The 110,552-nt window shown below is 42.0% G+C and overlaps 1 protein-coding gene across 1 annotated transcript; it reads left to right on the top strand.

Moving 5' to 3' along the window:
* Nucleotides 1–6,181: 6,181 nt before the first annotated feature.
* LOC133140778 (selenocysteine insertion sequence-binding protein 2-like) lies at nt 6,182–66,363 on the top strand. Its single transcript, XM_061260979.1, has 13 exons — nt 6,182–6,314; nt 13,852–13,909; nt 16,360–16,469; nt 17,572–17,712; nt 25,904–26,005; nt 29,576–29,708; nt 35,514–35,671; nt 35,765–35,939; nt 40,138–40,258; nt 50,038–50,258; nt 57,138–57,292; nt 63,303–63,468; nt 66,008–66,363. The coding sequence occupies exons 1-13, from the start codon at nt 6,285–6,287 to the stop codon at nt 66,082–66,084; spliced, it is 1,647 nt and encodes a 548-aa protein (XP_061116963.1). The 5' UTR covers nt 6,182–6,284; the 3' UTR covers nt 66,085–66,363.
* The last annotated feature ends 44,189 nt before the right edge of the window (nt 66,364–110,552 follow it).

Genomic DNA, 110,552 nt, shown 5'->3' with positions numbered 1-110,552 from the left:
ACACAACCTGACAAGAACGGGGTGAGTACGCAGAAACAAACTATGAGATGGAAACACGAGACGTGACAATTTAATATTTAATCAGCCAATCGTGTGGCAGGAACTAAATGCATAAAAGCATTCAGACGTGGTCAAGACGTTCAGTTGTTTTTCAGATCAAATGTCAGAATGGGGAAGAAGTGTGTGCCCTGTGGATTGTTTGTGATGTGATTGACTGATGTTTTGAGTTTTTTCTTCACAGTTCTGTCATCAACTGCTGTTGTTTTTCTTGGTCAACCTGTTCAATGTCTGTTGCTCAGTATGCCAGCGGTTTCTTTCTTTTTCAGGACATTCCAAGTTGTCGTACAAGCTATCCCCAATGCTTGTGCAATGGGCAGGATAGGTTTATTACTAACGATTACTAATTATCTTGTTAACTTGTCAATCCTCCACACCTGATTTCCATTTGCATGCTGCTCTCAAGCTAATTGTCTGCACCTGTCTACACCTGCATATAAGCTCAGTTCCATGGCATGTCTTTGCGAAATTGTTGTTTTCTGTTTGTCAGTGCACGTTTGAGTGGTTTGTCAAGCGATTGGCTACCCGTTAAGATCCAAGCCTGTTTATCGACCAAAGTTATTGACTTCTGTTTTGTTGACCATTGCCTGCCTGTACCACAAACTCTTACCATCATCGACCCCGAGCCTGCCTACTGTCCGTCTGTACTACTGCCCCGCTGACAGCTTTCCTGGTTACTGGACTACCTTGCATGGTGTACCGATTATGAGATTGCCTTCTCCCTCGGTACTGTACTTTGGTTTTGGCTGGATTTCACATGTATGAACTTTGCTTGTTTTCTACTATGCTCATTGGACATTCCTTTCATAAAGCCCTGACAGGACTTTATCATATCTCTGTTGTCTGAGTCGTGCATTTTGGGTCCAACCCCCACGCACCCATCGCACTGAGAGAAGACATTCAGACATTATTGTTTAACCAATCAATCTCACAGGACACATCTGGGAAACAAACACATGTCAGTCACACGTTCCAGTACTTTTGCTGGTCTAAAAATTGGGTGATCTTATGTGACGGCTTGCTATGTACAACATTTTCAAATCAGTATGTACTATAGTATGCATGAGGCTCATCATTTTCAGGACTTTATTTTTTATTAAAAAATCTGGGAATCCAGTTTAACTCCTCAAGTCGCACGACCAGAGTGGGTTTATTTTCAATCCTTTTTTACTGGTGAAAGCAATAAAAAAATTTAATTTCATACAAACCTCCTGTATTCTATTTGTATAAACTATTTTATGTTCCTTATTTTGTAAAATGTGGGGTGATAAAACAAGCATGCGGGACCTCACCTTCTATGCATTCTTAGAACTTCACAGATGACACAAATTAGGCTACAATTGGTATTATTTTCACAGCAATGGTCCAGAAAACCAAATCCATAATAGATGTTAATTCCAGAAACATTCCATATGCGGAGAAACATTAAGAAATGTTTTTAATCCTGGTGAAAAATGGATTTAGTCCGTAATGTCCTTTTTGTTAGGTTTCGTGTTCTATGTATTGTAGTCTGTCTATGTTGTTTGTGTTTCCGTGTTTTTGTTACCTCTGTGCACACCGTAGTCACCCTGTCAGTTAGTTCATTCATTTGTTTCTCCTGTTTCACTTCCTGATTGTTTCCCACAGCTGATTCCCATTCCCTCTCGTTGTCTGTGTTATTTAAACACCTTGTTATGTGTCTGATTTTGTTTATCCCGAATTGTTTCCGGATTTTGTTTGTGTATGATTAGCCTGATTAGTTTGTTTTCAACCCTCCGCCTGTGACCTCGACTACTCTTTGGATTACCCCTGATACACCTGTTTGCTGGAATTCTGACCCATTGCCTGGACTGTATTATGATCTGCCTGATCTCTGCTGTAACTGTTTGCTGGCTATTGAACCTGCAACTTTATAATAAAGACTTTTTATTATAAATACTATGCCTTGGTCTCGCATCTGCGTGGGCGGCCCGTAGCGTAGTGGTTAAGGTAAACGACTGGGACACGCAAGGTCGGTGGTTTGAATCCTGGTGTAGCCATTATAAGATCCGCACAACTGTTGGGCCCTTGAGCAAGGCTGCATTGCTCCAGGGGAGGATTGTCTCCTGCTTAGTCTAATCAATTGTATGTCACTCTGGATAAGAGTGTCTGCCAAATGCCAATAATGCAATGCAATGTAATGTAATGAAATGCATCTGGGTCCCATTTTCTGAGCCCCTGATAGAACATGGAGGTGCTGAGACTCCCGGAACAACACCTGGAAAGGATGAAATTCGCTCTCTCAACCGGAACTTGAACGCTATGCTCCACCAGATGGCTGCGCTGACTCCTCCTGCTCCAGAACCGGTCCGTTCCAGAACTCCATCTGCCACCACCGGAGAGATACGACAGTGAACCCAAGAACTGCGCCTTTTTCCTCACTGGTATTCCAGCTGCAGCCGTCTACCTTCCCCACTGAACGCTCCAAGGTGGCTTATGTCATCACCCTCCTGTCCGACAAGGTGGAAGAAGCCCTGAGGGACTGTCCTGTTCCCAACAACACACCGGCCAACTGCATGTTCGTTCCCAAAGCGGTCCACCCACAAGTCCTGGAATGGGCCCACACTTCCTGACTCGCATGTCACCCTGGGGTCAGCTGCACACTGGCTCTTCTGGGTCACCGCTTCTGGTGGCCAACCGTCAGACCTGATATGGCTGAATTTGTGGCCGCCTGTCCCGAGTGTTCCAGGGGGAAGTCCGGAAATCAGCGGCCCCAGGGCCCCCATGTTCCGTCTACACGGCCTTCCCCTGGAAGTCACCTCGGACCAAGGCCCTCAGTTCGCCAACCAGTTCTGGAAAGCCTTCTGCACGCTCATCAGTGCCAAGGCCCAACTCTCCTCCGGCTTCCACCCACAGACCAATGGGCAGACGGAGCATCTCAATCAAGAACTGGAGAAGACGCTCCATTGCCTGGTAGAGAAATCTCCATCCTCCTGGATGGACAGCCTCCTGTGGATTGAATACGCCTGCAATTCATTGCCCGTCTCCTCCACTGGATTATCCCTGTTTGCTTGTTGCCTGGGCTATCAACCTCCCAACATCCACGCCTGCCTCCTGAAGAGTGTTTCTGATCAGTCGGACACATGTTTGGGGATTTGTCTTCATTGTGATGAGAATTCTTCAGCTATCAGCAGTAGAGGTCTTACTTGGCCGGCCATGCCCTTTGCCCCATTACTGAGCTCGGTGTTCTGTCTCTTAATGCTGTTCCAAACAATTGATTTTGTTACACCTAAGGCTTGGCATATGTCTCATATGACTTTTTATTTGAATTTTTCAGTCTCATAATGGCTTCCTTGAAATTCATTGGAACAACTCTGGCCGTCATGTTTAATGACAATAATACAAATCAAAGGCAAGAAAAATGTGGTGCTTTATGGTTACTATATATAAAACACACTGCAAGTTCAATATAGTGAAACCAAAGTCTGGAAACATGCCCTTCAATATTTGCTGAGAATATGCATTTTTACCTCATGTCAATTGTTTGATTGCAAATCTAAAATTGTGGAGCCAAACAAAAAAAAATATCTTTGTCCTAAACATTACAGATGGCACTGTATATAACATTGTAATCTTTTTTTGTGTATGTAATAAATTGCAATAATTGATCTTTGCTGCCCTGCGATGGACTGGCGACCTGTCCAGGGTGTATTCCTGCCTTTCGCCCAATGTATGCTGGGATAGGCTCCAGCCCCCCTGCAACCCTGATCAGGATAAGCGGGTTCAGATAATGGATGGATGGATGGATGGATGGATCTTTGCATGATTCTGAGTAAACTCAAGACACTGTTGTGTGTGAAAATCCCAGGAGATCAGCAGTTACAGAAATACTCGTACCTGCTCGTCTGGCACCAACAATCATGCCACATGCAAAATTACTGAGATCACATTTGTTTTCAAATTTTGATGGTTGATATGAACATTAACTGAAGGTCCTGACCCGTATCTGCATGATTTTATGCATTGCACTGCTGCCACACGATAGGCTGATTAGGTAATCACTTGACTAAGTAGGTGTACAGGTGTTCCTAATAAGTTCTCAGTGAGTGGATATTTTGGCAATTATTGTCTGCATTTGTAAATGTAATGTTCCTGTATTTGTCCTGTGTGTATTTATGTTTATTCTTGTTATTTATACATTTTTGAAATTGGTTTGTGTTTTCCATTACAGTTTTCATTTGTCATCCCCTGTTATGTCTGCGTCTGAATGTTTACCAGTCTAGTCACTCCCCTGTCTGCGTGTCCCACTATTCGGGTGGTTACGGTAGTTTTCGGGTTTTCAACATTCCTTCTAAAACTTGCGATTCTTACTTCCTGCTTTTTCTTGGTAGTTAAATATTGTAAAGCACGATTCTTACTAACTACTACTAATCTAGGTTTTGTCCAGTACTAATCCGATTAATACACTTACTGTCTGTCTAACTAACTAACTAACTAACTAACAATCACTTTTATTGGGTAGTTTAGAAATATTCACGTAACTAACTCACTAACGCAATCTCTTAGTATTTCTGCACTGTTCTGTAACTCCGCCTCCCTATGCTATCCCTGATTCCTCGTTTAGTTTCAGCGAAGTGTTTGCACCTGTCTAACTATCACTACGTCTTCAAACTATGCAAATGTCTACTCCCTAATCCGGAGCCGTACGTTTTACATGTTTTGTTACGTGCATCCAGTCCGCGTTTTCGTCTCCCTCCCGTTATTATGTTATTACCCTATTATGTTTCCCCACCTGTTGTCTATTTGTTTAGCCCACCTTTTTCCCAGCCCCGCCTAGATTGTCACCTTCCCTCATGTATTTAAACCTCAGTCTCTGCATTGTTCTTTGTCAGAACGTTGATCAGTTTTAGTGCCAAATTCCTCGTAAGCCTAACTCTTGAGATTCTAGATAGACACCCCTTTGCCTCTTGATTTCTGAGCCTGCCTGGCCCTTTTGTTTTTTTTGCCTTTCTGATTTTCTGGTTTTGATTCTTGCCTTTGTCCTCTTGTACTTTAGCCTTTTGATTTTCTGGATTTTTGACCCCCTCGCCTGTTTTTTTAACTATTCTTTTGCCTTTCGTTTTTGTCTTTGTATTGGATCTCTTGGCTACGATTTCGGACTATTAAACACGATTTTTGGATTATCCTGTGGTCTGCGTTTGGCTTCAAACATAAGCGGTACATAAGTCAATATTGTTCTCCTTCAGGCAGTTGCCATAAAAACCTTTACCCAACATCCAACCAGCTGCCTGCCTTTCATTTTATTTCCTGCTTGTTATTATTCATTTGAATGTAAAGTTTGTCAGCATTAGAAGAGATTAAATGATATACTTTATCTGTCATGACCTGGCTCACTGGCTGTGGAAAAAAAAGGAGATGCACACTGACGCATTTAAAAAACAAGGTCAGATTTATTTGAAATAACCAGTTAACAAAAGAAACCGGGCAAATGTGGAGTGTGAAAGTCAGTTGCATCAGTAGTGTGAGTGAGTGGATGCATGAAAAGTATGCTGAAGCTATTTTGTCTGATGCAAGCCCAAAATGAACCAACAGGTATGTGGGGAGTACCCTCCTTCAGACAAGAGACAGGCACATTGTAACATCTGGCCACAGGTGCTCCCAATTGTGCAAACGACCTGGTACTCCGCCCACTAGGCACCTGTGAAGTAACACCAGAATGAGTAGCACAGAGCAGGGGACTGTAACATATTCCTAATTTTGTTTACTGTCAAGCGACATTTACAGAGCTACAATAACAGCCATTAAAACCTATTTGCTTAAACCTAAAGCAAATTGCATATACCATATTGTTAAGAGTCAACAGTTGGGGGACAAAGCCAAACACCTGAATTGTAATGTGAGATAACTATTAAGTAGAATGATGGCAAAAATGATTTCCTATCCAAAGTGAAATGGAGCTGGAGATCAAATCTAATGACACAACAAACATGATTATGGGACAATTCTACAAGGAAATTGTTTCTATTATTCATGTCAATGTTCGCCAAAGGGTGGATTCAAGCCGTGGTGACCACTGTGGGGCTCTACACCTACGCGCGACTGGACGACAATGATGAGCCTGACATATTCCGTCTCGAACACAGCCAACGAATGTCATCACTTTTATTTTGAATTTTCTGTTCGTTTCTAAAACCGGAAGTTGGTTCCTTAAATTCGTTCACTTCACACACTGCGTACGCTCTGAGAATGGTCGTGAATTGCTTGAAACCATGAATCATCATGCACGTACACAGAATACGGTAATGTACTTTAAAATAAACATCGCATCTAATCGTGTTGTAGGATAACGTGTTCTTGCTATTTGTAGGTTAGCTAGATAATTAGTTTGGTAAAGTTTTTGTATGGTGAAGTAGCTGGTGTTCGTTACGATATCTTCCAAGATGGCAAGTTGGCTCTGTCGCTATCTTTTATAAGTATTGCGTGTGGTCACCATCTGTGATTGAAGCCAAATTGTCAAGCTGGTCAGACTAACGTTAATTGGATAGCTCGCAAATAGAGAGGTAGCGCTACCCACAATGCTGACATTGAGCCAACTTGGAATAACGTCATACAATGCTTCTTATCGTGAAAGGTCCCGAAGTGTTTACATTCTGGACATATGGCAAGCCGTTTTAACTTTTATTCGACTTCCGTATCTAGCTACTGTTAGCCATAGCTAGTTGCCTATTTGTGAGAACAGCTAGTCTCACGTATTTGCGTCAGACCGCCAGCTAGTTAACTAGCTTACGTAGGCTCAATTTGGTCCGGACACTCGCCGCGGCGGCGGCGGGCCAGAAAGCAAAATACGTTTGACATAAATCCGACCAATGATCTTCGATCCACGATGGACGGTTTACAGTGAGAATTTACTGTATTCCGGCCAGCTGATAAATGTAGCTCTGGGTATCCCCGACAGTTACGAATCTCACATTTCTGAATCTTCAGATTTTATTAATGCATGGCACATATTTTGCCGACATAAACTCTCCTCACCCCAAGCGATTAAAACCCCCCCCCCCAAAAAAACTTCCCCATCAATCATGTTTGTATATGTAGAGATGTGCAATTCCAGTTATCTCAACCTGAGCATTAAAACATAAATGTAATTACTTCTCAATTAAACTTCTGTCCCAAACAGTCGATTGTGACCAATTTGAACATGTAGGCTAACAGAAAAATGCTTAAAAATGTGTCTGTTAGTCGCATTACCATTGAAATAAATGCTATTTGGTGGCCATCTTGAAAACATTCAGAACCATTTCAGATGGTTTTCTTAATGTCAAAACTGTTCAGATGACAACAAATGTATTATCTTGACGGAGAAAGCCACCCAGCTCCCAGTCCAGGCGCTCGTCATTTCCCGCCTGGATTACTGCAACTCCCTCCTAGCCGGTCTCCCAGCGTGTGCCATCAAGCCCCTCCAGCTGGTCCACCTGATCACCAGTCGGCCCAGGTCTGCTCATGTCACCCCACTCCTCATTGGCCTCCACTGGCTTCCTATTGCCGCACGCATCCGATTCAAGGCCCTAGTATTGGCATTTCAGGCTGCTAAGGGGACTGCCCCACCTTACATCCAATCCTTAATCACTCCCTACTCCCCAGCTAGACCACTCCGGTCTGCCAGCTCTGGTCGCCTTATGGTTGCCATACTACGAGCACCTGGCGGTCGAGCTGCACGTTCACGCCTGTTTTCCGTTCTGGTTCCTCAGTGGTGACTTGCCTACCACTGTCAGGACCGCAGAATCCCTCCCCCTATTTCGACGCAGACTAAAAACACACTTTTTCAAACTCTACCTTAGTCCTCCCTCCTGACCCCCCCCCCCCCCCTTTCCGATATCCCTATCCCTCTTGTCTAACCCAAAAAATTTTTTTTTTTATAAATATATATATATATATATATATATATATATATAGAATTGCACTTATGATGACTATGTTCAGAACAGCACTTCATGTGTATTTTACTAGTTATGGATGTGCTGCTTTAACTTGTGGAAGAACCTATGCGCTTGAAAGTCTCTGGATTAAAAGCGTGCGCAAAATAACTGAAATGTAAAATGTAAATGTATTATTTGTTGTGTTAAAATTTGATTTGGAAATAGATTGTCAAATAATGTGCTTTTCAGATGTGTCACCTCCATAACACTGGTATCTCCACATAAAAATCAAGACATAAAAATTGATACTTTTATGTTCAGCCAACCCTCCTACATTACGTGGATATCAAACTTTCTGCATTAGACCTTATAGTTCAGAGTCTTTCTGCGTCACATCCATAAGTTATCTGTCACTTTTTTACTGGCTTCACAATGTAAAACTTCCTTTTTTCTTTAACTTCCCTTCCGCCGAGTGGATTAAGAAGAGTAATTTTTTTTGTCGTTTTCTGTCCAAATGTCACATCCATAACACTGGAGTTGCCCATATATATATTTTATATCTAACTTCGTAGTATTAATTTCATAAACTGTAGCGAAAGATCAAGTGTCCGGAACACTGTGATGTCCGGGACACGGTGAGTCTACGTTAATTAATAAAGTGCACCTAGTCAACTACCTACATGGCAACTAGATTACTAGCTAATGTGGTGTTACCTACAACCTAGCTTGCTGGCTGTTATGGCTTCGCCTACAGAGCAACGCAGCACCATAACTGATTTGTAGGTTACGAGTCTTGGTTCTCATTAGTGAAATCCTTCCCCAAACAAGTTACAGTAGTTATGTCACAGTTTTGAAAAATATACCTGCGGGAGGAAGATTATTTTGAAAGAATAAACAAATTATAAATAACCTTTCTATAATTTATGTAACAACAAATATTTTGGAATGAAAGTGGGACTGAGTTAATATTTTATGTAAAAATTAATTCATTGGTTTGTTGGAAAATACGTTTTTTTGCAAGTTGTTATTCCCGAAACGTTAATAATTTTCTCTTCTGGCTATTCCACTGGTCCACCAGCAATGCAGTGTTTGGAAAAGTCCAAAGTATCTGTCATGCGACGGCCAATGAAAATAATGTTGTCCATTCTCCACTGGAATTAATGACTCCCTCAATCCGATGATGCACTGAGCACAACTTGTGTTGTTTTTACATACCTGTTATTCTGAACGCAATCTTTGCCCCCAGAGCAAGGCAGCACCATTACTCATCTGATGGATACGAGTCTTGCCTCTCTTCAATCCAATGATGTGCTGCGTTGTGAACATAGCGTTAGTCCCTAACCCTAACCCTAGCTAACTTCTGAACAGAACATGGGGAAGCAGCCACTTCCAACAAATGGTCCGAACACCACCGTATAAGCCTGCCCAGTTCGTAGTGTCTCGTTAGCAACAGCTTCCCCACCACGATATCATAGTAGAGCTCTATTACTGTATGTCATTGTATTCTGAAATGGATCGCGTATGTGGCTCATACCAAGTTGAATTTATGAAAACAGAATAAATTATACTTTACACTCACACAAGGCTGATCTGGAAGTAATTTTTTTGTGAATTTGTTATTCATCATGAAAGTTGCACTGTTCGGAATATGGTGAGCTAACTTGGTGTTCGGAATGTGGTGAATCCTGAAATAATGCATATTGCTACTCATACTAAGATAACTGCAAGTTCAACACAGTCACAAAACACTAAAACAACGTTATGCAACTGCCCAGAGAGTGAGAGACATGACAATCCGTAGTGGTTTCCCTGCTTAGTTACTGGTGTTCTATAGTCTAGCGCTTGTAGATAGCATGTAGTTATCATATCCTATTTCTGTGATGATTATATTGTATTGTATTGACTCTTTATTGGTGTTAAAGCGCTCCACCTGATTGTTTAGTGTAAATTTGATGGTTAAAAAAACTACAATTATAATAATAACAATAAGAATAATCCCTCTCTTCTCCTAGCTTCTTTCTCAGGAACCATTATAATTTTGAAGGGGGGACTACAGGTTGTTTTTCACAATGGTCATTTGTGAATTTGAAGAACTTATGAGTTTTTCTCTGGCTGTTGTATACAAAACGTGAACATAAATTACGTAAATGGTGTAATGACGTCACTCCGTGATGTAAATGAGGATGTGGTCACGCAATCATCAAGCAGTTGGCATGGATTTGGGTGGCACCTATGACCCTTGTGTTCAAACAAGGTGTTTGTTATGGGTAAGCCAGTAGACTTAAGTCTAAAAAATAATTTAAAAGTCCTAATAAAGTGGTCACTGAGTGTACATGCAGCTGCATTTTAATAGGCAGCATTACAGTAAATGGTGAGCATTGTTGTGCTGAATGGCCTGTTCTTGTCATGATGTTACATATGATAGTTATGTGGTGAACGTGACTGCCCTAGACAGACACATAAAGGTGTAACATAAATTGTGTACTAGGAATTGGATGTTTGCATGATGTGTCTGTGAAGCGCCACCTTAACGTGGTGGAGGGGTTTGTGTGTCCCGGTGATCCGGGGAGCTAGGTTGTCGGGGGCACTGTTAGCCCCAAGGCAAATTGGTCCCGGGGGAGGGGCCGGACTAAGAGCGATTCAAAGACTCCCATGACACGGCCACACAAAGACCCAGTTACCTCGCCCGGAAAAGGGAAACCGGGGCCCCCTGCTGGAGCCAGACCCGGGAGGGGAGCTCGTCGGCGAGCGTCTGGTGGCCGGGCCTTATCCCATGGGGCCCGGCCGGGCACAGCCCGAACTGGTCACGTGGGGTCGCCGCCCTGTGGGCTCACCACCTGCAGGGGTCGGCATCGGAGTCGGGTGCTTTGCGCAACGGGCAGTAGGCAAAGGCGGGGATCCGGGCGTGCTGATCCTCGGCGTCGCAGACTGGTTCTGGGGACGTGGAACGTCACCTCTCTGGTGGGGAAGGAACCGGAGCTAGTGCGGGAGGCGGAGCGGTACCAACTAGATATAGTTGGGCTCACCTCCACGCACAGTACTGGTTCCGGAACCAAACTCCTGGAGAGGGGCTGGACTCTGTTCTTTTCTGGAGTTGCTCAAGGTGAGAGGCGCCGGGCGGGTGTGGGGATACTCACAAGCCACCGGCTGAGCGCAACTGTGTTGGAGTTCCACCCGGGGAACGAGAGGGTCGCCTCTCTGCGACTACGTGTCGCTGGGGGGAAGGCTCTGACTGTCATTTGTGTGTATGCACCAAATGGCAGTTCAGAGTATCCGGCCTTCTTGGAGTCACTGGGTGGCATCCGGGAAAGGGTGCCACCCGGAGACTCCATAGTTCTGCTGGGCGACTTCAACGCTCACGTGGGCAATGACGGAGAAACCTGGAGGGGGGTGATTGGGAGGAACGGCCTGCCTGATCTGAACCCAAGCAGTGTTTTGTTATTGGACTTCTGTGCTGGTCATGGATTGTCGATAACAAACACCATGTTCGAGCATAGGGTAGCTCATAAGTGTACTTGGTACCAGAGCACCTTAGGCCAAAGATCGATGATCGACTGTGGTCGTATCATCAGACCTGCGGCCGTATGTCTTGGACACTCGGGTGAAGAGAGGAGCAGAGCTGTCAACTGATCACCACCTGGTGGTGAGTTGGATCAAGTGGCCGGGGAGGCTGCCTGACAGACCCGGTAAACCCAAACGTGTAGTGAGGGTGAACTGGGAACGTCTGGCGGAGGCCCCTGTTCGCGAGGTCTTCAACTCCCACCTCCGGAAGAACTTCTCACGCATCCCGGGGGAAGCTGGGGACATGCAGTCCGAGTGGGCCATGTTCAAAGCCTCCATTGCAGAGGTGGCAAGCAGGAGCTGTGGCCAGAAGGTCATCGGTGCCTGTCGGGGCGGCAACCCAAGAACCCGCTGGTGGACACCAGCGGTGAGGGAGGCCGTCAAGCTGAAGAAGGAGGCCTTTCGGGCTTGGCTGGCCCGGGGGTCCCCTGAAGCAGCAGACAGGTACCGGGTGGCCCGAAGGGCTGCAGCTTCGGCAGTCACTGAAGCAAAAACCCGGGTATGGGAGGAGTTCGGGGAGGCTATGGAGAAGGACTTTCGGTTGGCCTCGAGGAAGTTCTGGCAAACCATCCGACGACTCAGAAAGGGAAAGCAGGGCTTGTCTCAGGCTGTTTTCAGCAGGGGAGGAGAACTGCTGACCCGGACTGGGGATATTGTCGGGCGGTGGAAAGAGCACTTCGAGGAGCTCCTGAACCCGAACAACACGTCCTCTGTGGAAGAGGCAGAACCTGAAGACTCGGGGGAATCTGCACCTATATCCCTGGCGGAAGTTGCTGAGGTAGTCAAAAAGCTCCTCAGTGGCAAGTCGCCGGGTGTGGATGAGATTCGCCCTGAGATGCTGAAGGCTCTGGACATTGTTGGACTGTCTTGGCTGACACGCCTCTTCAGTGTCGCGTGGAGATCGGGGACAGTACCTGTAGAGTGGCAGACCGGGGTGGTGGTCCCCATTTTCAAGAAGGGGGACCGGAGGGTGTGCTCCAATTACCGGGGTATCACACTCCTCAGCCTCCCTGGGAAAGCTTACTCTAGGGTATTGGAAAGGAGGCTCCGACCGACGGTCGAACCTTGGATTCAGGAGGAGCAATGTGGCTTCCGTCCTGGCCGTGGAACAGTGGACCAGCTCTTTACCTTGGCAGGGTTGCTGACGGGGTCATGGGAGTTTGCCCATCCAGTCCACATGTGCTTTGTGGACTTGGAGAAGGCTTTCGACCGTGTCCCCCGGGGAACCCTTTGGGGTGTACTGCGGGAGTATGGGGTACCGGGGCCGTTGTTACGAGCCATCAGGTCCCTGTATAACCAAAGTGAGAGCTGTGTCCGCATTCTCGGCACAAAGTCAAGCACGTTTCCAGTGGGTGTTGGACTCCGCCAAGGTTGCCCCTTGTCACCGGTCCTGTTTGTGGTATTCATGGACAGGATCTCAAGGCGCAGCCGAGGTGAGGAGAGTGTCCGGTTTGGTGACCTCAGAATCGCATCTCTGCTTTTTGCGGATGATGCGGTTCTGCTGGCTTCATCGGACCGTGACCTTCAGCACGCACTGGAGCGGTTTGCAGCCGAGTGTGAAGCGGCCGGGATGAGAGTCAGCACCTCCAAGTCCGAGGCCATGGTTCTCTGCCGGAAAACGGTGGATTGCTCCCTCCGGGTTGGGAACGAGTCTTTGCCCCAAGTGAAGGAGTTCAAGTATCTCGGGGTCTTGTTCACGAGTGAGGGTAGAAGGGAGCGTGAGATCGACAGGCAGATCGGTGCAGCGTCAGCAGTAATTCGGGCGTTGCACCGGACCATTGTGGTGAAGAAGGAGCTGAGCCGGAAGGCGAAGCTCTCGATTTACTGGTCGATCTACGTCCCAACCCTCACCTATGGTCACGAGCTTTGGGTAGTGACCAAAAGAACGAGATCGCATATACAAGCGGCCGAAATGAGCTTCCTCCGTAGGGTGGCCGGGCTCAGCCTTAGAGATAGGGTGAGGAGCTCGGACATCCGGAGGGAGCTCGGAGTAGAGCCGCTGCTCCTTCGCGTCGAAAGGAGCCAATTGAGGTGGTTCGGGCATCTGATCAGGAATCCTCCCGGGCGCCTCCCTTTGGAGGTTTTCCGGGCTCGTCCAACTGGGCGGAGACGAGGGAGACCCAGAGCCCGCTGGAGAGATTATATATCTCTCCTGGCCAGGGAACGCCTCGGGATCCCCCAGGAGGAGCTAGAATGCGTTGCTGGGGAGAGGGACGCCTGGAATACCCGGCTTTGCCTACTGCCCCCGCGACCCGACTCCGGATAAGCGGGTGATGATGGATGGATGATGGATGTCTGTGAAGTCTTTGCCCAGTAAATGATATTTTATAATTAAGTAAATGCATTTAATCTTTTTAAGGAATCAAGGTCAAGCAGGAAACCTGTGACCACAAGACTACAAGAAGCAGATGGAAAAGGTAATCACGAGGGGGAAAGAGTGGTTCCCTTATGAAAATGGTTGTGTTCAATTAAATAATAATAATTAGGAAGCTTCCGTTTATGACAAAAATATACAGCCTCAACATTAAGAACGGCGGCACGGATGGTGCAGTGGGTAGCACTGCCGCCTCACAGCAAGGAGGTCCTGGGTTCGAATCCCCGTCAGCCGGGGCCTCTCTGTGCGGAGTTTGCATGTTCTCCCCGTGTCTGCGTGGGTTTCCTCCGGGTACTCCGGTTTCCTCCCACAGTCCAAAGACATGCAGGTTAGGCTGATTGGAGAGTCTAAATTGCCCATAGGTATGAGTGTGTGAGTGAATGGTGTGTGTGCCCTGCGATGGACTGGCGACCTGTCCAGGGTGTATTCCTGCCTTTCGCCCAATGTATGCTGGGATAGGCTCCAGCCCCCCTGCAACCCTGTTCAGGATAAGCGGGTTAAGATAATGGATGGATGGATGGATGGATGGATGGAACATTAAGAACGCCTGCTTAAGCCAGTAAAAATAAAAAGCATGTGGTTTTCATTTAATGTTGTGGCTGATCTCATGGCAACCCTCACCTGTTTTAGCAGTACAGATATACCTCGATTTACGAACATTCTATTTACGAATTTTCACATTAACGAACACGACATTTTACGGACATTTTTTCATTTAACGAATGGAATGTTCACCGTAACAAAATTTTACATCAAGAAACTTTTTTTTTGCTAGGAAAAGTCAGCAGATATTGCAACTGACCCAACTCAATGCTGTTCTCTAGTGCTTGAAGCATTTTTACTGGAATGAAACGTTTTCACTTTACCATCTACTGTAGCCTAATTTGCATTAACACATTCACTGGTTTAAACTCAAATGTAGGGCGATGCTCCGGGGTTTACTCACTTTAACAGTTACTCCAGCCAAAAAGCGAAAGACACCTCCATATGAAAATGGACATTACATTTAAGCATGGAAGAGAGGTATTTACAAACCGAACATTAAATCTGCCCGTGTATTGATCAGCTAGTTCGTTAGGCAGATGTTTAAATTTCGTTGCGATTGCACTGATCATTTCATTTCTATACAGTGATGGGTGGCTGAGAGCAACATCGCATTAGCCTTCATCCATGCACAGCAATGGCCATTGGCGCAACATAAACAATTTCAAAATCAGCATTTTACAATATTCCACTTGCGTTCTGAATAAACTCCGCAAATTTTGCCATAATAAATTGAACTATTAATGACTAATATAATTTGAATCTTTGACCACTTAAAAAGAATAGAGAACAGTAAGTAGTTTAACACTTACCTTTCAAATACATAATGGCCCTTACACGTAAACGTCACAGCAGCAAGAGCTTCAATGAAATCGCTAACAAGCCTTGAACCGCTTGTACCACATTATTTTTCCGCCTTTTCCGGATCGAGTCAAAAATGAAATTGTTGAAATACGGTAATTGTCCGGAAGCTTTGCGATGGCTGATTTAGTAAAACTTTAAGCTTTTCAAACTTTTGGCTTGTGCCATTGCAAGTGGAATAGAAGAGAATAGATGATGCATGCGCATTACTTTCTATAACTTGCTACCCAAGACCATGTAAATATTATGATTATTAATGACAACACATGCTAGATGCCGAAAGCTGTTTGTAATTGACATTAACATTAAATGCTACTGTAGAACCCAACTTCTGAATGTACTGTAGTTGTATGCGGGTTTGAAATGATTAATAATTTTACTATGCAATAGTGGAATGGCTATGTAGTCCCAAAATCATATAGCCTATGGTAAAGCTTACATTATGTCACATGAGCCACACAGAGTTCTTATTGAGTGGTTATTTATTTTATCTTATTTATTGATATATCAATTACCTACCACACCAGACCTGAGGTTTCAGTAAGCCTTCTCCAGCCATCTTGAGAAAGGCTTTGCCAAAATGTTGGCTCAGGGGTGGTAGTTCATTGATATATGAATATCCACTATCTTTTTATGTGCCCCTGATAATACTTCTTCTTCAGTTGTCACACACTTGATGTCATATACAAAATATGTTTTCTATATATGTTTCTATATCTTCAATTAGCATAGGAATCATGATTAATTTGTATGGCCATACTGCTGTTTAGGCTGCACCATTCTGGAGACTTGAGACTTGACCCAGACTCTAGCTCAGAGACTTCACACTTGACTCGGACTTGCATTTGATGACTTGTGAACATCTCTTGTATGTGTAAACACATTTTTGATGCCCACTTGGACACATTCCTTTCACATCAATCCTATGGGTGAAAATGAAGAAAATCCTTCAACATTTGCCAAAGGTTTTCACGCATGCGTTTCATTCATGGGTGAAGTGCAGTATCTGTAGTATGCATTAATGTTACATTTATAGTAATCTAGCCTTGTTTGCAATGGAAAAATAACCGCTGAAACTGGTGTCTGCAGGTCAACCTGTGTTACACAGCCCTGAGCTGCCAGCAACATCCTGGGCCAGTGTGGCCTCTCTGCTGCCAGTGAAGACAATACGTGCTCTCAACTCCAGGACCACCTCCCAGGTATTGTATTTGAGTGGTCTCTGTTGTGGTGTAGGGGTCCTCACACAGGGATCCAAATTTTGTTGGCACTGGCAACGCCTGAATGTTTGTTCTCTTACTGAGTCCATACGCATTGCTGGATCCAAAAGACGTGCTGTCCTTGTAGGAGCTGCGATGGTGCTGTGAATGCGTGTCCTGGAGAGGTGCGCAAAGCTGGGGCGTTCCCGTCTTAGCTGTGCGTTGTTGTCTGGTCTGCTCGTTTGCTGGAAGGATGTTCGTTGGTCCCTTTTCCGGGTGGAAAAGTTTGTTGCTGTTGTTCTTTGGTGAGCTTTGCAGGGGTAAACTGATGTAGCGTTCCGTGTACACCAGTTTCCACTCGCTATAGGCCACGAAGTTACCGCGAGGTAACTGGGTGTATCCGTAGGCCTGGTAGTGCACTGTGCAGCATTCAGCCTCTGTCCGAGTCTCGGAGCAGATGAGCTGAAGTGAATGGCCAAAAAGGGTGCGTCGAAGAAGTGGGCAAAGAGAGTGAAGAGAAGAGAAGAAGCAGAAGAGAGATCCCAAGAACGTGTCTTGCTCTTATACAGGAAAGTTTATTGCTCCCGCCATTACGGGATTGGCTGAACCAAGCTTGATGTCATGCGGGGTGGACGTCGCGGAATTGTCCTGTGGGAATGTGGAAGTTGTAGTTCCTACAGTGGGATTTGTAATTATTAAATGAACGTAAATACAGGATAACCTTAGATGTTGACACATTGGGAATAGAGCGTATTTGGGACAAAAATTTATTTGAAAGGGTTGTCTTAATCACCATTATGAATTTGAGACATTATGAGTTATTTGCATAACTATAGAAGGGCGGCCTGTCGCGTAGTGGTTAAGGTAAATGACTGGGACTGGTTCGATCCCCAGCGTAGCCACAATAGGATTCGCACAGCTGTTGGGCACTTGAGCAAGGCCCTTAACCCTGCATTGCTCCAGGGGAGGATTGTCTCTTGCTTTGTCTAATCAACTGTACATTGCTCTGGATAAGAGCGTCTGCCAAATGCCATTAATGTAATGTAAGGTAACTATGGTTTAATTATTGAAATAATTGGTGGGGTGTCCTTTCCATTTACAAAAGGAGGATCAACCACAATTAGCATTGGAACAAGTGTCAGAGAAGAAAAGGAAGAAGAAAAAGAAATCAAAAAAATCAAATGATGATGGACAGGTGGAGAACTGTGACACCCCAACTACTGACCAGAGGCCACCACAGTTTCAGGTAATACATATGTAACTAAAAAACGAAAAGATTTTGTGATTAATTATTTATTTAAGTGAAATGCATTTGCTGAAACCCTGAAAACCCAGGAAATTAAATTGATCAGCCCTAACGCTAACATCAGCCTGCTCTCCATCAAGGCATCAGCACATATCTTTGACAGCTGCTACAGCCATGTACAATGCTCACCATGTACAATGCTGAGTAGTGCACTGTAAATTGTATTGGCAATTTTGCATATTAAAATTAGAGGCAATATACTTACTTTGCACTTTTCTAAAGCATGATTTACGTGTCCTCTTTCGGACCAAATATCTTGTATCACTCCTTCAACATATCTTACGCACAAACTGGCAGTACATAGCATACAATTTTTAGACTGGTGTGATTCATTGATAGACCCTGCATTAAAGTGTATATTGCAAAGTATTGCTATGATCTCATTTATGTACACTCACTGAGCAGGTTATTAGGCAGAACCTTAATTATGCAATTATCTAATTAGCCAATCGTGTGGCAGCAATGCAATGCCTAAAATCATCCTGGTATGGGCCAGGAGCTGCAGAAGTTAATGTTAACATCAACCATCAGAATGGGGGAAAAATGTGATCTAAGTGACTTTGACAATGGGATGATTGTTGGTGGCAGACAGGGTGGTTTGAGTATCTCAGAAACTGCTGATCACCTGGGAAACGCTTCGTTAAGGAAAGAGAGGAGAATGGCCAGACTGCTCAAAGATGACAGGAACGTGACAGTAATGCAAATAACCACACGTTACACCAGTGGCATGAAGAAGAGCATCTCTGAACACACAACGCATTATAACTCTAAGGGGATAGGTTACGGCTGTAGAAGTCTAAAAAATAAGTAATAAATGAAGTACTCGCTGAGTGTCTGTCTGTTCGGAGAAGTAAAGTTTTTAAATTCATCGTCCTATTTTCAAGCGGTTGAGAATGTTCTCCTTGTAGTGCGTCACAAGAGGATAACCACTCCCCTTATCCCTCCCCTATAACTCGTCACCCATAGTTTGTGCTGCTGGCCTCCAGCCAAGACAATGAAAGTATTTTACTTAAATTAGGGTGCCTTTTAAGGGCTATTAGACTATTTCTGGTTATATTCATTTGCTTTCAGAAGGTGACTATCTATAATGTTAGTTAGCTAGTTTGTGCTTTTATCTTGGCTTGCTAGCTAAAATTATCATTGAATAAGTCAGCGTCCTTACCTTAGCTATCGATAGTTGATATACTAAGTTAGCTTGTGAAAATTCAGTCTCCCAAGATGGAGGTAGCTATGGTAACAAACCATAGTGGGAGAACCATCTGTCAATCATAGCTAATTGGCAGTTCTCATTTCCATGCCCAGACAGTTTGGATTAACTTCTTTCGTGGGAAAATTAGGTTTAGAAAAATGTGTTTTAAAATACCAAGTGGGAGGTCGTACATTTTTTGAGCCCTTGGTACGAATATTCCATTTTCAGTGAGCCCAAATAGCAGGTCAACCAGCGGGTTCGGCTCAGCCAACCACAGGCCATTTGCAGGCAGTTTTTCTTTAATGTATTTTTATCTGTAGCCATGTTGCTGAGGTAGCTACTTTGTTCATCTGCCGCTGCTAGTTCTAGTTCTAAAAGCTGCTGCCTTCCAAACATTGCAGATCTTGGGCTATTCAGTGACTGCTTGTGGTAGAATAGCGCCATCTACAGTCAACCAGTTACAGTGGAAATCTATGGAATTCCACTGGCAGTTCAGTACTCATTTTAAATGACTCGAAATGTAGAGGCTCTGGAAAATGTTAATAGAAGGGCAATTAAATTGATTGTGTTGGGGAAACTTCAACAGAGCATCAACAGTAATGTTGCCATTTATACCACCTGGCAGTGCCTCCCCAAATGATGGACTTGAAGAGGGAACTGTGTGACGATCAAGCAGCGGTGTGTTCGTGTGTGAGAGAGGGTCCATAAGCTGTTCAGCAACAACCTCCTTAGGTGTGGTAACCTCCACTCCTTCTGGCTCTCTAAATCTCTGCACTTCTCGTGGATAACCTTGAGTTCCGTAGTGCTTTACCTCTGACGAGAGTCAGTAGTCCATCACATCTAAAACGTGGGTTGCTGCTTGCTCCTGATCTTTGATTTTCATGTTGTGTCCAGCGCTAGTAGATTGCAGAGACTGGATGGCTGTGCAAGCTTCTGTTTGAAAGCTCAGAAGCTTCTCTGTTAATGTCTGAGAAACAGTCTCTATTTTAGCGCAAATAGTAGCACAGACATGAGCCTTTATCGTCTCTTCCTCATCTGGGCTCTCCTGTTCTGGTGAGGGCCCTGCAGCAAGGCCTTGCATTTTGAAGTTCAAAATGCACATCCTCACAGTGGAACATAAATTTGTTGAAGATGTTGGGCTAAAATGTACTGAAAATACATACCTAATCTCAAATAATTGCTATAAATGGCAGGAACTCACGGAAAAGATGTCCAGTCACTCATTGTGCCCCCAGAAGTCCCCTTAGATCAATATAGATTTTGACTGACGGACAGGTGTTGATCTGCTAACTTGAATTTTTAATTAGAATCAAGGTTCAGTACAGTTTCCGCTTCATGAACTATCAAAAAAATTTAAAGCTCTGCTGCCAATTTTAGCACAGCAAGAGAACTTGCATCCTGGATTTATAGGGACTTATTTAAGTGACACGAAAAAAGAAGACAAATATTCTTGTATTCATTTGGGAGCTAATAAAGATTTTGGCCATGTTTATCAGGAGGGTCAAGAATCCAGCTGAATACAGAACTGTTTCAAACACCCAGTTAATATATATATATATATATATATATATATATATATATATATATATATATATATAAAATGTATTGCTTTTTTCATGTACAACACAAAACACAGCTCAGACATGACATGACAAATAGGATGAGTAGATAATAAAAAATAGATTAAAACAAGTGAACATTCTATCTCTTCCCACCCCCCACAGCCAATGGGAAAAACTAAAGCAAAGAAATAATAATAAATAAACACATTATATATTATATACCCAGGGTGAGTGGCATAAAAGGCACAGGGGTACAAAAGTATGAATCCACACCACAGCATAGACCCCGACACACAGCATAGACCCTGGCACACATCATAGACCCCGACACATCATAGACCCTGGCACACATCATAGACCCCGACACAGCATAGACCCCGAAACACAGCATAGACCCCGGCACAGCATAGACCCCGAAACACAGCATAGACCCCGACACACAGCATAGACCCTGGCACACAGCATAGACCCCGACGCACAGCATAGACCCCGACACACAGCATAGACCCCGACGCACAGCATAGACCTTTTGTGTAGGCCAAAGCGCTGCTGTATCTGCTGAAAGGATAATAAAATCTGCCCATCAAATAGGTCTCCTGTGTCTCTTTACACTCGCTCCCTTGGCCCTGTGATCACTGCACATGGGCTATCCTACCACTGCTACGCGGACGATACCCAACTCTTCGTCTCGTTCCCGCCGTATGATACGCAGGTTTCAGCCCGTATCTCTGCTTGCCTGAGGGACATCCAGAGCTGGATGGACAACCACCATCTAAAGCTCAACCCAGGTAAAACTAAAATGATATTCATCCCTGCTAATACCTCTCCCCATCTGGATCTCTCCATTTCCCTCGGGGATACCACACTCACGCCGTCACCCAGTGCAAGGAACCTCGGTGTGGTGATGGACAGCAGACTGTCCCTTTCCGAGAACATTGCGGCGGTGACCCGGTCTTGCAGGTTCTTCCTATACAACATATGGAGAATCCGCCCCTTTCTCACCCCCTACTCGACCCAGCTCCTGGTCCAAGCGATGGTTCTGTCCCGCCTGGACTACTGCAATTCCCTCTTGGCTGGCCTCCCAGCGTCCGCCATCAGACCCCTCCAACTCATCCAGAATGCAGCAGCTCGTCTGGTCTTCAACCTTCCCAAATACTCGCACGTCACCCCCCTGCTTACTTCCCTCCACTGGCTGCCTGTCATGGCTCGCATCAAATTCAAAACATTGGTGCTAGCCTTCCAAGCAGTTAAAGGGTCTTCCCCAGCTTATCTGCAAAAAATCATCAGACCCTACACCCCTGCCAGACCTCTTCGTTCAGCCTCCACAGGCCGCCTGGCACCTCCCCCTCTCAGAACCTCCACCTCACGCTCACGACTACTGTCTGTTCTGGCTCCACGGTGGTGGAACGAACTCCCCCGTTGAGGTCAGAACTATAGAATCTCTCCCCACCTTCAAGCGCAAGCTGAAGACACACCTCTTCAAGCAGCACCTCTCCCCATCCCTCCCTACCTCCCTGTGAACCTTAATTGTTGTCTCTGTGACTTGCTTTGTGTATCGGTATTTTTAGTTGGCTAGGTAAGCAGTGTTTGGATAGTTAACTTTGGTCACTTTTGCTCTGTTTGTTTGTTCAAAAAAAAAAAAAAATAAAAAAAAAAAATAAAATTGGCCCTTGTCCTTATCTTTGTTGTACAGGTAGCAGTTGAAATTGTACTTCCCTCTAGGGTCTTTCAGCGAACTTATCCCTGGTTATGGGTATGCACTTTGTTGTACGTCGCTCTGGATAAGAGCGTCTGCCAAATGCCAATATTGTAATGTAATGTAATGTCTCCTAGCTTTATTATCCCCTGTCTGTGCCACTTTTTAAAGCCCTGGTCTAGGAGAACGTCTGGGCTGTGCAGAATGGGAGTAAGAGGGGATGTAAGTTGAGCACAGCCTTCTATATTACGAACAGACCTCCAAACTTTAACTGCACTTAAGGTGATAAGGTTACTGCAGAGGTCCTTAACAGACTTATAGTTCTTTACAAACAGCAGGTTCCACAGGGGACATTTGGACTGAAAGGATTCAATATCGAGTCAGATTGAGGTTGGGTCAGATTTGAGCCAGTCCATAAACACCCAAAGATGGGCGGCTAGAATCTCACATTTGGCACATCTGCCCCCCCCCCCCCCCCCCCCCCCCTAAGAGGCTAAGAGTGTCACCTTGTCTGTTCCCATGGTGAAGGGGAAAGTTATTGGATCTTGGCCCATTAGTCAAAACTGCTGCTGCATACAGAACCTTGACCCATTTGATAAAGTTATCACCCAGGCCAAACTCCTTCAGTGTATAAAACAAATAAGACCATTAGACCTGGTCAAATGCCTTCTCGGCATCAAGAGAAAGCACAAGGCCAGGGTCTCTGCGGCCCTGAGACAGCTGAATAATATTAAGGAGCCTTCTCATGTTATCGGATGAATTTCGTCCTTTAATGAAACCAGTCTGATCCTCCTTAATAATGTGAGGTAGCACTTTTTCCAAACGCAGGGCTAATATTTTGGAGAGCAATTTTTGGTTGGAATTGAGTAGGGCTATTGGCCTGTACGAGGCACAGTTGTCAGGGCATTTTCCCTTTTTGAGGATAAGAGATATATTAGCCTCCCTGAGTGATTGAGGTAGGATCTCCCTGTCAAATGATTGATTCAGCATGGCTAGCAAAGGGTCCAGAAGAAAATTGTTGAACTCTTTAAACTCACAACCAAATCCATCCGGCCCTAGGGCCTTCCCCGATGGCATGGACTTCAAAGCAAGCAGTGCATTTAGCTGTTGTTTCTGAGCTTCAGGAGCTTTCGGGAGTCTCAGATCTGAGAAAAATGAATGCATAAGGGCTAGGGGATTGTCAGGCTGTTCCAACTATTAATTAGTATAACATAATGCAAACTCCTTATTAATAGTTTTGGTGTCAAAAGATCTAAAATTATTGGTATCTGTAATTGAAACAATAATTTGAGATTCTGCCCTCTTTTTAACCAGATTGGCAAGATATTTACCGAGTTTATCCCCAGACTCATACAACTTTTGTCTGGTAAATTTAGGGAGTGTTCAGATTGTTGAATCAACAGAGTATTTAACGCAGTACGAGTGGCCTTCAGTTATTTGAGTGAATCTGAGCCTGGGCTTAATATGTACTGTTTCTCTAGCCTAGCCTACATTCTAGGAGCTTGTGCTGTTCATTCTTCCGTCATCTCCTGGACGCCACAAAAGACATAATCAGGCCCCGGGAGTAAGCTTTACATGTCCCCCACAGAATAGAGGGGCTGTCTGTAGAAGGGAAGTTAATTGAATAGAACATCTTAAATTCTGAGGCAAAATAGGAAATGAAAGTGTCATCTTTAAGAAGAGATGGGTAAAGTCTCCAGCGCTTTGACAGTGCCCTCTCCTCTGACAGCGAATGTACCATATATAAGGGGGTATGGTCAGATAAAACAATGCTACCTATCGTACATGAAAGAACTAAAAACATTTTAGATGAGGGAGTAAAAAAAATAACCGATCCTAGTGTGGCATTTATGTGGGGCGGAAAAGAAAGTGAACTTTGAGTCTTTTGGATGACATTCCCTCCAGACATCTGAGTACCTTATGTCCTTACATATGGAAGAGAGCACCTTATAACAAAAACAATTGTCCTCCCTGTGGGATGTTGAGGAAATATTTTTGTCGCTTTTCCTCCTCGTCCCTTTTATGTGGGTGAAGTTGTATTGGCAGCAATGATGTTGAAGAAATTTTCAGTCAATAGTTGTTCATTACAGATCTTTGTAAAATAAAACCGATTAATCTGGGCAATCTGTGTGCTCCGTGCAAGAAGCTTCAAGAGACCAGAGAATTCCAAAGTAACAGTAGGAAGTATCCTAGTCTTTATACAATATAGCTAACCAATAATTTGTCATATAAAATATATTCACTTATTCTCAATTCTAACCATTTCACAGTTTTAATAAAGGCATTTAAATCAAACTTCTTCATTATTCTAAACATTCCTGGTTTTCAATAAGAGCATTTTGATCAAACTTCAACATGGAGCAGCCATTATAGGCCTCTAAGTGAAATGTGCTGCTAGCATTTCAAGCATCCACGCCACTCGGGCAATATTTCTCAAAGTGTTTGCCGTAATACAACCTGTGCATTTGGTTTGTGCTTTTGGAGATTATGATCCAGGCAGAGAGTTTATGTACTCGCGTACCATTTCCGGAGTGGTGAATGTTTTCTTTGTGCCTCCATGGGAAAAGCATAGCGTACGGGATCCCCTTCTCGCAGGCGCTGTTTAACCCCACCATATGCCTTCTGTTTCTTCATCACTGCCGACGAAAAATCACAGTAGAACGAGAGCCTGGATCCATTGTAAATTATGGCACCCTCCGGACCGGCACGGCGAGCAGTTTACATCACCATTTGCTTGTCTCTGAATGTGTGAAGTCGCAGCAGCACTGACCTGGGGCTCTTATTCGAATCAGGTCTAAGAGCTAGCCAACGTGCTCTTTCCAGTTTAATGCACCTGTTTTTGGTATTCATTTTAAGAACAGAGGGCAGTCAAGATTCAAAGAAATCCAACGGGCGCGCTGTTTCTGTGCCTTCTGCTAAACCAACGACCAGAATATTCAGATGCCTGTTATAGTTCTCTGCCATATCCAAGCTCTCAGTTCGAGCACTGACCTGAGAGCTCTGTTTCTGTGCCTTCTGCTAAACCAACGACCCGAATATTCAGATGTCTGTTATAGTTCTCTGCCATATCCAAGCTCTCAGTTCGAGCACTGACCTGCTTTTCCAGTTCTAGGAGCCGTGGCTCTTGTGCAGTGAGTTCTCAATGCTGTTTATTCTTGCCTCTACTTCATTTAGCCACTTGCTAGCAGTTTTGAGCTCCGCAGATTGTTTATTAATGGTCTCGACCAGGGAGCTACGTTTGTCATCAATCACTTTTACGATATTAGCGGTGATAAATTTGAAAGCTTTGGCGAGAGCTAGGCCAATTTCGTCAGAGGCATCCAGATTCTGCGTGGTCGCCATCTTGTGTGACTTCCTCAGGTGCGGTCGGTGCGTCTTTTTTGTCTTTAATCCTCTGGCTTCTTCCCATTTCTTCAAAAGACTGAGGCCAAAAGCTTTCTAGGGACATATTCATACCAATAAAGGCTTCAAATGCATGGCTGTTATCCGGATATTTTAGTAATTATAGCCGAGTGGCACGGAGCTCTAGTCGAAAGGCCCCGCCCTGTTAATATTAAATTCATATTATTATTTTGTTTATTACTCTATTATTTAGAATATTTCAACAACTTTGCAACTTGCCTAAAAGTGCTGCTACATTTTACAATTTAATAAAGGTCTGTCAAATATAACTTTCTCTTCTAGGATGAAGGGGAATTTCCAGAATTGGCTCTTGCATCTGTCAGTGGGCGAAGCAATACCACAGGCCCTTTCTCCTCCAGCAGCCTGGCAAAGCAGCAGAACGAGGTACAGCAAAGGTGTCAAGGTGTGCTTTGTATGTAAAAGATGCAGCTGTCATGCAGTGAGGTTTTTTAAGTGTACACTGCTATAATTTCTGAAGCAAACTCTCAATGAAGACCCTCAATGACAAATGCCAAATCCTTTGGTAAGTAAGCAGTGTCTGAATTTTTTTCGCCGTTCTGGATATCATGTGGGAGTATTTACTTTTCACCCCTTCACCAAAATCTATCAAATCCTTGTCTATTTATTTAGTGTTCTATTTAATACTTTTTAATTCCAGATGTGAGCATCACAGAGACTATTTTTGCAGTAACTGGTTGGACAAGTTTCACTCCATATACTGTAGATGGTGCTAGTCTACCAGGTTGCTGATTTTAAATGTAACCTATATTAATCAAACAATTCGCTGAATAATGAGGACCGTTATGGAACCTATAATCATGACAACGTGATAACTACACATGGCTTGAATTGGATCCTTTTGCTACCAAGATAACGGTAAAGGTAAAGCCTTCTTTTTTGTGCCATTTAAGAGATTTTCTGACTGTGGCTCAGTACACGGTTCATGTCAGATGCTTGTCCAGTCAAGGTTTTTAATTTTCTCACATTGTTTCTACACACTGTCATTGCTTCATAACTTAATTAATTCAGGAGATTGACACATTGACCACGTTCCCCGGCAGCACGAATGGATGTAACAATCATCTCCAACCTACACGACTTAAAAATGTTTTTGCTGGAACTGACTGCTCGAAGCAGTGGTTGCCTTCTATACTATTTACAGCTAACAAGATTTTAACACAAACCTACCAGCCATTCAGAATTGTGTATAATGTTATAGTTTTGTTTGTGTAGGTATTCAAGGGTTATTGTTGTGACACCTTTCTGCTACTTAATCCACCTGTGATGTAAAAAAAAAAAAAAAAAAAAAAAAAAAAAAAAGGCCCTGGTCCTGATCTTTTTTGTTCGAGTAGCAGTTTAAATTGTACTTCCCTCTAGGGTCTTTCAGCTCACTTATCCCTGGTTATGGGTATGCACTTTGCACTTTTTGTATGTCGCTCTGGTTAAGAGCGTCTGCCAAATGCCATTAATGTAATGTAATGTAATCTGATAACATATAACTGTAAGTACTGCAGTACCTGCATTGGGCAGCTTGATGTGATCAATGATGCATGTATGTGCCGATCCTCGGAGCGGCGGCCCCATTATTGCATTCAATGAATTCTCTTCCTTAATTAATTCATCTAAAAACTCCACCTGTCTGCTTGGCCCTTTACCATCAGGATTCTTAAAACAACTGCTACCTGCAATTGATACACCATTGCTTAATCTTATCAGTGCCTCCCTAACATCTGGACATGTACCTCGGTCCTTTAAAGTAGCTGTTATCAAGCCTTTCCTCTAGAAGCCTAATCTGGATCCAAATGAACTATCTAACTACAAGCCTATCTTGTACCTTCTGTACCTTTCAAAGATTGTAGAAAAGGTGGTAACAAAGCAACTATGCTCCTTTCTACAATCCAATAGCACCCTGGAAGTCTGGGTTGAGACCCCATCACAGCACTGGAACTGCTCTTCTCAAAGTGCTTAATGATCTACTCCTCTCCTTTGATAATGGCTGTCTCCTTACTTGTGCGTCTAGACCTTTGATACTATTAATCATCTTATTCTCAAAAACCGACTCTAAAATCTTGTTGGCCCATGTGGACAGGCCCTCTCCTGGTTCAGGTCCTATTTATCAGCAGAACATCAATTTGTTTATACTACCAATGAGTCTTCAAATCGCTTTAGAGTACCGTAAATCCTCAAATTGTGGCCGGGGTCTTTTATTTACTTAGGCTGCACAAAGCACAGATCTTTATTTGGGGCAGGCTTGTATTCGAGGCAGGCCTTTATTTCTTATTAGGCTTCTGTTGCAGAATTTTATTCTTAGAAATAAAGTAAAAGGCTACACTTAAAGTGGGCCAACACTTGTTCAACACTTCCTGTAACCATTCAGAAATCAATTAGTGTAGGCTAATCAGGAACACCATTTGGTAAGTCATAGTGTCAGTCTTAACAGACTTAGTTTATTGCAAACATTCTCAAACACAATAAATCACATGCAAGTCCAGAATCCATAAAATAACAACTTGCCAGACACGCCTTCATGAACAATAACAAATTAGCGTAGATAACAGCAAGTTAAGGATCTTTTTTGTGCGTTTTATTGTGAGACATTCGTTTGGAGCAGCATACCACTAGGCTATCAAAAGATTTTTACTTTGGTTTGGGATTCAATTTACTTTTGGACTGTTTGCTTCTATTGCTAAATGTTGGGACTGATGGGCACTGAAATGTGGGGGGTATTTGATGGTTCACTGTTAAGTTTTATGTAGTTGAAAGAGTGTCGGGATTTCCACCCGTCTGTTTATTGCGAGCCAAGGCAGCCGCTTTCATTCATTCATTGAACGTGCATTGGGTATAAGAAGATTTCACAAATATGGAACATTCCAAGAGACACCAGTGATAGTATTAAATGGAAGTTCAAAACGTATGGTAGCTACCTTAGCCATCTGATCCAGACAGCTAAGAAAAACTCCTGTGTTACTGCAATACACCTACAGGATGACCTGATTAAGGCCGGGACAAATATTTCAGTGGCAACCATAAGAAGAATGCTAAACAACCAAGGACTTCATGGCCGGACTCCACGACACACTCCACTCTTGACCAAAAAGCACATGAAAGGTCAACTAGAAAATGGCAGAAGGAAGTTGGATAGGCCTGTAGAGTTCTGGGGGACAGGTCTATGGAGTGATGAAGCTAAACTGGAACTGTTCGGACACATGGATCAGCGGTATGTCTGGCGCAAGGAAGGCGAGGCTTGTGACCAGACGAATACCATCACCATGGTCATTTTTGGAGATATTGTCATCAAAATTGAAAGGGGATTTGTCCAGTTTTTTGGCTGTGGCTCCAAATGTGCCAGGTTCCGCCACAAACAAAATCTTTTCAGTGAGAAAGAAATCTTCCACTTTCAGTGTTTGAGCTTCTAAAACTTTGATTTAGTAATACTTTGAGTAATTCTGACTCTTGAATAGTAGGCATTATGTCATTTTCAAGCTTGTGTTAAGAAAAGGGGTGATACTTGAGGGGTTAACTGCACAATATTGTGTAGCAAAGATCAGATCCCCTGCATACCTTGATAAAAGAACATTAATTTCCCATAATTAGGTGCATAAATGTTAACCCATAGGGACTATATCAGTTTCCTTCTTTGTAAACGCTTATATCGAAGGGTTTAAAGGAGGCACTCTTTTCTGTCAAAATGCTTAGGCCCGTTGATGCCCTTTTCATTCAAAAGCATTTTTTGCAACATTGCCACATCGCATTGGAGACACTTTAAGTGTGAGATTATTTCATAGCCTTTCACTTGACCAGACAACTTTGTGTGTGTAAATTAATGCGATAATAGTCAGCCTAGTTCTTCACAGTTTATCAGACAAATGCTTTTGCTGTATTGTGGATTGCTGTAATGACGGATTAATCGAAAATACAAATATAATTTTAATTGACATGCTGTTTTATTGGCAGAAATTTGAGAAAAATGGTGGAAAGAAGAGCAAGGTTCCTGTGCAGCTTGACCTGGGGAGCATGCTGGCTGTTCTGGAAGGGAAGCAACAGTCATCAAAATCCAAGCATGATACTAAGCCAATTGTCCTCTCAGGTAAATTAAAGTTAAAATGGGGGATATGCAGTGCCCTTTTTCATATTGAGCATGGGGGGTGAAGGCTCCCACTCTATGCTTGAATTTTGGTGGTAAGGAAGGAAGAAGGATAGTTTTTGAGCATGATCCCTGAGATGGGCAGCACATGGGAGAGGATGGCACCTACAGTGGTTTCGTGTTTCATTTGGCGTTCTGCCTCGGATTTATTTTTTATTTTTCAACAGAAATTACTTGTTCTTCGCACAATCACCACCAGGTGGCATATGTGAGCACTCTAATCCACAGCGGTCTGACATTGCAGATTCTGACAGAAGGGGGCAGCAATGCCCTTTTTCCATTATCATTTTCGAGCTGAAAGTAAATAGTCCAAAAATACTTGCCAGGGGCAAACGGACATTTGAATCATGGTTATGTTTTGTTTCTATTTATTAAAAAGTTTTACACATGGAATACTTTGTAAGAGGTGCAATTTCTGTCTCTTTTTCTTAGAATGTGGACAGCCCTGCTGGAAAATCCAGCTACGAGCAGTTTGAAATGATAAACTACCATCTGTTTCAAAATATAGCTTCAGCTGGTCAAACCATGCTGAGTATGGCGCTGGGGGTTGTACTACGAAGCAAGATTGCGTAGTTGGCGAGCTAACCTGAACGAGTAAACAATACGTATACATTGATTCACCGTATATACATTGCACACTGACCTATATTGGATTTGTGTACCTAGGTACGTGATTCTTGTAAAAAGGAAATATAGTAAAAATCTAGTAAAAAAAAAAAAAAAAAAAAAATTCCTTGGATTGGTGTAAACCGTAAGTTAGCTGGCTTTTTGGCACATCCCATGGCTAAACGGCGTGTTGCTTGCTAATTATATTGCATTGATTTTTTTATTTATATTATGCTTTTCAACTCCTATGGTAGTCACAACTACTTAATGTAATCTTTAAAACTTTCAGATAGAAGCCTAGGCGAGGAATGTCACGTATGTTGCCTAAGTTTCAGAAATATAAACGAAACAAAATTCAGGGGTAGCAACTTTCAGTAAATTAATCAATAAAGACACAACAAAGACAGCCAAAGAAAAAAACTTTAAAGACCTGAAGCTGTGATATTAAAATAAAAATTAATAGGACTGATTTCTGGTCACAAATTATATTCAACAAAGGGCATTCATAGTTCCACAGCCCTCTTAGAAGATCAAGAGTTGGCTGCAGCAAAAGCTGGAGAATAATTTAGCTCACAATATTGTATTTAGTCCTCAGTCTTGAGTGAAGCAGCTTAACTAAAGAAGTGGCATTCACACTTAAAGATGTAAGATGCATTCCAGAGCCCACTTCACCAAGATCACTCATATGATTATCATGTTCTTAATTGGGTTTCTAATGCTCATGTAACAACCACTTCTAACAGTTGTCGTATTTGGTTTAATTGACAAACTTTGTTATCTGCCATAACTTTGGTGAAGCTTTCAGGACAACAACGGCTGCGCAATTGCAGACAGATGTTTTTTCAAGCAACCACACAGGATACTGGATAATATTTCTGCAATGTATTTTAATGTACAGTGTATTATTCTATGTGAGCGATATCATTTGGCCTCAGACTTTCTTTTCGAGAAAATATAGGTCTATCAACAAAAACAAATTCTAATCACAGTTGAATCAAACTGAGCAACAAAGGTGACCCCACCTAATTTCCCATTGAAAAAATAATTTCCAATGATTATTCTTGCAAGACAATTGCCAAAAGTGTCATCAGTGTTTAAAAAATGGTTGTGTAAACACTGATCAGATGAAATGTTGACTTTAGTGTGCTGCACAACACTATATGTTTTGTCTTTTTGAAGTTTTCAATTTAGCTAACCAACTATATTATGAGCAAGCAACTTATTTGGCTATGGAACAATCTGGCTATGTGATAGTCTACCACAAATGATGCAACTGCAACTTAGTTTGATACAAATAAAGCTTTAGCTAAACACGCATGATTGTACACATAAAGAGATGAAAGGAATGTGTAGCTGCCAAAATTGCACTCCAGAAAAGCGATCACTGAAACTCTATACTATTGCTTATTATCCAAGCAAAGAATCATGTCTAGTTATAAAACGATATCAGTTTGTTATCGGTAGCAACAAGCAAATTAGCTAATAGTTAGCTTGCCGAATTTACAAATATCCACCTGAGGTTCACAATGCTCACTACTATGTTTGTATTGCCTTGTATTCATGTATTTGTAAATTCGTCAAGATAACTATGGCCAATTTGTTTGTTGCTACAGATGAAGTGAATATATATTCCACCCAAGAGATTTTTTTTGTATTACAATTTAGTGGGGAAACCGTACCTTCTGTAGTTACAGTAATCTCACTGGCTGGCTCATCAAAGACTTAAACCTTAAGTTTAACCAATGTCGCCCTACCAATACAAACTTTTGATTTCCCCTCCTCTGTCATTCAGTTTGCTACAGATTTCCTACAGATTTGCTACGGATACTAGACTGTCAACACCTATTGTCAAGGGAATGTTTTCAACATCTTGTGGAATCCATGCCATGAAGAATTGAGGTTGTTCTGAGAGCAAAGCGAGGCCCTACCCAGTATTAGTATAGTGTTCCTAATAGTACTCGAGTGTATTTCTCATGGTCAATATCTGTTAAATGCTATTCTAGCTATTCTCGCATTCAAAAGCAAGGGCGGTTACGTATAATCTGGCATCCGCTTTTTCTCTATCTAGCAAACGTAAACATTCAAGTTCACAGTTATTTTCTACCCAGCGCCTATACTGCAATGTGCAAGTTACGCGTGTTTGTAATTCAAAGGCATAGGCTACTTTGGCTGTGGATTGGCTGTCTTGGGAACTTGAGGAATAAAGTGAGGTTTCAGTTTGCTTTAATGTCTTCACCCACGCCACCCCTGCCAGACTAGAAATGTGTGTAGCTCTGGCCCACTATTCATCTGAATGACTGTAGATTTCATTGCTTGTGATAGGGTAAAACTTAAGTTGATGCATGTCTCTTGTTCAAGAAAAAGACTATAACCTGAGAAAAAAAGAAAGGTTTTTTTTTTAACCACATTGCAGATACAAGTTAGCAAGCAACACAGCCAAGGGATGTGTCAAAAAGCCAGCTGTTTACACCAATCTGAGGTATTTTCTTTGCTATATTAATTAAATTTGGCCTTACTCAAATTAATCAGCTTGGATGACTGCTAGATTTTTTGTCAACTTTGGTGGCTCGATACAAAGCAATGTATTTTGAACTCTCACAATTGTATGACTCGCAAATCAAACATAGCCTGACTGAAAATGAGAGAGAAACTGGCAGGTATTTGCAGATAAATTTGGATTTACTTTCTAATAATGCCAGCACAATGAAACATTAGATGATATAAATTTTCATGACTTCCCATTCAATGTTTCAGTGTGGTGGCATTATATAAGAGCAGGTGCTAAATTGTATAAATGCATGGTCAACATGGAATGAGGGCTTCCAAAATTGTATTCTAATGCTTTTGAAGTATTGTTGATACAGCTGTTAATAAATATATATATATATATATATATATATATATATATATATATATATATATATACACACACGCATATACGTACATACACACAGTACTGTGCAAAAGTGTTTGGCAGGTGTGAAAAAATGCTGTGAAGTAAGAATTCTTTCAAAAATGGAAATGTTAATAATAGTTTATTTTTATCAATTAACAAAATGCAAAGTGAGTGAACAGAAGAAAAATCGAAATCAAATCAATATTTGGTGTGGCCACCCTTTGCCTTCAAACCAGCATCAGTTCTTCTAGGTACACTTGCACAAAGTCAGGGATTTTGTAAGCATATAGTCAGGTTTGTGATTAACCAATTATAGCAAGCAGGAGCTAATGATCATCAATTTAATATGTAGCTTGAAACACAATCATTAACTGAAACAGAAACAGCTGTGTAGGAGGGTTAAAACTGGGCGAGGAACAGCCAAACACTGCTTCCAAGGTGAGGTTGCTGAAGACAGTTTAATGTCAGAAGCCATACACCATGGCAAGACTGAGCACAGCAACAAGACACAAGGTAGTTATTCTGCATCAGCAAGGTCTCTCCCAGGCAGAAATTTCAAGGCAAAGCTCTGTTGAAGAAGCACAAAGAAACGGGCAATGTTGAGGACCGTAGATGCAGTGGTCGGCCGAGGAAACTTAGTGCAGCAGATGAGACACATCATGCTTACTTCCCTTTGCAATCGGAAGATGTCCAGCAGTGCCATCAGCTCAAAATTGGCAGAAACCAGTGGGACCCAGGTAACACCCATCTACTGTGCGGAGAAGTCCAGTCAGAAGTGGCCTTCATGGAAGAATTGCGGCCAAAAAGCCATACCTCTGACATGGAAACAAGGCCAAACGACTCAACTATGCGTGAAAATATTTTGCTGTCGCAGAAGGCAGTTTGTTCGGGCTGGAGAGCGGTACAAGAATGGATGTCTGCAGGCAACAGTGAAGCATGGTGGAGGTTCCTTGCAAGTTTGGGGCTGCATTTCTGCAAATGGAGTTGGGAATTTGGTCAGAATTAATGGTCTCCTCAATGCTGAGAAGTACAGGCAGATACTTATCCATCATGCAGTACCATCAGGGAGGCATCTAATTCACCCCAAATTCATTCTGCAGCAGGACAACGACCCCAAACATACAGCCAATGTCATTAAGAACCATCTTCAGCATAAAGAAGAACAAGGAGTCCTGGAAGTGATGGTATGGCCCCCACAGAGCCCTGATCTCAACATCATCGAGTCTGTCTGGGATTACACGAAGAGACAGCATTTGAGGCTGCCTAAATCCACCGAAGAACTGTGGCTAGTTCTCCAAGATATTTGGAACAACCTACCTGCCGAGTTCCTTCAAAAACTGTGAGCAAGTATACCTAAAGGAATTGATGCTAAGGGTGGTCACACTAAATATTGATTTGATTTCGATTTTTCTTCTGTTCATTCACTTCTGTTCATGCATTTTGTTCATTGATAAAAATACATTTACATATTTTTGAAAGCATTCTTATTTGACAGCATTTTTTCCCACACCTGCCTAAAACTTTTGCACAGTACTGTATATAAAATATGAAAATTCTCATAGTGGAAGAATGAAAAAGATTCAGGGTTTAAAGCTAGATTAGAGGTCATGAAATTTTTCATATTTTATTGAAATTATGCTACACAAATATAACCGTTTCAAACAATATGATGTATTTCATGATTATTAATAATGATGAGTGATGATTCAACCCGTCTATTTTGGTAAGCCTATTGTTTGACCTTTGTCTCTCACTTTTTATTTAATTTTTTTTAAAGTTGTCAGCCTCATATAACAGCTTCCCTGACTTTCATTGGCATACCTCTGGTCCTCATAACAATGCCAATAGCAGACTCCAAAGAAAATCTAAAGCCTATAATGAAGACAAGATACTGAAAGCTGTTGAACAGATTGAACAGACTTGACTAATCAGAAACACCTGTGAAGCCCCAAATATTCTAGTGCCGTGAAAGGTGGAACTATGTGTAAAGTGCTGTTATTTCCCAATGTATTAAAATATAAAATATAAAAATAAGATGAAAATCTGCACTTGCTACATGTGAATTGTTCAATTACAAATGTACTCTAGTGGAGTATGGAGGCAAATGAGAACTGTCTTTGTCCCAAGACTGATGGAGCTCTCAGTATGCCAAGTATGTGACAAGCACCTACGAAGTTAATAATACATATACACTTCTTGGTGTATAGCTCATCTAATTTGTCATGTTTTAAATTGCTTCCATGCAGTTGGAGGGGCATTACCAGTGTTTCACAAGGACCCCTCTGCACAGAAGCACCTCCCAAGGCACGTGTCCCACAACCCTCTGGACTCCACCAGTCCCCTTGTGAAGAAAGGCAAGCAGCGAGAAGTTCCGAAAGCAAAAAAACCCACGCCTCTGAAAAAAGTGAGCATAACGGAGATAATTGGACTTGAACAGACAGTTTTGCCTTTCCTGAACCATTTCTCATTGAACTATTTATTTTAATTCATGTTGCAGATTATTTTAAAAGAGAGAGAGGAGAGGAAGCAGAACCGCTTGCTGGAGGAGCAAGGATTTGTGCCTCAAACTGAAGAATCTGGGCTCTCCAGTAATCCGAACGAAGACCTACAGGGAACCACTGTATCAGAGGAGGACCCGCTCGGTCTGACAAGGGCAGACAGTCAGATGCTGGGTAATTTTCAAATTGTTAAAATGCAAAAATTGCTCTTTTGTCTCTTCATATGGCAAATGTAATTTATAAATCCATATTAATAATGAATATCTAAATAATTTAGTCAGTGTTATTAAATCTATAACTTCATTTACATGTGGGAGATATTTGTAGTAGAAGACATTTGTTCATTTTGCGCATGTTGCTTGTATAGGTGTACCTCGGGGTCAATTCAGAGGCAGTCCGCCAGCAGTTTCTTTCTTTTTCAGGATATTACATGTTGTACAAGCTATCCCCAATGCTTGTGCAATGGCTCTGATCGATTTCCCACCTTTTCTAACTTTCAAAATGGCTTGCTTTTCTCCCAAAGACAGCTCTCTTAATGTTGGTTTGTCCTTTCTAAGACGAATGCAGTCTTCACAGGCAAAACCCAAGGCTAAAACCAAGGGTAGGAACTATTTATTGTTTACTGAGAGCAATGTTATTGAGAGCAATAGCAACATCTTTTAAGGGCAAAAGTCAAGTAATGGTGGCTGGGGACAGCAGGGAGTGAGAGAATACAAAAGGATGTGTCGAAGCAACAAACTGAAATGTCTTTGTTTGAATGCTAGAAGCATAAAAAAGAGGTTTTTGGAACTTGAGGCAGTTATTATCAGTGGAGGCTATGCCATTGTAGGGATTACAGAGACTTGGGGATGAAGAAGGGGATGAATATAATATAGAAGGGTATAAATGTAATAGGAAGGACAGATCTAGTAAGATAGGTGGGGGTGTGGCTGTTTATGTAAGAGAAAATCTTAGTGTGCAAGAGATTCCAGCAATTGACCACCACATGCCTAGTCAGGATATTTAGATTAATCTTACTGGGGAGGAAGATGAGAGTCTTAACACTGGAGTGTGTTATCGACCGCCAGCTTCAGATGGTAGTATAAATACAACACTCTTTAAAAATATAAAACAAGCTTGCCAGAGAGGCGAGACTGTTATCATGTGAGACTTCAATTACCCAAATAAGGTTATACTTGGCGCAGTGTGAATTCATTCCTAAGGTGCAGAAATGTAAATTGAGAAAACAATTTCCACAGTGGATGAATGCAGCTATAAGTAAGAGTTTGTGAAAAAAATAATAAACTGTATCAGATGTATAAAAAGGACAGCACTGAGAGTAATAAAGATGAATATTGTAATATGTGTGCTAAGGTTAAAAAAGAACTAAGGTTAGCTGAAGGGCAATTTGAAAGGCAAATTGCAGATGATGCAAAATGCAATCCCAAATGCTTCTTTCAATACTGTAGTAGGAAAAGAAAAATTAAAGAGGAGGTCAAGTGCATTAAGAATAACAAAGGAGAACTGCTTGTTGAGAGTTTTACCAGGGAGGAGGTTGCTAGTAGGCTGGAAGGCATACTCAGTGCAACAATGTCTCAGCCAATATTGAGATAGGGGATAAAGTAATTTTGATAAATTCCATAAACTAAAGACAAATAAGGCAGCAGGCCCAGATAGCTTATTCCCAAGGGTACTCAAAGAGTTAAGTGAGATCATTTTTAAACCACTGGCAAGTATTTTTAGACAGTCTTTAGAAACTGGAGAAATACCGGATGACTGGAAACGAGGTAATATTATACCAATATATAAGAAAGGGGACTGTACCAATCTAGGAAACTACAGGCCTGTCAGTTTAACTTGTATCACTTGTAAAATACTGGAATCTATCATTAGGGATAAACTGGAATTATTTCTTGAAAAGAATAACATTTTAAGGGATAGCCAGCAGGTTTTCGAAAGGGTAGGTCATGCCTGACAAACCTTTTTGCATTCTGTGTGTTTTGATGATAGCAGAGCTTATGATATTGTATACCTAGATTTCCACTCAGTATCAAAATGAGGACGGTAGGAATTGTCGGAGCCATTTCGAAGTGGGATCGGAATTGACTACGGGAAAGGACACAAAGAGGAGTAGTAGGAGGGGCCTTATCCGAGTGGAGTATTGTGGGAAGTGGAGTCCCACAGGGATCAATGCTGGGGCCAGTCCTCTTACTCATTTACATACATGAACTAGACATGGACATTGAAAGTAATTTAGTTAAATAGGAGGTTTAGCTAACAGTAGAGATTCTAAAAAATTAATTCAGGAAAACTTTCAGATCCAGAAGTTGGCGGAAACCTGGCAAATGAAATTCAATATAACTAAATGTAAAGTTCCACACGTGGGAAGTAAAAATATAAGGCAGGATTACTTCATGGGGGGTACAAAATTTGATTTATGCAATACTCTTGTTAGACCATACTTGGAGTACTGTGTGCAGTTCTGTGGACTGCACTATAAGAAGGATACTGGAAGAGGTTCAGAGAAGGGCAACCAGGTTGATTACATTTATAAAAGATAAGAGTTACGAGGCTAGATTTAGGATGCTTAATCTCTTTAAGTTTAGTAAAAGGAGGCTTAGGGGGATTTGATTGAGGCTTTTAAATTCATTAAAGGGATTAACATAGTGAATTATAAGGGATTCAGGTTGAGTTTGGTTAGCAGAACGAGCGGGCGCAAATAGAAATTGGCAAAGGAGAAATTCTGTGCAGATATTAGGAAGTATTTTTTGACACAGCGAGTGGTCAATGTGTGGAATAGCTTACCAGTGCATATAGTGGAGAAACACTGGGGGTTTTCAAGACCAGGCTTGATACCATTTAGATTCTATTTAGCTCTTCGGCAAATTAGGCAGTAGATACACTTAGAGGTAGGGCTGAATGGCCTGTTCTCGCCATTACCTTATGTTATGTTTCATGTTCCAATACTTTTGCTCACCTAAAAATTTAGTGGTCTGATATAAGGTGATAGGTTTTAAGTTTTAGGTTTTAAAAGCTAAAATTCAGACCTGTCATCTAATGAAAAAAACAAAGGAGCTGACCTTGCTGTTGTAGGGGACTGTATATTGGAATGTGCCACCAGAATGATCCACAAAGAAATCTGAGAAAAATAAAAATTGTTGTATATTTTCTTATACAGTTGAAGAGGGTCAGAATAATAATATATTTAATCCCACCAAAATAGTAAATTAAAAAAAGTATACAGTATCAAGATGAAAGGTTTTTAAGAGATGTCAAACACTGAATGGGGTCAAATTGACCTAAAAAATTATAGGGTTAATATTTTTTCTCTGTGTCAATTTGTACCATTAGATCTTTGTAAGAATTTCTGTTTTATCTTATTTTAGTAAATGCTTAAATGCTTACATTCGGTGTGTAGGCCTTTTTAAAATCACCGTCGATATAGCTGTTTCCTAAATATGGGGAAAATCATCTTAGGGCAAGCATGTGTTTGGCTTGAATCTACAGCCTGTGTTTCCCAGACGGTAATGGGCCCTCAAACTCCACTCTTGAACGCAGAGACTGGTTTATGGGCGGCCACCCATCCAGGCGATCACATGACACTCCCATGGAAATATGTTAATGTTAGCATACAGATATCACGTAACCTAACTTGGCAATCCTGAGCCAGATGGTGGACAGCTCTGACTCCGCCGAGTTAGAGGACAAGCTTTTTGATTTTGACAAAGAAATACAACCTTACAGTTTTCAACTGGGATTTACAGAGGAAGAATTGCGTGTTATTTTGCTATTTACACAACGCTGGTACTGGATGGGAAAATGACAACTGCCTCAGTCTGAAACTAGCAAAGACACTTGCATTTGTGTTACCGCTGCTTTGCACTGAGGAAGAGGGAGCCCTAAGTTGAGTTTAAATGCACTAATGGGAGCAAATGTTGTCGTGCTATAATGTACATGCAGATGTATCCGGAGTGAATTAACTTCCTTTTCATTAAATTAAGAAAATATGAAATAATATTTTAGCTGAACCTGCCCTAAACCAAAGTACCACCCAACCCAGCCTGAATCCGAAACATGCCTTTAAGTCATTAGTCGTTATCAGGCAGCCAGTCCTAATGCTGGGATAACTATTTGTTCAGTTAGGCTTTACGAGCGAGCATTTCCAACAGCAAGCAGCAACTTAATGCTTATCATGTCCAACCTGCCTTTGGAATTAAGATGATGCACATATCAACAGATATGATACTGGAACTGAACAGAACCTGCAAATATCTTATTGACAATGTGGCACATCACTGTGCAAAGGTGAAAACAAGTATTCATTCTGTCTGTAGTTGTAATTGACAAAGGGTTTAATTTGTTAGCAAAAATAATGAGTTGTGTTTCTTCACAGATTTCCCAAACCCTAAGCTGTATGAAGACGATGAACCTGAACAGGAGATAGCAGAAGAGAGCACCCATCTGGAGGCCTGTTTACCCAGTCATCCTAAAATCCACAGTCGGAAGTTCAGAGAGTAAGATCTAATGCCTAAGCTGTCATCTACTGCACATATAAAATGTGTCAGAAACCTTTGACACACTCACAATGTATACTCTTTATTTAACCCATTTGCGGAAGCCCCCTCATGGCCATCACGCTCAACTCAGACATTCAGTGCTCCGGCAAACAAACTATCAGAGAAAGCAACAAACATTTATTTTCCACTTTCATTACGAAAACACAAATACGGGGCATCTAAGTGCGACTATTGTCGTGTAGTTTTGCCAGTTAACAAACACCCCCTGCCCAGTCGCATCAACAGCTAGTGTGACCCACTGACCAATAGAATCCCTCTGGAATGGGGCAATAGGGCTGGAATGGGGCAATAGGGCTGGGCCGGAGTGGGTTTTTTCGCATTCATTCCATTTTTAACCGTGCAATATTCAATCACTATGGTCACAAGATATACCGTTTCATAGCATTAAAACTCATGGTTCTATCTGTATAACCTATTTTAAGATGCCATTGCTTTAGTGACAACAGTTCCTTATTTTGTAAAATGTGGGTGGCAAAACGAGCATGGGGGGGACATCGTCTTCTCTGCATTTTGGAAATCCATATACTACGAAATATGGTAATGTCAGTGTTCTTTTCACGGCAAGGGTCCAGCAAACCAAATGCATAATAATGCAATTTAAAAAGTTATGCTAACTCGGAGAAACGTTGATAGAATGTCCATTGTGTACTTAGAATTTCTCTGGAGGAATTATTGTTGTCCATTTCAACCAAAAAGGTTGACGTTTTACAACAAATTTGCGATGCCTACGTCTAAATGGAGGACTTCCTTTGGAGGAGTTTCAAGGAATCTCTTGTGTGAATATTTCTGAGGAAGATGGTGAAAACAGCTTTGGCTCCACTATAAATGGCATTTTCATCATTGCGACCCCATTTCCTTCCGGTGACCATATAAATATATTCTCAAAATATCGTGTTATTATTCAGTCGGCTTAGAAATACGGAACAAGCCTGATTTTGAGTAATAAATAGCATGTGAAATTGTGGAATGTGTTTGACTTGTTGATGGGGGTTGAGTGTTTGACAAAAACGTCAATCAATGGACCTCAATGGATATAGTAGTAAACAAGATGTTGTTATTGTTGCGATTATTATACTTGAAAAAAATAATAATTGTACAATCTTCTTGTCCTGTTGCTATCTGAGGAGAGCACAAGGAGAAGGATAGGTAGGCGGAGGGTGAGAAAATAAAAAATGTTGTATACTTTTTCAGTAAAATACAGTATTGTACATGTCATAAGACCCGTAATATCATTTAGTTTCCATGTGTCCTTTTGGAGGCTCTAAATGTCTTTTGGAAAACATAGCTTAGAAAAAATGAGGCAGAATGCTCATTTTTGGTCATCTTGTCCTCTAATTTGAAAGGGGATTAGTCCAGTGTTTCGGGCTGTGGCCCCATTATGTTTCTAAGTGCACCAGATCTTCCACTTCCACTGTGTTTGAGGTTCTGTAACTTTGATTTAGTAATAAAATAATAATAATAATAAACTTTATTTATAAAGCACATTTAAAACAACCATGGTTGACCAAACTGCTGTACAAAACCAGGCAATAAAATTAAAGATAAAATGAAATAAAATGAAATGAAATGAAATGAAATGAAATACATGTACATTATCTGGATTCCCCATTTATGTCTGACATAAAGGCCTCACTAAAAAGGTGGGTTTTTAACAAGGATTTAAAAACATCTATGTTTTGGTCAGATTTAATATGTGGCGGTAGGCTGTTCCACAACTTGGGGCCAGCTACCTCAAAGGCCCAGTCACCCCTCCTAGCTTTCCTCGACATAGGGACATCCAAAAGTTGCTGATTGCATGATCTAAGTGATCTAGCTGGGGTGTACATATTGAGGAGTTCAGACAAGTACGTAGGTGCTAGACCATTCATTGCCTTAAAAACAAATAATAAAATTTTAAAATTTATTCTGTAACGGACAGGAAGCCAATGTAGGGATGACAGTGCTGGTGTAATATGCTCCCGTTTCTTTTTGCCAGTCAGAAGGCGGGCAGCACCGTTCTGCACTAGCTGCAGACGGCAGAGAGAGGACTGGTCTAAGCCTATATATAGAGAATTGCAGTAGTCCAGCCGAGATGTTATAAAAGCATGGACCACTCTTTCCAAATCTTTTTGAGAAAGATAGGCCTTGACCTTGGCTATTTGTCTTAACTGAAAAAAGGCAGCTTTGAGAACGGCACTAATTTGCTTCTCAAGTTTAAAGGCACTGTCAAAGGTGAAACCAAGGCTTTTCGCAGCAGGAACATTTTTGGGGGCCAGGGGGCCCAAAGCACCAACAATGTCCTCCAATTGAGCTGGATGTCCAAACATAATGACCTATGTCTTATTTTCATTTAAATGCAGGAAGGTAGCATCCATCCAGTTTTTTAAGTCTTTAAGACATGTAAGTAAAAGCTGCAGTGACTTCTTGCATTGAGATTTTACAGGTAAGTAAATCTGTACATCATCAGCATAGCAATGGAAAGAAAGGTTATGCTTCCTGAAAATTGACCCCAGGGGCAGCATATATAAAGAAAATAAAATAGGACCTAGAATAGAGCCCTGGGGGACTCCACAAGTGAGTGGGGCTGTATCTGAGGAGTAATCTCCCACATGGACAGAGAAACTCCTGTCCAATAGGTACGACCGAAACCACTCCAAGGCAGCCCCCTTAATACCCACACAGTGTTCAAGGCGAGATAAAAAAATCTCATGATTCACGGTGTCAAATGCCGCTGTCAAGTCTAAGAGCACCAGGATAGCAGGCTCACCAGAGTCTGTAGTTATTATCAGATCATTAAAAACTCGTAAAAGGGCAGTTTCAGTACTGTGCCGAGGTTTAAAACCAGACTGAAACTTTTCACAGATGTCATTTTTATCTAAAAATGATTCTAACTGAATAAAAACTGCTTTCTCCAATACTTTAGACAAAAAAGGTAACTTGGAGATAGGCCTAAAGTTAGAGAGAACCGAGGGGTCAAGATTTTTCTTTTTGAGCAGTGGTTGCACTACAGCATGTTTGAATGCAGCTGGGACACATCCTGAACTGAGACAGGTATTGATTAGCAATAATACGCTAGCATCGACTGAATCAAAAACTTCTTTGAGAAGACGAGAGGGGATGCTGTCTGAGGGGCAATATGTAGGCCGCAGATGCTTAATTATATCTGAGAGCGAAGGGAGGGATATAGGCTCAAACTGGTCAAAAATGGCAGAGCACAGAGATGGAGCAGGGTCAATGGTAACACTCAATGTGTTAACACTCGTGTGGGCTAGCCTAAGAGTAGAGACCTTCTCAATGAAAAATTTAAGAAAATTTTCACAGAGTGTGGGTGAAGATATGATGGGGGATACGTCACGGGGGTTAATAAGGGAATTAAAAACATTAAAAAGAACCCGAGGCTTGTGGGTGTTTTTGGAGACTAAGGTAGATATATACTCTGTTTTGGCAGTTTTAACAGCTCTCTGGTAGTCTGATAGGCAACTACGCAGGATTTCTAGAGAGACATGGAGTTTATCCTTTTTCCACTTTCTCTGAGAGAACGAATGGAATCATTAAGCCACGGCTCTGAAAGTGCTTTGGTGCGTCTAAGCCTAAAAGGAGCAACAGAATCCAGTCAAACAAACATGGAGATAAGCTCCTCAGCACTGAGAGCACAGTTCGCATCCAGCGCACAAATCGAGGAGACGCTGAAAATATCAGAGAACTGTGATGCGGTCGACTGGTTGATCGAGCGCAAACGGCGTGCGGAGGCGCGTGATTTGATTCCCGAGCAAGGGATAGAAGATGTAAACAGGACAGTTATACCTACAGTAACTTCTTGCCTTTCAGAAGGCACCAGGATTAGGCCTGAAGTCAAAAGGGTTCAAGAATTTGTGACGCAATGCGGTAAATGGCGTATTTTCATGCAGATCTCATTTTTCGTTTTTTAATTTGATGCGAAACTAGAAGATCAGAGCGTAGGTGTAAACCTAGGTGTAAAAACTGCCCCATCAGCCTCTGCTTTGGAGGGTCTGGAGATGTGGGTGGCAGGACGCCGGTCTGAGAGTATCAACAAGGTGCATAATGTAGGCACGGCGGGAGGCATAACAGTTGAAAGGCAGTGTGTGACCTATAACAAAGATTATGAAATTGTAGGCTATGCCACATTCTTTGGGGTGCTGTGGGTTATTTGTATTAGCATAACGTAAACTAATCATGTTCCGAACAGAACACGGGGAAGCGACCGCTTCCACCAGAAGTTAGCGTCTGTACAATGGTAGTGTTTCTCCTGAGGATGGAATGTCTCGTGGTTTATGATTATGGTTGCATATTGACACTAAAGCACTGAATTGGTCCAATATTTCTTGAGAAAACAACAAATAGCTGCGTCCCTGTGTTGGGAAGACCGTGTGAGCTCACGATGGTCTGAACACCTATTCTGTTATGCATGCTGAGCCATATAAACCTGCCGTAGTCTCTCCTTAGCTACAGCTTCCCCACCACAATGTTACAGTGGATCACCATTACCATGTCACTGCATGCTGAAATGGATCGGGTATGTGATTTGTACCAAGTTTTTATGAAAACAGAAGGAATTAGACTAAATTGATCTGGAAGTAATTTTTTTATTTATTCATCATGAAAGTTGCACTGTTCGGAACATAGTGAGCCAACTTGGTGTTTGGAACTGGTTGCAACAAGGTAATCACTGGAAAGCTCTGAGCAACAAGCCAGAGATACTTTGATTTTAAATATCTGACCAAGCTCCCTGTTGGAGCACTTAGTGCCCCAGAAAATCACTACACTCTTACGTTGACCACAAGCCTGCCTCCACAGTACCCCAGACTACATTAACACTTGATGATGTTGGTAGCAATTTATTGCAGTAAGCATATTGTTTGACGTATATCTCTGACTGTTTTTGCCACATTTTCACATTTTTTGCCACATTTTCCTTGACTATAATTGGCTCATCTCTGGTCCTCATGTTGGCTCTGAAGGCTATCAAAAGCCAGGAATCAAGACTAGATACTAAAAGCTTTCTTATACCTGCACTATGCAGCATATGAATACACCTGACTAATCACAAACAGTGGAGAAGCCAACGGTCCAATTACTTTTGGTCCCCTAAAATGGTGGGACTGCGTAAAAAGAGAAGTCATTCCTACATTAATCACCCGATATGTCTGTAAATACCATTCAAATGAAAGATGTCAGTCTGTACTTCAACCTTATATTCATTGTCAAATTTCAAATCCAATGTGCTGGAGTACGGAGTAAAAAGAACAGAAATTGTACCACTGTCCAAATACTTGCACTGTTGAGGCTGATAAGAGGATTAATTTAGCAACTACACCATCAATGAAGACACGTGAGCCTGTACCTGTGGCAGCAGTACATGCCGAAACCATGATACCCCCACCACCTTGTTTCAGAGGGTGGGTGGGGGGTTTTGGTTCCTTTTCATCTTCACAGTTTGCCCTTGCCATCACTCTGATACAAGTCAACCTTGGTCTCATCTGTCCACAAGACCTTTTTCTAGAACCCTGCATGTTATTTTATGCACTTAGCAAACTGTAACCTGGCCATCCTGTTTTTGCAGCCAACTTGTGGTTCTGGTTAGTGGTAACTTGCAGTGTAGCCTCTGTAGTTCTTTTTGTGAAGTCTTCTGTGCACCATAGTCACTGACCTATTTGTGCATGCCTCCTGAAGAGTGTTTCTGATCTGTCAGACAGGTATTTGGGGACTTTATTATGATGAGAATTGATCAGTTGTCTTCCTTCACCTACTAGTTTGCGATTACTTCTTAAAAATATCCCAAACAGTCGATTGTGACCATTTTGAAATCTGATGAAATGTAGGTTAACAACAGGAAAATGCTTCAAAATGTATTTAGTAGTCCCATTATCATTGAAAGCAATGCTATTTGGCAGCCATCTTGAAAATTTTCAAAACAATTTCAGTTGGTTTTCTCAATCTTAAAACTGATATTCTGAACCATAATATGCATTCATATTTTTAATCATGTAAGAAGTCATTTTTCTGAGGGATTTTGTCTGTCATTTTGTGTCCAAATGTCACATCCATAACGCTGGATTTGCGTATTTACCTCCAGAAATTGCACACTGTGAGCCCTGCAGACATTGTATTGAAAATATAGCCTAATAAATAATAAACTATTTGTTCATTTGTTTCATACACAAAATGCAACACAATGTGGTGGTAAAATCATTTCATTTGTACGAGTTTTACAGTGGTAATATTGCACTAACAAATATTTTCATATTGTCACCAAATGAGGGAAGCTTTATTTAAAATGTTATCCTTCCATTTACAATATTGTTATAAAACTACACGAAACAGTGTAGATACTCTCTATTTTTGGCAGGGGTCGGCAACCCTGGTCCTGGAGAGCCGCAGGGTGTGCTGGTTTTTGTTTTCGCCTTAATACCAGCAACTGATTCACACCCAAGAAACCAGGTGAGGCGAGTTAACTGTGTAATCCACTGCTTTAATCGATCAATTAAGTGCTGACTAACGACAAAAGCCAGCACACCCTGCGGCTCTCCAGGACCAGGGTTGCCGACCCCTGGGCTAGGGGGAGATCAATGACAATGGTACAGTGTTGTGAAGTTTTCAATGATAATGAGCACGCGGGCCTAACATAGCTTTGCGAGCAATGATAAATTATTGGAAATATGGGTTACCTGACAGATAACAAATAATTGTTGTCAACTTAACTAGCTATACTTGACTGATGACGTATAAAGGTGCATCTCAAAAAATTAGAATATCTTGGAAAAGTTAATTTTTTTCCGTAAAAATTTAAATTAAAAAGTGAAACTTTCCTATTTTCTACATTCATTACACATAAAGTCAAATATTTCAAGCCTTTTTTTTAAAATCCATTATCTCAAAATATTAGAATATAACAGAAGACCAATTAAAAAAAGGATTTATAATACAGAAATGTTGACCTTCTGAAAAGTATTTTCATGTATGCACGCACTTGATCAGGCAATCATGGGGAAGACTGCTGACTTTACAGTTGTCCAGAAGACACTCGTTGACACCCTCCACAAGGAGGGTAAGCCACAGAAGGTCATTGCTGAAAGGGGCTGGCTGTTCACAGAGCTGTTCAAAGCATATTCATGGAAAGTTGACTGGAAGGGAAAAGTGTGGTAGGAAAAGGTGCGGTAGGAAACAGGGATGACAGCAGCCTTGAGCGGATTCAAGAATTTGAGGGAGCTTCACAAGGAGTGGACTGAGGCTGGAGTCAGTGCATCAAGAGCCACCACGCACAGACCTGTCCAGGAAAGTGTCGTATTCCAAGTGTCAAGCCACTCCTGAACCAGATTAAATTTCAGATGAAAGTAAATTTTGCAATTCATTTGGAAATCAAGGTCCCAGAGTCTGGAGGAAGAGTGGGGAGGCACATAATCCAAGTGTGATGTTTCCACAGTCAGTGATGATTTGGGGTGCCATGTTATCTGCTGGTGTTGGTCCACTGTGTTTTATCAAGTCCAGAGTCAACGTAGCCATCTACCAGGAGATTTTAGGTACTTCATGCTTCCATCTGCTGACAAACTTTATGGAGATACCTTCAGCACCTGCCCACAGTGCCACAACTACTAGTAATTGGTTTGCTGACCATGGTATTACTGTGCTTGATTGGCCAGCCAACTCGTCTGACCTGACCTAATGAATTAACATACTTTTCAGAAAGTCGCCATTATAAATCCTTTTTTTGATTGTCAAGAGGAAGATGAGAGACACCAGACCCAACAATACAGACGAGATGAAGGCCGCTATCAAAGCAACCTAGGCTTCCACAACACCTCAGCAGTGCCACAGGCTGATTGCCTCCATGCCACGTCGCATTGATGCAGTAATTCGTGCAAAAAGAGAATTGAGTGCTTAAATTAACATACTTTTCAGAAAGTCGCCATTATAAATCCTTTTTTTGATTGGTCTCATGTAATATTCTAATATTGAGATACTGGATTTTTGATTATCATGAGCTGTAAACCGTAATCATCAAGATTAAAACACAAAAAGGCTTGAAATATTTCACTTTGTGTAATTAATCTAGAATATATGAAAGTTTCACTTTCTGAATTAAATTATGGAAAACATTATTATTTATTCTAATTTTGAGATGCACCCTCGCAAGTATTTCCTATTTATTAATTGACTTTGACAACTAGCCATTCTCACTCACTGCTTGTGGCAGAGCTGTATTAGCGGGCTAATCTTCCAATCTTGGCACACAAGTATAAGTACACATTTTACATTTTAGTCATTCATACTCATCCATAACTAGTAAAATGCACATGAAGTGCTGTTCTAAACATAGTCATCATAAGTGCAATTCAATTTTATTATTTTTTATTTTTTTGGTTAGACAAGAGGGATAGGGATATCGGAAAGGGGGAGGGTGGGGGAAATCAGGAGGTAGGACTAAGGTGCAGTTTGAAAAGGTGTGTTTTTAGTCTGCGTCGAAATAGCGGGAGGGATTCTGCTGTCCTGACAGTGGTAGGCAAGTCATTCCACCACTGAGGAACCAGAACGGAAAACAGGCGTGCAGCTCGACCGCCAGGTGCTCATAGTGAGGGAACCATAAGGCGACCAGAGCTGGCAGACCGGAGTGGTCTATCTGGGGAGTAGGGAGTGATTAAATGGTAAATGGTTGGCATTTATATAGCGCCTTTATCCAAAGCGCTGTACAATTGATGCTTCTCATTCACCCATTCATACACACACACACCAACTGCCATGCAATGCGCCGACCAGCTCGTCAGGAGCATTTGGGGGTTAGGTGTCTTGCTCAAGGACACTTCGACACAGCCCAGGCGGGGGATCAAACGGGCAACCCTCCGACTGCCAGATGACTGCTCTTACTGCCTGAGCCATGTCACCCCTTATTAAGGATTGTATGTAAGGTGGGGCAGCCCCCTTAGCAGCCTGAAATGCCAACACTAGGGCCTAGGGCCTCTGTATTCTCCTTCTTTGGAAAATAAAGAATATTTAATTTAATTGTTTGTCTGCTTTCTCGCTCTCGCAATTTCCTTTAGCTACTGTAGGTTACATGCACTGTGGGGAAGAAAGTAAAGTTAGTTCTTAAAGGTGTAATGTTAGAAAACATTGATGTGTATATACAACATGTTTATTCACACATGCTCCTAAATATATTTTACAGTTTACGTACAGTTACGTACGTACTATTTTTAAAGTCAAATGTGAGTGAGACGTTCAGAGTGCTCGGCCACTAACAGGGTAACTGGAAGTGATTCCAAAACAGTCCTTCTTAAATGTTGAGGCTTAATTAGATTTGAATCAGTTCTAGAAATAGAGTTTTTTTGAAAAAACTATTATCAACCTGACAAGCTCCAATATTGAGTACTGGGTTCTCTTTTCGAAGTTGTTTAAAACTCACTTGCATGTCTGTTGTCTCAATGGATCATGGTCATTGTAGTTATTGCTATTCTTATTTTTTTTGGAACTGCATTTAAAAACTAGAACTAAAAAAATGCTGTACAGCTGTTTGGCCCTAAACCCCACATTGTCTCCTTAGTCTTATCAACTGTAAGTCATTTTGGATAAAAGCATCAGCCAAATAACATGTAATGAACCAATTGTTATTGTAATTGTTAATTTTTCAGCACTCCTCTAGATATTTATAATGATGTTGAATATCATTACTGATTCTCATCTCTAATGACCTGTGATTCTCTGTCTTGTGTTGTTCACCCTGTCAGCTACTGCAGCCAAATGCTGAGCAAAGATGTGGATGAATGTGTGACCATCCTGCTGAAAGAGTTGGTCCGGTTCCAGGATCGCCTGTATCAGAAGGATCCCATGAAGGCCAGAATGAAACGGCGGTTGGTCATGGGCCTGCGGGAGGTTCTGAAACATCTCAAACTGAGGAAGATCAAATGTGTCATTATTTCCCCAAACTGTGAACGTGTACAGTCCAAAGGTAATGTTCCATTGCATTTCCAAATTGGCTAGATAATATACAGTGCTGTTAAAGTATTTGCTCCCTTCCTGATTTCCTCTATTATTGCATATTTCTCAAACTGAATGGTTTCAGATCTTGAGACAAAATGTAATATTAGACAAAGGGAAACTGAGTAAACAGAAAACACATTTTTGAAAAGATTCTGTTGCTATGTACAACAACAGAAGATGGAATCAGCTGCCAGCATCTGCTTCAGTGAATTTCTGCAAAACATTACAAATGGTTTTTGGGAGTATAATTCAAGTATCTTTGGTTTTGTACAATTGTAAATTATGCATAAACCGTAAAACATCAAACTATTAATTATTATGCACCTTTTTAACAGGGTTACGTTTGTTTTTCACCTTACTTTCACCGGGTTGGGGAAGATATTGTTCACTCTTCTACTGATGAACCAGTTTGTTCTTGACAATGATATCTGCCATTAGCTGCTAAATAACAGTTGGAATAAAAATACTCACTAGTGCTCATTAATGGTCTTGAGCTGGTATGAAGCTGGTATGACCCCATTTACATTTCTCTGTTCTAGGTTTATGAACTGTTTGATTGCGAACTTCGGTGCTCTTGAAACCAAGCTATGAGAGGAAGCAACAATTATTTACATCAAATGCGGGGCTTCAAAGAGCAACCATTTTTGAGTAGTTCAGCCAGTTAACAAGCACCCCCTGCCCAGTCTCCTCTACAACTAGTGTACCCACTGAACCGAAGGTATTCTAATACAGCGGTGAAAAAATCTGCTCACTGAATAGCAAAATAAACAAGAGAAATCAATATCTTACAATCATATTATTGCTTTTACACATATACAGTGCCATCCATAACGCTTGGGACAAAGACCCATCATTTATGTATTTGCCACAAATTGAGATGTGTTATAAAAAAATCACATGTGGTTAAAGTGCACATTGTCAGATTTTAATAGAGAGCATTGTTATACATTTATGTTTCACCATGTAGAGATTGCAGCAGTGTTTATACATAGTCCCCCCCATTTGTTTAGTATTTTGTTGCATATCCTTTGCATGCAATGACTGCTTAAAGTCTGGGATCCTTTGCCAGGTGTGTATTTCATCCCTCTTGTTTCGGGGGCTAGTCCCCATAAGTTTTTTTTTCAGCATATGAAAGGCATGTTCAATTTTGTTCAGATCGGGTGATTAACTTGGTCACTCAAGAATTGACAATTCTTTAGCTTTGAAAAACGACTTTGTTGTATTAGCAGTATATTTTGGATTATTGTCTTGCTGTAGAATGAACCGCCGGCCAATTAGTTTTTAGGCATTTGCTTGAACTTGAGCAGATTGGATGCGTCTAACTTCAGAATTAATTTTGGTACTACCATCAGCAGTTATATCATCAATGAAGACGAGCCAGTACCTTCGGCAGCCATGCCCAGGCCATAACACCCCCACCACCGTGTTGCACAGATGACGTGGTATGCTTTGGATCTTGGGCAGTTCCTTCTCTTCACTGTACTTCACCTTTTTCCAGAACCGTGGTTGCTCTACTTCTTCGCAAACTGTAACCTGGCCAACTAGTGGTTTGCATCTTGCATGTAGCCTCTGTACAGTAGTCTTCTGCAGACAGTGGCCTTTTACAAATCCGCTCCTCACTCCTGGACAGTGTTTCTGATCTGTCAGAGAGGTGTTTGGGGATTTTTCTTTATTATGGAGAGAATTCCACTTTCATCTGAGGTCTTCTGAGGTCTTCCTTGGCCTGCCAGTCCCTTTGCAATAAGTAAGCTCACCAGTGCCCTCTTCCCAACAGTCAATTTTCATAAGCCTATGGTCTGGCCGATGTCTCATATCATTTTATTCTTGTTTCTCAGTCTCTTAATAGCTTCTTTGGCTTTCATTGTCACAACTTTGGTCCTCAAGTTGACAGCAATAATCGGTGATAGAAAGAAGAAATTAAACACACCTGGGTAATTACAAACACCTGTGAAGCTTGTGTCCCAAACATTATGGTGCCCTAAAATGGACTATGTATAAACAAAATGTATAAAAATACCTTTTAATAAAATCTGAAAGTGTGCACATGTTAATTGTGATTCCAATTCTACTATTGTGGCAAATCAAGACATAATGGGTCTTTGTCCCAAACATGATGCAGGGCACTGTAGATGTGCCTTTCAAGATTCATAAAACAAACACGCAAATGGTAAGCCAGGGTAGGCCTTAAACAAACCCACACATCACACCCCAGTTGCTATTTACTCCATGGTTATATTTCTTCAGTTCATTTGTTTGATTGCAAAATCAGTTACCTAGTTGCGGACAGAATAAAGCTTACAATGATGTATGGTTTGTAAAATTTGAACGGCAACTGGAGGTAAGAGTAACCCCTAGAATGTTTTTCACTGCAGATTTATGCAGTCATCTATAATGTTACACACTAATATACAGGCATGCGTGTCGTAATTTCTCCTTTCATACGGTTATTTCTTTTCATGCTGACTTTGCATTGATAAAGCCAATTCTAGCCATGCTCACATGGATTTGGGGGAGTGACTCAGAAGCAGATGAGGAAGTCTGATCTCAAGGATAATGTGAACATGGCGAATATGTACGTATTACTGCATGTAACATTTCAGTTATTTGCGTCATATTTTTTATATTGTTAATTTTGTATTGGTCGTAATAGATAGCCTTAGCTAATAATGCTAGGCATGCTTGAATTGGGGGGGAGCTGCGCTCGGCTTCAACCTCACGGCTGAATGATTCCATGTTTAGGTTTCCTGTTTCATTTGACATTTTGCCTCGGTGGCAAGAATTCTGCCGGCCGGGAAAAAATACTTGCGAGGTTCCGACTGTAGGGGGCAACCACATTGCATTTTGGGGTGACTCGCAATATACAGAGAAATACTTAGCTCTGGTCTGGAGATATAATTTGTATTTGGGGAAAAAACCGTTGCTCTTTTTTAGCTGTGAAAATATTTGTTGTCATGCTGATTTTAATCATTATCGCAATTTAAGTATCACCATTAATGAAATTCCCAGTTGACTTCTCTTCTATTTTTTTTGCCAGGCTTTGTCATTTGTAACAAGTAATCTTGTCATTTGTAACAAGATTACTTCAAGATTCAAGATTGTTTTTCGCACAACCACCACCAGGTGGCAAATGTGAGCACTCTTCTCCAGCTGTCATGACCCCATGGTGCCAGTGACTCCACGAGAAGAGATCATAATTCAATGTGTCAGACGGGGTTGAAAATAATGTTACCGTCCACCATTTGGCAGCATGCTGTGCAAGCTGAAAACTCAGCAGTACCAGTATGCAGTCCATGTAGTCTTTTTTGCAAACGTTGATTGCAAAACTGAGAGTTTAAATATTTTTTTACCTTGTGACAGCATTATGACCTAGCCATTGTGTTGGATAATATTTCTTTATTGGTATCATAAATTTGTGAGTGTATCAATATGTCTTTACAATAGCCTATTAATAGGCTACACAGATAATGTGGTAGTGCATGGGCATAGATTTAGGTAGTGTCCTTAGCATTTTAGATTTTTGACTGTTTAATTGAATTTTAAAATTTTAATAATACATTATATGTTTTGTGTGAAACCATTTTATTGGCTCCACAAAGGTTTGACCTATTTCCTGTTTTGGGTAGAGCCAACTGATTGAACAGAGCGCTGCCCCAGATCTGTCAATTCTAGCCCACAGATGATTTTTCTTATGATCGAATCTACATACATATATGAATACAACACAAATAATATTAAATAGGTAAACATTACAGTCAGTATTGTTAAATCTTAATTGTTAATTTGCTGATTTATACATTCATGCAGATTATGCTGAATTTAACCAAGCATTTTTTGTCTTGGAAAAGAATGCAATACAAATATTGCATTCTTATTGCATTGCATATCTTATATATAACAGTAAGTTAGCTAGCTAAGCTTATAGTAAAGAGGTGTTTTTATCTCTCCGGTTTTCTGCTGCTAGCAGACCTTTATCTGGAGGTTTAACACGTGGCTACGACATTTTTGTAAGAGAGAGGGGTACAGGTTGATGGGGCATTGGGACTCCTTTTGGAACAGGGGTGAGCTGTACAAGCGTGACGGGCTGCAACTAAACACTGAGTATGCTTAGGAGAGCACTGGATTATTTAAACTAGGGACCTGGGGGGGCGTGGAGGATAGAGAGTGTAATGGGCAGGGAGGTACAGACTGCTGAGTATGCTTAGGGGAGCACTGGATTATTTAAACTAGGGACCTTGGGGGGGGGCGTGGAGGATAGAGAGTGTAATGGGCAGGGAGGTACAGACTGCCGAGTATGCTTAGGGGAGCACTGGATTATTTAAACTAGGGACCTGGGGGGGCGTGGAGGATAGAGAGTGTAATGGGCTGGGAGGTAGAGACTGCCCAGACGGAAAAGGCAAAGGCTGCATGTAATGGTGAGAGCAATAACAAAATCTTTTCAGGGAAAAGTAATCGTGGCAACAAACTGAAATGTTTTTTGGAACTTGAGGCCGTTATTACTCGTGGGGGCTATGTAGGGATAACCGAGACATGGCTTGGAGATGAAGATGGGGATGAATATAATATAGAGGGATATAAACTTTCCAGTTTCCAGGAATTGACCAACATTAGTGAGGATATTTGGATTAAGCTTATTGGGGAGTAAGATGTGGAAGAGTGCTATCCACCGCCAGCTTCAGATAGTAGGGTGAATGCAATTCTCTTTAAAAATATAAAACAAGCTTGCCAGGGAGGTGAGACTATTATCATGGGACACTTCAATTACCCAAATATTAACTGGAATTTGGTGACCGGACAGGGAATTTTTTTTTTTGCTGGGTAGATTTTTGTGGGAGAAAGGAATTGTGAATGAATTCGGTGAACCTTGAAAATATGAAAATACTGTACATGAGCAAGCATGTTTAGCGTTATTGTTTATATTCACTGAAATACGGATGAAGTGAATGGATATTCTACCTTTGAGAATTTTATTTTTATTTTTAAACAATTTAAACTTCAAAGGTTTGTCATTATTGTTTGGGGATATTTTAATCAACGCATTTTTCCCATACTTAACGAATAATGTAGTAGTAGAGTGAAAACCATACCCTGACTTCTTGTAAGTTAGAGAAAAATAAAGGTTTTTTTCATCCACATTGCAGATACAAACAAACCAATATGCACGTTCCACTGGCATGGTCTAAAACTGTCTAAAACCATCGATTCCCCAAATCCTACCCTCTTATGAGCAAACAATTACACAACCGCATTCTCCAAACAATGTGTAATAGGCTAATATTGTAAAAAGAAATAATGATACTTATCTTTTTTTCCATTTGTGGTTTGTTATCATGGAACGTGATGTCAATCATAAGTGTAGCATACTAAAGACATGCTCCCTATAATCGCAGGTTGTTTAAATCCTGTTGGGGAAATTAATTCAGGAAATTTTCTTCTGGCACTGCACTCAGCGGAGGTGATGTCACTTTGTTCTCTTTATTGTGTCTTTATCTTATTCAAAGTTGCTTCCTCCTGCATTTTGATTTGTTTCAAAAATATAGGCTGCAGACATGACATTCCTCACCTAAATCATAGAGATTACATGAAGTACTCGTACTCATGTGAAAAGCATAATATAAATTAAAAAGCGATGCAATACTGTTAACATTTAAAAATATGCTTGTGCCTGTCCGAGAGCACAATACAGTATCTGCGGGGTTTGCTCCACTTTGCACCATTAATCGCAGGAGGTAAATGATTTCCTCATGACTAAATCAGAGGTGCTCATAAAGATTACATTAAAAGGTCTTCTCAATGCTCCTCTTACAAAGATGGCTTATTTTTCGACAAGAAGCTTGCTTACAAACAGCTGAACTAATTTCTGCTGTCTGACTGTGATTTCCCCAGGTGTTTTATATAGGCTACTTACATGTTATCATCCTAACTTAACCTGAACGTAGGGTTTTGCAGGTTTGTGCTTAAGACACTGTTGTCCCAGCAAGAAGCTTGTCTAAATTGTGAAATCCCTTTATGAAACCGACTTTTTTCCAAAACATCAGAAATCTAATCTGGCTAACTGAGTTAGCGTCGTATATAAAATATAGGCCCAGAAAACCCAGGGTTATGCGCTTCGGTTAGCTCGCTAACCCTGTAATCTCACTTTATAATATACCCCCCAGCTCCATACTCAGCATGCTTTGACCAGCTGAAGCTATATTTAGAAACAGATGGTAGTTTATAATTTCAAAATGGTGAGTTGTGTATAAATAAAATCAAAACATAACCATGATTCAAATGTCCCTGTGGCAATACTTTTCAGCTTTTTCATCATAATGCAAGCTTCTCATTTGGAACTGCTTCCACCACACTATCTGAAATGCATCAGACCGCTGTGGATTACTATGCTAACATATGCCACCTGGTGGTGGTTGTGCGAACCACAAGTAATTACTAAACAAAAATCTGCCACTGCCAGGCAGATCTCTGGGGCAGAGGCACCAAATGAAACACAGAACCACTTTAAATAGCTATTCCAATGGTTCTTTACTGTCCCATTATTTTGCTCCTCTAAAATGGCAGGACTATGTCATATCATTCCTACACCAATCACCCAATATGAAGGCCTAAAATTACAGCTGGCAGTCTTACTCAATTTCATCTCATATTTATTGTTTCATTTCAAACCCAATGTTCTGGTGTACAGAGCCAAAACAACAAAACTTGTGTCATTGTCCAAATACTTTTGCATTTAACTGAACATGTTTATATTGAATATAATTGTTGCTATTTTGATGGTGGCTTAATTTAGTATTGTTTGTCGCTTTACAAGTATTTGGGGTTGAGCATTGGGTTATGTTTATCTTCTAAACAGGTGGTTTGGACGAAGCGCTCCATACCATCATTGACACCTGTCAGGAGCAGTGTGTCCCCTTTGTCTTTGCCCTCTCCCGGAAGGCCCTGGGACGCTGTGTAAACAAGGCAGTGCCTGTTAGCCTGGTTGGCATCTTCAACTACGATGGCGCACAGGTGGGGTTGCTTGCTATAAAGACATATAAAAATGTATTTGGAAATTCAGAAGGTTCCCTTATGTTGAAAGGCAATCATGGTTAAAAAAGAAAAAGAAAAACTGTTCTTCCTCCATTGTGAAAACTTTGTACATCAAGCAATGTGAGCAGCACACCAATTTTTTTTTAAACGTATATTTTTATATATGCATATGCAAACCTGCGTTGTGTGTGAATGACTGGGGGCCAGGCAACCATTTCTGATTTGCCTGGATACAAACAGCAGAATGTATTGTCATAGAAGCGACAAAAAAGATCACTCGAACTAGCTAATTCTAATGACAGGGCTAATGTTACTTGCGATATCAGCTAGCTAACAATGTTCACTCTTTAAGCTAATCCTAATGACAGAGCTAATGTTACTTCTGGTATCAGCTAGTTAACAATGTTAGCAACTGTGTCCTTAGATGTATTAACATCTTAGCTGTATTTTTCATTGGATATTTTCAGAAATGCATGCTTCTTGATATTGACAGTCACTACAGTCCCGTTATACACAAACAGGTGAATTGGGTCATAGCTTTTAGGCTTATCATGTATTTTAGCACGGAATACAGTATTGCCCAATCAACATCCCGGACCGGAACTATCGGTTTCATAAAACTGGATTTTCAATGGAAAATATAAAACTTTTTTTTCAAAGGAAAATAAAACTAAAACTTGGATTGCACCCAAAGAGTAAGTGATCAGATCTGGCCCGGCACAGATACGGTCTGGCGTCACGAGCTATGCGGGCAGCTGGTCAATACATTGTGAATATCTGCTTCGTTGTGCTTTGCAGTATGGATGACACTGCACAAAAGCCATCTGCTTTGTAGCCAAAATAATACATCAGCTATTAATAAAAGTTTTTTTTTAATCTTCCAAAGCTTCACAACATCTGAAATATATTATTGCAGCCTACACATAGCTAGCTACATTTAAAATATACTACCTACAAAAGTCAAATGACACGATGTACGCTGTGGTCTTTGCAAAACCATTCATCACTTTTATTGCATAGCCTAGCTGAGCAGTATATTACAGAAAATTAAAAGACAAAATTATTTCGCTAAATATTATCTGTGATATCCTAACTATTCAGCTGGTCACGGAATGCGCTGATGGCATTCACATTACACCTTATGGCTCAACTGGCATAAGTCCTAGTGTAAACATACAGATAATCAGAACCCTTGAAGAGTACAATCAACTTCCAAACTAGCATACCACAGTTGGCAACTAGAATACCCTGAGTACAACAATACAACAGCTAATACAAAAAAAAACGATATCTAACAATAAGTAACAATATCTATGCAATCTATACATAAGTGCCATTACAGTCTATGGCATATATAAGGCTAATCATGGTGGTGAGTTAGGGAGGGAAAGGTGTCGCCTGAAGAGATGAGTCTTCAGTCTGCGCTTGAAGGAGGTCAGAGACTCTGCCGTTCTGACATCCACTGGGAGGTCATTCCACCACCGTGGGACCAGGACAGACAGCATTCGTGAGCGTGAAGTGCAGGTGTGGCGAGGGGGAGGCGCCAGACGGCACGAAGTGGCAGAACGGAGGGGTCTTGTTGGTATATAGGTCTTGAATATATACAGGGGGTGATCCCTTAACTGCCTGGTATGCGAGCACCAAAGTTTTAAATTTGATGCGAGCCATAACAGGCAGCCAGTGGAGGTTGCTGAGCAGGGGGGTGACATGTTGAATGTCTGGGAACATTGAATACTACATTTACATTTACATTTTAGTCATTTGGCAGACGCTTTTAATCCAAAGCGACTTACAAGTGCATAGGTTCTACCATAAGTCAGAGCATCACATCCAGAAACTAGCAAAATACACAGGAAATGCTGTTCTAAGCATAGTTGTCATCAGAAGTTTTTTTTTTTTTTTTGGGGGGGGGGGGGGGGGTTAGACAAGGATAGGGATATCAGAAAGGAGGGGCAGGGGAGATGGGCTGCAGCATTCTGGATCAGTTGTAGGGGTCTGATGGCAGATGCTGGAAGGCCAGCCAGCAGAGAATTGCAATAGTCCAGGCGGGACAGGACCATTGCTTGAACAAGGAGCTGAGTGGAGTAGGTGGTGAGAAAGGGTCAGATTCTCCGGATGTTGTACAGGAAGAACCTGCATGCCCAGGTCACCGTAGCGATGTTCTCGGAGAAGGACAGCCTGTTGTCCATCACCACTCCAAGGTTTCTTGCACTAGGGGATGAGGTCACTGTGATATACCCTAGTGAGATGGAAAAATCGGAGAAGGGAGAGGTTAGAGCAGGGATGAAGATTACCTCGGTTTTACCTGGGTTGAGCTTTAGATGGTGGTTGCCCATCCAGCTCTGGATGTCTCTCAGGCAGGCGGAGATACGGGTAGAGACCTGTGTGTCTGATGGGGGGAAGGAGAGTGTCATCGGCATAACAATGATATGAGATGCCATGAGCAGAGATAATGGGGCCAAGGGATCTTGTATAAATGGAGAAGAGGAGGAGTCCGAGGACTGAGCCCTGGGGGACTCCTTTAACAAGGGGTTAGGGTTAGGGTTAGGGTTAGGGAGCGAGGGGTTGACACTCTTCCAGCCCAGGACACCTGGGAGGACCGGCCAGAGAGATGAGATTTAATCCACTCTAAGGCTGTGCCACAAATCCCTGTAGATGCCAGGGAGGCAAAGAGGATGGAGTGGTTGACTGTGTCAAACGCTGCAGAGAGGTCAAGAAGGATCAGGACAGAGGAGAGGGAGGTTGCTCGTGCAGCCTGAAGGGACTCATTGACGGAGAGGAGTGCGGTCTCCGTCGAGTGGCCAGGTTTGAAGCCGGACTGGTGGGGGTCCAGCAGGTTATTCTGCGAGAGGAAGGAAGAGAGTTGGTTGGAGGCAGCTTGTTCAATGGATTTGGATAGAAAAGGAAGGAGAGATACCGGACGGTAGTTTTGAATGCAGGAGGGGTCTAGAGTGGGTTTCTTTAGGAGTGGGGTGATGTAGGCCCTCTTGAATGATGAGGGAAAGCAGCCAGAGGACAGACAGGAGTTAACAAAGGAGGTGACAAACAATGGATCTTTTGGCTCACTTGATCATTCCGTCGTTCAATGGATCTTTTGGCTCACTCGATTGTTCAGTCGTTCAATGGATCTTTTGGCTCACTCGATTGTTCAGTCGTTCAATGGCTCTTTTGGCTCACTCGATCGTTCAGTCGTTCAATGGCTCTTTTGGCTCACTTGTTCGATGGCTCATTCGGCTATTCGTTCACAAACTACTTCAGTGGCTCAGTGTTTATTCAAGTAAAGAGTTATCATTAACATTTTTTCTTATTCTGAAATAAATTCTGGTTAATGGCACTACAAGATAGCATTTTATGTGATGTCAGTATATTTGAACTTAACAAAATACAAAAATACAAGAATAAAAAATTTGGTTCATTTAACATATTAAAATGCACCAGACAGAGATGGGGACTTGAGTCAGCGAGTCGCACATACACGGACTCCAGACTCGTCCAAAAATGACTTCAGACTCGACTCAGACTTGTCAATAAGAATTGTGAACAACAAGAGTCATGAAAATGACGAAGTTAATAATTTCACAGCCAATTATTATTTTTCTATTATTTATATGAAAGACATTCCTCAGTTAAAACACACCCAACGCCATTTTACGCACCACACCGTGCACCTTTTAGTAGCAACCATAGCAACACCCTACGCTGTATTTCTTGCAGCATAGCTTGCTACGATTACAGTTCCACATGTTGTGGCCTTTGAGTTTAAATGATTCAGGCTCATCGAGCCAAACAAAATGATTGCAACTGACAAAATGTGGAGAATTAAAATAAAAGATGCGGGAGCAACCATGTCAAATTTCAACAATTTGAAAATTAATACGGAAAGGTAAGTCAGTTAACCAGCACTGGAGCTGATCCCACTGCTGTTCACTGTTGCGTTAACATGACTTGGCTAAACTGTTGTGTTGGCCAAAACTCAGTATGATGTTCGTGTCACCGTTAATCAGAATAACAAAAGTGCATATTTTCTTATTTTGTTGACTGCCAAGTTGTAGCGATGTTGGCTTGCATTTAAAATCTGATTTGATCTTGAAAAGCTATGCAAGCAAGAGAACCACAAGCATAAGGTACAGTAACGTTAAAACGGTTAAAACTATTTTGATCTGGACCCTGATCAAGGTTGCACTATTTAAAAAAAAACCTTTCAGTATGGTCTTTAAGATCAATATGCAAGCAGGACAGTGAGTGATTTTGAATGTCTTGTTAGGTGACATTATGTACTAGTTGCATGGTTGTTTGGTAAAGCCCCACCTTCTGGAAAAGTGTGTATAAGAGTCTTACTGTGTCTGATTCAAATCAGAAAGCCAGTAAGCTTTCTCACTTTCTGTTATTTCTTTGCAAATAAATACGAAAGTTAAACTCAAGTATAGCTATTGTTGTTTTTACTGGGATCTGTTTCATCAGACGATGCTCACCTGTGAAATGTTAAAAAGGGCATTTTTCCATAACAGTGGACATTCCACTTATTTTCGAGAGAACTTGTAATTGACGTTAACATTAAAAGCAACCATAGAACCCAAGTTTGTCATGTACTGTAGTTGTATGCGGTTTTTAAATGTTAAATTTTGCTATGCAATAGTGCAATGGCATTCCTTAGGATTCAAGGTTTTTCTATAGCATAATGTAGATGTAGTCCCAAAATCATAGCTCCCGATTTCTTGCATAAACAATATCTGGCCTCATTAGATTTTTTTAAATGATTAAAGTAAATGCTTAACATCTTAAAGGTTCATTTAAGTATGAAAAGGTACACGTATATTAATAAACCAATACTGAAATGTGATTCAAATTTCAACACATTGTAACTTTGTTTACAAATAAAGTTATAATTATTATTCTTGAGTCGCAGATGCAGATTAAGCCTTAGTCCTAGACTAAATGTAATTGGAGATTATCCATACAAAACTGCATTTAGTCCACGATTAATCTTAATCTGTGTCCATGTAACAGGCCCATATTTTGTTATTGACCATCATCTTATATTGCAGCCCATGGTAATGTTTACATTATGTCACTTGAGTCACACAGTTCTTAAAAAATAGTATGGTTATTTATTTTATCTTATTTATTACCTACCACACCAGACCTTAGGTTTTGGGAAGCCTTTCTCCAGCCATCTTGAGAGGCTTTGCCAAAACGTTTGCTCAGGCCTGGTACTTCATTGATATATGAATAAATAAATGAATAAATAAATCTTTATCTGTGTTCCCCTGATAATACTGCTTCTTCAGTTGTCACACACTTGATGTCATATACAAAATATGTCTTCTACACTTCTGGTTTCTATATTTTCAATCAGCATAGGAATCGTGATTTCTATAGCCATACTGTTGTTTCGGCTGCACCATTCTGGAGACTTGAGATTTGACTCAGATTCTAGCTCAGAGACTTGAGACTTGACTTGGACTCTAGGTCAGACTTGAGACTTGACTCGGACTTGCATTTGATGACTTATGGCACCAGAAGCCTCCAAATTGCATCAATGCCATCTGAACCCCCCTGGCTGGCTACTTTTTCTCTTTGGCCTACTACTTACAGTTTTGGGGAACACTGTTGATTATCAAGTCGCAAAATGCCATGGTGTTACCGTTACCACGCAGAGGGTTGCAGCAGCAGTGATGCCCGCCCCCCTTAGATCTTTGTTTTCTCCTGTTACAAGTCAATCGTCCAACCATCCAACCTTTATATGAAAACTGATATTGACTGGGCACCATCATGATGTTTTTTAATGGATGCCATGACACCTAAGCTTAGTTTGACCCCCTGTGTTTTACCACTAAAATTAATGGGTTGCTATACTTTATGGCAGCTTGTCCTCCAACACATCATCATCAAGGAAATTGTCACATGATTGAGAACGATCCATAAATACTTTGACTAACAAAGCTATTACAATCCCTTTTTCCTTCATGTCTTTATTCTTGTTTTACAGGACCATTATCATAATATGATTGAGCTTTCATCCCAAGCCAGGAAGGCTTATGAAGTGATGATTGCAAACTTGGAAAACTCAGCTGAAGAAGAGAAGAAAATTCCTGTTGATGAACATAGCCTTGACACAACAGTTAGTCCATTAGAAAATGAAGAACCAGAATACAGTAAGTACAGTTTACGAGGGCCTGATCTCTCTTGAAAGTATCTCATAGGGCTGTCACATGAACAACATTCTCACACCATGTTCAAAGCTAAGAAAAATCTAAATATCAAAACATTACTCTTCAAGCATGGACTTCTGTAGCTATGAAGAGAAATTAAGCAAAATAAAATGTCAGGGATTACAGTGAAACCTAAAGCTTGTGACCAAAACAAATATGTAGGATGAACTCAAAATGCATATTTTTAATATTTTAGTTTTCAGCACAAACTCGGCTACAAATATAGCTCAGAATTACACACGTGTTTCTGGATGTTATTATAGGCAGAGTACAAACTCACGTTCTCCTTCTCTAGGGTCTTGTTAATTCTAGCCAGTAGTGGCAAAATCCAGTTAAACGGTAAGTACAGAATGATTTTGGGATTCTGCAGCACGTCACCTAATGTACCGCAACTTTCTCGATAGCGAACATAACCCTCGCTCCCATTTGTCGTACTCTCAAAATATTGTACAAGGCTGGCTCACATTTCCACTTAATGCTCTACACAGGCTGCAAGGCTCAGCCACCACATTTTTTTGGAAGCGACTAAGTGGCTGTATTGTTCACCATTTAAAGCACAGATGCAGGAGAACTCCTTCTTTCTAGCTGGGCCACTAAATGTGACAATGTAGCTTTTATAGTGTCCTCTACAAAGACTGGTATTTCTTTTTCTGCATCTGTAGACATCTCTAGTGCCTGTCTGTGTGTGTCATACACTTAGCTGCGACATTGCCCTCTCTCTGCTGGTTTCGTCCGGGCATCACAGTGGCACCATCTGATGTAAAACCGACTAGCTTTTTGGTTGGATAATTCTCAACACAATCAATCAATCAAACAATCAAAATGTCAGTGATGGCCTTGATGGTCAGCACTACTTTTCTGTAATTTAAACTCAGCCTTAATTTCTTTGGCCTTGATATCCACAAATCTTTGGAAAATCAATAAATGGGTCTTACCCATACAGTCAGTGCTTTCATGCAAAAAGTGGCTTCCCCTACGCTAGTTAGGCTGACAGCTGGTTTTTCTGTGTTTCTGGCTACAGTGCTAGCACTGCTGTGGAGCCTGCTGACGATTTCGGGTCAACTTTTTTAGCAATTTCTTTGAAAATGTCACCCGCTGTGAACAGCATATTGCTTTTGCAAATCTGAAAGTTAAAGTGAGGTCAGTTTACTTTCTCTCAACTGACGAAGCTAGTCATCAGCTTAACCTGCCCTGTCCTGCCCTCTCTTGCCTTGCTAGCAAACTGCTTCTTTTCAACAGAAGTCATACCATCCGTTTTTGTTTGTTTCTTGTAGGACAGGCATTTAAGTTACAGTTGCATTGTTCGTGGTAGACTATCATATCTTAGTTATATTGCCAGCTAGTTATGTATCCAAAGAACTTGCTTGCTCACAATATAGTTGGTTAGCTAAAGTGAAAACTTCAAAAAGACAAAAAAATATAAATTCTGTTGTGTAGCACACCAAAGTCAAACGTCACCTTTTCTTCCTGGAAAAGGTTTGCAGGCTCTGTTGCATTTGTCACTGTCAGCTTTCCAAAACACGAGAACACTGAACTGTATACACTTTATATTACGCATTATATTCATAGACTGTGGGAAGCATAAACAGTGTTGTGGTTTGAGGTTGTTTGTTGTTGCAATTCCTCTCGGAATTTACCTATTGTACCTTTACATTTATTTTGAATAGTATTTTTGTAAGCCTAAATTTCCCACTGTAAAAGTTCATCCAAACTGTCAATTAGCGGTGATGTGCCCCCACTATCTGCACGTTGTTTGTTACCATAGCTACCTCCATGCTACGCGCTCATCTTGGCAGATTGAATTTTCACAAGCTAGCTAACTTAGTATATCAACTATCGATAGCTGACTTATCAAAAAAAATGTTTTGCTAGCTAGCCAAGTTCAGATAAAAGCACAATTATAATGTACTTGTGAAAGCAAACTAGTCAGCTAATATTATCAATAACGTCAACTTATGAAAGCAGACTAGCTACCTAGCTAAATGAATATAACTAGAAATTGTCTGATTAGTTCTTAAAAGGCAGTCTAATTTAAGTGAACCTAACGTGAGTCAGATATTTGCATTGACTTGCCTGTAAGCCAGTGGTGCAAACTGTGGGTCTGAGTTATACGGGATGGATAAGGGGAGTAGTTATCCTGGTGTAGCACTCTACAAGGAGAACATTCTCAACTGGTTGAAAATTTTGCACCAACAATGAAAGCTCTCTGCATTTTCTTTATTTATCCAAATGAAAGGGGTATGCAAGGCCTAATTTCAGAATGGGCCAAAGTCTCTGGATGAGGAAGATCCAGCATTTCTTGCCAACTTGCAACACAAAAATTAGTTTTTAACGGCCATTTTGAACAACCTTTTTCAGTCTCGCCCACTTCCACTTTTAAAATACGTATGTGCAAATATTAGCTGATGTTTTGAATTAAAACCTTTATGTTGATATTATTTCAATGATAAATAATTGAGTATGTACTTTTTTTTGTTTGCAGTTAAGATCTGGAAGAAGATGCTTGACATGGACTGTCCGGAATGCAGATGGATGAAGAGGAGGGAAGTTGTTGAATAATTATAAAGTGTATAAAAAGTTTTATTTTCCTGTCCTTTTTTTTGGCTCAATGTCAAATCAGATATGCAGAGAGAAGCTTGCTATTTTATCCAACATAACTGAAAAGTGTTTTTTCTTCCAAGTCCAAACCAATCATCTATATGCTAGAATCTGGGACCATGTTTGTAATAATAAATACAATTGTGCCAATTTTGTGATCCAAGTGCATATTTTCTGTGGACAAATGTACCCATTCCTAATCATTGCATCTTAATTTGTATTAAACTACCATGATATTGACATGTATGTGAACACTTTGCCAAACTCCAACTACAGTTCAAAGAATTTGATTTTTCTAGCGATCTAAACATGACCTATTGGGTAGATGGCTGCTTAGGTGTATCTGCTCTTCTATTGATTTATTATCACTTAAATAGCCATCTTAATAGATCTTCACTGAAAAAGTTTATTAGTACTATTGATCCGAAGTGTAAATACTGCTTAGTTTGCCTAAAAGCTAAATACTATCTAACACTGTAGAGTTTCTGGCATGCTATTCCACACATTGACCACTCTCTGTCTGAAGAAATACTTCTCCTTGAATACTTTCTCCTTGCCCATTTCCATTTCTGCCCTCTCATGCTAACCAAACTCACCCTGAAGAATCCCCTATAATTCACATGTTAATCCCTTTAATTAATTTTAAAGCATCAATCAAATCCCCCCTAAATCTCCTTGTAAACTTAAAGAGATTAAGCATCTTAAGTCTATCCTCGTAAATGTTATATTTCATACTCTACAGTACTGTGCACAAGTCTTAGGCACCTGTATAGCATTCTGTACAGATACAGTTCTTTCAAAAATAATTCAATGAAAGGTCCTAAATAAACGTACTATACATTTGACATGACATTTTAGTAATTTGGCAGAATAGTTAAAAACTGATCAAATCAATATTTTTTGTGACCACCCTTCAGCGTTAAAACTGCATCACTTCTCTGAGATAGCCAACACTGTCCTGCAGTTCTATCAGACAATCAGCAGGGTGGTTGTTCCAAGCATGTTGGAGAACTTGCCACAGGTCTTCTGCAGACTTTGGTTGCAGTCCTTGCTTCTGATCTCAGACAGCCTTGATCAAGTTTTTTTCTGTGAAAAGTAGTCCGTTGCTAACAGTAATATGTTACTTTTTAAAATTAAATACAAAAATGTCTGTAAAATTAAATCTTTTGGAAAATGAATATTTGGAAATGTGTTATTTTATACTAATACACACAAAACGGGGGGTGACATGGCTCAGGCAGTAAGAGCAGTCGTCTGGCAGTCGGAGGGTTGCAGGTTCGACCCCCCGCCCGGGCTGTGTCGAAGTGTCCTTGAGCAAGACACCTAACCCCCGAATGCTCCTGACGAGCTGGTCGGCGCCTTGCATGGCAGCCAATTGCCGTCGGTGTCTGAGTGTGTGTGTATGAATGGGTGAATGAGAAGCATCAATTGTACAGTGCTTTGGATAAAGCCGCTATATAAATGCCCACCATTTACCATTTACCAAAAGAATAAACAAATATATAATAAAGTCTAGGGTGCCTAAGTTTCTGCACAGTACTGTATATCTTTCTTATAGTGCAGTCCCTAGACCTGCACAGAGTACTTTAAGTGTGGTCCAACAAGAGTATTGTATTAGCCATATCTTCCTTGGACTTGTACTCAATAATCTTGGCTATGTATCCTAGCATCATATTGGCCTTTTTTGACTAGACTTTGACTTGACATTGACTAGAACCTTTAAGGCTTTGGTAAACTATTACCCCCAAGTCTTTTTCAACTTTGTACCCCCCATCATGTAGTCCTGCCTTATATTTTCCCCCCATGTATAACTTTACATTTAGTTGTATTGAATTTCATTTGCCAGGTTTCCACCAACTGCTGGATTCTGTTTAAATCTTCCTGGATTACTTTAGTAGATTCCAAACTGTTAGCTAAGCCTCCTAGTTTAGCAAATTTCACTAAAGTTCTTTCAATGCCCATGTCAAGGTAATTTATGTAAATGAGGAAGAGCAATGGCCCTTTGGGACTCCACTTCCCACAATTTCCTGCTCGGATAAGGACCCTCCTACTCCTACTGCTACTGTTTGTGTTCTATCACGTAGCCAGTTCCGAACCTCCTTCGAAATGACTCCTATAATTCCTACTGTCCTCATTTTGATAATGAGTTTGTCATGTGATTCCTTATAGAATGCTTTTTGGAAATCTAGATATACAATATCAAAAGCCCTTCAATCATCAAAACACTTGGTAGCTTCCTCAAAGAATGCCAAAAGATTTGTCAGACATTACCTACCCATACGAAACCCCTGCTGGCTATCCCTTAAAATGTTATTTTCAAGAAATAATTCCAGTTTGTCCCTAATGACAACTGCACTTGTAAGTCGCTTTGGTGCACTTGTAAGTCGCTTTGGATTAAAAGCGTCTGCCAAATGACTAAAATGTAAAATGTAAATGACAGATTTCAATATTTTACATGTGATACAATTTAGTCTGGCAGGCTTGTAGTTTCCCTGATTGGTACGGTCCCCTTTCTTATACATTGGTATTATATTACCTTGTTTCCAGTCATCTGGAATTTCTCCTGTTTGTGAGGTCTGTCTAAAAATACTTGCCAGTGGTTTAAAAATGATCTCACTTAACTCTTTGAGTACCCCTGGGAATATATGCCATCAGGACCTGTTGCCTTACCTACAGTCCCCTTCAAGAGTATTGGAAGAGCAAGGCCAATTCCTTTGCAATACACTGAATACATTTCGGCTTCATATATAACCATTGTGTACGCACAAAAAAGGGCTTAAAATGTGTGTACGCCACTTTCTAAGCATAAATTGGGATTTATATATATTTTTTAACTTGTGCGTAAATGTGTGTACATTTACGGAGAATTTGAACCATGCGTATGCACATGAGTGAGGCAAATATGGGATGGAAATTTAGTGACTCTGCAGGCAAAGTAGTGAAATAAAGAAAATATGTTCTAATGACAATTTCACTCAATCCTTTGTACTCCATATACAATTCGTAAGCCTGCTAATATAATATCACTTGTCAGTAGAAAATTCAAGCCTGAGTAATTGTTTTGTTACCAATAAAGCACATAACCAAAAATAAAAATATGATCTCTTTTTTCAATTCATTTTCATAATTGACTTGGGGCATTCATTAGTCCACATTGATTGATTCAAAGTGTTAAGCAATTCCACTATTTGTCAAAGGGCTATTTGTCAAGGACTGGGTGATATCCATGCACACATATGCAGACAATTCCAAGTTGATTTGGGATTTATAAAAGGAAATTGCGCTCTGGCAGGCATCTAGGCACGGTTTTATAAATCAGAATATTTTTTGTAGTACGTACATTTCCTCATTTATACGTATGCAAACATTGAGAGTGGATTCTCTGCAGAGTTTTATAAATGAGGCCCCAGGAGGTGAAATATATGCTCAATTGGGTTAAGGTCTGGTGATTGACTTGACCAGTCAACCTTCCAACTTTTTCTCCCTAATGAATTCCTTTGTTGTCTTGGCAGTGTGTTTTGGGTCATTGTCTTGCTGCATGACGAAGTTCCTCCCAATTAGTAAGTTGGCAGACAGCATGTTTTGAGGATATCTGAATGTATCCTGCTGCTACCATCATGAGTTACATCATCAATAAAGATTAGTGAGCCCACTCCAGAAGCAGCCATGCAAGCCCAAGTAATGACAATTTCTCCACCATGCCGTGAGCAGATCCCTTCCCCACACTTTGGTGTTTCCATCACATTGGTAGAGGTTAAACTTGGTCTCATCAGTCCAAAAAGGCTCATCCTTGTACGTCTTTGCAAATTGTTATCTCACCTTCCTATTCTTACTACTGATCAGTGGTTTGCATCGTGTGGTATAGCTCCTGTATTCCTGCTCTCTAAGTCTTTTTTGAACGGTTGATTGAGATACCTTCACCCCTGCCCTGTGGAGATTGTTTGTGATGTCGCTGAATGATGTTTTGGGGATTTCTTCACAGCTCTCCCAATGTTTCTGTCAACAACTGCTGTTGTTTTCCTTGGTTGACCTGTTCGATGTCCGTCTGATCTCTTTTCTAAGCTTCAAAATGGCTTGCTTTTCTCCCAAGGACAACTCTCTGGTCTTCTTGTTGGTTTATCTTTTTTAACACAAATAAAGATCAAAGGCTACAACCAAGAGTAGACATTCAGAAATAACTATTGCTTAACCAATCAATCTAACAGAATACATCTGCACAAGAAAGAAAGAAAGAAACACCTGTCAGTCACATGTTCCAATACTTTTGCTCACTGGGTGGTCTGATACAAAAGGTGATATATTCTAAGTTGTTAAACAAATCTAGATAAAAATACCAGGAAATAAAAGCTGAAATGTGAACCTGTCATCTCATGCACATCCTTGTCATGGTTCCCGGAAGGACTGACAGACCAGCGGTGGCCACCTGTCTACAAAACCAGCAAGGTAAGCGAACTTAAGTTAACTAAATCGCATGTAAATCCTTGCTGTTGTAAAATGGACAAAAGGTCTGGGGCCGCCACTTTTCGGAGTCTCTGTCATCTCTCCAACCCAAAAGAACCTAAAAACATAGTGAAAACAGGAAAAAAGGAGACTTGGAATTTCAATAAAAATTGAAAGAGAAAGAGTAATCACTCTGTGTAACATATAAGATACAAAGGTTTTCTTCAAGAGGAAGAGAAACTAGAGAGATGGCACTTATTGTGAATAATTGTGCGACTTAGGTTGATGGTATTGAAGTAGCAGGTGAAAGTGAGGTGTAACGGTATTCAGAGTTCGAGCCCCACAGGCAGGAGGCCACGGGGCCTGCAAGAGAGGAACGAGCTGACACTAGGTTACCCTTTTGCCCAGGTCCATAACCATACCCAACCTCACTGCGGGATTGACTATTTTTGTAGATAAAGGAGAGGGTATAGGAGATTACTGTGATGGTAAAAAAAAAATTCTGGTATCATCTTCACTGTAATGCTAAGAATCACCTAGAAGAATTACAAATAATTATGTGGGTATGTGGGATGAACATGTGAATTGGGAAGACGAGACTGTAGAACAAATAAATAGACGAGAAGCGATAAAACAATTAAGCAAAAGTATTCAAGATCATTTTTGGAGAGAAAATCAGTGTACAAATATAGAGCAAGGAAGAACCTGGACAAGAGAGAATGGGAGAAAGAATAAACTAACCCATAATTTAAGTATCAGTAGTAAAAAGAGACACCTGGTTGGGAAGTTCCAAGATGGGCAGAAAGACCAGATGCAGTAGTTGGAAAGTGGGAAACAGTGGGAAAAGTTGTCGAGGACCCGGCCCTAGGCCCCCCTGATGAGAGATTGACGGGGGATGGGTTAGGAAGGAATGCATTGTTAACCCCTCGCACACGCCATTGAGGTGGTAGTAAGAACGCCCGTAAGAAGAAAAATATGTGGTTCAGAGATAATGAGCAGCCATACTTGTCAGTAGAGGAGTCTGAAGTCGGGGGACTTAGATTTAGGGTTTTAAGGAGCAAGGTTAAAGTTCTGACTGAGAATACCCCAACCCTACAGGGGAGGGGCACAATGCCTGGCTAAAGCAAAAAAATAAGGAAAACGGAAGGGATGTCAATACCGAAAGAATATTAAGAGGCTTTAAGGGCCTTCCTGATTATAGCACAGATAATTTATCGGATAGATTCAAAGGACTAACAGTGGAGGAGTTAAATGATGAATTACACAGCTATTGGCTGGATGTCCTTTGTAGATCCCTTAAGGCGCCGCGGAGAGGGGCACCTGAAGAGTGTGTTGAGATGGTGGAGGGCACTAACTTCTGGCTTGTATGAAGTCAAAGTTTGGAGAAAGTCCAAGGAGAGATTATGACAGGGAGACAAATACCAGTGATGAATAGGTTCATAAAAAAATTACATAATAGTGTTTTTCCACTCGTATATTAAGATGGTGGAAATTCCCAAACCGGAGGGGCACATGAGATAAAGTATTGGGGAAATTTATTTTGAGGTATGAGACGGACTCAGCCCAAGAGTTGTGGCAGAGGTGTCGAAGAGCAGTTCACGCGCATCCCTCATCATACAGAAAAGCTGGTGAAAGCGTTAAAGGGCTTGGAGCCGTGAACTGCACCTGGAGGCCAACAGACGGGACGCCGGGTTCCTCCACGCTACAGAACACCTTCCTGCTGGACCCACGCAAGAACCTGAAGCCTCCCCCCCCTAACCTCAGTGTCAGTGAGGAGAGGCATATGCTGCGGCTGCACTGCAAAACCCCCGACGTGTTCGAAGACATACCAGTGCACATCCCATACAACAGGCAGGAGAAGTACGAAGTGCAAAGTCACGTCTTTCGAAAGTCTGGGTCCTGATCCTGTCCCAGATTCCCAAACCAATACAGCTGTTCAAAGAGCTCATCAACAGCAAGGAGGAGGGATCAAATCCCGCAGAAAACAAGATGGCTATATTTAGGACATGGGTGGTAATTATAATCTATATTACTTGTAAAAGTAGGAAAAGTAGTACATAGAAGTAATACATTTTAAGTTTCCTTGTCTTATTTTTTAGTAAGATACTATATACGATATAAATAAGTAGTAGACTTTAGGGGTGTTCATACCCATTGTATTAATGGAAGTTCAGTAGCTTTTATCTCCGTGAAGGGGGAGCCATAAGATAAGGTAAAGGCCAAAGAGGAGGATGGGTATTTGAGGGGTGTACCTTGACTTTTAAACATCATGGTGGAAAGGTAAATTAGAAAGAGCTAAAGGGGTATATGTAACTTGCATGTGATCAGCAAACTGAAAGATGATATTTACACTGTAATCTGTATAACTCTATTATTTTGATTGATTATAATAAAGTATATCTTACTATAATCATATGTGATAAAGATTCTTTAGAGGAATACATTGAATACAGGACATCGAATACCAGATTTTCATCACATCCTTCACTTCGAGACTGGGCTGGAAGTTCAGTAGAACTTACCAGGGCTCCAGAACGTTTGGAGTACTTGAGTTTGTCCCCGAGACACCTCCTCGTGGGGTACTGCTCGTGGGAACGTGAGGTCTGAGCTCGGCAAGGGGTCCGTGGCTCACGACAAAGTAATACTGGTTATCAAACCAAGCAATCAAATATCAGTACTGCAGACCAAGTATACATGCAGTGGTCAACATGACAATCAGACAGGGATCTGTGGTGGAAATACAAGGGAAAAGAATTCCATGCTATAAAAACAGACATAGAACACTTATCAGGGAAATGGGAAAAAAACAAAAAATTAGTAATGGTATGGCCAAAAGGAGGAACATTTGAAGTGGGAACAAGATTAGATGGAAGGAGTGGTAAAAAATCACAAAGCAGGAAAGAAAGCAAATAAAAGAGGAAAATAGAGAAAAAGAGCTGAAATTGAAGTGCTGAAATTGTTTAGAATAGAAGGACAAAGAATGAGGGCAGCATACAGAGGGAAAGAAAGGGCTGAGAGGCCACTGAGAGAAAAAGAGCCGCTTTGGGACTCAAATATAGAATCGAGTTGACATAACGGGAGCAGTAGATAGCGAGGACACAGAGGCAGAGACACAAGTGAAGAGAGAGGAATTAACAACAGGAAAGAACAACAGGAAATGTTAGAAAACATAAAATAATCTATAATAAAAGATCAAGCAGAATTGGCCGAGACATTGCAACAAATTGAAATTCAGCAGCAATGCAAGGGGGCCTTAAAAGGAACTGCCCCTAGGGAAAAGGGGCAACAAATTGAAATAGGAACAAGGAAGAGACTTGAGGAAATACTGAAAAGGTTAGAAGAAGAAGAAGAAAGGGAAAGAACCAGCAGGTGGGAAGAACAGATGTGGAGACCACCAAGAGGAGAGGAGCCAGGGTGACAAGGTAGGCAGGAAAAGGAAGGGGGAGGAAAGAGAAAGCAGCAGAACCAAGACCTATAAGGGGCTGAGCAGTAGTGCCAAAGGATAGGGAGGCTACTACCCATATTCGGGTGAAGATGAGGAAGACAAATGTCTGAGACGGAGCAACAGAAAAAAAAGAAAAGAAACCAGATAGATGTACTCTACTTCCTTCCTCCTAAAAGATGGAATATGTACGTCCCGTGGGGGAGCCAGGACCTCCAGGGCCTGCTGTCAGCCCTGCCCGACATTAATTACATTACATTACATTATTGGCATTTGGCAGACGCTCTTATCCAGAGCGACGTACAACAAAGTGCATACCCATAACCAGGGATAAGTTCGCTGAAAGACCCTAGAGGTAAGTACAATTTCAACTGCTACCTGTACAACAAAGATAAGGACAAGGGGCTTTTTATTTATTTTTATTTTTTTTTTTGAACAAACAAACAAACAAACAGAGCAAAAGTCACCAAAGTTAACTATGCAGACACTGCTTACCTAGCCAACTAAAAATACCGATACACAAAGCAAGTCACAGAGACAACAATTAAGGTTCACAGGGAGGTAGGGAGGGATGGGGAGAGGTGCTGCTTGAAGAGGTGCGTCTTCAGCTTGCGCTTGAAGGTGGGGAGAGATTCTATAGTTCTGACCTCAACGGGGAGTTCGTTCCACCACCGTGGAGCCAGAACAGACAGTAGTCGTGAGCGTGAGGTGGAGGTTCTGAGAGGGGGAGGTGCCAAGCGGCCTGTGGAGGCTGAACGAAGAGGTCTGGCAGGGGTGTAGGGTCTGATGATTTTTTGCAGATAAGCTGGGGAAGACCCTTTTACTGCTTGGAAGGCTAGCACCAATGTTTTGAATTTGATGCGAGCCATGACAGGCAGCCAGTGGAGGGAAGTAAGCAGGGGGGTGACGTGTGAGTATTTGGGAAGGTTGAAGACCAGACGAGCTGCTGCATTCTGGATGAGTTGGAGGGGTCTGATGGCGGACGCTGGGAGGCCAGCCAAGAGGGAATTGCAGTAGTCCAGGCGGGACAGAACCATCGCTTGGACCAGGAGCTGGGTCGAGTAGGGGGTGAGAAAGGGGCGGATTCTCCGTATGTTGTATAGGAAGAACCTGCAAGACCGGGTCACCGCCGCAATGTTCTCGGAAAGGGACAGTCTGCTGTCCATCACCACGCCGAGGTTCCTTGCACTGGGTGACGGCGTGAGTGTGGTATCCCCGAGAGAAATGGAGAGATCCAGATGGGGAGAGGTATTAGCAGGGATGAATATCATTTCAGTTTTACCTGGGTTGAGCTTTAGATGGTGGTTGTCCATCCAGCTCTGGATGTCCCTCAGGCAAGCAGAGATACAGGCTGAAACCTGCGTATCAGACGGCGGGAACGAGACGAAGAGTTGGGTATCGTCCGCATAGCAGTGGTAGGATAGCCCATGTGCAGTGATCACAGGGCCAAGGGAGCGAGTGTAGAGAGAAAAAAGAAGCGGGCCAAGGACTGAGCCCTGGGGAACTCCTGTGGCGAGGGGCCGAGGTGTCGATACCGAACCAGCCCAGGCAACCTGGAAGGAGCGACCAGAGAGGTAGGACTCAATCCAGTCCAGGGCTGTGCCACAGATGCCCGTTGCTGACAGGGCAGACAGGAGGATGGAGAGATCCACAGTGTCGAAGGCAGCAGAGAGATCTAGAAGAATGAGGATAGAGGAGAGGGAGGCTGCTCGTGCGGCATGAAGTGACTCACTGACGGAGAGGAGCGCAGTCTCTGTCGAGTGGCCCGATCTGAAGCCAGACTGATGGGGGTCTAGCAGGTTGTTGTTAGAAAAGAAGGAAGAAAGTTGAGTAGAAGCGGCTCGTTCTATAGTTTTAGAAAGGAAAGGAAGAAGAGATACCGGGCGGTAGTTCTGGATGATGGAGGGATCCAGGGTAGGCTTTTTTAGCAGCGGAGTGATGTGGGCCCTCTTGGAGGATGCCGGAAAACAGCCGGAAGACAGAGAGGAGTTGACAAGGGAGGTGACAAATGGGAGAATGTCAGGTGTGATAGTTTGGAGAAGAGAAGAGGGGATAGGGTCAAGGGCACAGGTTGTAGGGCGGTGGTAGAGCAGGAGTTGAGAAACAGTCCGTAAGGGGGGAGAAAGTGGAAAAGGAAGGGATGGGCCGAGAGGGGGGGAAGGGCACAGTGAGGGGGGCGGTGTTGAGGGAGCAGGATATTGGATAAGAATCCTAGAGGAAGAAACGTATGGAAAAATGCTGGCACTTGGTGACCTCAAAGCCCTTCTGGCCAGGGTGATGGGTGCGGAAAGAATGCGGGAGCTAATCCACAGAGCCTGCCTCCCTGGTGGCTGATTACTCTATGATGGATGGAGTGCCATTTAACAACTACAGGAATGCACTGTGAAGAGCCTTGAGAGAAACTTTTCCAGCCTGCCTGGATACCAAGGCACTGAAGGGGGAGCCACTGAAAACACAGCAGCATATCTGGAGAAGCAGCTTAAAAGACGGCATATGTTGACTGAAAAAGAGATCACAGAAGATCCACTCATGACAACCCTCTTCTGCACCGCCATCTTGGAGGCCCTGCCCCCACCTGTAAAGTCCAGATTGGAGGAATTGGTGGGCCTGAATGCATAGAGACAAAGATAATTCACTGACCATGTGGTCCACACGGTGGACAAATACCGCAAAGAGGAAAAGAAACAAGAGGACCAACAACAAGAAATTCAGCGGAAACTGCTGCAGAAAAACTGAAAAAGAAAAGGATAAACCAAAGAAAATGGCACCAATGATGGCGGATTTCATGTTTGAAGAAATGTCGCCACCTATACCCTGGAACCAGGGAAAGGGGTGTGGAGATGGATCCGTGCCCAGCATTACCTATAAAATTTCAGGAATGCCACCTGTCATATATCAGGGGCAGTCCCACAGGGGCCAAAATTGGGGACGGCAGCAGGCTCAGGGAGGACCGCCCAACCGACAGTGATAAGGGGGGCAACAGAGGGAGAAAAAATAGAATCAGGGAGGACAGGAACAAGGACAGAATCAGTACCAGCAAAATCAGAACTAAGGGCAAAGAGGTCAAGGCCAGGGAGGACCACAAGTGTTGGGGTTGTAACCAGCCAGGACACAACAGGTGAAACTGCCCAATAAATCCCTTGGAAAATCAAAATCAAGAAGGGGTCCAGCAACAAGGGAGCAGAGGAGGTCCAGGGAATTACCAAGGTGCACAATAGGTATACCCAGAGAACCTGAAGGAGGTAGGACAACATGTGCAAATGACAAACAAGTCAGATCAGGAACCAATAATAAATTAGAAACCCATGATGATAGACACTGGAGCTACGTGCAGATGTATACAACATGCTGATGACCTCCCTGTCACATGTCCGGAAAATATGTACACAGTCGGGTTCTCGGGAAAAGCACAACTGACACAAATGACAGCTCCAGTGTCCATCCAAATAGGAGACAAAAAGGCTGAAAGTACTGACTCGTAATGCATCGGTGAATTTGTTAGGTAGGGATGCAGTTCTTGTATTGGGGTTAAGATTGGAGTGTATAGAGAGAGGAATAGACCTGACAAGTGCAAGTAGCCAATTTCCAGTGTTAAACCAAAGTGATGCTAACATTTATTGGCTGGGAGACTTGGCAGGCTCACAGATAGAAGAAACACGGGCCAAATGGGGAGAATATGTGGAAGCACAAATACCAGAGGCTTCTTGGCCCCAATCGGAACTGCATCGTACGATGAGATTTGATTCAGAACAAAGTGAAAGCAGAGAATAAAAATGGCCCACAACAGGTGAGATCCAATGCAGGGAAGACAAATACAAAGGATAGGGACCTATCCTCAGTGTCAGAATTGGTCTGGTCACAGCACGACACAGATGTGGGAAGGGTAAAATCAGCTAACCCAATTCAGGTGAAACTAAGAGAGGGCTGCAAAGGACACTGGAGAACACAGTATCCACTAAAAAGGAAGCAGTTGAGGGAATAAGACAGTCAATTCAGGGGCCGTTGGAGGCAGGGGTACTAAGAGAAACAAAGAGCAATTGTAACACTCCACTGTTGCCAGTGTTAAAAGCAGATAAGACAAAATGGAGATTGGTGCATGGGCAGTCAATGAAGTGGTGGAGGATTTGGGGGCTGAAGTACCTAACCCTCAAACGTTATTGACCAATATACCAGCATAAGCAGAATATTTCTCTGTGATTGACTTGTGCTCAGCCTTTTTCAGTGTATCCCTGGATCCCAAGAGTCAGGAACTCTTCGCATTCCAATATAAAAGTACACTAACACTAGAATGCCTCAAGGATTTAAACACTTGGCACATGTGTTTAATCAAGTGCTGAAGAAGGATTCAGACAGCTTAGAAGCTGAAAGCACAATCATACAGTATGTGGGTGATTTATTAGTATGCTCTAAAACCCAAGAACAATGTGAGAGGGACACAATTAAGTTGGTAAAGAAATTAGTGGAAGGGGGACACAAGGTGTGCAAACAGAAACTGCAATACTGTCAACAGAAAGTAGAGTACCTGGGAAGGGAGATTGAAAAAGGGAAAAAAGGAATAGCAAGACACCAAATAGAAGCAATAATCAAAGTGGCCAAACCACAGACAGTAAGGCAGATGATGATCTTACTGGGAATGACGGGCTACAGTTCAGACTCGATAAAGAACTATGCACAGAAAATAGCACTACTCAGTAAAATAATGAAAGAAGCAGGGCACACAAAGTTGTTTAAAAAAAAGGTTTAAAAAGTTCAAAAATGCTACAATGGTGTTTGAAGGGCTAAAGAAGGAACTGGTGATGGCACAGTCCCTAGCCCTAACAGATTATGAGAAATAATTATATTTGTATGTATCAAATAGAGAAGATGGGTTTGCAGCAGCGATATTGTTACAGGAACCATGCAAAGAGTCACGGCACCAGTGTAACAGGTGAGAAATTGCCTGAGTGTGAGGTGGGATTTGAACCCCGGCCTCTCACCCGTCCAAATTATTTGCTGAACGAACGCGTTACCAGTCAGCTAAAGACGAACTCGCCCCTAGCCAAGGGCAACAACGTTCTTTTGAATTTGAGGGTTACGTCATTAGGGAGTGTTGTCGCGCGATAACCTGCTACCAGCCTTCGCTTTCACTGCACTTCACCATGCTTACTAGCGAACTAGCTGAGCTAACCATGCTACACTTGGCAACTCGAAGCTTCAGCTCCCTCCACAGATTTTCAATGGGATTCTTTTCAGGTCTAGTGGTCATCAACAGCATGTCAGTTGACCCCCGGGTATTGAATTGAAGCCACAGTACACTGTAAAGACAGTGAAGCATGGTGGTGCAAAAATCATGGTACGGGGATGTTTTTCATACTACAGTGTTGGGCCTATTTATTGTATACCAGGGATCATGGATCAGTTTGAATACATCAAAATACTTTAAGAGATTATGTGGGTGACATGGCTCAGGCAGTAAGCGCAGTCGTCTGGCAGTCGGAGGGTTGCCGGTTCGATCCCCTGCCCGGGCTGTGTTGCAGTGTTCCTGAGCAAGACACCTAACCCCTAGAAATGCTCCTGACAAGCTGGTGCCTTGCATGGCAGTCGCCGTCAGTGTGTGTATGAATGGGTGAATGAGAAGCATCAATTGTACAGTGCTTTGGATAAAGGCGCTATATAAATGCCAACCATTTACCATTTATGTTGCCGTATGCCAAAGAGGAAATGCCCCTGAAATGGGTGTTTCAACAAGACAACGACCCCAAACACACAAGTAAGCAAGCAACATCTTGGTTCCAGACAAAAAGTATTGAGCTAATGGCCAGCTCAATCCCCCGACCTCAACTCCATTGAAAACTTGCGGGGTGACAAGAACTTTTCATGTCATGCTGTATGCCTCCTGTCCTGCAGGTGTCGCTGGATCAGAATACCACTTCCCTTGTAGACTCCTCCCCCTTTTTACTCCTATGTCTGTCTGGGAGACCTGTTCTGGGAGTATTACCATCGTGTGGCTCGAGAGGTGGTTTGCTTCTGTATGCGTAAATAAAATGGAGACCAACAGCATTCATTCTAAGTGTGATCTTTGGTAAAATATACACAACACAGAGAAAGGGAACTAATTAGACAGAACTATTGAGTACATAAATGAACATACTTTTCAGAAGGTCGAAATTTCTGTATTATATTTTTGAATGGTCTTATGTAATAATCAAAAATTTTGAAATCCTGGAATTTTGATTTTCATAAATTGTAAGCTGTAATCATCAAGATCAAAACCAAAAAAAAGGCTTGAAATATTTCACTGTGTAATGAATCTAGAATATATGAAAGTTTCACTTTTTTAATTAAATTACCTTCTTTAAAACTTTACCAGGATATTCTCATTTTTTTAAGATGCACCTGTAAGTGTTTGAGTTTGAAGAGAAAAATATCAACACAGATTGAACAGATTAATATTCCTTTTCTTTGCTTTGTGTAAAACAATAATGCAGACTTGATACAATTTGTTAATGCTTTGATTTGGAATTGAATGTGTAATGTTTCCACTACATTTGAAATATGGAACACATTGTTTGGCCCAAAGAGAAATGGCGTAACATTCTGTGGACTGATGAGAGTAAAATTGTTCTTTTCGGGTCTAGTGGTCATCAACAGTACGTCAGACGACCCCCGGGTACTGAATTGAAGCCACAGTACACCGTAAAGACAGTGAAGCATGGTGGCGCAAAAATCATGGTATGTGGATATTTTTCATACTACAGTGCTAAAAGCTATTAAAAAATATTTGCACTTTATTCACTTTTTTTAATGCACTATTTATTTGAACATATGTACATGCTGGTAATCATTGACAGGGTCAGTAGATGGGTGGAGGCAGTACCATTGAAGGATTTAGGAGCAGGACCAATGGTTTTGTCAAAGTTTTTGTCCACAGAGGTAATCCCAGGTTCGGAATACCCACAGAAATCAGTTCTGATCATGGATCGGCATTTATCAGTAATGTTTTGTGTTTACCATCCTCAATCACAGGGGATAGTAGAGAGAACAACTGGGACATTGAAAGCCAAAGCCAAAATCAACAAAATTTGTGTTGACAAAAAACTGAATTGGATAGATGCCCTACCTCTAGCCTTAATGAGTTATTGAATGCAGCACAATAGGATAACTCACTTGAGCCCACATGAAATGTTCATGGATAGACCAATGCCAGTACCAAGAATTAGGGGACCCAACAGTGGGCCCGCACTGGAACACTTGGATTTGGAGATGAAAGAATATATTCGGCAACTAACCATGATACACAGACTTATTACACATAGGAAAAAAAGAAAGACAGAGAGAACCCGGCACAGAGCACCCAGAGTTGCAGCCAGGAGACCAGACCTACGTGCGAAAGTTCTGAAGGAGGTGGAATGAGCCAAGATACAAAACTTCTGTTGTATCTCTTGTAGGGACTGTTGATATGCCTGTTATGGATGATACTATGGATACTAGGGAGAAACGAGGAGACCCCTGACGGAGACACAGAACAGAAAGAGAGGGAACAGCCTCACCAGAAAGATTTGTGACTTCCAAGATCTCATCCATGATTTTGAGACCATTAATTGGCCTGATTTTATTTGAAGTAAAAGAAGTAAAAGAAGGGAAAGTAGGGCCAGTGTAGAAGGATATCAGATAGAAGAAGAACAGGACTTATGGCATACTCCCAAAAATAAACTGTGGTACCGATGGGCCAGTTATACTCAAACTAAAAATGCACCAGGATAGGCATGTGTTCTTTGTACTCCAGCTCGCCCAATTCTTAAAGTGCCTGATGTGCCGTGGAATTCAGAAAACTGTACAACGTTCCCCAAGGATTGAGATAACAATAATTGCTGGCCAGAAGGAACCAATACATCACATATTGAAAGTGCATTGAGTATGAACGAGCGTTTTACCAAGTGTAGCGTCACAAACAGGATTACCACTTGCAAAAATTACATATGTAATGGGAAGGGCCTATATTGCCCACATCACTGTATATGGTATGCGGCAATGGGACAATACAAAGACCCAGTCTGATGTAGGACTTGGCCTCGGAACAAGAAAATACCTCCCCCGACAGACTGGAATGTGTACCCCAAGCTTAACATAATTTCCAAAAAGGAAAATATCTTTACAGGTGGGCAGCTTTACAGGAAGGTGTAGCAAAATTTGGCAAGAAACAGGATGTCCCAATTCCCACACAGGACCACCGCGGACATAATGAGCAAGCAGTCTCAGCAATTGACTCATATTTGGTGGATGTGTGGGCCTACCCAAGGGCTGCTGGCCAGCCTACCTAACGATTGGTCGGGATTGTGTGCCCAGGTTATGTTAGCCCAGCCAGGTCATAGGAAAGCATATAAACCAGACCCAGGGGTAAAACTGTATGCTATAGGCCAGCCTAGAGGAATTCCAAATGAATTTAAAGCAAAAATGAGATAGCTGCAGGTTTTGAATCCATCTTTGTTTGGATTAATTATACGGACGAGGCATTAACTGCATTGGGAGAACAACTTGAACTACTGGCAAAATGGCATGGCAAAATAGACAGGCTTCAGATTGGCTATGAGCAGAAAAAAGAGCAGATGTGTTGCACTTTTATCCCCAATAATACTTCCCCTGAAGGAACGTTTACTGAAGCAATGAATAAGCTAAAAAACCCAAGAAAATAAATTGAGGAAAATGCGGGATTTGGACATGAAGTATGGGATTGGCTCGGTTCTACATTTGGTAAATTGGGGACTGGTTGGCCAAGATAAGGGGAGTGGTCATAATAGTAGTCATAAACATGGGAATTATGTTTTGTTGTGTGTTTGATACCTGTTTTCAGGTATTTTCTCACCAGGACCATTCCCCGTCAAATGGTGCTGAAACTACCTCACTTGCCCGCTGCTGAGGATGAACAAACAATGCTGCCCATAACAGAACAATGGAAGGAGATCCAGCTACCTGACACCTGGGAGCTGATTCCAGTGAATAGGGAGCAACTAGATGTACCAAACCGAGAAGGGGAAGAATATATACACTGCTCAAAAAAAATTAAGGGAACACATCAGATCTTGATGAACGATTTATTCAAGTTGAAAATCTTTACTGATGTAAAATGTATAATTTGTTGAGAACAAAATCATCAACCCATTGAGGGCTGGATTCAAAATCACAGTAAGAAAATTAAAAACAGGCTGATGCAACTCATAATGTGACTCAGTAGTGTGTATGGCCAATCAATTATACTTTTGTTTAATTAGGTTTTGCAGCATGGGTGCTACTGCACAAAAGCTGTCTGCTTAGTAGCCAAGCCTAAATTACATTACATTACGTGGCATTTAGCAGACGCTCTTATCCGTACAACAAAGTAAATAATAAAGTTGTTGACATATTTAAAATTATATACAATTACATTGTATATAATGTAGCTAAACTTATAATGTACGTATTAATGCTTAAAACACATTTAAATGACGAGATAAATATTAATGCAATTAAGACAATACCTGAAATATTGCAGCCTACAAATAGCTAGCTAGTACATGTCAATATGCTACCTGAAAAATGCACAATGTAGGCTACATTGTAGATTTCTGCTAAATCATGAATTAAAAGACAACAGGATTTCGCTAAATATTATCTGTGAAAATGCACAACTATTCAGCTGGTCCGGGGAACGTGTACTGCCTGTTAACGGTATTAACACTACGTCTTACTGCGCTGTAGCCTACTTTCAGTTCAACACCAACTCCTGGCTCTGCTGTTCACGGACTCCTTTCAGTCACTTTTAGTTCACTGGCTCCTTTCCGCCACTTCTAGTTCACTGGCTCAGTGGCTCTCTACGGCTCGTTGGCCAATTTCGGTCATTAGTTCACTTTCACGGAGAACACTCGGGTCAGTTCCTTCATTTGAAAGATTCGTTCGTTCGCGAACTGCCCATCACTTGTTTTGAAAGCTGCAGCTTTCGTTAACGGCACGGCACGTGTTCTTACATTTACACCGATGGATATAAGACCAAAAACCTTGCATGGGAAGAATGGAAATCGAAATTGGCTAGCTGTCTAATTAAGTTAACTGAGCTAATTAAAAATAAGAGATGTTTACTGCACAACGGGTTTGTTCCCAAAAAGCAAAACGGTTGCCTTGGTAATGTAATCTTGCCTGGTAGCTAACTAAATCAGATAGCTTTGAATTAGCTGTTATAGCTCACCGGGCTATATATCAAAACAGAAACAACGTTCCTAAAGCGGATATCGTTAGCTAACGTACCTTTTAACAATAGTTATCTATCAAACAATTACTGTATGGCAGCACAGCCAGGTGCATCTGTGCAGGGAGCACTGGATGAAAACCCTTATGCGATTGAACGTAAGTAACCTAAATTTACGAACTATGGTTAGTTGAAATGAAAAACGAAACCAGTCAGGAGCGTTATATGAACATTTGCTGGCTTTGATAAATCAGCCACTTAAAGTTCTTAAAGTCTTAAAGTTCTCAGGCACCATTGCCTGATTTCAGGCATAGAGCAGTTTAAAATTCATATAATGCTTAATTCAATACATTGTACACACTTCCTTCTGGACAACTTTTCAGGCTCACACATTTTTCTTCCTATAATCCCTGCACTAGTAGGTTTAAACGCTGAGCCAAGCGAAAAACGACCATCTTGCCTAAGTAACTAGTATAGGCAGGTGATGAACTTTCGCACCAGCCATGAGATCATTGCTAGTTTCACAGCATGAGAGTAATTCCGGGGAAATGGCATCATTTCAATCTCGACTTCTTAGAAATGTTTTGGTATTTGACACCCACACAGCTGCCAACTGCATGTGCGTGTGAAAACAGGCAAATGCGCGTGTCTCACGCCGAAAGCGTGAGAGTTGGCAGCTATGCACCCATGATCTTACTCTGCGGTCACGCCATGTGCACTTCGATACACGTCGGTCAAACCATCTGCACGTACATCCTTGTGCACGTCTACATTGCGCTTTGCGGTAAATCGTGTTTTGATGAAAATGTACGGCAGGGAAATTCTACTATTCACGATGTTCCGAACACCAAGTTGCCTGATGATGTTCCGAGCAGTGCAACTTTCATGGCAAATAAATAAGAAATTACTTCCAGATGAACATTGGTTTTTGTGTAAAGTAACCTACCTATGTTACAACACTGGAAAATGGTGTAATCTTTTGTTTTTATTGTTGACTTTCAAGAAAATAAGGAACTATAGGGCGGCCTGTAGCGCAGTGGTTAAGGTAATTGACTGGGACACACAAGGTCGGTGGTTCTAATCTCAGTCTAGCCACAATAAGATCCGCACAGCCGTTGGGCCCTTGAGCAAGGCCATTAACCCTGCATTGCTCCAGGGGAGGATTGTCTCCTGCTTAGTCTAATCAACTGTACGTCGCTCTGGATAAGAGCGTCTGCTAAATGCCAATAATGTAATGTAATATCCCAATTAGATTAGTTCTGGTCAAACATGTTAAATATAACTGCTAATAGGCTGAGAATAGAATTTTTATGTTTCCCGCAGACAATCTGAACTACAATCAAGTATATTTAAATAATTCAAATACAATCCCCTCCAAAAGTATTGGAACAGTTTTGTCACGTTTCAGGTCTGTTTTGCCATGTTTTATGTTTATTCATTTTGTCTTAGTCACGTATTGTCTTATCATGTATTATGTTAGTCTAGGTTCGTCATGTTGTTTAGTTTATTTCTTGTTACGATTTATTTTCTCGTCATGCCTAGTTATGCTTCCTTACGATTATATTACCTTGTTATGTTGAGTGGTTATCGTCTTAGTTTCGTTTTGTGTTATGTTTTGATTTATGTTTATTGTTACGTAGACTGGTTACTGTTTAAACATACACTTTTACATGTCTTTCCGCAAACCTTGCGTTCCGCCTTTTCTCTCTCTCTTTCTGTCATTCACACCCTAATTGTTTCCATTTGTCTATTTACTAAAACTACTAACGCTAGATCAGGATTGGGTAGAACTAACAAACTAATTATGTGTTCATGTTACCTTACGTTTCTCGTGCATGTCATTTACTAATTTACTAATGCTAGGGCAGGATAGGTTTATTACTAACGATTACTAATTACCTTGTTAAACTCGTCATCCATCGCACCTGTTTTTCATTTCCTTTCTGCTCTCTAAACTAATTGTCTACACCTGTCTACACCCGCATTTATAGCCCAGTCGCACTACAGTTCTTCGCGAAATTGTCTGCCTCTTGTTTATCAAAGCAACGCTTGAGCATTTACATTTATTGATTACACGTTACGATCCAAGCCTGTTTTACCGACCATTGATTATTGATTTCTGTTTTGTTAACCATCGTTTGTTTTTGACCACGTCCTCGCCTACCGATTTGGTACTTTTGCCTCGCTGTTTGTTTTATGGTTTCGACTTCTGCTTCGCCTTCGACTACGACCCTGCCTGCTGTCCGCCTGCTGTACTTCTGCCTCGCTCACAGCTCTCCTGGTACCGGACCCCCCTGCACGCCTACCGACTACGAGTTCCCCTCTTCCCTCGGCACCATGCTTTTTGTTTGTTTACTGTTTGTTTGGCTGGATCTTCGTGTATGGACTTTGCTTGTGTTGACCACTCTCCTGGGATTCGTCCCGAATAAAGCCCTGATGGGACTTTATCTACTCATTGTTTCTGAGTCGTGCATTTTGGGTCCAACCCCCACGCACCCGTCTCATGTTTTTGATATCTACACTGAAGACAATTGAGTTTGTGGTTAAAAGATGTACACGAGATGACAGCTTTTTTTCCCGAATTTCCCGAGCTTTTATTTTCTGGTATTTTCATCTGGATTTATTAAACAACTTAGAACATGTGACCTTTTGCATCAGACCACCCAATTTTTAGGTGAGCAAAAGTATTGGAACTGACCGGTGTTTCTTGTTGCCCAGATATCCTGTTAGATTGATTTGTTAAACAATAAATAGTTCTGAATGTCTACTCTTGGTTTTTGCCTGTGCATTTGTGTTAGAATAGATAAACCAACATGAAGACAGGAGAGCTGTCTTTGGGACAAAAAAGACAGGAAATCAGAGCTATTGCACAAGAAATTGGGATAGCTGGCTTACTGAGCAACAGATATTGAACAGGTTGACCAAGGAAAACAACAGCAGTTGATGACAAACATTGTGAGAGCTGTGAAAACCCCAAAACATCTGTCGGTGACATCGCAAACAATCTCCACAGGGCATGGGGGAAGGTATCTCAATCAAGTGTTCAAAGAATACTTAGAGAGCAGCAATATAGAGGCTATACGACAAGATCCAAACCACTCATCAGTAGTAAGAAGTACAGGGATGAGCCACAAAAGTTCTGGAACAAAGTTTTATAGACTGATGAGACCAAGAAGATTAACCTCTACCAAAGTGATGGAAAGGCCAAAGTGTGGAGAAAGAAGGGATCTGCTCATGATCCAAAACATATAGGAGCTCATCTGTGAAGCACAGTGGAGGAAGTGTCATGGATTGGCCTTGCTTCTGGAATGAGCTCACTAATCTTTATTGATAATGTAACTCATGATGGTAGCAGCAGGATGAATTGCATTACATGACATCTGTGATTACAATGAGACCATGTTATTGGTTTCACCGTTGTGTCAGGTTCTGTGTTTTTCTGTATCTGTTTTATCTAAGTTATGAATGCTTCCAAATTACTAGAGAATACTGCCTTGGCTTCAAATAGTGTCAGTGGAGAAGTGCTTATTATGAGGTGGGGTTCATATTCATACTGTCTATCCTCCAATGCACTCCATCTCCAGTGAAAAAAATGGAAAAGCGCATTTATGGGTGTTATATACCAGAAAGATCTGAGGGGTCGGATCTGATTCCTTAGTCAAGTTCCGTAGTGTACTAGTTTGTACAAGAAATTGGGCAAATCTTGAAATCTTGTCTACTTGCTTCATATTTTTACAGTTGGTCTTGATGCACCTCCTGAAAGAAGTACAAATCTGGAGAAGCTAAGGTATGATCAACTTCATATCATGTTTGATCATGATTATGATTTAGAAAGTTTTTCAGGGTGTTTTAAAAGAAAATAATGTAATTGTTGATCCACTGATATCAAACTTTTAGCTGATATTGATAACCGATCATCATTTCCCTTTCATGACTGATAACCTATGCTGGTTAGGAGTGCTGTTGTACTGCATATCGGCACAGCATGACCTTGAGTGTGATATCACTTTTATACAACAGCTCTTCAGGCAAGGCTATTTAGCAAGTAATGTTAATTTCAGACAATACAGATGCATCTAAAAAAAATTGAATATCCTGGAAAAGCTTTTTTTTCCGTAATTTAATTCAAAAACTGAAACTTTCATATATTCTAGATTCATTACACATGAAGTTAAACATTTCAAGCCTTTTTTTGTTATAATCTTGATGATTATGGCTCTCAAAATATATAAGATATAATAGATAAGACCAGAATAAAAAAAAAAAGGATTTATAATACAGAAATGTTGACCTTCTAAAAAGTCTTTTCATTTATGCACTCAGTACTTGGTCAGGGCTCCTTTTGCACTAATTACTGCATCAATGTCGCGTGGCATGGAGGCAATCAGCCTGTGGCACTGCTGAGGTGTTATGGAAGCCCAGGTTGCTTTGATAGCGGCCTTCATCTCGTCTGTATTGTTGGGTCTGATGTCTCTCATCTTCCTCTTGACAATACCCCATAGATACTCTATGGGGTTCAGGTCAGGTGAGTTGGCTGGCCAATCAAGCACAGAAATACCAATGGTCAGCAAACCAGTTACTAGTAGTTTTGGCACTGTGGGCAAATGCCAAGTCAAAAGGAAATCAGCATCTCCATAAAGCTTGTCAGCAGATGGAAGGCCCTTAACCCTGCATTGCTCCAGGGGGGATTGTCTCCTGTTTAGTCTAATCAACTGTAAGTCACTCTGGATAAGAGCGTCTGCCAAATGGCATTAATATAATGCACAGAGAAACACTGGGATGATAACTTTCAAAGATTTCAAATGATTGTCTATTACCTGTTAATCACTTCTACTGGTTGCATACCTGTAGAGTGATTGAACATTTGTCTTAAATAGCTTAAATAGCTGTGGAATTTATCAGTAGATTAGCTTTGATTTGATATTGCTTGTGAGCAATTGTAGGCCATTTAAATAGGCGTGCTCAGACGCTAGCGTCGCTCCATCCCAGTTTGTGATGTTATGTTTCACCCCATCCCAGTCTGCTCTCTCCCCCGAAGACCCCCCCTGCGACGTGGGCCTCCACGGTGTCGGAACCCCTCGAACCTCAGCTACCGCCCGCTGACCCCCTGTGAGGACTTTGCTGTCACAGGGGGACTATGGAACTGCCAGTCTGCCACTCGGAAGGCTGACTTCATCCCTGCGTATGCCTCCCTCCAGTCCCTACAATTCCTTGCCCTCACAGAGACCTGGATCACACCTGACAACACCGCCACTCCCGCTGCCCTCTCATCCTCCTTCTCGCAGACTCCCCGGCCTTCTGGCCGTGGCGGTGGTACTGGTCTTTTAATTTCCCCCTCGTGGAAATTCTCTGTTCTCCCCCTCTCTGACCTGTCCATATCCACTTTTGAATTCCATTCTGTTGCAGTATCCTACCCTACTAACCTTTTCATTGCAGTTATCTACCGTCCTCCAGGGCCCCTGGGAAACTTCCTTGATGAGCTAGACACCCTTCTCAGCTCCTTCCCTGAGGATGGCACCCCACTGATTCTCCTTGGAGACTTCAACATCCACCTAGAAGCCTCCCAGGCTGCTGCCTTCCTACCACTAATCCACTCCTTCGGCCACTCCCTGCAACACTCTCCTCCAACCCACAAGGCGGGCAATGTCCTAGACCTTGTCTTTGTGAGGAACTGCTCATGCTCCGATTTCACAGTTACCCCTCTGCATACATCTGATCACCACTTCATCTCTTTCTCCCTCCCTCTTCCTCCCCATCCTCCTCCCCCTCCTCCCACCCACACTTCCTCAGCCCGCCTCTCACCCTCTTCCTTTGCCAGCACCGTCATCGCTTCACTCCCCCCTCTTGAATCCTTCTTCAAACTCCCCACTAACTCTGCATCTGCCACCCTCCTTTCATCTCTCTCCTCCACCTTTGACTCTCTCTGTCCGCCTGTCTCAAAGCCACCTTGCACATCCCCTCCCAGTCCTTGGATATCTGACACCCTCCGTACCTCCAGGGCCAGCCTCCGCGCAGCGAAGAGGAAGTGGGGGAAATCCAGAGACGCTTCAGACCTCACGACTTACCAGTCTCTCCTGGCGGCATTCCCTTCCTCTGTCACTGCCGCCAAAGCAAAATACTTTAAAAACACAAATTCAGAACTCCGGTTCTAACCCCCGGAAACTTTTCTCTATTTTCTCCTCTCTCATCAATGCACAGTCATCCGTAGATTCTTTACAACCACCGCCCCCCTCACTGTGCCCTTCCCCCCCCTCTAGGCCCATCCCATCCTTTTCTACTTTCTCCCCCTTTACAGACTCTGATGTTTCTCAACTCCTGCTCTGCCACCGCCCTACAACCTGTGCCCTTGACCCTATCCCCTCTTCTCTTCTCCAAACTATCACACCTGACATTCTCCCATTTGTCACCTTCCTTGTCAACTCCTCCCTGTCTTCCGGCATCCTCCAAGAGGGCCCACATCACTCCGCTGCTAAAAAAGCCTATTCTGGATCCCTCCATCATCCAGAACTACCGCCCGGTATCTCTTCTTCCTTTCCTTTCTAAAACTAACAAGCCGCTTCTACTCAACTTTCTTCTTTCTTTTCTAACAACAACCTGCTAGACCCCCATCAGTCTGGCTTCAGATTGGGCCACTCGACAGAGACTGCGCTCCTCTCCGTCAGTGAGTCACTCCATGCCGCACGAGCAGCCTCCCTCTCCTCTGTCCTCATTCTTCTAGATCTCTCTGCTGCCTTCGACACTGTGGATCACTCCATCCTCCTGTCTGCCCTGTCAGCAACGGACATCTGTGGCACAGCCCTGGACTGGACTGAGTCCTACCTCTCTGGTCGCTCCTTCCAGGTTGCCTGGGCTGGTTCGGTATCGACACCTCGGCCCCTAGCCACAGGAGTTCTTCTTTCGCTTCTTTTTTCTCTTTACACTCGCTCCCTTGGCCCTGTGATCACTGCACATGGGCTATCCTACCACTGCTACGCGGACGATACCCAACTCTTTGTCTCGTTCCCGCCGTCTGATACGCAGGTTTCAGCCCGTATCTCTGCTTGCCTGAGGGACATCCAGAGCTGGATGGACAACCACCATCTAAAGCTCAACCCAGGCAAGACTGAAATGATATTCATCCCTGCTAAAACCTCTCCCCATCTGGATCTCTCCATTTCCCTCAGGGATACCACACTCACACCGTCACCCAGTGCAAGGAACCTTGGCGTGGTGATGGACAGCAGACTGTCCCTTTCCGAGAACATTGCGGCGGTGACCCGGTCTTGCAGGTTCTTCCTATACAACATACGGAGAATCCGCCCCTTTCTCACCCCCTACTCGACCCAGCTCCTGGTCCAAGCGATGGTTCTGTCCCGTCTGGACTACTGCAATTCCCTCTTGGCTGGCCTCCCAGCGTCCGCCATCAGACCCCTCCAACTCATCCAGAATGCAGCAGCTCGTCTGGTCTTCAACCTTCCCAAATACTCACACGTCACCCCCCTGCTTACTTCCCTCCACTGGCTGCCTGTCATGGCTCGCATCAAATTCAAAACATTGGTGCTAGCCTTCCAAGCAGTTAAAGGGTCTTCCCCAGCTTATCTACAAAAAATCATCAGACCCCACACCCCTGCCAGACCTCTTCGTTCAGCCTCCACAGGCCGCTTGGCACCTCCCCCTCTCCGAACCTCCACCTCACGCTCACGACTACTGTCTGTTCTGGCTCCACGGTGGTGGAACGAACTCCCCGTTGAGGTCAGAACTGTAGAATCTCTCCCCACCTTCAAGCTGAAGACACACCTCTTCAAGCAGCACTTCTCCGCATCCCTCCCTACCTCCCTGTGAACCTTAATTGTTGTCTCAGTGACTTGCTTTGTGTATCGGTATTTGTAGTTGGCTAGGTAAGCAGTGTTTGGATAGTTAACTTTGGTCACTTTTGCTCTGTTTGTTTGTTTCTTTGTTCAAAAAAAATAAATAAAAATTGGCCCTCGTCCTTATCTTTGTTGTACAGGTAGCAGTTGAAATTGTACTTCCCTCTAGGGTCTCTCAGCGAACTTATCCCTGGTTATGGGTATGCACTTTGTTGTACGTTGCTCTGGATAAGAGCGTCTGCCAAATGCCAATAATGTAATGTAATGTAATGATGAAACGTTAAATCTGACCTTGCCTCTTGAAAAACAGAAATGTACTTCACGTTTTTGAGGAAATGGCATTTGAAATAGGATTTACTGTATTTGCAAAGAAATGTACACTCAGTGAGCACTTTATTGGGTATTTATTAGACTTATTTCTTAGATTTAAGATTTATGCTGCTGTAGCCTACCCACTGAGAGGTTTGACCCATTGTGTGTTCAGAGATTCTCTTCTGTGTGTTTATTTGCATTCCTGTCACCTTCCTGTCAGCTTTGACCAGTCTGGCTCTTCTCCACTGACGTCACTTATTACAACTTGTTTCTGCCTGGAGTACTGTTGCACACTGGATGTTTTTTGTTTTTCGCACCATTCTCTGCAAACTCTAGAGTCTGTTGTGCGTGAAAATCCCAGGAGATCAGCAGTTTCTGAGATACTCAAACCTCCCTGTCTGACACCAACAATCATTCCATGGTCACTTAGATCACATTCCTTCTCCATTCTGACATTTGGTCTGAAAAGCAGCTGAACCTCTTGACCATGTCTGCATGCTTTTATGCATTTAGTTGCTTCCACACGATTGGCTGATTTAAATATTTGAATTTAACAAGCTGGTGTACCGATCTACCTAATAAAGTGATCACTGAGTGTACATGCAAAGCTCTATAATTGGTTCCTTTTTTCTGTATCTTTATGAATGTTATGGACATCACAGTTAATGGAGCACTGTCACCGGACATGTTTGGCTTGATTCTCCAGCCTGTGTTATTCTCCAGCCTGTGTTTCTCAGAAGGTAACAGGTGCTCAAACTCCACCCTTGAACGCAGAGACTGGTTTATGGATGGCCACCCATCCAGGCAAACATATTACACTCACTAGTGTTGGTATACAAATATCATGGAACCTACCATGGCTAGCCTGAGCGATAAGAGGGACAGCTCTGACTTTGCCGAGTAAGAGAACAAGCTTTTTGATTTTGACGATGAAATACAACCAGTTTTCAACCGGGATTTACAGAGGAGGAACACGGACAACCGAACACGGAGTTTGTATCGCTGCCAATAATAACAATAATAACTTTGATCGAACCCTTGCTCCATCCAGCAGTTCTTACCAACGTCTTGTGCAGCAATAGGAGAATTAATTGGAAGAAGTATCCACAAATTCCGGTTCAAAACCGTATTTCGACAGAATCCATTGCAATTAATGATAGTGGCTTCACTGTAGCCATTGCGTCATGTTCGATGGCAGCGTCATAGTTTGAGAATCGATTTTAATGAGAAATGTAGTCATTCTGCTTGGTTTTTCTTATTTATCTCCATACAAATTATAAAGTGGGCAGAATTACAGGTCGGCTACGTCATCACAGTCTGTAATTTAGCTAGCTAAATTAGCTGGTTACAACTGAACCAGAGCATCGTTGCTTAATCTAATGAGTGAAAACATCATAACTGTCGACATCCATTCGACATGTCATAATGATGGCTGATGGTGATTGCTATGGACTCGGCAAAGTCAGAGCTGTCCTCATATTGCTCAGGCTAGTCAAGGTTGGGTCCGTGATATCTGTATGCTAACGTTAGCGTATTTTCATTGGAGTGTCATGTGATCGCCTGGATGGGTGGCCGCCCATAAACCAGTAACACAGGCTGGAGATTCAAGCTACACTGACGGTGTTTTTAAATGTGCCTACACACAACTTTAGCATTTGATCCAAATAAACTCAACTGAAAAAAGCGTGACAGTGCTCCTTTAAGGATGCTTCATAAAATAATACGACAAAGAACGTCTTTATTACGATTGTTTGAGTCGTTTTGGGAAAAATACAGCGACACTTTAGATCATTTAATTTCAGCATATTAACTCAGAGTATCTACAGTAGCTTTGCAAAGTCTCTCTCTGAGGGCTGGCGTATAGGTGGCTTCATCTGATTGAACAACTAAACAAGAAACTCTCCTTGCCTCTTCAAGTTAAGACCAGCAGGACAAAGACCCATTATATCTTAATTTGCCACAATTTTACATTTGGAATCACAATTAACATGTGGTTAAAGTGCATTTTGGCACCATAATGGTCGGGACACATGGCTTCACAGGTGTTTGTAATTGCTCAGGTCTGTTTAATTAATGCAGGTATGGGAGAGCTCTCAGCACCTAGTCTTTCCTCTAGTCAGTCATGTTTGGAAACTAATTTTGCTGTTTATCAACATGAAGACCAAAGTTGTGCCAATGGAAGTCAAAGAAGTCATTATGAGACTAAACGGTATGTATGCTCAGCCAAAACTTAGGTTTATCAATCAACTGTTTGGAACATAATCAAGAAGGATGAGAACACAAAGGGGCTGGCCTGTGTGATGGCTCAGTTCAAGTTCAAGTAAATGCCTCAGAACTCATTGGCCGGTGGTTCATTCTACAGCAAGACAATGATCCCAAACATCGTGCTAAATCCTAGTCTTTCAAAGCTACAAAAATATCAATTCTTAAGTGGCATATAGTCAGATAATTTGCATCTCAGGGACTTGGGTCTCACTACCATTATCTCTGTCTAGGTTGTCATCCATTCCTTTATGTCTATAAGACAAGCCTCCATATTTGACAGCTGGACAACTTCCTCAGGTTTGACTGATAGATACAACTGGGTGTTATCTGCATAGCAGTGGAAGTTAATTCCATGTTTGTGACTAACTTGTCCCAGGGGAAGCATATATAGAGAGAAGAGCAAGGGCCCAAGCACAGATCATTGTGGTACTCCATATCTAACCCTAGATTGATAAGAGGGGTCATTGTTAAAATTGATATAGAATTGATATCGGTCTGATAGGTATGATCTAAACCAAGAGAGAGCCTGTCCATGGAGGCCGACACAATTTTCAAGTCTATCCAACAGGATGAGGTGATCAACTGTGTCGAATGCTGCACTTAAATCTAGAAGCACAACTACAGAGATTTAGCCACTGTCAGAAGCGAGGAGTAGGTAATTGAGTACTTTGACCGGGGCTGTTTCACTGCTGTGGAAGGGTCTAAAACCAGATTGAAAAACGTCCAATATATGAGTGGGGAGCAGAAATTGCCTTTTCTAGTATTTTAGAAAGGAACAGGAGGTTTGAGATAGTCAAGAAGTCACCTGCTCAGTCAAGTCACACTTTTTTCAACATAACTCATCCTAAGAAATAACCGCTGATCTCTGTCCTGCCCCAATTCATCATTGCGGCAATCGCCCAAATTATAATTTCGCTTTGTATGCTATTCTCTAAAAATAAATGTTTTCTTTAAACATTTGTTTTGTCAGCTTGATCTTAAGAAAGTAATTGCTCTTATCACATCGTACAGGCATACAAACTGCCCTTCACAAATGTGTTCTTGTCAAAAATAATTGACATGACATGTTACATGAAACGCTCAAAAATGACATTTTGCATCACAGGCTATATTTTAAAATAAATGTTCTTATCACATTGTACAGGCATACAGCTGTTCTGCAAACTGTCTGCCAAAGTTGCCCCCCCCTGCACGGTTCATACGTGAACTGTCCTTGACATCGATAGCCCACCCCCACAACACCAGGCATCCTGCCCTGCAAGCAGTTTTCTAACAGAGAGGAATCATAAAAATGAATTATGCAAAACATGGTGTTATTCGGTACTTTCCAACTTTTCTTAAGCATACACATTATTTTACTCAATTCAGGTTACATATGGGTCACTATACTTCTAGCACAAATCAGCAGTTCATCAGTTTGGAAATATATAGGCATACTTAATCGTACTTTAACAATTTGATTAATGGTGGTTTCTTGTGTTTCCATAAGCTCATCTGTAATGCATAACATAGGTTCATTGGATTACATATTCTACAGTTGACACTGTGGTTTCTTGCATTTCCATAAGCTTTAATGATATAGGTTCATTGGATTACATATTGATTATATGAGTAAATAGGCAGCATACATGTGATATACATTGATTATAGACTGCATACACATTGGTATACTTTTTGGCATGAAGCTTTGAGAGTTTTGGAGGAACCAGCTTGCTCAACTTTAGCAATTTGACGGTTTGGTCTGATTTTGATTTGTGACTCATATAATTTTCTCAAATATCATTCTTGCAATTGACTGATAAGACAATAAAATCCTCCTGCTAGCTACAAATGTGCAGGAGACATGGATAGGTAATGCAACGTTTCTCGGTCATGCTGGATGGCTCGGATCACAGGTCTTTGTGAGGTGGATGATGATTAGAATCAATCCCATCCATGTTCTACTCCTTTTACCTGGAGTAACCTGGATCAATATTTTAGAAACTGAATTTTCAGAATTTTTCCCTGAATTTGAAGCATTGTAAAAATTTCATTTCATTTCTGAGCTTGGTTTTTAAGGATTTTAAGCTGCACTTTTGAGATGTGAATACAAACCAATGAAATAGTGAATACATTCAAAGATAGTAATTTCACAATTAAAAAATTAAAATTTTTTAAATTCAGTGTGTCTATAAATTCAAATATTTTTCACCCTTATTTTCCTCCATACATATTAAGGGCTCGCGGAAGTAGTCCTTCGTCATTAATGCATCATTGTAACCAGGTGTATGGTATCGTTGCGGACCATCCACTAGATGCGGTAAAGTGTAATTTTATCATTGCTAATTTGAACAATCTAAGGTTAGGGCTTGAGCCAGTCTGTTTGTTGTATTGCTGTTGTATTTCTGTTAATCGCTCCTACTGGTTGCATACCTGTAGAGTGATTGAACGTTTGTTTTGAAATTGCTGAGTTTGTCAGGAGTTTGTCAGGAGATTAGCGCTGATTTGATACTGCTTGTGAGCGATTTGTAGGTGCTTTAAATAGGCGTCTTCAGAGCGACGCCAGCGTCACTCCGTCCCAGTTTGTTATGTTGTTATGTTTCACCCAATCTCAGTCTGCTCTCTCCCCCGAAGACACCCCCTGCGACATGGGCCTCCGTGGCGCCGGAACCCCTCCAACCTCAGCTACCCCCCGCTGACCCCCTGTAAGGACTTTGCTGTCACAGGGGGACTATGGAACTGCCAGTCCGCCACTCGGAAGGCTGACTTCATCCCTGCGTATGCCTCCCTCCAGTCCCTACAATTCCTTGCCCTGACTGAGACCTGGATCATACCTGACAACACCGCCACTCCCACTGCCCTCTCATCCTCCTTCTCTTTCTCGCACACTCCCCGGCCTTCTGGCCGTGGCGGTGGTACTGGTCTTTTAATTTCCCCCTCGTGGAGATTCTCTGTTCTCCCCCTCTGACCTGTCCATATCCACTTTTGAATTCCATTCTGTTGCAGTATCCTACCCTACTAACCTTTTTATTACAGTTATCTATCGCCCTCCAGGGCCCCTGGGAAGCTTCCTTGATGAGCTAGACACCCTTCTCAGCTCCTTCCCTGAGGATGGCACCCCGCTGATTCTCCTTGGAGACTTCAACATCCACCTTGAAGCCTCCCAGGCTGCTGCCTTCCTACCGCTACTCCACTCCTTCGGCCTCTCCCTGCAACACTCTCCTCCAACCCACAAGGCAGGCAATGTCCTAGACCTTGTCTTTGTGAGGAACTGCTCATGCTCTGATTTCACGTTTACCCCTCTGCATCTGATCACCACTTCATCTCATTCTTCCTTTGCCACCACTGTCACCGCCTCACTCCCCCCTCTCGAATCCCTCTCCAAACTCCCCGCTGACTCTGCATCTGCCACCCTCCTTTCATCTCTCTCCTCCGCCTTTGACTCTCTCTGTCCGCCTGTCTCAAAGCCACCTTGCACATCCCCTCCCAGTCCTTGGATATCTGACACCCTCCGTACCTCCAGGGCCAGCCTCCGTGCAGCGAAGAGGAAGTGGGGGAAATCCAGAGACGCTTCAGACCTCACGACTTACCAGTCTCTCTTGGCGGCATTCTCTTCCGCTGTCACTGCCACCAAAGCAAAATACTGTCAAACACAAATTCAGGACTCCGCTTCTAACCCCCGGAAACTTTCCTCTATTTTCTCCTCTCTCCTCAACGCACCGCCTCCTCCTCCTCAGTCCTCCTTTGCTGCTGATGACGTTGCTGATTTCTTCGATGAGAAGGTCACAGTCATCTGCAGATCCTTTACAACCACCGCCCCCCTCACTGTGCCCTTCCCCACCTCTAGGCCCATCCCTTCCTTTTCCACTTTCTCCCCCTTTACAGACTCTGATGTTTCTCAACTCCTGCTCTCCCACCGCCCTACAACCTGTGCCCTTGACCCTATCCCCTCTTCTCTTCTCCAAACTATCACACCTGACATTCTCCCATTTGTCACCTCCCTTGTCAACTCCTCCCTGTCTTCCGGCATCCTCCAAGAGGGCCCACATCACTCCGCTGCTAAAAAAGCCTATTCTGGATCCCTCCATCATCCAGAACTACCGCCCGGTATCTCTTCTTCCTTTCCTTTTTAAAACTATAGAATGAGCCGCTTCTACTCAACTTTCTACTTTTTTTTCTAACAACAACCTGCTAGACTCCCATCAGTCTGGCTTCAGATCGGGCCACTCGACAGAGACTGCGCTCCTCTCTGTCAGTGAGTCACACTGTCAGAGCAGCCTCCCTCTCCTCTGTCCTCATTCTTCTAGATCTCTCTGCTGCCTTCGACACTGTGGATCACTCCATCCTCCTGTCAGCAACGGGCATCTGTGGCACAGCCCTGGACTGCATTGAGTCCTACCTCTGTGGTCGCTCCTTCCAGGTTGCCTGGGCTGGTTCGGTATCGACACCTCGGCCCCTCGCCACAGGAGTTCCCCAGGGCTCAGTCCTAGGCCTGCTTCTTTTTTCTCTTTACACTCGCTCCCGTGGCCCTGTGATCACTGCACATGGGCTATCCTACCACTGCTACGTGGACAATACCCAACTCTTCGTCTCGTTCCCGCCGTCTGATACACAAGTTTCAGCCCGTATCTCTGCTTGCCTGAGGGACATCCAGAGCTGGATGGACAACCACCATCTAAAGCTCAACCCAGGCAAGACTGAAATGATATTCATCCCTGCTAATACCTCTCCCCATCTGGATCTCTCCATTTCCCTCGGGGATACCACACTCATGCCGTCACCCAGTGCAAGGAACCTCGGCGTGGTGATGGACAGCAGACTGTTTCTTTCCGATAACATTGTGGCGGTGACCCGGTCTTGCAGGTTCTTCCTATACAACATACGGAAAATCCGCCCCTTTCTCACCCCCTACTCGACCCAGCTCCTGGTCCAAGCGATGGTTCTATCCCGCCTGGACTACTGCAATTCCCTCTTGGCAAATCCCCAGCGTCCGCCATCAGACCCCTCCAACTTATCCAGAATGCAGCAGCTCGTTTGGTCTTCAACCTTCCCAAATATTCACACGTCACCCCCCTGCTTACTTCCCTCCACTGGCTGCCTGTCATGGCTCGCATCAAATTCAAAACATTGGTGCTAGCCTTCCAAGCAGTTAAGGGGTCTTCCCCAGCTTATCTACAAAAAATCATCAGACCCTACACCCCTGCCAGACCTCTTCGTTCAGCCTCCACAGGCCGCTTGGCACCTCCCCCTCTCCGAACCTCCACCTCACCCTCACGACTACTGTCTGTTCTGGCTCCACGGTGGTGGAACGAACTCCCCGTTGAGGTCAGAACTGAAGAATCTCTCCCCACCTTCAAGCGCAAGCTGAAGACACACCTCTTCAAGCAGCACCTCTCCCCAGCCCTCCCTACCTCCCTGTGAACCTTAATTGTTGTCTCTGTGACTTGCTTTGTGTATCAATATTTTTAGTTGGTTAGGTAAGCAGTGTTTGGATAGTTAACTTTGGTCACTTTTGCTCTGTTGTTTGTTTCTTTGTTCAAAAAAAGATAAAATAAAATAAAAATTGGCCCTCGTCCTTATCTTTGTTGTACAGGTAGCAGTTGAAATTGTACTTCCCTCTAGGGTCTTTCAGCGAACTTATCCCTGGTTATAGGTATGCACTTTCTGGAAGGTCGCTCTGGATAAGAGCGTCTGCCAAATGCCAATTATGTAATGTAATGTAAAATGGCTCCGTGCTGGTAAATGAAAAGTTCTGGTTCTGGGTTCATGCTGTAGCACTCAAGTCAAAGATCTCCTAACATTTAATTTATTTAAATGTGTTCAGTACACCATGGTTAATGTGATTGTGATTCTATTATCTGGGCATTAAATGTGAGGAACTATCTGCTCAGTGAGGAGCTGGAACGGCAGACTCAAGAGACACAGAAGTTGCAAGAGCAGGTAGAACATGCAACCAAACGCACCATGGAGAGGATGGGTCACACCCTTGGAGGCATCACACCACATGTGCCCAAAAACATCAAGCTTCATTCCATGGGTAAGGGTACAACTTACACAACCTATATCTTCTGTTATTTGATGCTGAACAAACACTTCCCTAGTGTTAAGGGTTGAATTTGGGCTGATATTTTGTACTTTAGAATGGAAATGGGCCATTCCATGCGAACTCCAGGAGGTTGCACCTCAGCACCTCTTGGATTTTTCTTTTTCTGTTGGTAGACAAGTATGAGATATAAAAATTCTGAAAACTTGAGCTTCATAGTCCATTTCATTTTTAAAAACACACCATGGTACAAAATCTAATATTTAGAGGTCCATAAGGTGTAAAGGAAACCATAAATATTTGTAAATTTGTATCTAGAGATGATTTTGTATGTAGAATTCATTCCACGCCTCAAAAACATTTTGTCACCAGAGACCAATTTTGGGGGGGTCATCTCTCCTAAAGTAAACATACTTTTCGTGTCATTTTACTTGTAAATGAGTCATCTAAGAGAACTTTCTCATTGTGTAAAGATAAACACTTTGCTGCCGTGCCAATCCCGTTCATGGCATGGTTGTCCTTGATCACTTTAGGCATGGGTTCACAGTTCCCACACTGACACCAATTTCTGTTCCCACTTCTCTGCTCTCCGTTAGCTTTGGCTGCCTTGTCCTCCACTGTCTGTCTCTCTCACTCACACAATTCGTCCTCTGTAAATTCTGGTTAACTGTAAGGTTGTATTTCTTCATCAAAATCGGAAAGGTAATCCTCTAACTTGCCGAAGGTAGAGCTGTCCGTCATATCACTTAGGCTAGCACAGTTAGCTTACTTAATATTTGTATGCTAACGTTAGCATATTTTCATGGGTGTGTCATGTGATCACCTGCATGGGTGGCCTTCCATAAACCAGTCTCTGCATTCAAGGGTGGAATTTGAGCGCCCGTTACCTTCTGGGAAACAGGCTGGTGATGTCACTGGATGTGCTTTTTGTGAGAAGTTTTGCCCCATATTTAGGAAATGGCTACACTGATAATGATTTTAAAAATGCATACACACAATTTTACCATTTCATCAAAATAATCTCAACTTAAACAAGCGTGACTGCTCTTTTAACTGGGGACAGATTTGAGGGAAGGATGAATGCGGCCAAATACAGAGAAAACCTTCTCCAGAGTTCATGCGACCTCAGCAACAGTTAACCTTTCAATATAACAATGACCTGAAGCATACAGCCAAGATATTGCTGAAGTGGCTTGGGACAAGTCTCTGACTGTCCTTGAGTGGCACAACCAAAGCCCAGACTTAAACCCCATAGAACATCTGTGGAGTGACCTGAAGATGGCAGTTGACAGATCCTTCTCATCCAATCTGACAGAGCTTGAGAGGATCTGCAAGGAAGAATGGAATAAACTGCCCAAATCCTGGTGTGAAAAGCTTGTAAAGACTTCCCCAAGAAGACTTGAAGCTGTAATTGCTTCCAAAGGGGCTTCTACTGAACTAAGTGTCTGAATACATATATAAATGAGAGATTTCAGTTTTTGATATTAATACATTTTAAAAACATGTTTTCATTTGTCATTATGAGTTATAGAGTGTAGATTGATGGGCAAAAAGGGCAATTTTATCCATTTAAAATTTAATTTACAACATAATAACGTGTGCAAAGAGTAAAGGGGTTTGAGTACTTTCTGAAGCGACTATGTCAGTCTGTATTTTTGCAAGAGATGTGATTCCAGTAGTCTGCAGTACGACGTTACAGAGCTACTGACATATGCCAGAGAAAAATGCCCATCTAGTTGTTTTATTAGTGGGTAAGCTTTGTCATAATGGGGGTGTAGGCAGGATTGAGAGGTTAGGCATTTTGATTGTAAACACAGGAGAAAAACAAGGAAAGAAATCCTGCACAGTATGCCTTTAATTTACAGTAGTGTGAAAAATTTGGGCACCCCTTGTCAAAAAGCCTTTTACAATTAATATTTAAGTGAACAGAAGTGAACCTGACCTCTAAAGGGTGCAATGTTACACATTTCTTCACATTTTAAAGCAAGATTGCTTTTTATGTGCAGTTATATTTTACAGTTTCAAAATAATGAAAGGCCCTATGCAAAAGTTTGGGAGCCGTGTAGCAATGATAACAGCTTGTTAGCATTTCCTGTAGCCAGCTTTTGGAATTTTCCCCCGTTCTTCCTGGCAGAACACCTCAGAAATATTCTTCGGCCTCCTTATATGTCATATTTGAGATCTCTCCACAGGCTTTTGTTAATATTCAAGTTTGGGGAGTGTGGTGGCCATTCCAAAACCTTCATCTGTTTTTCCTGGAGGTACTTCATGGTTGATTTCAAGGTATGCTTTGGATCATTGTCTTGCTGGAATACCTAACCACTTCAACTGGACTGACCTTTGAACATTAGCCTCTTGAATTTATTGATATTTGGTGGACTCCATTCTTCCCTCTACTTGCACAATATTTCCTGTGCCCCCAGCTGCCACACAACCCCAAAGCATGATGGATCCACCTCTATGCTGCACAGTTGGCAAGGTGTTCTTCTTTACAAAGGCTTCACCCTTTTTTCTCCAAACATACCTTCTTTGGTGGTGGCTAAAAATGTCTATTTTGGTTTCGTCAGTCCAAAGCACATTGTTCCTAAAGGCTTCAGGCTTCTCAATGTTCTCTTTTGCATACTTCAGAAGCTTAATTTTGTGTTCAGGTCATTCTTTCTGGCAACTCTGTCATGTAGGTTGTTCAAAGTTTGTTGCATTGTTGTCCTATGAACAGCTAGCCCGGGCTATGTTGAAGTATCCCTGAGCAAGACACCTAACCCCCACGTGCTCCTGATGAGCTGGTCGGTGCCTTGCATGGCAGCCAATTGCCATCGGTGTGTGAGTGTGTGTATGAATGGGTGAATGAGAAGCATCAATTCTACAGCGCTTTGGATAAAGGCTGTACTTCTGCATACCACTGTTGTAATGCATGGTTACTTGCGTTACTGTCACCTTCCTGTCAGCTTTGACCAAGTATATCATTCCCTCTTTTCTCCACCGTTTCAGTAGCGCGACCAAGGGTGCACACTTGGCAGTGCTATGTTCAGTTACGCATACATATACACATGGCCCTTCTCCTTTTACCTCTCTGATTAACAACGCGTTTCTGGATGCTTTTTGTTTTTTTGCACCATTCTCTGCAAGTTCTAGAGACTGTTGTGCATGAAAATCCCAGATCAGCAGTTTCTGATATACTCAAACCACCCTGTCTGGCACCAACTATCATTCCATGGTCAAAGTCACTTTGACATTTCTTTCACAATTGGTCTGAAAAACAGGTGAACCTCTTGACTACATCAGCATTCTTTTAGGCAGTTAGTTGCTGCCACATGATTGGCTGATTCAATATTTGCATTAACAAGCTGATGTACAGGTCTACATAATAAAATGCTCAGTGAGTGTATATTACTGCTGGGCCTTGATGGTCTGATTCTTTTGAGCTATATATCTAATTAATATTGATTATGGACCTCAAAAAAGCATACGTGTTTATTAGACATTTTTTAGAAATATTTCTGCTTGGAGGGTGGAAAATATGGGTATGGAAATAAATATAGAAGAAGATAATCTTGTTTTTTTAAATGTAAGAATTAAGTCACTGGCATTCAATCAGGAATATTGTTTACACTAAAGAAGACTGGACTGAGATTAAAGAGGAGATTGAACTCCCTCCCTGTTTTACAGGTTTCCTAACGGAGGTCAGTGTTCCAGAAGAGCATGTCTCTGGTCAGGACATCAGGATCCAGCCAGACATGTATGACCATGACCTAGATGTGTTGAAGCACAACATAAAACATTCAGGGAAGGATGTGGTTGATGAGTACTCCCAGCAGGTCTCAGAGCTACAGCAACACCTGAATGGGGTCAGTCAGACCAAGACTTTCTAATCTTGCTTGTGAACACAAGCTATTGTGATTGAAAATTAGCACAATGAGTGCTTGTCATTCAGTTGTCTGTTGTAACAATGTCTGTCACTATTGTAAAACGTAAATGTCTGTCACTATTGTAAAACGTAAATGCATTGATGTTCAGTATTCCTGGAATATGAGTACATGTTTTGCAGACTCATGCCCTTCACAAACAGCAAAATATTCACCTACGACAATGCATAATGAAGCTGCAGATAAAGCTACAGGAGAGTCAGTTGGAGATGGATGACCTTTTGGATCAGAGGTTTGTCTTGAGTATCCGCCACATTACCTTATTGCATAACAATCACTGCAGATCCTCTTATGATGCTTCAGAGCAACATACAATGTGCAGCTCTCAGGAATACAAAAATAGATATCACCAAGAAAGCAGAGGCCTGTTTAAAATTATAATAAATAATATTTTAACTACCACCAATGAATAGTAATCATAATATTATCATTTGGGATGTGACAAATCAGTTTTTGTAAACGGTTACCAAAAACTGATGAAAATGGAATTGCATTTTCAAACTTCCAAAATGAGCATTCTACATCGTTTTTTCTAAGCTATGACTAGGCAGTTTTCCAAAAAGGACATTTGGAGACTCCAAAAGGACACATGGAAGCGAAATGATATTATGGGTCTTATGACATGTAAAATCCTGTATTTGACTTACAACAAATTTTACCCCCCAAAAAAGTATTTGCACCTGTAAACCCCTCCCCATACCTCTCCCTCTCCTTGTGCTTTCCTCAGACAGCAACAGGTCAGGAAGATTGTTTAAAAAAATAATAATAATAAAAATAATAAAATAAATTTGTACAATAATAACATCTTGTATACTTATATATTGATTGAGGTCCATTGATTGAAGTTTTTGTCTAATATGCAACCCAAGCACATTACACAATTTCACATGCTATTTATTCAAAAGCAGGCTTGCTCCTTATTTATAAGCATAATGAATAATAAGTACATATTACTTATCGGATAAGTACATATTTACTTATTGGAGCCAAAGGTAAAACACCTTTGGCTCCAATATAGAGGGCATTTTCACAGTCTTCCTCAGAAATATTCACTTGAGAATACTCGACAGCCTAATGAGATCAGAGATTCCTTTGAAGGAACAGGATCAGTTAGGTGCTCAAGTTCCCACCACGTCCTATATCATCTACAAGCAAACAGATTGAATACAGGCAGATAAAATGTAAGTAATTCACGAGATCTAATGGTGGTTTTTGGCGCGAATATTTGAAATCTGGCTTCAAATGTAACTTTTTGGTTGTTCTCAGTATTGCACATCTGGACAAAGAAATCAGTCAGTTTTATCCTCGTAATTGTATACAGGCCACCAGGGCCATACAGTGCTTTTTTACTTGAGTTTGCTGATTTCCTATCCAGCCTCATTGTTAATTCAGATACAATAGTAATTGTAGGGCATGTTAGTATTCAAATGGATAGTGAAGGCGATCCTCTCAGATTCTATCTTTGAATCTATTCACTTTGAAAACATGTACATCAGTCCCGACATTCCAATACCTATACTCTCAATCTGGTCTTAACTTATCATACAGAACTAGCAAATATAGCAGTCATGCCTAAAAATCCTATATTGTCAGACCATTATTGAATTACTTTCCAACTGTAGTAATTAAATAATGGTCTGACGATACTTTCCAACCAGGAGATAACATTTTGATTGTTGATTGTCCACTTGTCTTAGTAGGCTGGCTAATAGCTTTACGCCAGTTAGGATATAACCAGTTAGATAGGATGTGTTGTAGGCTTGGATTCATGGCATTGCAGAGTTGGCAATGCTGTACCATATGTGCAGGTTACCGGGGCTTGGAGAAGTGTCAGCTTGGCTTGAGGCATCTTCCACATATCAGTCTTATGACCCTGTTGACCACACCCTCCCAGGTTGTCCAGCTCCCTTGTTGGTGTTGCCTGACCGCTTTGATCTTGTACTGCTCCTCTTTTGTCCTGACAACTTCCTTGCCTTGCCTTTCCTTTCTTGTTGCTTTGGACCACATCTTTGGAGCTATTCCCCACCCCAGGCCAGCTCTCCCTGACTGTGTCCTGCTGACAATCTCTTGGTGCTTTGGAAACACACCGAAACAAGAGGGCACTGGGGACGGAGATGGAGATTGGAAACTGGACTGGGAGAGACGCCATGAAATGGACCTGGGGTTCCTTGTTTTGCATCAGGGCAGATCGGATCCTGGGACTGCTCCAGTTCTGTGTTTTCTGCAACAGATCTGACAACTTGTGCATGGAAGTCACTCACTTTCACCCTGGATGTTGGCCAGCACCTGGTTCCAGTCAGGTCGAGCTGGGAACTGCATGCTCAGTTGCAGTAACAGTCCTGTCCACTGGGCTGTCAAGGCCTGGGTCGTCCTCTATGTTGGGGGCAATGGGTCGCTGTACTGATCTTGTCGAGGCTGTTTGAAGTTTCCTGTATAAACTTTTCTAAATGTTTTCTCTGGAGAAGGTAACCCTTTCAGAATTTCTTCCATTTCATGCAAAGTCCATGGCCTATTCATAGTATTCGATTACATCACTCAAAACATACCACGGCCATATTGTACGGATACACAGTGCACACAGGGCTAAAATACTAACCTCCATCAAGGCATGCAGACAAAATATCACAAATGACAACCAGAACCAACTAATAGCAACATCAAGTATACATCAAGACACTTTAGATAAACTATCACGGAGACGACATGAAGAAAAAAATAGTCTTATCAATGGATTAGATCCATATGACATGAACGTAACAAAACTGACATGAACGTAACAAAACTTGACAATTGCCACTCCGGTTTGCCTAGGGAAATAGGGAAGGGAAGATATAAATGTTCCTGAGGTGGCTGATTAATCTTACAACATATTTATTGCAGCCACAGAGCTGTTTAGCCAAATTACTGATAAATCAAGATTACCAGCAGAGTGGCCAGTGTGCTAAGGATCTCTCTGCTAACATTAACCAGCCAACTAGCTTCAAGTAACTAGCCGGCTTCTGCAGAGTCCAGGAAGGTTGCAGTTCTGGAAGAGATGATGGCACTTCTGGTCAAAGGGTTCCTGGATACTTCCTGTTTAATTCTTCTCAAGTCTCTTGTGGTTAATTTGCATATTTTCTTCTCAACGCATTATTCTACACAATGTTGTTGTATTACAGTGAAGATTCATACACCATTCACCCGATTTAGATTTAAATACCCTCAGATTAAAGCCAAAAGTGTACTTTGAGCTCACATTCATCATTTACTTTTAACTCCAATAACCTGTGGCAGACAGCTAAAATAGCAATAACTTTGTCAATGTCCAAATATTTATGGACCTGACGGTACATTTAATTAAATTGTGTAACTGAATTTATTTGAATTAAGATGCATTAAATTATTGGTCGTGCACCGATCAATTTGTCAAGTCTTGCAGTGACTATTGTGAGCTTCAACTTTACTAGTTTGACGCAGTGATGAAACCCTTATAACACACTATCAGTAGCTGCTCACTTGCATATTGTACTCTGCCCACCCCCCCCCCCCCCTTTTCATTAACATCACCCACACGCTTGCAGCACGCGTGTACAAGACAGACAGTAGACAAAGCAGGGGGATAATAACAGATAGGAGACATCACAATATTAGATTACTCTTTCTGACTAATAATGGCTTTGACGGTAAAAAGCATAAATGCTGTTTACTCATTTAAGAGGATATCCAGCACAACTTGCGCTCCACAAAATCATCCATCAAGCTCTACAGGTCCAAATTCCCAATTTAGTATTTGCTCACACATGAAGGTAGTCAGGGGAGCTAGTATAATTATCTGTTTATCAAGTTAGCTGGACCCTGGTGTCTCGGTGGCGCAGCCTGTAGAGCACTGACCGCATGCTCATTGCGAGCCGCGACGTCGGCGGTTCGAATCCGACCGTCCGACATTTGTCGCATGTCTTCCCCTCTCTCTCGCTCCCATTCTTCCTGCCTCTCTATACTATATACTGTCCAATAAAGCTGAAAAAGGCCTAAAAAATATCTAAAAAAAAAAAAAAGAAAGTTAGCTGGAACTTTGGGCTCCTTTCACGAAAGCGATTTGCGAGGATTTTCACTCGCAGATCACAATATCTTATCAAAACGTGTTTCACAAAAATTCGTCACTTGCAAATAAAGCTGGGAAAACTACATACCTCTTGCAAAACCAATTTTCTCCCTCACATGCGAGTTCCTCTGATAATGCAGATAGGCTGCATGGACAACCTCCAAAAAGAATACAATTTATTCTGAGATCCTAAAGTGGTGCTACACTTTAATTCTTTTAAACCATTTACTTCTATAAAATACAAAGAAAGTGTGTTTTAAATAGCCTCTACTCTCTGGGACTTTTGTACTCTCGTTGGGCATTTTCTTTGGTTTTCAGGCAATGAAATAAGCACATCCCGTCCAGATACATCTGTAAAGCGCCAATGTGTAAAAACTGAACTACTTGGTCTCCCAAAAGACCTTCGTGCAATTGGTAGTTTACAAATTCCCATCAATGCACTGACTGAGCACTGACTGACTGTTTGTGTGTAGAAATGGGTAGGCTACCACTTGGTAAAAATTGCCATCACAAAAGTCTTAGCCACTTACAGAGTATGCTATTAGATGTTGTGGTTAATAAACTGGGAGCACAAGCAACAGTTACATTTGAAGCAACTGTGATTTGGGTCACCGCTTCGTCATGGGTAATGTTACTAATGGATGGCGTCTAGGTGACAGTGTTACGTTTAATTTGGATATTACAAATAACAAAACGCCTAATGTTACTATAAAGCATTTTTATTTTACAACATAGCTAAATATTTTTGTTTATCTGATGCAAGATTAATTTTCCACCCTTTGGATACCCTTTATCGGCGTCTGGCACCCATGGCCAGCCCACTTTGCTGAGGAGCGCTAATGCTGTGCACAAATGAAAAACTTAGAATAGAAAAGGAAATGGGCAGATGAGAATGATAGCCGATTTACTGATTGCCTACATGGACACGCTTGCGACATGCGTTTGAGGCTTGCAATTGCCCTCCAAAAAGTGCAGGAGAAATCTGTCGCATCTTGCAAATGGTTGGCATTTATATAGCGCCTTTATCCAAACCGCTGTACAATTGATTCTTCTCATTCACCCACTCATACACACACTCACACACCAACGGCGATTGGCTGCCATGCAAGGCGCCGACCAGCTCGCCAGGAGCATTTGGGGGTTAGGTGTCTTGCTCAGGGACACTTCGACACAGCCCGGGCAGGGGATCGAACCGGCAACCCTCCAACTGCCAGATGACTGCTCTTACTGCCTGAGCCATGTCGCCCCCAGACATGCAGATCTTAGCTCGAAAGGCGCAACTTTTGTGGAACAAGCCCCTGATCTGCAACTGCACCATGGACAATTAAAACAAACAAATGGTCATTTCAGTGTGTTATTAGTCAAATATTAGGCTACCATACAGAGTAAGAACAGCAAATTAATTGATATATACGAAATCATACTGTATATATCAAAGGTTGAGTTATTTCAAATTAATTTGCTGAATTGAGTCGCTGTTCTAGATATAATAAAGTCAATGAGAGACTTTAGAACGTCTTAGAACAGAGTACCGCCATCTAGTGGTGGTACTGGCCCCAGCCCCTAATGTAGAGATGCCATTGTTCCTGTCATTCAAATTCAGATTCCAGGTTTCTGGCTGCCCAGATGCATTTTTGTGGCAATTTTATTATCGGGATCACCCTTGTTGAACAAGGCCATGTTCATATGAATTACCTCTCTGGATGCCATACTGTAGTTGATGACTTAGTAGTGGGATTGCTGTTATAATGTGAACATTATTTGCTTGAGACTATTGCTTATTGCTGAAGTTGTAGTTATCATTCTAGTTGTGAACCATTAGTTACCATTAGTGTTGAAAATACAGGTCATGGTAAAATGTTAGTTTTAACCCCTTATGCGACCAGCATGTTACATCTC

The sequence above is a fragment of the Conger conger genome, chromosome 11, assembly GCF_963514075.1.
Source record: "Conger conger chromosome 11, fConCon1.1, whole genome shotgun sequence".
NCBI lineage: Eukaryota > Metazoa > Chordata > Actinopteri > Anguilliformes > Congridae > Conger > Conger conger.
This window is presented reverse-complemented; position numbering and strand designations above follow the sequence as displayed.

Excerpts from the sequence above, each read along its gene's own strand:
- LOC133140778 (XM_061260979.1), top strand. The coding sequence starts at position 6,285 with ATGAATCATCATGCACGTACACAGAATACG. Across the intron at positions 26,006-29,575 it reads TGGCAAAGCAGCAGAACGAG|AAATTTGAGAAAAATGGTGG; the intron begins GTACAGCAAAGG and ends TTTTATTGGCAG. Across the intron at positions 35,672-35,764 it reads AACCCACGCCTCTGAAAAAA|ATTATTTTAAAAGAGAGAGA; the intron begins GTGAGCATAACG and ends TTCATGTTGCAG.